This window comes from Erythrolamprus reginae, chromosome 3 (genome assembly GCF_031021105.1).
Source record: "Erythrolamprus reginae isolate rEryReg1 chromosome 3, rEryReg1.hap1, whole genome shotgun sequence".
Classification (NCBI taxonomy): Eukaryota; Metazoa; Chordata; class Lepidosauria; order Squamata; family Dipsadidae; genus Erythrolamprus; species Erythrolamprus reginae.
Genome location: NC_091952.1, coordinates 197,435,189 through 197,579,367, shown reverse-complemented (window position 1 = coordinate 197,579,367; position 144,179 = coordinate 197,435,189). Strand labels below are relative to the sequence as shown.

The following is a 144,179-nucleotide window of genomic DNA, read 5'->3' as shown; positions in this document are numbered from 1 at the left end:
GAAGGAGGAAGAGGTAAAGGAAGCTCATTGATGGAGGAGAGTTTGGCATCAATGGCTTTGGACAACACAGCAAAAATAGATTGGAACTCAGGAGGTAAAGTGGAAATATCAGCAGAAATGGCAGAAGAATTCCTAAAGGCCTGGGAGGATCCTGGCTGGGGGGAATCTTCAATAATATCTGGTTCCTCTGGACCTATGCCCCATAGGTTAGGTTGGGGTCTGTCTAGGTTTGGCTCATCCAGAGATAACACAGGGACCCCAGAAGGAGGCAGACTAGAGGCCTCTGGTGGGTCTTGACTACTGATTACTTGGGCCTGCACTTTCAAACGTTTTGCTGATTTGTCATGAATTTTTTGTAGGGCTAGGTCCCTTCTCTTCTCAGCCCTGGTGACCTTGGTCGAGGGACGGGCCCCTGGAGAAGAGGAGGAAGAGGCCTGGGGGATACTAGTAATCTCATCGCCTGTAGGCCTGGCCTCTCTGGGACCTTTAGTTGTGCCTCTCTTGGGAAAAGTAGCCATAGTCTGACAATTAACAGAAGACAAGGCTGAGCCAATAACTAAATTATAAGGAGAAGATTTCAAGGACTTCCCAAGAGGAATGGATCCTGCTTCGAGGCCTCGAAGCTGCTGAGACGTGAGGACAATCTGGGCAAACCCAGAGTTCGTGCCCCCAAATCCAGCGGGGCCAGCCTCCCTAAACTTTGCAATTAAGTAAAACCAAGGCACTCTGGTTGGAGGCTTAGCCGGTGGAGAATTTAGCCTGGGACCCCCAAGGCCCGCTCCCGGATCCACGCGGTGGACTGAGGCCTACGCGGCTGGCAGAAGGCCAACACGAGAGGCCTAGATATTTTAAAAAAGGGCGCGAAGGCCTTCGCGCCGAAAAAAATCGCTCCGTAGAATTTCTTAAGGGAAAAGCGATCGACTAAGTCCAGGAGACTAGAAGGCGTCTCACTCCGCAGGAGGTATTTTATAAGCCCTTAAATATTTTGATAAATACTTGCACCAGAACCTCCAGGCCAAGGGATTAGAAGAATCCACAAGCGGCCGCAGGAATCGTAACCGGCAAAACCGCCGGGGGAAAACGAAACCGCAACTTCTCCCAAGGAAAAAAGCCGAGCCGCTTTATTTCTTTTTTTCTTTTAAACGGCTGGCGCAATTAGTGCAAGTAATTGAATAAAGACAATAAATCTTACTACTTTTTTGAAGGAAAGGTCGAAGGGAAGGTGTTAGAATGTTGAACGAGCATTCACAATACAACCGCAGGATATGCGAACTGAGCGAATTCTGGAGAAGGGGCGGATCCGGCAAGCTTTTTTAATACTAGGCTCAGTTCCACCGGATTGGACATGAGCAACCCATGTGACTGCTGGACCCGCTCCTTCAGTACGGAGAATATTATTAAGTGTTCCAGTGAACATTGCAACAAGAATAAGATGCACTTGGGATATGTTTTGATGGTACTTTAATTCTCTGATTCATTCCATTTCCTGTCTCCTAATGGTGCCAATAATAATCCAAGACATTGAAGAACACTGAGTTAGCCCTTTAGTCAGACAGTGCTCAGACAGTGGTTATTTAATAGCATAATAGCTATGCCATGTACTTCCCTTGACTCCTGAAAAAAAATGTTCTTAGTAATGCATAAATAGCATGGCTCTAAGGAAGAAGTCTAAAACTAGTCAATAATTTAGGAAGAAAATTGAGATTTATATGTTGGATAAATCTGAAATTCATTCCTCAAATTTGTAGGCAGGTAATTTGCAATAACCTGTCGATTTCTGGCACTCAAGATAGCAATACCCCTCAATAAGCAATATTTTTATGCTAAATGTATGCAAATTGAATTGAAAAGCCAGTCCCATTATTACAAATGTAGAACATCAGTTTCTTTCGGTTGAATTTCACATAATATTAGAAAATCTATGTTCTGTCTGGGTCCCCCCAGACGCCAACACCAACCAAAAAGAGTGTCCAGACACACTGGTAAAAAGCAAAGGCAGTTTATATAATTCAAAGCAAACACAGGTAACAAAAACTGTTCTTACAGACAGGCACACTATGAAGCTTCACAGAGGTTTCACGAAGGCCAGGCAATAAAACAGGATTCTTTCTGGCAAAAACCACGCTGGAGATAATAAAACCCACACCTCCCCCAAGTCTTCCAGACTTCTAGGCCACAAGCCAAGATCAGAGACGCCGAGAATCGAAGCAAGGTCACAGGACTCCCAATTGATAACTCTCCACAAGACTGTAAGGGCGGGCCTGCCTTTTCAACCCTGCTGAGGAGAACCACACCCAAACCCAGCTGTTGCCAATTCAGGGATGGAAATACCTTTCTAATTGGCCCCGTCTTTGAGCTGCTCGTCGCTGCCTCATGTCTATTATAGCCTGTGCGTCTTCATCCAATGACTCCAGGCTACTAGTTGGGGAGAGCCCCCCCCCCGGGGGTCTCAGGCTGCTCTCCCTCCTCCTCTTCCTGATGTTCCTCTCCCCCGTCTGCCTGGTCCTCCCCCTCCTGTTCACTGTCCTCCTCCTCTGGGCATGGATCTGGCAGAGATCCAGCCGGTCCCCGAGGAGCCTCAGGCTGAATCACAACAATCTATATGCACAAAAACACATGCAAAGCAAAAATCAGAATCAACTATAACGCTGTCTACATGGGGCTACCTTTGAAAAGTGTTCGGAAACTTCAGATCGTGTAGAATGCAGCTGCGAGAGCAATCATGGGCTTCCCTAGGTATGCCCATGTTACACCAAAACTCCACAGTCTGCATTGGTTGCCGATCAGTTTCCGGTCACAATTCAAAGTGTTGGTTATGACCTATAAAGTCCTTCATGGCATCGGACCAGAATATCTCTGGGACCGCCTTCTGCCGCACGAATCCCAGCGACCAGTTAGGTCCCACAGAGTTGGCCTTCTCTGGGTCCCGTCGACTGAACAATGTTGTCTCACGGGATCCAGGGGAAGAGCCTTCTCTGTGGCGGCCCCGGCCCTCTGGAATCAGCTCCCCGCAGAGATTAGGATTGCTCCCACCTTTCGCAAACTTCTTAAAACCCACCTCTGCTGTCAGGCATGGGAGAACTGAGACATCTCCCCCCTGGCCTATATAATTTATGCATGGTATGTTTATTTTAAAATAAGGGGTTTTTAGAGATTTTTTAATATTAGATTTGTGATATATTGTTCGTATTATTGTTGTCAGCCGCCCCGAGTCTGCAGAAAGGGGCGGCATACAAATCTAATAAATAATAATAATAATAATGAGGCTGTATTTTAGAGGCAGACAAATTGCTTAAAATCCTATTGTCTGAGCCCTATATGAAGAATAGATAATACATAATTAATATAGCAACCAAAATGTATCTCTCTTTTCCCCCCACTCTGTGTATACCTTAGTCTCCCCGCTTTCTCTTTTCTTTTCTCTCTCTGTCATTTATGTGCTTGATCCTGTACTTCTGAGTTTGTATAAAGTGTTAAGTGTGAGATGAAAGACTGATTTATCTGATCAATCCAAAGGAGCCAAAGAAACATTGTAAGGATGCTACACTAACCTGGAGGAAATCTATTCACTCTAGAGAAGAACTCTATTAACTGACAAGTTCAAATGCATTTTGCCAGCTGGCCAAAGGTTGTTTTTGCAGAAGTCCACTTGAATGAATAAAGCATTTTAATAGCTTCTTCCTTGACTGCAGAAGGTCAACATTTGATCTTTCTCATTATACAAACGTGCTGGTGCAACACTGACTGCCTTGTTTCCACAATAGAAAAATTTGCCTAGAACTCCTTTGTCAATGAACGAGAGATCGCTCTAATCCCCATGCAAAATAATGAATTGTTGAACGGACAAATTTTGTACTATTCTGTAACACAGACTTTAAATTTTCACACTTAAAAAAATGATAATTTTATTTAGTAATTAATGGACACTGCAATATTTAAATATCATATGAAATTACATTCTATCAGTATTTCAAATAGCAGCCATTTTTTATTCTTCTGTGTTTGAATCACTTGACATGCTAGGACTCCTATCAGCTAATGCTCCTTCTTCCTGTCCATTGTTTGGGTCATTTTATGAACATAAAGAAAAACACTCCAGCTTCATTAATAGTTCATTAATAAACATCCTTGTTTATTATTTCTGTACAAAAATATGAATATCTGAAAAAAGAAGTGATTAAATGAGAGCACACTAACAAGACTCCATTCTCCCCTTGCAGAAATTACTAAGCCTATATCTGCGTTAGTTTAATATTTACATCCAGGTAGAAAGTTCTCCTCTCCTCTTCTTTGTTTGTCCGTTATAAAACATAAGCAAAAGACACAGCATAATGATCTCAAAATAACAAGACATCCATCAATTACAAAGGAACAGGGTTACTAAAGAGAAATGTCTAAAAATAATAATCTAAGACATTTTGTTGACATTACTGAGCCTTTATAACTGCCATGATGATCGAATAAACTTTTATTCTATAATGTCAATCTCATTTCTTACCTTAAGTCAGTGTTCCTCAAATAGTGGGGCTGGGGCCCCTGGGGGGGGCATGAAGCGATGCAGGGGGGCACGTGAGCCTGGGGAATGTGCTTTTTCGGCTGCAGGCAGTAGGGTTTTTTTACACCAAACAATAGCATGTGAGTAGGAGATATGAAGTGCATGTAACAAACCTTAAGTGACACCATGGAAATATTTAACAGGGATTAAAAGAAAGGAGGAAAGAGACGGAGATAATGAGACAAACGTAAATCTCCTGAAAGCTAAGATGAAGAAATATGACAAAGCGTTTGTAGTGCTTGACTTCATTGTGACTACATTGGAAGACAAGAAAAGACCAGTATGTTCACTGTGTCTAAAAATGTTGGCAGTGGACAGCATGAAGCCAAATTAATTAAGGCATTGCTTAAACACATTATACCCCAATCATGCTGATAAGTCGCTTGGGTTTTTTGAGCGAAAATGTGCTGAATATTGCAAACAATCATCCCAGCGGAAAGTTGAGGAAGGCGTGAAATGTTTATTTCTTCCTGGGGTGGCGTAAAAGAAAATAATTAAGAAATACTGCCTTAAGTCATGGGTGTCAAACCTGTGGCATCATGTTGCAACATGTTGCAGTTACTTGACGTATCATGATGTTTTTCCCTTATGTGTGATGCACCTGGCGCCTTAAGTAATAAAATATAATTCTTGTTTATAAGGCATATATAGACTTGCTTTGACAATTCCCTTTCCTTCTCCTCTTCCTCCCTAAAGAATAACAGAAAAGATTCCTCTGAAGCCCTATTTCCATTTCAAGTTTTTCTGCAAACATGCCTATCGGAGAAAAATTAACACTCCCTCTGTCCAATCCAGTAAAAAAAAGGGATCAGCATATCTTTGAATAGATCTTTGTATGAAGGTTGCAGAGGTGGGTCCCCTTACCTTTGCCACCGGTTCGTGAACTTTTTCACGAATCAAAAGTTAAACGTCCCCTCATTCAATTTTACTTCCGCGCAGGCTCGGTAGCAGGATTCAGCCCAAAACACAGCTGTGGAGATGATCAGCTGTGCTTAGGTGAAGAAATAAAGGTCAGTATTAACCTGGGAGCAGGCGGGAGGGCCCTTTTTCAAGCAGCAGAAGAGAAGAAGCCACCCAAACAGGGGGGAAATTGCTAAAATTTTCAAAAAAAAGCTGGAGGTGCCCACAGACCAGCATCAACCATGACATCACCAGTGGGTCGCTACCAGTTCGGCCAATCCAGTCTGAACTGGGAGAAATCCACCCCTAGATGGTTGACAATTCAACCAGGCAGAGACAGAATGCTTCCCCAGGCCCAGCTAACAAATCAAAATTGTTGACTTGCACATTTCTTTAAAACTACAGTACTGTACTTTGTTTTTCCACAGACCACAACTTTTGATTCATGAAAAGGAAGTAGAACTTGTCAAAATCTGATTATGTTTTCAGTATGAAAAATGAAAACTATGACCCAGATCTAAGAAGCCATGTAAAACTAGGTCTTATTAACTCCTGAAATATTTATCAGCTGTAACTTGTTTTCTTATTACTGCAAGGCTGTACTTCTTTGTCCTGCTCTACTAAAAGAAAATAGGAAAAATATCTTATTTAGAACATAAGAGAATCTTATATAAAGATGTAACAATCCAATCTTATAATATAGAGATTGACCCTGTTCTGGCCAGCAGAACAGGCTTCAAATAGGGCAGCGATATGGCTAGTAGCAGGTACAATTGCCTTTCTCCATGGGAAAATACCAAGCTTTGATAAAGCAATGATCAAGAGAAGCAAAATTCTCACAATTGTTGCAGGATTGTTTTTCCAAAACAACTTCTCATATACTTTATCCGTTCCTTATTTTATAGTATTTATGACTCATTCAGTCCCAAAGGATTTTGCGACATGTAGCATATCAGCATCTGCCCATACACATACATACATACGGTAATAAATCTCTATGGAATGATATCTCTCCAGAAGTCCATAGTGCTCACTCTGTTGATTTTTCACCAACTGTTGAACATCTGGTTGTTCTCCCAGGTCTTGGAGTAGACTAGTTGGTTGAGCTCCTTTAGGGTTCTGCATAGGTTTGGTTGTTTGGGTTCAGGTATTTTTCAGTTTTCTATGTTATTAGTCAGCCATATCTTTTAATCTTTGGTATGTGGTTCTTCCTAATTTTATTTTATGTACGCTGACAAAATTGCTGTGGAATCCGATGACCTCAAATTTAAAATATTAAAGGAAACCAGAGTTGACTTAGCATGACATTTTAACACCACCTCAAAGATGGATAACATTCACATTTTTATTAGACAATAATAATCATTCTTTACATAAGAGTCTACTACAAGGAATATGGTTGAAAGGAATATGGATGCCATAAATGCAAGGTTAGCTTTTTCAAACTGGAGGGGTTCCTCAGATGGGTTGGTCCTATTATTTCAAGCCTCCCATGGCCATGTAAAGTACAATCTGGAGACTTTGATTGCTGTGCTCTTCAGCAGCTACAGCCATGAAAAAGGGGGTAGGTGTCCTCATTATTCCTGGGCAAAAAAAGTACTTGGTCTTGTCAGTTAGAAAACATGTCTAGGTAAAGTGCTGTTCACTTTTGACCAAGATGTTGATGGAACACATTGACATTGCTGGCCTCGGGGCTGAGCGGGACAATGGAACCAATGTTCAAAATGATTAAAAATGCCATGAAAAGAAACAGGGAAGACTCTGGATAGATCCTTCTAAAGGCTTTTCCATCTTTCTCAGTCATTACGAGAAGTAGAACTTCCTTTCTTTTTCTTGCAAGCAGGCATCATACGGAGTGTTCTGCTGGGCTCTCTGATAGGAGCCTCCCGAAAATTCAAGGGTACAAATTTCAAACACACATACACGTTTGAAAATTCAAAACAATGTTCTTTATCACAAAATTCAAAATAAACAAAGCACTCTTTTTGTATTGCAAAGAGCACTCTTCCCAAAACAACTGGGTAGTCTGTACAATTTCCCTTAAGCAGTCATTAAGTACTTATCCAGCAGCTGTGAAGAAACGTCACACACACACACACACGTTGCTCTGCTTTGGTTTCAAAGGCATGAAAAAGCAACAAAGTCCAGCAACACAAGATTCCTGACGAATTCCGATCAGATATTCTTCCACAATGGCCAAACCCACACACTGCTATTTACAGCAGCAGCCCTAATTACTGGAGCCCCACCCAAACACAGGTGGCCTCCCTTATTTCCTGTAATATGTTCTTACTTGGTCTCTTCTATGCATAATTCTGCGCTTGCGTGGGTCCAAAACGTCATCATCTGAATCAAAGGAAGATAAGGGAGATTGACTGCCTGGGCTGTGTGCCAAGCCCTCCTCTGCCGAGTCACTCCCACCTTCTTCTTCGTCTGAGGAAACTAAACTCTGAACTGATTCTGTCGGCAATAACACAGGCCTGTGACATGGTGAATTTTCCCCTGCATCCACCTCCCCATTCCCTGGGGCAGGAGCTGGGCCAGAGCCAACCACAACACGGAGAAAACATATTGAGCACAAATGGCTGCATTCCAGCTATCCATTCCAGTTATCCTACAAATTCCACAGTCAACTGTAGTATTTCCTTCATAAAAGGAACTTTTAAACCCTCCCCCCCTTTTACTGTCGTCCGAAATATCACAATCCATGACTTGCTTTAAATCCCTACCTCTGTCTCTGCTGTATAGCATTTAGCAATAGCATTTAGACTTATATACCACTTCACAGTGTTTTACAGCCCTCTCTAAGTAGTTTACTGAGTTAATATATTGCCCCCAACAAACTGAGTCCTCATTTTACCCATCTCGGAAGGATGGAAGGCTGAGTCAACCTTGAGGCAGTGGTGAGATTTGAACTGCTGAACTACAGCTAGCAGTTAGCTAAAGTAGCCTGCAGTGCTGCACTCTAACCACTGTGCCACCCCACTCATTGAGCAGGTATCCTCCCATACATAATTTCTGCATACAATACTGGATTGAGATTTAATGTTCTATACCAGGAGTGTCAAATTCGTGTTGTCATAGCGGTGTCATGTGATATGTCAGAACTTTTCCCCCTTTTGCTAAACTCGGTGTGGGCGTGGCTAGCATGTGATACATCCAGCCTATGGGACACGAGTTTGACAGACCTGTTCTATGCCATTTTATTTGGATAGGTTGGACAGTTCCATGCACCAGAATTATATACTGGTTGTCCACCCCCAAATCAGCACTAATGAACATTCAAACCAGCCTGAATGGGCATTAAGAAACATGCTGTCTAATTGCTCAGGGAAAACTATACAAGTGCTGATGGCAGGATTGAAAAGTCACTAATGGCTACAAATGGGATATGAACTCCTGTGCCAACCATTAGACAAGATAACTAGCAAATACTACAGTAACAAATATACAGTTCTGGCATTGTTGAAGGCATTGAGAATCTGATAAGGAAATACAGTATCTCTAAATGATCAGCCAATGGATCATGGGTTATCTATTATCATTATCATTTAAATCCTCTGACTGTCCTGCAATTTGAGTTGGAAATTAATCTTTTCTGTATAAGAAATATTGTTTCACCTAAAAGTGTTCAAAAGTCAATGTTGACGTTTCTAGACTCAAAGTTTTATCACCTAAATCCAATACTTTTTCCATACATAAATGGAAATTCAGAGCAAAAATTATTAGAATATGTCAGAATTTGGCCTTTCATATGCAAATTGTATCTCTGCCTATATATTTGCCTTGAAAGTAGCCCAAATTTGAACAACCTAGATTAATAACAGGGATTGATCAGTGGAAGTGACATTTTGTATTATGTCATTCAATGTTCATCAAATGCTTTATATCATTTTCCAAATTTCAATTTCATGGCAGTCACGGATCCTATATTTTGAACACATTCTATAAGTTATCCCACTTGGTTGAAACAGTTTTGCTCTGAGATTCATTATTTCACCCAGTTAAAAATTACACACACAAGAATTTTAGTGTTATATAGACTAAATAGATATCAAAAAAGCCTTCCTTAATTACAATGGAATTATTTTAAAATCAAGAGCCTTTTGATTTTGTTGTTTCTTCTGAAAAATAAAATTCTTGATGACAGGACTATTTGATAGAGTTTAAAGTGTAAGTTTCTAAAAATTAAATGATAATTGTAGCTGTTTTGGGGGAAATTACTAAAATGTACATATATTTATCTACATGAACGTAGAGGTGAAAGAAAGAATCAAATTAATTAGCTCATTTATTGCTTCTTTTGTATTATGCTTAATTATTGAGCTTTGTTTCCCAAACATCTTGGGTGAGAAGGGCTACTAAAAAGCAATATTGTTAGTTTGAATTTTGAAAATGTGTCTCTGTAATTGGCCATAAGCAACACCGCAATTGCTGTAAATAGGCCAAAGCCCATGAGAGCTCATTTTGTGAAGCACTAATAGCATCCTCTAAAATTCCAAAAATGCTCCCTGACTCAGAAAGATAACTATAAATCTATTACTCTAAAACTTTTGAAGTATGGTTCAAACTTGATTGCAGAAAATATGACTTCAGTAACAGAATTGTCAATGCCTGGAATGCATTGCCTGACTTGGGGTTTTCTTCCCCAAACCCCCAAAACTTTAACCTTAGACTGTCTACTGTTGACTTCACCCCATTCCTAAGAGGTATTTAAGGGGCATGCATAACTGCCTCAAGGTGTCTACCATCCCTTTCCTAATGTGGTTGGCTCTGGCCCAGCTCCTGCCCCAGGGAATGTGGAGGTGGAGGCAGGGGAAACGTCAACATGTCCTAGGCCTGTTTTGTTGCCGGCAGAGTCAGCGAGTGCAGTTTCCTCGGACAAAGAAGGTGGGGATGACTTGGAAGAGGGGGGCTTGGCACACAGCCCAGGAAGCCAATCACCATTATCTTCGGTCAATTCGGATGACGAAGTGTTAGACCCACGCAGGCGCAGACTTATACATCGAAGAGACCAATTGAGGAAATATTACAGGAGATAAGAGAGGCCACCCGTGTTTGGGTGGGGTTCCAGTAATTAAAGCTGCTGCTATAAATAGCAGCGTGCTAGTTTGGCCGTTGTGAAAGATTATCTGATCGCAGTTCTTCAGGATCGTGCCTCGCTGTGTCTGAACTTTGTTTGTGGATTTTTCACGCCTTTGACACCAAAGCAGAATAAAGTGTGCGTGTGTGTTTCACTTCGTGGGAAGAAGGAGGGCTGTGACGTTTCTTCACAGCTACTAGCTAAGTACTTAAGGACTGATTATGGGACTTGTACAGCCGACAAGGTTGTTTTGGGGAAGAGTGCTCTTTGCAATACAAAAAGCGTGCTTTGTTTCTTTTGAATTTTGTGATAAAGGGCATTGTTTTGAATTTTCAAACGTGTGTGTGTCTGAAATTTGTACCCATGAATTTTCAGGAGGCTTCTACCAGAGAGCCCGGCAGAACACCTAATAGCCCTTTATTCGTATCCATTTCATTTATTCATAATCATGTTTATACATATATCTGTTATCTAATACATGCTTGAAGAAACAAACAAACAAACAAACAAACAAATAAAACAAATAAACATCAATTTTTAACTATCTCTGATATCATTTTAACTTTGGAGACGACATTCAGTTCTCTAAAACTCTGAGACTTTCCTCATTCATTTAATAAATGTTTTTCTTAGCAAGAATAATTTTGGTCATAAGTTGAGGACTACCTGTAGTTGTTTTGGAGTTGTCTCAGAATTGTAGAAAGGGATAGTCCTAACAACTTTTGATTCAGCTCTTTAATTCCATGCAGGACATTAGCAGAACTGCTATTTTCTGATATGCTATTAAAATATTTCTAATATTATGCAAAATGGTACAATGAAATGATTAAAGATCTGTACTGCATTATAGACATATTTTTCCAAAGTTCAATAAAATGAAAAGAGGAGAAAAGGGGTGGGAGAAAAAAATAGAATTTGGTTCAACAGCATTGGTTGAGCATTTTCTCAGTTTCCTCATAGTTAAAAAAATAAAAATAGAAACCAAAGAGATCAACGAAATTTGAGACATTAATTCGTCTTCAGGGCAGAAATGATTTATTTGAAGTATAGTGTTCTATAATTAAGAATAGCATAATGGTGCACAAGAGAGCTGTAGACTAGCAGCCAGAATTATTTGATTGGTTATATACCGGGAATCTGGCTACTAATAACTGTTGCATTTTTTCTATTGATCAAATAAAATAAATTAGGGCTAGCTGTTGGGTTTTTTGGTATTTAATTTATTGACAGAAAAACAAAAACCCATTAATCAAAAATTAAAATATATACAGGCTGTCCCAAATAATCAGGGAAAAATACAAAGTCACAGGTACAATTAATCAATAGTTTAATATCAACTATAATCTGGATGACTGAGAATCTCCATGGACATTATTATCAATCATAATCCTCAATAATGGGGTTGGAGGCAATACAAATTAATTGGAACAAAGACCCAGAAGTAAATATTTACCTATATTATTTTTAGGAATGTTTTTCTTTTTCTTCTTTTTAATATTTCTAAAACATAATATAATGAAGATTTGGCACTGTTCAAAATGTATATTTATTTTTATATCGAGAAAACAATTTAATATACGGTATTCCTCTTGATATTTTTACTAATATTTTTTTAGAAAAAGTTTTACTGAATAGATATATACATTAAAAAAGAAAGTACATAATCTTTAACCTCTATTTCATACTTATTTACATTAATCATGTATTGTACAATGTCTTAAATCAGACAAATTACACAATGATAGAAACAGAAACAACAGAAAAGAGTAGAAAAAAAGAAGAGAAACATAGAAACATGTAACAAACACCCCCCCCCCCCTTGCTGTCTTGCTTTCTCTTCTATTATTCTATGGCGTTTGTGACCAACGGTTATCTTTTGGCTTTATGTAGAGCCTTTTTGAATTGTATATGGGTTCTTACATTAAATTTCAGACAAAATATATCTCTAAATCTGAGTGATCGGCTTAAAGTCACGCAGCTGGTTTTCATGTCTAAGCTGGAACTATCGGTAGAACTCATCATCTCCAGGTTTATATTTTGGCACCTTAGCACTTAACCATTATAGTTTTGTTAAATAAAGTTGTAATCAATAATAATCACAGTAACATAAAACATTACACTAGCTAATAAACACTATATTCCCCCCCCCCCTATATTTTAAGAAATTGGCTTAAACATGGTATGAAACTTACTATGGGAAAAGATTTTTTGAGATTTAAAAAAGAGGTGGAGATTTAGTTTAGTCTCTTAAGGAAATGTATGCTGTACAGAGAGTTTTTTAAAAAAAATAATAAAATGAGAATAGAACACAGCTGTGTTAAATGCATTCCATAAGTAAGTGTACAAGTCAACTTACCACTTACATTAAAGATTAATATGTCTCAACTGAGTAGTTTAACTTCCAATCTAATTAATTTGCTAGGGAACTAGGGTTTTTTTTCTCATTTTCTCATTGAAAAGGCATCTGGACTCTCCTTGCACTTCTCAGCCAACACAATTTGGACTTATATCACAAACAGTTTGTTAAAAAATAAAAAGGAAATAAAATGTAAACTTACTACAGGTCACCAAATTGAATGTTATGATAAGGAACCTAGAGGGAATGTTTTCATCAAAGACATAAACCCAGAATATGGATTGTTTCATTTTGGTTTAATGTATGGATGAAGCCAGTCAACTGTTTATTCAATAAATCATAAGTAAGCAGTCAGTCGAAAAGAAATCCACTCTTGCTTGTTATGTTGCATCATGGGAAGGAAGGAAAACCTCTACATAGCATAGCACTCAGTGAGCACAAGGTGTCAATTGCATAGAGTAGACTGTGTCCTCAATAACTCTCTTGCTTGCTTCTATGCACTTAGCAAACAGCAGAGAATGCCTTGTACTGCAAAAGATTTCCATCCAGATGGAGAGATTTCAAAAATATAGTCACACTTACATGAGATGAAACAAAGGTTTCCCTGGTAAGGAAGCCACTCAGGCCAACTTCATCAGAATAGAGCCCTGTGGCTTTACACAGCTTTATTTGTTGCCCGGTTGCATCATTGCCTAGAGTGAGAGGCCCTTCAGATGTTACTCATGTCCTAGGCACTTCATGGCTCAGTTTACTGTAACACACCTATGGGACTTTCTTTGAAAGCCACTTGACTAGTTCAGAATGCAAAGGCATGGACTGTATGCCTTGATATGCCCATGATTGCCAGATGTTTTCCAACCCTGGATTTAATGAAGCACAATGGACCAACACCAGCAGATGACATGGCTTCCCAAATCAACACAGACTGTGGAAACTTTTGCATCTCATTTGGAAATCAAGGACCCAGAGTATGGAGGAAGAGTGGAGAGGCACACACTGCAAGATGCTTGAAGTCCAGTGTGAAGTTTCCACAGTCTGGGTTGATTTGGGGAGCCATGTTCTCTGCTGGTGTTGGTCCACTGCGCTTCATTAAGTCCAAGGTCAATGCAGCCGTCTACCAGGAGGTTTTGGAGTACATCATGCTTCCTTCCACAGATGAGATCTATGGGCACACTGACTTCATTTTTCAGCAGGATTTGGCACCTGCCCACACTGCCAAAAGCACCAAAACCTCGTTCAATGACTGTGGGATTCCTGTGCTTGATTGGCCAATAAACTCACCTGACCTGAACCCCATGGAAAATCTATGGGGTATTACAAAGAGAAAGATGAGAGAGATGAGGCTGAACAATGCAGAAAAGATGAAGGCCGCTATTGAAGCATACTGGTCTTCCATAATACTAATGGAAGCAAAATGATAGCTTCGATGCCATGCCACAGAGGCAGTACGTCGGACATCTTTGTGACATCAAAGCTCCGCCCATGGAATTCCCTATTGGGATTCCCCACCTCCTTTCCAGCCTCCAGATCGGCCGAAAATGCCGCCGCCAATCGCAAAAATGGCGCTCTACTGAGCGCCGCCGCCCGGCTGTAACCTTCTGAAACAGACGGGCGCTTCTCGGCGGCCTCTGGAACCCAAACCCGAAAAGTTCGGGTTCGGGAGAACGCCAAGAAGCCCCCCGGCTGTTTTAAAAGGTGACAGTTGGGCGTCGTCGTCCAGCAGAGCGCCATTTTGCGATTTTTTTTCTTTTTGCACGCATTAATCGCTTTTACATTGTTTCCTATGGGAAACAAAGTTTCATCTTACAAATTTTTCGCCTTACGAACCTACTTCCGGAACCAATTAAGTTCGTAAGACGAGGTATTACTGTATATCTTCTTTTAAATATTAGAGAATAACTATACTGTACTTCCAGAAAGCCACATCAAATTTAAAGATCTGTAAAAGTATCATCTGAAATGTAACAGTGTCCTGTATTACGATAAGGCAGCTGAGTTAAATTCTGAGTTAGTTATGTTTTGAGTAAATCTATTTAAATAATTGGCAGGAGTTAGTGTGACTACGTTTAAGAAAACTTTCTGGAATTAATATATTGCCATAATGTGCATTTCTCCAATTCTTTGCTATTTCTATGGGTCAGACACACATGGGCAGAAATTTATTTATTTATTTCTTCATTCATTCATTTTTTTATGCCGCCCTTCTCCTTAGACTCAGGGCGGCTTACAACATGTTAGCAATAGCACTTTTTAACAGAGCCAGCATATTGCCCCCACAATCCGGGTCCTCATTTTACCCACCTCAGAAGGATGGAAGGCTGAGTCAACCTTGAGCCAGTGATGAGAAATACACAGCAAACAGTGTATCTGTACAGGTATCTGTACTGTTTGCTGTTTGGCAAATTGCTGAGAGGCAGAGGCCCTTCTTCCTTGTTTTCCTACCCCAAAACTAAGGTATGTCTTATACTCCAAAAAATACGGTACATGTGTATATAAATGTATGGTAAATAACTTCAATAGCAATTATACTTCCTCAATAGCAAGTGTATGCATCAGTGAAGCTCATTCCCTGCAAGGGGATGCAACAGTACCATCTACTGGTTTGATAACCAGTCTTACAAAAAATGCTAATATCTATAACATATCCTGAAGTTGAATGGTAGGGAATATTTATAGTGGCTGAATTATAACTCCCAGAAATTCCTGGCTACAGGAGAGCTACAGGGCTACAGCTCTCTCGCAAACATATATTCCATTCCCACCCATTATGGGTATACAGTGATAAGAGATAGAAATGCATTCATCCAGCAGAGCATGTGAAATCATGTTTACATATACAGTCCCCTTTACTTTTTGTTCACAAAATTCACATAAGCTTGTGCTGTGCCATAGGAACGACCTAATGTTGTTACGTTTACATGACTATACCCATATGTTAGACAACCTTTAACTGTTTTGGTATTAGTATGTAATCTTTAAAATGGCAGTTCTGAAGAATGTAAAGTCTGACATACTCTACATTAGAATGTATTAACCCTGTCTTTTGTGGACAGAGAAAGAAACAGTGGTTTATGTTGTGGTTAGCTCTGGCACAGCTCCTGCCCCAAGGAATGTGCAGGTGGATGTGGGGGAAACATCCACATGCCGCAGGCCTATTTTGCTCCCGATGGAATCTGCCGACAAAGACTCCTCTGACCAAGGAAGCATGAGTGACAGGGAAGAGGGGAGTTTGGCAGACAGCCCAGGAGGAGATCAATCATCTGTATCATGCCTGGATTCTGAACAAGAATTAATGACACATCCACGCATGCGTAGAGTGATGCATAGGAAACAACAACTGAAGGATTATTACAAGAGAAAATGAGGCCACCTGTGGTTGGGTGGGGCTGCTGTAATTAGTGCTACAGATAAAAGTGCAGCCTGGTGTTTTAGTCTCATGGCAGTTTATCTGATTCATTGTTTCGTCAAAATCGTGGTCTTTGTGCTGTTCAAGATTGTGTGTGGACTTTCTGGACTTTAGAATTGGACTCAATTTCCCAGTTATTGGATGAGAAATTGGATTGCATTTAACCTGTGCCTTGTGTGTACCAGAAAATCCCTTTGACATTTAAAAAGGGAGCTGTTTCTGTTTTTCTGTTTATAAAACCTTTTGGGTTTTCCTTTTATCGTGTGGTGTGTGTCTTCCTGGACTAATTACCCTGTAATTACGGGCGGTTGAAACATACTGGCAGAACAGTTTACAGATTATTCTGTCGGGAATGCAGCCAGATGGCCAAGTGGGAACAATTCAGAACCTATTGGCCACTTGCGGCTTATGTGGACACACTGCTATTGTTTATGCCCCTGGGTTCTCCCCTCTGCCATCGTTTCCCATCCTCTTGTAATTTGATCGGCTGCCAATTCCTAAATTCAACCCTAATCTCCAGTCTTCCCCATGAGGCCAGAGACATCATCATCATTATTATTATTATTATTATTATTATTATTATTATTATTATTATTATTATTATTTTTGTATGCCGCCCCTCTCCGGAGACTCGTAGCGGCTTTGCTTTGTAGCAAGCAGTTCACTCTTATAAAGAAGCCAGCATTCTTGTGCTTTAGAAGGAGGATGGCAAGAAGGCAGGTGGATTTGCAGAGGTAAAAAAAAGTGAAACTATACCTTCCAAAATCAAAACAGTGGTCACAACTGTGGGATCGAAACCTCACCACTTGGAGCAGGGCTTTGATCCCACAATGATGGCCACCATCTTGACTTATTGACCATCCCATCAGATGCCTTGCATGTATGTCTGGCTGGCTGAGAGAAAATCTAATTTGGGTTGAACTCAGGGGACCTTTATAAAACCCATTTCCTTCTGCAGTAATAAGGAATAAACAAGCAGATTAAAAATGGTCCCACAATGAATCTTTTCAGATAAGCAGATAGGATCTAAGGCATAGGTGTCAAATGGGCGTTTCCATCATGTGATATTTTGCAACGTTTTCCCCATTCGCAGTGCGGGGGTGGGACACCAGTTTGATACCCCCGATTTAAGATTATATATATATATATATATATATATACAGACATACATGTCCTTACACTACTTGTTAGTAAAATAATGACTCTGGCTATCATTTGAAATCCTGTGGGTCTTCGGCGCAATGTTTAATGAATGGGATGTGTGCATGTTAATAGGCTTTTCAGGCTACTTAGTTTAGGCTCTTTAGTTTCTTTTTAAAATGTAACTCTTAATTTTAACTTATTTTTATCTCGATGTATACTGTTTTTTATATGTTGTGAGCCGCATATAAATTTCAATAATAATAATAATAATAATAATAATAATAATAATGATGATGATGATGATAACGCTTTACTGGGATTGGCAAACATAATTCGCCGCTACATCACGCCGTCCTAGGTGCTTGGGAAGTGCCCGACTGGTGATGAAATACGAAATCCAGCATAGTGATCTCGTTTGCTGTGTAGTATTGACATAATAATAATAATAATAATAATAATAATAATAATTATTATTATTATTATTATTATTATTAATGTAATCAAAAGAAATGATGGGAGATTTAGACTGGAAATCTAAATATATATTTATCTATATATAAATGCTTGAAATTCAGAAATATGGTAGATAATCATCTCAATTCTATTCATACACACAAAACTGAGTGCTTCTTGCATTTGTCCAGAAGATGGCAGTCAATAAATGCTATATCAATATTTTAACTAGAACTAGTTGATTCTTCCTTAAACCTTTTAATTAAAGGATAGATCATAATAAAATGTTTTTTTAAATTGTTCCTTCATTTACAAACCAAACTGTTTCTCATCTTACATCAAAGGGTGATATTTACAGTATCACCTCTAGTCACAAGAACTTGGCTTTATAACTGGTTTTAGAACTGGGAGGAAACTCCCTGCCAACACCACCTAAACTTGGCTTCCTCACAAGCCGGGAACCAGCGGAGAGCAGTGGAGGAGCAGAGAAGCTTTGTCTTCTGCTTTATCAATGGCATTTCCACAAACCACCACCCCTCTGTAACTTCGGAGTAGCCCAGGGATAGCTTGGGGATTTTTCTGGATTCCAGGAAAGCCATAAGGAGGCTTGTGGGAAAATTGTCTTTTTCCATGGTCTTAGGCAACCTCTGTGAAACGGTTGCTCAACCCTCAAAGGGATCCCGACCCCCAGGTTGAGAACCACTGCACTACACAAACCCAATTCATGCAACTATTCATTGTTTTAGCCTCCAGCTTCCTAATAATCTTTACTGGTCTTCTCTGCACCTTTCTAGAGCTTCAACATCTTTTTAATAGTATGGTGACCTAAACTAGACACACTATTCCAGGTGAGGTTTTCCAAAGCAGCATAAAGCAGGGTTAATACTTCAGGAAACCTTCATACTATCCCTTTGTTCATGCAGCCTAGAACAGCATTGTAAATTATGCTAAATTTCTTTTCTATTTCTTATGCAAGCAAGTTCTATTAAATTACACAAGATTAGGCTATACTGTAATCATGTATCTCTGCTCTGGTCAGCTTCTAGGGACAACTTTAGATGTCATATTTGGCCGATTTACTTCTTTCTTAGTGTCCTCTTCACCGCCCTTATTACTGACATATAACAGTGTTTCCCAACTTTGGCAACTTGAAGATATCTGGACTTCATCTCCCAGAATTCCCCAGCCAGCATTCTGGGGAATTCTGGGAGTTGAAGTCCAAATATCTTCAAGTTTCCAAGGTTGGGAAATACTGTACTGATATAACGAACTGGGAAAGATGAAATCGGTCCTTTCCTCGACTGCTACAACTTTTAGTAAACATTTCAAGCGCAGACTAGAACCGCACAGGAAGACAGTCCTGGAAGCTTTGTTGAAGTATAGTTTTGCAAGCTGCGACTGCTTTTAAAAAAGGCAGCAAAGTACTCATCATATGCATCAGGACTCCTGCATGCAAAAGGGCCAGCCGGGGTCTGTATCTGATCTTTTCCACGGTCTCCAGCTGCACTTTTGAAAGGAAACATTCGCATTTTTCCTAAAGCGCCACTCTACCCGCGCGCGTCTGTCGTAAGAGGCCTAAAAGAGCGCGCGCGTCGCACTCCCAACAGGCCGGTTGTTTTCACTGCTGCGGTTGCGCATGCGCCGCAGAGAGCGGCCGGGGTAGCGAGTCTCTGTGACTCTTGAGAGCGAGCGAACGAACCGGGTTGAGGTGGCGGTGAGGGCGGCTGCCGCCATGTTGTTCTCTGTTTGTTTTCGGACTGCCTTTCCACGCTTGGTAAGGAGGGGTGTGTGGCGGGAAAGGTTGCAGTCTTTCAAAGGAGCAAGTGGGGCGCCGTCAGAAAGCTCGAGGGAGAATTAGAACTACCAAGGGCATGGTGGCCTTCCTCTCCGGGAAGGGGAGGAGCGTGAGGTTCGGGCTGTGTGTACTTCACTTCCTCAGCAGAGGAGAAACGAAGGGGGGGAGTGCGTCAGAGCAATGTTGTTTTGCTCCAAGCAGCGAGTCTAAGCCGACAAAGCGAGAGTAAGATGGATGCAAAGCGAACTACATGTGCCTTTCTGTTACCTCGAAAATCAGTCCGTCTTAATTCTCAGATTCGTTCCGTTCCTAATTCGTATGTGTCGAACTAGGCGATAGTGACAGGACCGAAATTTGCAATCGTTATCATCCCCTGCACTGTTTTTTCTACCTCTTGGCTTTTCACAAAGGTCCTCTCACGTTAAAATGCACCGTCAGTTGATTAATGGAACTCGGGAGCTGGAGCTGCATGCCAGAGTAACGCAGGCAGCCTTTTCTACATACATTTGAATTTGATAGTTTACACCTATCCGAAACTGCTACGGTCTGTTGTCTTATTGGCAAGTAGCATTGGTGAGGAAGAGATATAAATATTGATTTCTAAAAGAAGCCTGAATCTTCTTAGAATCGTTAGAAATACAAAACTCAAAAAGTTTACTGCATATCTTTTTTTTTAATAATGTCCCAAGATATTAAGCACTTCCTGATTCTATCATAATTTTTTAATAAACAGAAAGAAAAGGGAATAGTATACCAGGCAAAGAAGTGGACAGTATGTTTTTCATTTGCACACCATGCATTAGTTTTGTGGTTGTATGACCTGGTTGTAGATGGACTTTGCTCATTGCAGAAAAATTTTGCTATTCAGGACATTCAAAATTTCAAATTAGTCCATTAAAGTCATATGTTGCAGAATGTTTCCTTGATCAAAATTATATGTCAAGGTCAGCATTATATATGGCTAGCTGCATCAACATTATATTTAAACATTCATATTAATTCCTGTACATTTGCTGCTTGCATGTCTGTTGTATCCATGGCATATTGTTGTCTTGCATGGAAGCATAGATTTCATGGAACTGAAAAGGTTATTTAAGCCAATTAGGCTAAGCCCTTCACTAAGTGCTGAAATAGAAATTAAGATACATCAGATGGTCTGAAGGCATTTATCTAAAAATACCTTCTGCTTTCCTATTAAATATGGTTTTGGTTTTGTAATTTCGATACCCAATTCTTCTGAAACCAACACTGTTCAATTTTTGGCAAGCTGATTGAGATGTTATTTTAATCCTTTCAAAAACCTTATTCATATCCCTCATGCAGGTGCATCATTTTGCAGGTGCATCATGTTTTTGGCTTATGTTCATTTGTGATTCACCAGGATATAAGATGTATTTTGCAGGTATTGCTGACTAGTAATGGTCACCCTGTATTCAATTTTTTAATTTTTAGCTACCCAAACATACAAATTTACAAATGTTCTCCCAATTGCAGCTTTTTGCTCACTGTTCCAATTTGTTAAGACCCTTCTGTCAAGATGAGGAATCAGAGATAAACATTATTACAAGATTGAGTCAGTTGGCTATGTATTCAAATGTCAGAATATCTGGTCCACACTTAACTAACTTAACTTACCATGATGAATACTTTGTTAAATGTTTGCAAAATTAAGGCTGCAATATTATTAGAATCCAAAATTGGTTCTGATTTCTGGGAATTACCACATTATTTTCAGCCTACCATATCATGTTATTATCTGCTTTAGAATCTTTCTAGATATTGAAATTGTACTGACTAGTCTATAGTTTATTGGTCGTTCCTCTCTCTTGACATTTGCCATCATTTATTCAACTATCATTTTATTAGTTGTCCAGAATTCCTCAATACCTATAGCTTCAAGAATACCTATAGCCCAGTACTAGTGATCCTTTTTTCGTTTGCATGCCAAAAGCAGGGGAGAGTGTGGGGGGCTCTTGCGTGAGCCCACACCCATAATTTCATGCATCCCCATCCATGCACATGTGACAGCCCCCCTCCCAGCACACAATGGCATGCCCATTTTTCACTTCCTTCAGGCTTTAGAGCCTTTCTAAGAGCCTGGGGAGGGCGAAAACAGCCTTCCCCTCCAGCCCCAGAGGTCCTCTGGAGGCAGAAAATGGTCTGTTTGCCAACTTCTGGTTGGACCAGAAGGCCTGTTTTTTTGCTCTCCTCAAGCTCCAGAGCCTTCTAGGAGCCTGGGGAGGGCTAAAATGCCCCCACCCCCACCCATGGAAGCCCCTCAGAGGCCAGAAATTGCCTATATACCACCTTCCAGACCTTAGCTCTTGTGCCCACCGATATGGCTCCATCTGCCACTTGTGGCATGAGTGCCATAGGTTCGCCATCACTGCTATAGCCAGTTCATTTGATCTGGAATTTTAAACTCATTCAAAGAAATACTGTATTCCCTCAGCATGTTTCTTCTATCAAATTCCTCCTCACTGTCATTCAGCTTTGTTCAAAAATGAACAACTTCCTTGTTTGCAATAATTTCCCTATCCATTTTATTACGGAACTGTTTTAGACTGTTTTAGAAACATAACATTATTGTGAGGTTTTATTATTTCAGAACTTGCAGGTTTTTTTACCATGCCAGCAAAGATAGTAAATCAAGCTGCTAAATATTTTTATATTAAAGATTTGTAATCTAGTTCTCAAGAGTTTTATTCATGTAGGCAGATGTATAGAGGGGATGATTATGGTTGGTTATTATGTCACAAAAGCACCAAAGATTCTGTTGATAGGATGCCTTTTTTAGTTCCTGTTAAAATGAGCCATAGGGATTTCTAAAGTGAAGGATACAGCAAGATGAAATTCAAGCTATTTATCTTTCCTTTTCCAAACTTTCTGCTGGTAATTTCTTCCTTTGAAGCATGGAGATTTAGATGCAGATAAGAGAACAAATCTGAAATGTTTATACATATTATTACAGATATTATTACTTACTTTTGCGTGTAATACTGTATACTTTTAGTTAATATATAGTATAGGCAGATTATCAGCAGTACAGTAACTTAAAATAGACCCATCTAATTCAGTAAGGATAAACATAATTTAAGATTGGTCTGATTTCTTAATTGCAATTGGAAATACAATTTACTTTATATGAAATATTTGTAGGTGACAAATATTCGCTGCCTTCATACATCAGCAGAATGTAGAAGTAGTGGTGGAACTTTGTTTGTGGTAAGTAGTTTGCATAAATGATTATACAAAATGTTTAGTAAAATGGAAAAAATGTGGCTTTTATTTGTGTGCAATTTGTTAATGGTATTTATAACAACATTACACTTCCTTTCTATTAGTACTAATAAAATTGCTATACATAGTCTATAGGTGATCGTATATATGATTGTTGTACTTGGAAAATATATCAACGTATTGAGTTATCATGTTTACTTAGGGAAAAAAAGCTCATTTTGTTTAGTGGGATATATTTCCAGCAAGCATGTAGAGAATATAACCCTCCAAAGTGTAAAGGCTTATCTGTTATATCTATACATATCATATTAAGTAGTCATGTATAGGCTTTCACATTAGTTTTACATATACAATATGACTAATTTTGTATAAGTCTATCTGAATATATAAGTCTATCTGTCCAGATTTCTGAATTTGTCAATAGTTAAGTAAAGAATCAAAATTGGAAACAAAAACATATTTTATAATTTAAAAAGCATATTTATTGAACAATTAATGTAGTGTGGTTACAGTATGTGCTTAAGATTAGAAGCATGTTTAGTTGTTAAACTTTGTAACATTCAATTTCTAGCAATTGATTTTATATAAACATTGATATTTTGGTTTAGGACAGCTTTGCAGCCTCCTTGCTTGCCAGCAGATCAGGGCCAGCAGACGGGCACAATTCTTGGAAAGCAACTGCCATTTTAGGGATAATGAAAATGGCATTGCTTCTAGGAATCATTAGGAGAAGGTCTAAGTGCTGCAAGGGATGCGGGGGTGTGAGACCTGTCAGAAAAGGATGTAGCAGAATCTCCCTGGTCTGTCGAAGTGGGAATGTTGCATCTGTTGGAACTTGCAACATTGAAGATACAGGTTCATATGTAGTTTTGGGGTGTCGGTTATTTAAACAGTCATCAAATGGCCTGTTGTTTCTTAAGGATTACTTGTACTGTAATATTTGACTAGGTACAATAATTTTTATAGCTTTAAGTGATCAATTAAATGACATTCAACCGTTTAGGTTATCATAAAGTTTTATTTTGCAATTCTGCATGCAATTACTGCAACATTGTTTTCACTTATTGCAATTGGTTTACATAATAAACATGTAAGTTGAAACGATGATCAAAGTATTCACTATTAGTACACTTTTTTCATGTCCCCTGTGATATAATTAAATAGCATGATACAACATTTTATTTATGAAACGACTGGGTAGATGATGCATAGAAAATGGTTCCAGTAAGTCAGCTGCTAGTACAGCTTGTCATATCTTTATAAGACGAATCTCTTCTTATGAAGTATAATTATTATGATACAGAATATAATTTTTCTGTATCTAACAATCTTCATTTATTGTAATTTGTACAGCACAGAGATACTCCTGAAAATAACCCAGATACCCCATTTGATTTCACTCCTGAAAACTATAAGGTATGTTTTCTTTATTTTGTTATTAAATTACTTGGGCTTTTTACGACATTGTAGCCCCTTTTTGATGACCTTTCATGTTTTGATGGGTGAAATGCTGTATTTTTATTTCAATAAAATTGGGTTTTGTAATACTTATTTTCTTTAACAGAGGATAGATGGAATAGTAAATAACTACCCAGAAGGACATAAATCTTCGGCAGTAATCCCAGTCTTGGATTTAGCTCAAAGACAACATGGATGGCTACCTATATCCGCTATGAATAAGGTACTTATTTATATTTTAACATATGTATAACTGAATATTAACACAAAATAATTTTAATATTCGTTAAATACTTCTCTTAAAATAAATAATTTAGAATATTGCCAGATCATTTAAAGAAAGTTTTTCAATTTTAAAAATATTCAGATAATTTGACAGTATTTACTGTCTTCAGATTGCACATTGCGCAAGAATTCCTCAAGTCATAGTTTAAGAAAATTAAGATATTGCAATATTTTTATTGCCTTTGCTAAAAGTACCAATATATGTAAATATATGTAAATTTGAATAATTATTCAAATAAAAAATTATATCCTATTTATAGGTTGCTGAGATTCTACAAATGCCTCCTATGAGAGTTTATGAAGTAGCCACATTTTATACAATGTTTAACCGTAAGCCTGTTGGGAAATATCACATTCAAGTCTGCACTACCACACCTTGCATGCTTCAAGATTCAGATAGTATAGTGGAAGCCATTCAGAAGAAGCTTGGTATGAAATTCTTAATTTTCCTGTATAACGAGCCTGTTTGCGTTGTATTGACTTTTCTTACTTAATCCAATTTGTATTTGTGCTCTGAAAAGCATATTTGCAAAGAAACTTGATCATGAGAAAGTTAATCTTGTATACTGGAGAGCCAGGCAACGGGATTTTTTTAGCTGTTGATGGTGGAGCTGTATAGCCTGAGAGTCTGGTTTATAGCTAAGAAAAGGGAGAAAAGGAAATAAGAGTCTGAGAAAACAGATTGAAGGAAACTAAATAAGGAGAGAAGCAAACTAGAACTAAGGAGAAGAACAATTAATCAGTGGAACAATTTGCCTCCAGAAGTTAGTTGGTTGCTCCAACACTGGAGATTTTAAAATCTCCATATTGGAAAACCATTTGTCTAAAATGGTATAGGGCTATGATGGCAAACCTATAGCATGTGTGCCACAGGTGGCATGCAGAGCCATATCAGAGGGCATGCGAGACTGCCATGTTTCAGCTCCAGCATGCATGTGCATGATGGCCAGCTAATTTTCAGCCTTTCACCCTCTGCACACTTCAGAGAAGCTTCCCTGAAGCACTGGGGGCAAAAATAATTACCCAATTCCAGTGTGCTTTTGTGCTGTTTTTTGCAGTCTGGAGGGTTCAGGAAAGCTTCTTGTAGCCCCAGAGTGCAAAAAAACCAGCACAATGGGCAAAACTGGAAGTGCGTTTTTTGAACTTCCAGTTTATTTATTTTATTTATTAGATTTGTATGCTGCCCCTCTCCGAAGACTCGGAGAGTTTGCCGTTGGGTTATTTTTTTTGCACTCAGATAACTTCCTGAAGCCCCAGAGTGCAAAAAGCAGCACAATGGCCAAACTGGTAGTGCCTTTTCTGAACTTACAGTTTGCACTGGGTTTTTTGCACTTCAGCGCTTCAGGAAGCTTCCCTGAACTCTCTGGAGTGCAAAAAATGGCAAACCGGAAGTGTGTTTTCCTGAATTTCCCGTTTCCCCTTTTGGGAATTTTTTTCACCTACCAGACTTCAGAAAGGCCTCTGTGCATGCATGGAGGGGGGGGGAGGGGGGGGGAAGGAAGAGGTGTGAGTACATAAGCACGCATGCTAGCATACCCACACACCAGTTTTGGCATGGGAACCAAAAGAGGTTCGCCATCATTGGTATAAGGGTTTATTTATTTATTATTTGGATTTGTATGCCGCCCCTCTCCGAAGACTCGGGGCGGCTCACAACAAGTGAAAAGCAATCCAATACATAATCCAATTAATTAAAATATTGAAAAATTTTAAAAATTTAAAAAACCCCATATACTAAAATACTGCCTGAGCAGGGGGTTGGACTAGAAGACCTCCAAGGTGCCTTCCAACTCTATTATTCTAACTTAAACTAACCTTTTGACTTTCGTGGTGTGAGATTCCTTAAGGGGCAAGGGGCATGTTTGAGATTGCTGAAATTTAAGATACTATTTCATTCTTCCCCAGCCCACGAAATAGTTTATTTATTTATTTATTTATTTATTCTATTTTTATGCCGCCCTTCTCCTTAGACTCAGGGCGGCTTACAACATGTTAGCAATAGCACTTTTTTAACAGAGCTAGGCTATTGCCCCCACAATCCGGGTCCTCATTTTACCCACCTTGGAACGATGGAAGGCTGAGTCAACCTTGAGCCGGTGATGAGATCTGAACCGCTGAATCAGATCTACAAGTCAGCTTCAGTGGCCTGAAGTACAGCACTCTACCTGCTGCGCCACCCCGGCTCAATCTTGTGAAGTTATCTTCATTTAAGATAACATTTGGCTCATTATATTATCTAACAGTCAGCTATATACTCATACATTCCTATAAACAGCATTGCAACTCTAGTGGCAAGAACAGATTGGGAAATATGCTAATTTAATACAACCAATACTGAATTATGCAAATGCTATAATCTGTTTTGGAACATTGTATTGGGACAAATAGCCATAATGATTTCATGTTTACAATTTGCTTTATTACAAATCAAACTAATTTGTCTTGTCTCAGGTATAAAAGTTGGAGAAACTACGCCTGATAAACTTTTCACTATAACTGAAGTTGAATGTTTGGGAGCTTGCGTAAATGCACCAATGGTACAAATAAATGACAACTATTATGTAAGTAGAAATAAGCCTTAGATCTTTCAATGTATCCATTTTGTATAAGTTTGTTGCCGGGATAAATTAAATTAGCATAAACAGAAAAAGTTTCTATTGTAGTATGGGTTTTCATATGATATTTTGAACAGATTTACTAAAATTTATTTTATATGAATTAGATAAGTGGTTCTCAATATTTTATTTGTTGTTTCATCATGGTAAAAAGAAAAAAAATCTTTTTTTTTCAAGAAGGAAATTTACAAAGTTTTAGGCAATTGGCTTATTATATTATTTATTGTGCTATGAAATTCTATGCATTCTCCCGCAGCGCACTGAGAATGGGCGTGTCAGGTAAGACCAACTTCTTCTTTCCAACATAACATATAAAAAACAGAATTACAAATACGGTCAGGGATCGACAAACCCAGGCGCCTGGTCGCCAGTGGCGCCTAGAAAATGTTGTCTGGCGCCTAGAAAATGTTGCCTGCTGTACTGTATGTATACAGCAGTGTTTTTCAACCGGTGCCGCGAGGTGGCTCCTGCAAGTGGGAGCTCCAGGGCTGAGGCTTCAGCCCTGGAGCTCCCACTTGCAGAAGCCGCCCCCCGGCTATTGCCCGCCGCCGCCGCCGCTACTCGCGCACCCCCAAAATACCCCCCCTGCGTGCCCTTTTCCATGGGCGCGCAGTCCCCATTCCCCTGCCTGCCTGGGGGGGGGGGCGGGGAGGCGCCGGCAGTAGAAGGCGCTGCCCCCCGCCCGCCCGATCCGCTCCCTCTCCTCCTCTTCCGCTGAAAGAAACGCGCGGAAGCTGCCTGCTTGAGCCTCGCGTTGCTCCACCCAGCTTCGTCCTGCTTGTCATCCTCCGTTGCCAGGAAAGCCGGGTTTGTTTTCCGTGAAAGCAGCGCGCCTTTTAACACGCTGCTTTCCTGCACCAGCGACGTTTGGCTGCCGGGGGGGGGCGGGGAGGAGAAAATCCTCCCCCCCCCCAGGAGCAGCAAAAGCCTAAGCGGCGGGGTGCGCCGTTTGCCTTCCGGCTCAGTCGCAGAGGCTTTTGCTGCTTGTGGAGGGGGGGGGGTTGGCGGTGCCGATGCCAAATGCTTTCCCTCCGCGGTGGGGGGTGCAGGGCAGGCGCAGTCGGCCCCAGGAGACAAAGATGGAATGAGAGAAAGGAAAGAGAGAGAAAGGGAGGGAGAGAAAGAAAAAGTGAGAGATAGAAAGGAGAGAGAGAAAGGGAATGAGAGAAAGGAAAGAGAGAGAAAGAGAGGGGGAGAAGGAAAGAGTGAGAGATAGAAAGGATAGAGAGAAAGAGGGAATGGAAAGAGAGAGAAAGGGAGGGAGAGAAGGAAAGAGTGAGAGATAGAAAGGATAGAGAGAAAGAGGGAATGAGAGAAAGGAAAGAGAGAGAGAGAAAATAAGAGAGAGAGAGCAACAGAGAGAGAAAGAACAAGAGAGAGAAAGCATGAGAGAGAGAAAGAACAAGAGAGAGAGAGAGAAAATAAGAGAACAAGAGAGAGAAAAAGATAGCAAGAGAGAGAGAAAGCAAGACAGATAGGGAGAGGAAAGGAGAGTGAGAGAAATGAGAACAAAAAGGGGAGAAAAAAGGAGAAATGAGAAAATGATTGAGGCAGAGAATGAGAGGAGAGTGAAACAAAAGAGAGAGAGAGGTGATTCTTGAAGCATATGGTAAAAAGCATCCAAATAATAAGAAACCCCCCCCCAGCCCACACCTGTTTTTGAAAAGGATAAAAGAGAAAAAAAACCCAGCCCTCAACTGGTTTTGGAAATGGTTGGAGTGTGTATACATACACACACATAAGGGGGGGAGAGAGACAGGGATGGAAAAAGAGGAGAAGTGAGAGGGAGAAGGAATGAGGGAAAAAGGGAGGAAGAGAGAGAAATGAGAAACATGAGAGAGAAAAGGGGGAAAGACAGGAGAAGTACCCAGAAATGAGACAGTGGTATAAATTTCAGGAGGGATGATTGATGATTGACTGTATTTATAAGGGGATGTTACATGGGATTGTATATATGAGGGGGTTATTTATGTATGTATGTATGTATGTATGTATGTATGTATGTATGTATGTATTTATTATTTATTTATTTATTTATTTATTAGATTTGTGTCATTTTGGTTGGTGGTGTGCCCCAGGATTTTGTAAATGTAAAAAATGTGCCGCGGCTCAAAAAAGGTTGAAAATCACTGGTATACAGTATATTTTTCCCGCCTTGTGTTTACGCCCAGAAATGGTACATCTTGGCTTCCGTAGCTCCGCCCATCAACCTCGGAGCGAGCTGCTTTCCCAGCGTCCCCTGCGCTTGCGTGCGTCTCTCCCTCCCCCCCTTGCCTCCATTCCGCCTCCTACTCGAACCCCTTCACTCCCCCCCACCGCACACAGACGCTCCGATCTTGGCCGCTCACCCGCCTTCGGAGAGAAGCGGAAGCCCCTCCCCTCCCGGCGTGAGGTTTTGTTCATTCCTCCTCCGGCCGCGTGCGCGGTGACTTCCGACCAGTAACCCCTCCTCCCCCCTCCCCCCCTCACCCGCGTCCCCGGCCCGGTCTCCCTTTCCTTCTTCTCTGTTTCGGTTTCTGACTAACGGTCTCCCCTCGGATCCCGACGGGAGTACAGCAGAGCCGGCTCGGCGGAGCCAGGCCTGCGCCGGGGGGGAGGGGGTGAAAGCGATGTCAGGTGGAGACTCGGCAGCTGCCGCGGCCTCCCCTCAGCCGTTGCCCTTCTCGCTGCCCAAGCCTCCCCCCCTGATGCAACTGAACCCCGGCGAAGGCGTGCGTCCTGTGGGACCTCCCGGGCCGGAACAGTCGCCGAAAAGCGCTCGCATGGGTGGCCGGCCGGACTGGCCTGCCGGGAAACCCGTCAGTCTTCTGGCGCCTCTCCTTCCGCCGCGCGGGGAACCCGAACCGCTCCTTCCCTTCGGGCCAGTAATCTCAACCACACCGGACTACGGTGTGGTTGAGATTACTGCATTGGCTCATCATTTTCGTAAACAGCTATCTCCACCTGAAATAGGCGTTGATTGCTTACCTGAACGCCTCTTCTCGTACGGTGAGCGGGTACAGCAGTCACATGGGTTGCTCATGTCCAATCCGGTGGAACTGAGCCTAGTATTAAAAAAGCTTGCCGGATCCGCCCCTTCCCCAGAATTCGCGAATCCATAGACTAGGCTCAGTTGTGAAGCTCTGTAGTGTTCAACTCTCATTGTTAGAGGAAGAAAGATATAGAAAGGTAAAGAAGACACATACAAGGGCGGGAAGTGACTGCTGTACCCGCTCACCGTACGAGAAGAGGCGTTCAGGTAAGCAATCAACGCCTATTCTCCGTACTGAAGGAGCGGGTCCAGCAGTCACATGGGACATACCCAATAGATGGTCCCTAGGGTGGGATTAGATTGCTATCGTGTGAGATAACGGATTGGAGTACCCTTCTGCCGAAGGCAGCGTCCGCTGAAGCGTAAGAATCAATCTTGTAGTGCCTGATGAAGGAATTTGGCGAGGCCCAAGTGGCTGCTTTGCAGACCTCCTCCAACGGGGCTTGAGTCGCCCAAGCGGCCGAGGTGGCTGCGCTCCTGGTGGAATGCGCTGTGATGTTCCTTGGAACTGAGAGGGAGGCCGACTCATAGGCCTTAGATATAGTCCCTCTGATCCAACGGCCTATTACTGTTGAAGACACTTTAGCACCCATGACTCTGGGGTGATAGGCTATAAAAAGTGCTTCTGACCTCCGAAAGGGTCCTGTGCGTTGGATATAGATTCTCAGCGCTCTGATGAGATCCAGGGTGTGCCATCTAATTGCCAAGGGATGGTCTCGTTGGAGGCAGAAGGAAGGTAGGACAATATCCTGAGATCTGTGGAACATGGAACTGACCTTGGGTAAGAAGGTGGGGTCCAGTCGCAAGACTACTTTGTCCTGATGAAATTGACAAAGGTCCTGCCTGATTGAGAGGGCAGCCAGCTCCGAAATGCGTCGGGCAGAGGTAATAGCCACCAGGAATGCTACCTTAAAGGATAGGTACCTGAGGGACGCCGATTTTAGGGGTTCGTATGGTGCCTGCGTGAGGGAATGGAGAACCCGTGGCAAATCCCAGGATGGATACCTGTGGACCTTGGAAGGTCTGAGGTTGGCTATGCCCTTGAGGAATTCCTGAACTTCAGGGAAGGATCGGAGAGGCTGTCTGCGGGGACCCCCTAGGACAGATGAAATGGCTGCCAGATGACGCCGGAGGGTGCTGGTGGAAAGTCCTTTATGGAAGCCTTGCATAAGGAAGGAAATAATTCTGTGTATGGGAATGCACAGAGGGGAGAGACCTTCCTGTAGACACCACTGGTGAAACTTGGACCATGTGTGGTCGTAGATTCGATTGGTCGAACCCCTTCTGGCCTTTAAAATGACCTCCACTGAATCGGGGTCATGACCACGCAGTTCTAAGTCTCTCCTGATAACAGCCAGGCGGTGAGGTGGAACCACTCCGGGTCTGGATGGAAAGAGGCCCCCTGCCGCAGCATATCCCCCGAAACGGGGAGTCGCCAAGGGTCCTGGACGGACAGCTGTTGGAGATCTGCGAACCAGGGCCGGCGGGGCCAATGAGGGGCGATTAAGATTACTCGGGCCCTCTCGGTGAGGACCTTGTGAATCACGTCCGGGAGGATTGGAATTGGAGGAAATGCGTAGAGTAGGCCTGGAGGCCATGGACTCCGGAGGGCATTGATTGCTTCCGCTCCCGGGGATGGAAATCTGGAAAAGAAGCGAGGGAGTTGGGCGTTCGCATTGGTCGCGAAGAGATCCAGGACTGGTAGGCCGAATCTGAGGCTGATTTGATGGAACAGGTCTTGATGGAGGTTCCACTCTCCTGGGTCTATCGTTGCTCGGGATAGCCAATCCGCCTGGACGTTGAGGCTCCCCGAGATGTGATCGGCTAGGAGCGACTGGAGATGTTTCTCCGCCCAAAGGCCTAACTTGAGGGCCTCCCTCATGAGAGCCTTGGATCTCGTGCCCCCCTGTCTGCAGATATGGCTTTTTGTGGCAATGTTGTCGGTGAGAATGAGAACGTGCCGGTTGGGAATGCGAGGAGAGAAATGCTTCAGAGCCAGGGAAACAGCTCTTAACTCTAGCCAATTGATTGGCCTGGAAGCTTCCTCCGGGGACCACGTGCCCTGGGCTATCATCCCCTGGGCGTGGGCGCCCCATCCCGATAGACTGGCATCTGTGGTGATGACAAATTGATCCGGACACCTGAACAGGGATCCTCTGTCCATGGCCGGAGACTTCCACCACTTGAAGGATCTGCGAACACTTAGTGGGATGACAATGCGCCGATTTGAGTTGCTGTGCCCCGATCTCTGAAAGGGTAATAGGAGCCACTGGAGTTCCCTAGCATGAAGGCGAGCCCAGGGAATGATGCCTATGCATGACACCATCTTCCCCAAAAGGGAAGACAGAGATACTATGGATACTGAAGAATTAGATAAAATGTTAGAAATTAACTCCACTATACTGAGTTTTCTCTCGGGAGAGAGAAAAACCTGGGAGGATTCTGAATCAATAATGGATCCCAGGTGTGAGATGGATGTGGAAGGTTGGAGGTGACTTTTATCAAAGTTGATGGAAAAACCATGGTCCTGAAGGACTGACATGGTGACAGAAAGGTCTGTTTTTACTTTCTCTAGGGAGTTCCCATGAATCAAAATATCATCAAGATAACATAAAATGTGGATGGGAGACGCCCGGATATAGGCCGCCAGGGACCCCAAGAGCTTTGTAAAGACCCGAGGGGCCGAGGAAAGGCCAAATGGCATCGCCCTATACTGGAAATGCCTGCCTTGAAAGGAAAAACGTAAAAATTTTCTGTGACATTTGGCTATAGGAATGTGAAGGTAGGCCTCAGTGAGGTCTAAGGAGACCATGAAATCTCCCGTGTGAATGGCGGCCAAAATAGAAGACAAGGAGTGCATTTTAAACTTCCTATATTTGATGAATAGGTTAAGTTTCTTTAAATCCAAAATAGCTCTCCAACCTCCGGAGGACTTTGGAACCATAAATAGGATGGAGTAAAAACCTAGGCCCCTCTGACCGGAAGGGACCGGTTGAATGGCTCTGATGGACAATAGATGAGAAATGGCCTCCTCCATACGGTTACAATCTGAGGAGGACCTGGGAGAAGGGCAGGAAATAAAACGTTTAGGGGGAGGAGAAATAAATTCTAAAAGAAGGCCTGTTTGAACAGTGTCAATGACCCAGGGGTCCTTGGAGGTGAGACGCCAATTAGAGGCGAAATGAGCTAGGCGACCCCCTATGGGAATAGAGGAAAGATTACCATCTAGGTTTTTTTGAAGCCCTGTTAGAGGAAGCTCCCCTTTGGAAGCGAAAACCTCTACCCCTGGAGTTCCTACCTTGGGAACGAAAGCGGGGGGAATACTGACCTGGAGATCTCTGATAGGAAGCCGCTTGATCTTGCTGGCGCCCTGGGCGACGAAAGGACTGCGTTTTGGTAGCCTTTTTTGTGGTTGGGCCCAAAACTTTCTTCTTGTCCGTGGTTTCCGTGAGGAGTGGATCCAGAAGATCACCGAAGAGAAGGTCGCGCTTTAAGGGGCCCTGGGATAACTGCCACTTCTGGCGTACTCCCGCTTGCCAAGGGCGAATCCATAGGAGTCTTCTTGCCGTTGTAGAAGCTGCAATAGACTTAGCAGAAAATCTGGTAGATTGTAAGGTGGCATCAGCCACGTACTGGGCAGCTGCAAAGACCTTGTTGAAGTCTTGTTGACCTCTCAAGTCATCGGGAGGAATATGCTGTTGAAGTTGGCGAAGCCACAGCAGCATGGCTCTGGAGAAAAAGGAAGCCGCTGCCGAACTTTTAATGGACCAGGAATCTGCGGTGAACCCTCTTTTGAGCATTTGTTCAATGCGCTTGTCCTCTGGGCGGAGGACTTCCTCCGCCTCGCCTGGCACAGCCGCTGCCGAGTGAAGAATCTTGACAGGTTCATCCGGTTTGGGAAAGGATAGAAGCTCTTCATAGGAAGAGGAAAGTTTGTACAACTTTCTGTCCTTGGTGGAGGGATTAAGGCCAGAGGCTGGGAAATCCCATTGTTTGAGTAAAGCATCTTTAAACAATTTAGGCATAGGAATTACCTCGTTATCCTCCTGTTCCTCTGTGAAGTAAGGTAAATTCTCCTCCGGGGGATCAGTGGAAGTGGAGGCTTGTTTCTCCTGGGCCGCTAATCCCGTAGAAATTCTAGCTTTGAGGAGGAGAGATTTGAATAATTGAGAAGGAAAAATGGTAATTGGAGAAGGAACCTTTATTTGGGATTCCTCATCATCTGATAGGCCTTGAAAAGGGTCCTCCTCATCCTCCATATCCTCATATTCGTCCTGGGAGGAATCTGAATCATCCTGAATAGGAGCTCTAACCGCTGGGGAAGAACCCAAGGGGCGGGAGGGACGAGAAGGAGGAGGAGGTAAGGGAAGCTCATTGATGGTGGAGAGTTTGGCATCAATGGCCTTGGACAACACAGCAAAAATAGATTGGAACTCAGGAGGTAAACTGGAAATATCAGCAGGGATGGCAGAAGAATCCCTAAAGGCCTGGGATGATCCTGGCTGGGGGGAATCTTCAATAATATCTGGTTCCTCTGGCCCTATGCCCCATAGGTTAGGTTGGGGTCTGTCTAGGTTAGGCTCATCCAGAGATAACACAGGGACCCCAGAAGGAGGTAGACTAGAAGCCTCTGGGGGGTCTTGACTACTGATTACTTGGGCCTGCACTTTCAAACGTTTTGCTGATTTGTCATGGATTCTTTGTAGGGCTAGGTCCCTTCTCTTCTCGGCCCTGGTGACCTTGGTCGAGGGGCGGGCCCCTGGAGAAGAGGAGGAAGAGGCCTGGGGGATACTAGTAATCTCATCGCCTGTAGGCCTGGCCTCTCTGGGACCTTTAGTTGTGCCTCTCTTGGGAAAGGTAGCCATAGTCTGACAATTAACAGAAGACAAGGCTGAGCCAATAACTGAATAAATAAGGAGAAGAATTTCAAGGACTTCCCAAGAGGAATGGATCCTGCTTCGAGGCCTCGAAGCTGCTGAGACTTGAGGACAATCTGGGCAAACCCAGAGTTCGTGTCCCCAAATCCAGCGGGGCCAGCCTCCCTAAACTTTTTAATTAAGTAAACCAAGGCACTCTGGTTGGAGGCTTAGCCGGTGGAGAATTTAGCCTGGGACCCCCAAGGCCCGCTCCGGGATCCACGCGGTGGACTGAGGCCTACGCGGCTGGCAGGAGGCCAACACGAGAGGCCTAAATTTAAAAAGGGCGCGAAGGCCTTCGCGCCGAAAAATCGCTCCGTATATTTCTTAAAGGGGAAGCGATCGACTAAGTCCAGGAGACTAGAAGACGTCTCACTCCGCAGGAGGAATTTCTTAAGCCCTTTAATATTTTATATACAATAAAGAATCAATAAATCAATAGATTAATACTTGCACCAGAACCTCCAGGCCAAAGGATTAAAAGAATCCACAAGCGGCCGCGGGGATCGTACACGGCAAAACCGCCGGGGGAAAACGAAACCGCAACTTCTCCAAAGGAAAAAAGCCGAGCCACAAACGGCTGGCGCTATTAGTGCAAGTAAATAATAATGATAAAACAATTCTTACTACTTTTGAAGAAAAGGATCGAAGGGAAGGTGTTAGAATGTTGAACGAGCTATCACAATACAACCGCAGGATATGCGAACTGAGCGAATTCTGGGGAAGGGGCGGATCCGGCAAGCTTTTTTAATACTAGGCTCAGTTCCACCGGATTGGACATGAGCAACCCATGTGACTGCTGGACCCGCTCCTTCAGTACGGAGAAGTGATGACCAATGCATTCACTCACTCCTCAATGAGTGGTATGAGTTTAAGGTCCTTGGAAAAGGAAAGAAACTGTGTGAGCTTCTGGATTTGGCACTCTCCAACACCGAGAGATTTCCAGTTCTGGGAAACCTGTTGTCGATTGTAGCGGTGCTCCCTGTCTCAACCTCATGTTGTGAAAGAGGATTTAGTTTGATGAACATGGTCAAAAATAAATTCAGATCAAGGATGCAAGAAGAAAGTTTAAGTGACTTGTTTATGATCACCATGAATGGGCCATCTGTGAAGGCGTTTGATCCTGCCAAGGCTGTGGACCACTGGTACTTCAGCTCTAAAATCACAAGGCATGTTCATGGCCACAAAACGCAAAGTGAAAAACACTAGAATGTTGCCTAAAATCTAAAATATCAAAATATAATATTTATTATCTTTAAAAGTAAAATGTTGTTTATAACGTTTGTAATGTTTTTTTTGTTAAATTAAAAACCAAGTTTGCTTAAAAAAAATTCTGGCTCCTAAATTTTTTGGCTGGCTCCTAGATTCTGAACAACTTTGTCGACCCCTGAATACGGTTATGATGTTGCCAAGCATAGAACAATATATTTTCTGCAAGATCCAATCTGGATCAGTCATTGGGACCAGAAATTTAGTCTTCCAAGCTTTGGGTTTTGTGTTGGAGCACATCCTAAGGGAACTTCTCTCTATCAGAACATGTCCTTTGGACACTTCTATGCATTGTATTTATATGGTGCTTTTCTATTGGTTGATTGGTGTATTGATATGCTATGAAGTCCTCCTAAGTGGCTCCTAAGTACCTAATAAGCTAGTGATAAATCAGTACTCCCGTTGACTTAGAAGGGGCTAGTTTCCCAGACTTCAATCATTTCCCTGGTTCTTTCAACCTGCAGTGTCAACAATCTTAGTAACTGCAAAATTGAATATATGGGGCGTTGGTTTTTACCTGATATGCTCTTTTCCCAAGAATTGAAGGAAAAGTCCAGGATGGGTTCTAGGCCAGTGTTTTTCAACCAGGATTCCGCGGAACCCAAGGGCCAGCCAGGGGTTCCGCAACTTAATAACAAGGCAAAGCAGTTCCCCCCTTCAATCCCGCCTGCTTCTGCAGTGGGGCAGCCTCTTCCTCTGTCTCTTTTCCGGCGGATCAATCATGCTCAGCAGCAGCAGCCACCAAGCAGGAGGAGTGGCAGCGACAGCGGCACTGGTGCCAACAGCAGCAGCGCCCCTCTAGCCCCTCGCTGCAGCAGCGGGGCCAAAGAATGGGCTGCAGCAGGAGGAGGAGGATGAAGAGGAGGTGGGAGTGGTTGCTTCTCCAGCCCCTCTGACGTGGAACTTCCCAGTCCAGGGCCGAGGCGCACCAGGCAGCTCAAGATCCTTCACCAGGCAGCTCAAGATCCTTTCCCGCTCCTCCTCATGCCTCCTTCCTGTGTCTGTGTACACCCCGCCGCGCTCAGCCAAGCAGCCAACTCGTTATCACCAACTATGACTAACTTGTTGCTTATGATATATATTGTTTCTTGATTGCTTATTTGACCCCTATGACAATCATTTCTTCAAGAAACAGAACAAGCAAAAACACTTCTGTCTCGTTGTCTATTTATAGTCAGTTCCCTATTCCTTTTTACTGACTGACTAAGTACAGATCTATCTAGAAGAGAGGAAGGTAAGACAAAGTAACACAGCTTGGATTCTTATTAAATAGTCTTCAAGAACATTAATAAACGGGCCACTAGAGGAACCATAGAAGTCTTGACACAACAAAATTCATTATCTAATAATAGCAAGTTTGCCTCCATGAGGAGCAAAGGTCTATTTAAAAGTCTGATTAAGGTATTTTCAAAAATAGGTGCAAGTAGTCCTCAATCTCTGACCACAATTGAGCCCAACATTTCTATTGCTAAACAAGATAAAGTGATTTTGTCCTATTTTCTTGCCACAATGTTAAATGAATAAATGTAGTTTTGAAGTTGGCAGTATAGTGGTACCTCTACTTACGAACGCCTCTACCTACAAACTTTTTGAGATAGAAACTGTGTGTTCATTTTTTTGCCTCTACTCATGAACCATTTTCTACTTACGAACCCTCGCTTCTCTCTCTGCTGCTGCTGCTGCGAGCAGCGGCCAAAACGGTGCGCATCAGAGCTCTCCGCAATCGCCCCATATCCCTGCCACTTTCCTCTCTAGCCCTCCGCTCCCCGCAGCCGTCCCAGTTTGGATTTTCCTAATGGGTTTGCACGCATTACAGTAGTACTTCTAGATACGAGCTGCTCTATATACGAGCATTTCGGGATACAAGCCGAGGCCAAGTCTCGCTCCGGGCTGTGCCCCCTCCGAGCGCTCACCGCCTGTCCCTGTCAGCGGCCCAGCCACCTTCACCCGCCCGGACAACTGCCAGAGGGGTTCCTCCGGAGGGACGCACGGGGAAGGTCTTGAGCCGCCGCCTTCTCCTTTCCCCACGGGAGCGCCGCACCTCTTGTCTGCCCGGCCTGAGAGGCACGAAACTGGTGCTCATGCCAGGCGGCCCACCTGGAATGCCAGCAATGCCGCCGGGCCGATTGCCGAGCGGGGGCAGGGCGCGGAAGGAGGCGGAGGCGGTGGCCGCTCCGTCCGGGATGTGGCTCCTCCGGAGGGATGCACGGGGGCTCCACAGGAGCCCCATCCCGGGCGGAGAGGGGCGGCATACAAATCTAAATAATAAATTAAATAAATAAATAAATATGAGCCAGTTGCCAGGCATCCAAATCCCCACATGCATGGGGATGCTGCAGTGGTTCCAAGTGTGAAAAACAATCCTGTCACTTTTTTGTGTTGTTGTAACTTCGAAGGATCACTAAACTCGAGGACTACCTTTATAACATAAACTATTGGCACTGAGTGCAAATTGGTCGTTGGTGTCATTGGCTTTGTGACTGAGCAGGAATATATAGGTAATGCCTGTACTGATAGAAAACACAATGGGAAAGAAATATGAATATGGCTCCAGCAGGAGAGCATATTCATCTCTGTCAGTGATAACCATAAATTTTTTTTGTCGGGGTTTTGCCCATTATGAAACCATTATCTTTTTAATTGAATTGTTTCTAATTGGCATATGTGTCCTTATGCATATTTATCTGAATAAATTAATCACAAGATGATGCATTATAAAGACTTTTATCCTAGCAACTTGAAATGTGATCCCTTCATACCAGTGTAAAACTCTTCATTCAGTTGGCAAGTTTGTTGGTGTACCAACTTGCTTTTGTGCACTAAATCAGGTTTTTTGAATTGTACCCTTGTTCTCACTAGAGTTTCATCAGAACTTGATATTAATGTATACGCAAAGTAACTCTTGAATACATGGAAACGTTTATGAGAGTAGTTATGAATAGTTATGAGGTGTTGATTTGGGACAGAGTAAGGATGTGGTGAAGGAGATGAGGTGTCTCCCAGGGGCCACTGCCAGCAGGGACAGGAGGCGGATTACAAACATTGTCAAGGCTGTGAGTAAAGGTAATAACGTTGATGTGGTGGTGTATCTTGGCACAAATGATTTGTCCCAGAGAAATGTCAATGTAGTAAAAAGAGATTTTCAATGTCTAAGTGTGGAGCTGGGTAAAATAGCAGATTCAGTGACTTTCTCAGAGGTGTTACCGGTTTGTGGCCAAGAGGATAAAACAACGTGTATCAGTGAGTTTAACGTGTGGTTAAGGCAGTGGTGTAAAGCTGAAGGTTTTGGCTATGTAAGTCATGATGTCAGTAGGTGGTCTAATAGGGAGCTGTTTAAGAGGGATGGTTTGCATCCATCATACAGAGGTACCCAGGTGCTCGGTGAGGAATTCAGAACTTTTTTGGACAGGCATTTAAACTAGGTAAAGGGGACAGAGATTTAACTGATGTGGGTGATTTCTGTCCTCGACCAATGAGGATAAATCAGTTTTTGGAAGCTTATGAAAAGGGAGCTGCAAATAAAATAGATGTAGTTGTGGATGATAAGGGGCAAACTAATAATGAAAATAATGTTGTTCGGGTAATGTGCACGAATGCTCGAAGCTTGAGCAACAAGCTCTGTGAGTTAATGGCCATAATATCTAGAGATAATTTGGATCTGGTTGCCATAACTGAGACATGGTTTAAGGATTCTAATGAATGGGAAATATCCATACCAGGATATACACTGTATAGGAAGGATAGAATAGAGAGAAGGGGAGGTGGAGTAGCCATTTATGTTAAAGAAAGTCTAAAAACAACACTAATTCAAAATACAGTGATCCCCCGGTTATTGCGTCCCCGACCATTGCGAACAGGGTAATTCGCGATTTTTCAACCCGGAAGTCAAAATACCATCTACGCATGCGTGCCCTTTTTTTCTATGGGCACGCATGCGTAGATGGCAACCGGGAGATCAGCTGCTGGGCGGCTTCCCTGGGTCTTCCCCCTCTTGCTGGCATCAGCGAGGAGTTTCCCCACCGCCCACGCAAACTCCTCGCTGCCGCTCGCCCGCCCTTCGCCTGCCCACGCCGTTCGCTCCCCCTCTTGCTGGCGGGAGGGCAAGAAGCCCTCTCCAGCACCCGCTCACCCGCCCTTCGCCCTTCGCCCTGGCCGCTTCTTCCCAGCGGAGAAATTCCAGCCCCCACCTGGTCCCGCCCGATCCTCCTCCCTAAGGCAGCTCGCCCTCCCATGGCCGCTTCCTCCACCCTCCATCGCAAGCCCTCGCCACCGCAGTCAACGCGCGCTGCGATCTTCAAGCCCGGCTCCTTTCGGCCCAGCATCCCGGGCCAAGCGGCTGCCTTCCGTGACTGAGCCTGGCTGGCCCGGAAGATCGTAGCGCGCGTTGGCTGCAGCGGCGAGCGAAGCCAAGCCGGCAGCAATGTCGCCGCCGCTGCAGCCAACGCGCGCTACGATCTTCCGGGCCAGCCAGGCTCAGTGACGGAAGGCAGCCGCTTGGCCCGGGATGCTGGGCCGAGAGGAGCCCGGCTTGATCCGCTGAGCCTGGCTGGCCCGGAAGATCGTAGCGCGCGTTGGCTGCAGTGGCGGCGACATTGCTGCCAGTTTGGCTTCGCTCGCCGCTGCAGCCAACGCGCGCTACGATCTTCCGGGCCAGCCAGGCTCAGCGGATCAAGCCCGGCTCCTCTCGGCCCAGCATCCCGGGCCAAGCGGCTGCCTTCCGTGACTGAGCCTGGCTTGCCCGGAAGATCGTAGCGCGCGTTGGCTGCAGCGGCGGCGACATTGCTGCCGGCTTGGCTTCGCTCGCTCGCCGCTGAGGAGCCGAAGATTGGGGGGCGGCGCGGCTCTTTTAAAACATCGCCGCCGACATGGGGGGCTTGCTAGCACCCCCCCAAACCCGGGTTGGGGGTTCGGGGGGGTGCTAGCGAGCCCCCCATGTCGGCGGCGACGTTTTAAAACAGCCGCGCCGCCCCCCAATCTTCGGCTCCTCGCGCTGCGGAAGTTTAAAACACCATCTGCACATGCGCAGATGGTGTTTTTACTTCCGCAGCGCTACTTCGCGAAAACCCGCTCATTGCGGGGGGTCCTGGAACGGAACCCTCGCAACGAGCGGGGGATCACTGTACATGTCAAGATCTGGAGACTCTCTGGATTTGCATTGGCCTCCAGGGCAATCTGAGGAATATGACAACAAGATGGTGGATGAAATTACCCAAATGGCACTAAAGGGAGATACAGTGGTACCTCAAGATACGAACCCCTCGTCTTACGAACAACTCGTGATACGAACCCGAGGTTCAGAAAAATTTTGCCTCTTCTTACGAACTTTTTTCGAGTTACGAACCGGCGTTCGGAGACTGCTGGGAAGCCGCGCGGCTGTTTTAAAAGGTGACAGCCGGGCGGCGGGGCTTCCCAGAAGCCCCCCGAACGCCAGTTCGTAACTCGAACAAAGTTCGTAAGAAGAGGCAAAATTTTTCTGAACGCCGGGTTCGGTTCGGGAGGTTGCTGGGAAGCTCCCCAGCCCGGCTGTCACCTTTTAAAACAGCCATGCCGCTTCCCAGCTGTCTCCTGAAGCCGAACGCAGAAGTTCGGCTTTGGCGTTCGGCTTCAGGAGACAGCTGGGAAGCGGCGCGGCTGTTTTAAAAGGTCGCAGCCGGCTTGGGGGGCTTCCCAGCACCCCCCCGAACCCGGGTTCAGGGGGGTGCTGGGAACCCCCCCAGGCCGGCTGCAACCTTTTAAAACAGCCGCGCCGCTTCCAAGCTGTCTCCTGAAGCCGAACGCCAAAGCCGAACTTCCGCGTTCGGCTTCGGGAGACAGCTGGGAAGCGGCGTGGCTGTTTTAAAAGGTCGCAGCCGGCCTGGGGGGGTTCCCACCACATTCGGGGGGGTGCTAGGAAGCCCCCCAGGCCGGCTGTCACCTTTTAAAACAGCCGCGCCGCTTCCCAGCAGTCGCCGAAAGCCGTTTTTTTGCGGGGTTTTTTTGGGTTGCACGGATTAATTGACTTTACATTGTTTCCTATGGGAAACAATGTTTCGTCTTACAAACCTTTCGTCATACGAACCTCCTCCTTGCACCAATTAAGTTCGTATCATGAGGTATTACTGTATTGTGGTTATGGGTGATTTCAACATGCCTGATGTTGACTGGAATATCCCCAGTGCCCTTACATGCAAAAGTAAGAGCAGCTCTGGCACAGCTGGTTAAGACACCAACTAGAGGGGAGAATATTCTAGATTTAGTTTTTACAAATGGGAATTGGGTTTCAGAGGTCAAGGTGGGAGAAAATTTAGGTTGCAGTGACCACCTATGTTTGTGGTTTGATGTAAAAACTCATTGTGAGCAATCCTATAATGCAACCAAAGTATTGGATTTCAGAAAAACAAATTTTAATGCAATGGGGGAATATTTAGATAATGAATTAAAGGGGAGGGATAAAATGGCAGGAGCGCGAACCCAGTGGACTGTATTAAAAAAGGCCATCTTAAAAGCCACTGGACTGTATGTAAGACAAATAATTAAAGGTAAAAGGAAGAAGAAACCGCTATGGTTTAGCAATGATGTAAGGGCTATAGTCAATGAAAAAACGGCTGCCTATAGTAGGTATAAAGAGTCTGGAAGTATAGCTGATAGGGAGGTGTATAAAATGAGACAGAAGGAGGCAAAACAGATAATATATGCTGCTAAAGCCTCAAAAGAGGAAGAAATTGCCAAATCTGTAAAGAAGGGGGATAAAACCTTCTTCAGATATATTAGTGATAAGAAGAAGAAAAACTGCGGCATCACAAAGCTTAGTACCGGGAATAATACATGCATTAATGGGAATAAGGAGATCGCTGACCATTTCAATAGCTACTTCTGTTCAGTTTTCTCAAAAGACACCTTACAAAATAATACTATAGAGGAATATAGCATTGCTTCCAGCTGTACGGATTCAGCTCCAGTGATCTTAGAAGCCGATGTCTTAGAAGAACATGAACGATTAAAGATAAATAAGGCAATGGGTCCAGATGGCATCCACCCCAGAGTTCTTAAAGAACTCAGATCTGTCATTGCTATCCCCCTGACTGATTTGTTTAACCAATCCTTGCTAACAGGAGAAGTTCCTGAGGATTGGAGAATGGCCAGTGTTGTGCCTACCCACAAGAAGGGCAGTAGAGAAGAAGCTGGTAACTACAGGCCAGTTAGCTTGACATCAGTGGTAGTTAAAATGATGGAGACTACTCAAAAAGAGGATAAATCAGCACCTAAAAAACAATAACTTATTGGACCCAAATCAGCATGGCTTTTCTGAAGGCAAATCATGTCAGACTAATCTCATTGATCTCTTTGACTATGTCACAAAGGTGTTGGATGAAGGTGGTGCCGTGGATATTGCCTACCTGGACTTCAGCAAAGCCTTTGATACGGTTCCACATAAAGAGCTGATAGACAAATTAGTGAAGATTGGACTTAATCCCTGGAGAGTTCAATGGATTTGCAGCTGGCTGAAGCGTAGACATCAGAGTTATTGTTAACGGCGAGTATTCTGAGCAGTCAGGTTACAAGCGGTGTGCCACAAGGGTCTGTTCTGGGTCCTATTCTTTTTAATATGTTTGTGAGTGACATTAAGGGAAGGTTTGGTAGGGAAGGTTTGCCTATTTGCCGATGACTCTAAAGTGTGCAATAGGGTTGATATTCCTGGAGGCGTCTGTAATATGGTAAATGATTTAGCTTTACTAGATAAATGGTCAAAGCAATGGAAACTGCAGTTTAATGTTTCCAAATGTAAAATAATGCACTTGGGGAAAAGGAATCCTCAATCTGAGTATTGTATTGGCAGTTCTGTGTTAGCAAATACTTCAGAAGAAAAGGATTTAGGGGTAGTGATTTCTGACAGTCTCAAAATGGGTGAACAGTGCAGTCAGGCGGTAGGGAAAGCAAGTAGGATGCTTGGCTGCATAGCTAGAGGTATAACAAGCAGGAAGAGGGAGATTATGATCCCGCTATATAGAATGCTGGTGAGACCACATTTGGAATACTGTGTTCAGTTCTGGAGACCTCACCTACAAAAAGATATTGACAAAATTGAACGGGTCCAAAGACTGGCTACAAGAATGGTGGAAGGTCTTAAGCATAAAACGTATCAAGAAAGACTTAACGAACTCAATCTGTATAGTCTGGAGGACAGAAGGAAAAGGGGGTACATGATCGAAACATTTAAATATATTAAAGGGTTAAATAAGGTCCAGGAGGGAAGTGTTTTTAATAGGAAAGTGAACACAAGAACAAGGGGACACAATCTGAAGTTAGTTGGGGGAAAGATCAAAAGCAACATGAGAAAATATTATTTTACTGAAAGTAGTAGATCCTTGGAACAAACTTCCAGCAGACGTGGTAGATAAATCCACAGTAACTGAATTTAAACATGCCTGGGATAAACACATATCCATCCTAAGATAAAATACAGAAAATAGTATAAGGGCAGACTAGATGGACCAGGAGGTCTTTTTCTGCCGTCAGACTTCTATGTTTCTATGTTTTTAATTATTCAACCACATACAGATACACTAACTTGAGTTAAAGTTTACTTTAATAGTAGAATCCCATAAAGAATTTCCAATAACAATGTCTTCTTACCAGTTGTCTGTCATGTGCATAAATAAAAATGGTATAAACACAGCTTAGATACAATAGAGAACAGAATATCAAAGGAAACATATCAGAGAGAGCTATTATCTCTAGCTCCCTCTTACAGCAATCTGCAACACAATCAACCAATCAGAAAGAGCATACAGTTAAAGCTACATACATTAACACAGTTAAACCTACAGACATACATATTGCTAACCCAACTGATTGGACAGAGTCCTAACAAGTTCCTTGAGAGATTAAGAATGGAGGGGGAGTTGAAACAGTGTTCTCTAGAACATACTAGAGTGTTACCTCTTTTTGGGAGTGGCAGAATTTAAAATATATATATATAAATTGTTTCTATAACTTTAAAAAACTTGAAAATCACTGTGCTAAATCACATGTAGTGTTCAATGAGTATGATGCGTTTTACTATGTGTGGAATTCAACACAATTGACATAAACATACAGATAGATTTTAGTATTTTCCTTTTTTGACATTGTTCTAAAATTATGAAATCTCTTCTCAGGTATCTAATTTTGCCAATATTCTACTGGTAATATAATAGCCCATCATTAACTATGCATTTGATAGACACAGTAAAATACAATATGCATATATCTTTAATCTTAATACATAGTTTTTAGATTATGTTCAGAATATCACAGAAAGTCATAATTGAAAGATTAGGCATCCATATAAATAAATATAAGATAGTCTATTAACTTCTGAAGTACAATTAGTCTTCTTTCAGGAAAAGAAAGGTCTATAACAGTGTTTTTCAACCAGTGTGCCGCGGCACACTAGTGTGCCGCGAGACATGGTCAGGTGTGCCGCGAAGCAAAGCTCAGAGGGGAGAAGGAGGGAGAGAGAAAGACATAGAGGGAGGGAAGGAGGGAGAGAGAAAGAAAGCAAAAAAGAGAGGGAAGAAGGAAGAGAGAAAGAAAGAGGGATGGAGAGAGAAATAGAGCGAAAGGGAGGAAGAGAGAGATTTTTTTGTCCAAACTTTTTTTTTAGCTCCCCCCCCCCCTTAATGTTCCCCAGGTTTTTGTAAATGTGAATAATGTGCCGCGGCTCAAAAAAGGTTGGGAAACACTGGTCTATAACATATTAAATACAATAAACATAGTCATAGATTAAGAAAATGACATGTTTAATTTGTGGAATATTGTTTTCATTTAATTTTACAGGAAGATCTGAAAACAAAGGACATTGAAAACATAATTGATGAACTGAAAGCTGGAAAAGTTCCAAAACCTGGACCAAGGTATATTATTTGCATAATAAAATACCATGAGAAAGGAAGATAAAAACCCTACTAAAACAATCCTGTAGAACAGTGGCCCCCAACCTTTTGGACACTGGGGACTGGTTCCATGGATAGTGTTTTTTCTGCGGACTGGAGGGGCTGTGGTTTTGCATCCTGTGAATGAAGCTTTGCTTATTTGCATGGCCAGTTTGTGCCTGGCCAATGCAACGCCTAGGGGTTGGAGACTCCTACTGTATAAAATTCTTAGGATGTATATTTCAGTATGAGATTAAATATAAAATCTTATTACCAAGACATTTTGCTTTTTATGTTCCATGCTTTGGTGGTCTACACAAAGCTGCTGCTTAATTTTTAAGTAGCAGAAAAGGTGTATGAAGGCATTTTTGAGAAGTAATATCAAGTATTTTCCATATTTTATTGGCGATACAATCTATGAAATATTTTTCTCATGTCTAAATATGGTAGGTAACATTCTGTCGAGTTTAATTTGGTAGCCCTATATCCCCAAATTTATTTCAGATGCTATATGACCTTTTTAGGCAAAGTTTCAGCCAACAATGATCATTGTTCTGATGTTGTATAGCAAGACTGCCGAACTCATGGCCCAGATGTGTCACATGCTAGTCATACCCGTCTTAAAGGGGGGAAGTTCTGATACGTCATGTGACGCTGTGACAAAGCGAGTTTGACACCCCCATTGTATAGGACAAAGTTAATTAAACATGTTTGGTAGATATCATTGATTTGTGATGATCGTTTGGTTAATTTTCATCAAATTCTGCTTTTTGAAATTTCAGAGTTTTCTAGTTATTGAGAAACCATTTTTTTTTGTTACTTGATGTTAATGTTCCTTTTAAGAACAAAGATGCATTTACAGCAGCAGTTCTCAATCTGTGGGCCACAATCTGTTTGGGGGCCGAATGACCTTTTCACAGGGGTCGCCTAAGACCATCAGAAAGCACACATTTCTGATGGTCTTAGGAATTGAGAAACCACTCCTTTATTCGTCTTCAGGCAGGTCCACCCACATGGAAATAACTACCCAAAAAAAAAAAAAAACCATGGGAACTTCTGATCATGCACAAAAGCTGAATTCCATCACTGTGCGTCGCCATCTTGGTTTTGGCTCTCTTTTTTTGGCATTTTTTTTAAAAAAATTCAACGCTGTATGAATGCATGTGCAAAGTACACATGTGCCCATGAGGCACAGCCATGCAGTGCAGGAGGAAGCAGGCAGTGAATTAAGTTAGAACCCATCCCTGAATTTCTATGACTATTTCTATCCACCCCTACCTATTATTACCTAGTCAAATTCTAATCTTGTTCAGTTATTCTTAAGTAATTCTTACTGATTTCAGTGGGATTACACACAAGCAGACATATACCTCAGTGTGCAGACAGTCCTCAATTTATGACAAATTGCTTAGCAAACATTCAAAGTTGTGATGGACCTCGGCAAGGACATTTATGACCCTGTTTTAATGGCCAGCCTCACTTCTCCAGGTTCACGTGGCTACATTTTGGGCAGTCAGCAACTGGCCCACATTTGCAGCTTCTTGCAGTCACATTTGCTGGCATTTATAACTGACATTTATTCCTGATTTTCAGTAAAACTGGCTCATTGTCAACAGTTGGTTTGCAGTTGCTTAACAATTGCTCCAGAAAAGGTGGTAAAATTAGGTTGGTCATGTGGTAACCCACTTTACAACTGTCATGACTTGCAGCCATAATGGGCATGCTTCACTGCAGTCATTAAGTGGATCATTAGCTGTAATCAGAAATAATGTGTACATTTGGCAACTAAAACCCTCCCATTCCTGTATTTCAATTTCTTTTCATCACATTCTATCTTGCATTGACGTAAAAGTTGCTTAAAACAAATCATTGAAAGATGAAACAGATTTTTGTGGATGTTTCAGAATGACTGAAAACATACTGAATAATATATTCAATATAAATTCTAATGTTTAATTTCTTTTCCCCCCCCCAGAAGTGGACGTTTCTCTTGTGAACCATCTGGTGGTCTGACTTCTCTGACACAACCTCCCAAGGGACCTGGTTTTGGAGTTCGGTCAGATCTTTAAAACTATTGTTCTAAGTGTAAAAATCATTCAAAAAATAAATTTTAAAGTATGGACAATGGAAATGCAAGTTTATATTGTTATTTTAAACAGGCTAAACATGTGTATTTTATTTATTTGAAACAAGAAATAGAAGAAATCCAAAAATTCCAGTTAATCAGAAACTGGGTAAATCAACTACATTTATAATTATTAATGAATAATTATATTGACGACCACTTCAGTGGTGCATAAAATAAATATAATGGAAAAGAGAGCATATTGCTTACTAATTACAAGATTTTGCTAACAGAAATTAAGCTCTTTGGCATTCTACAATACAGAGTTAATTGGTACACTGATAAAGTAGCCAGAATGCTATAAAATTCTTCGGAGATAATGGAACAAAGATAACTTTTTAAAAGTGATTCTTACAAAAATACCTGTCTACTGTTAAATGAGAACTTTAAAAAAAGCCTTGCACTTATTTCCTATTACTTCTGAGAGAATTGTCTTTCCACAAACTACAGTGGAACCCCGACATAAGAGCTGCTCTACTTAAGAGCAACTTGAGATAAGAGCTGGGAGGGGAGAGATATTTTTGTTCTACTTACAAGCCCAAATTCGAGATACAAGCGCCAAGGAGCTGTCTCCTGAAGCCAAACGCTAACTTCCGCGTTCGGCTTCAGGAGACAGCTGCGAAGCGGCGCGCGTGTTTTAAAAGGTTGCAGCCGGCCTGGGGGGCTCGGGGGGGTGCTTGCAGCTTTCTTTCTTGCTCTTTTTCTTTCTCTCTTTTACCTTCCCTTCTATTTCTTCTTTTCTTTCTCCTTCCCACCTTCTTCCCTCCCTCCCTCCCTTCACTCATTCCTCTCTTACTCTCCCCTTTCATAAGTTTCCTTGCTTCCTTCCTCTGTTCCTGTCCCTTCCCCCTTTCTTTCTTTCTTTTTTTTCTTTCTTTCTTTCTTGCTCTTTTTCTTTCTCTCTTTTACCTTCCCTTCCTCTATTTCTTCTTTTCTTTCTCCTTCCCACCTTCTTCCCTCCCTCCCTTCACTCATTCCTCTCTTACTCTCCCCTTTCATAAGTTTCCTTGCTTCCTTCCTGTTCCTGTCCCTTCCCCCTTTCTTTCTTTCTTTCTTTCTTGCTCTTTTTCTTTCTCTCTTTTACCTTCCATTCCTCTATTTCTTCTTTTCTTTCTCCTTCCCACCTTCTTCCCTCCCTCCCTCCCTTCACTCATTCCTCTTACTCTCCCCTTTCATAAGTTTCCTTGCTTCCTTCCTCTGTTCCTGTCCCTTCCCTCTTTCCTTCCTTCCTTCCCACCCTCCGTCCATTCATTCACCCATTCCTCTCTTGATCGCTTAAAGCCGGTCCCTGGTGCAAAAAGGGTTGGGGACCTCTGTCCTACAGGATTGGGTGGCAGAGAAGTTGAACATATGTAAATTTAAAAGTTTAAGAAAGTTTACAAGTTAAGTGAAAGAAACTTCATTATTCATTTATATGTACATGTACATTTCTTCATTAAAAACATGTCTTTCTGCATAATTTAGACTAACTTTGTGAGTTTTTTGAGGGCTGGAACCAATTAAAATTATTTACATTAATTCCTATGGGGAAAAGTCGTTCGAGATAAGAGCTGCTCGACTTAAGAGCCCAGGTCCGGAACGAATTAAACTCGTATCTCGAGGTACCACTGTACTAAAAATTAAGTTGGTCTGGAATCTTTTTAAAAGAACTAACATCAGAATGACTTGTTGTCTCACTGTATTCTTTGTTTTTAATTATTTATCATGGGTGTTTTATTTAATTTCTAATTATGTATGTGAAGCATTGTCTTTTTAATTGTGGCAGCATACAAATCAAGTAGGCAAGTAATTATATTAAAATGGCATATATTTTAATGCCAATTATAGCTATAACTATATCCAGCCAAGCTGATTACCAAAAATATAAAAATATAGACAGTCCTGCTTATAATTTGTATATTTTATGTGTATTACAAGTATAAAATTTAAATTGTGTTTACCAGCTAGACACATACGTAAAACGGGTAGCTTATAAATTTAGTAAATAAATGAAAAAATTATAAATTCCTGATTTGACAGGAAAAGGGGTGTTGGGCCTGCCTGATACACCCATTTTCTGTCGGTGCTGAGAGACTCCAGGCATGGCATGGGCATTGGCATCACTTCTGATCTATAGCTCTATAGACTGGGTCTAAATTGAAGACATGCCCTCTGCTGACACTCCCCAGTTTCTATGATGTTACAGCAATATCTCATGACGTAGTAGCTGCAACAACACCCCAAGTATACCCCAGATCAGATCCTACTTAGGGTGGGGCTGGAGTCTCTCAGCACCAACAGAAAATTGCCATATCAGATAGGACAAATGCCCCTTTTCCTGTATGGTGCCTTGAGACTCCAGGCATGGGACATACCAAAGCTGGCTGTCTTCACGGGAGGATACCTGTCTGGTCCTGCTCACGAGTCATTCCTAGTACTCGCTGAAGAACTTTCCTGCCAAAGGCTGCCTCGGCCAAAGTGAACGAATCCAGTCAGTAGTGCTGAATGAAAGGCAACAGTGAAGACCAGGTCGCCGCATGACAGATCTCTTCCTCTGAAGCCTGTGTTAACCAGGCTGCCATCGTGGCAGCACTCCTGGTAGAATGTGCTTTGAGTACTCTGGGACTCAGAAGGGCCTGCAAGTCATATGCCTTGGCAATGGTGACCTGAAGTCACCCGCCTACTGTTAATGCCATAACTTTCTTTCCTATCGTAGCAGGTTAGAATTATAGAAAAAGCACCTCAGATTTCCTGAATGTTTATGTCCACTTTTTTAATGTGTGTATGTGTACACCCACCCACACACGTAAGGCCCTTTATGCATTCACTCCCTTTCTCTGGAGTGAGAGGGATTGGAACAAAAATCCAGCAAAATCAAGTTCTGTGCTCTATGAAATAGTGTTGGTCTTGGGCATAAAAGCCAAGTCCAGTCTCAATATTACTCTATCAGCGTGGGAGGTGCATAAATCCTCCCTTTCGGAAAGAGCAGCCAACTCTGATATTCTCTTGGCCAATGTTATGGCCACTGAAAACACCACCCTGTATGTGAAAAGCTTGAGGTGGGTAGTTCTTTGGGGTTCAAAGGGTCCCTGATGAGGGCCTGCAATACCTTGATGAGATTCCAGATGGGTTATCTGTAAACCACCGGTGGTCTTAAATTGGTCAATCTCTTAAGGAATCTCCTCACCTCTGGGTGGTGCCCTATGGATTCTGGAGTCCCACAAGATAAAATCAATGTTAAGGCTACTATCTGCCTCCGAAGAGTCATCTGAGCTAATCCTTTATACACACTGTCCTGGAGGAAGTCAAGCAATTGAAGAACTGATACTGTAGTGGTCTCCAAATCACGTCTGGTACGCCGTCTACAAAAAAAATCCCCCATGTAGTGTTGTAGATCCGAGTAGTGGATGGTCGTCTGGCAGCCTGGATGGTTGTATGATGCCAGAGAAATTTTGCTCTGTCAAAAGTCTCCATTCAAGCACCTCACAGTCAAGTGGAGCCACTGTGGGTGTTGATGTCATATGGGTGGGCCCCTGGTTGAGGGAGACTGGAGGAATCCTCCACAGCCTGGCAATTGACAGGCTGACCAGATCCATGAACCATGGATATCTGGACCAGTGTGGTTCTATCAGTATCACCTTGGTTCTCTTGGCTAACATCCTCCTGAGCACCTGTGGAATCAAGGCCAGGGTTGGGAAGGCTTAAAGTAGCACTCAAGGCAATGGACAATTAAGGGCATCAATTCCCCCCGCCCTCTGCTCTGGAAACCTCAAGAAACAGCAGGGCAGCCGGCTGTTTGCCAGGGAAGCAAAAGATCTAATATCGGAGGACCAAACTGATATGGAATTTCCAGGAATATGTCTGGGTGCAGACACCATTCCGAACGGTTGATGGTGGCCCTGCTCAGCCACTCTGCCTGCTTATTCTTTTCCCCTGAGATGTACTCAGTCCTGATGCAAAGCACATTATTCTACGCTCTGCCTCCTTTGTGAGTGCCTTGGAGTGCATGCCCCCTTCCCTGTTGATGTGCGCCTTAGCTGTCACGTTGGTGAGGAAGAGGACATGCTGTCCGGAAATCTGCTCCCTGAATTCTCTCAGAGCCAGGTGAGCTGCCTTCAGCTCTAGCCAATTGATCTTTTGGTGTAAGCCCTCTGTGACTATCTCCCTTGAGCCACCAGATTCTGGAAATGGGCTCCCCAGCCCTGTGTCTGGTCCCTGAACACACAACCCTTGTTCATAAGATCTGAAGTCCACCAGAGGAATGATCTCAGGACCACCCTCGGGACCCTAACTGTCACTGGTGATGTGCCCCTGCCTTTTCTCTGGAAAAGGAGCAGGAACCACTGTAATGGCCTTCCATGGAACCTAACCCAAGGAACTATCCCTATACACAATATCACCTTGCTGAGCAGTGTAGAGAGCAAGGCAAGGGGGGCTCTTTTCCAATCTGATCTGCCTTGCTAATGTTCTAATGCTCTCTAGGTAATCTGGTGACAGAAACACGTGACCTGATAAGATATCTATTATCTCTCCTAGGTGTAAAAGGCGAGTCATCGGTTTGAGGTGACTCTTTTGCACATTGATGGAAAAGCCATAGCTCTGCAGGAGCTGAACTATCCTCTGCTAATCTGAGAGATACTGACTGTATTAATATGTCATCAAGATAACATTGTACTCTAACTGGTAGTGTTGTCAGAAAAGCCCCTAGCGCTGTCAATAGTTTGGTGAACACCCTGGTGCTGATGCTAATCCAAACAGTAAGGCCCTGTATTGCAGGTGTCTGTCAGTGTAACAACCTCAGGTACTTTCTGTCTAGAGATGAAATTGGTATGAGAAGATACGCCTCAGTGAGGTTGATGGAGGTCAAGAAATCTCCTTTGACATTCTCCAAAATCAATTGTAGAAAATGCATTTTGAATCTCCTGTACCTTGCGTATTTGTTGAGTTGTTTGAGATTAAAAATTGGTCTCAATCCCTCCTCCTCAGGCTTTCTGAATCACAAACAGCATAGAATAACAACCCTATCCATCCTCTACTGAGACCATTTCTACCACCTGTATATCCCACAATGCTGGATGGCAGCTTCCATGCTCTTTTTAACATTTAATTTAATTAATTTAATTTATTAGATTTGTATGCCGCCCCTCTCCGGAGACTCGGAACTGCTCTGGAGATGGGACAATGGGTTAAAAATTGGGTGGGGGGGTATAGGTAAATTCCAGGGATAGGCCCCATCTTATGGTCTCCCTGACCCAAGTGTCTGTAGTTATTTCTTCCCATTGTTGAGCAGGTTGTCCTAGTTGGCCACCAATGGGAGTGTGGCCAAGGTGTTATCAAGAACAACGAAAAGGGTGGCTGGCCCCTCCTCAAAAGAGTTGCCTGCTCTGGGGCTGCATTTTGGTCTTATCCATAAACCCCTGCCTCAACTAGTTATATTGTCTGGGTGCATAACACCTCTGTTGTTGCTAAAACCCTGATCCTACATATGGCAAAAATAAGGCTTATGGGAGGGAGGGAAGGGTCATAGAAACATAGAAGATTGACAGCAGAAAAAAACCTCATGATCCATCTAGTCTGCCTTTATACTATTTCTTGTATTTTATCTTAGGATGGATATATATTTATCCCAGGCATGTTTAAATTCAGTTATTGTGGATTTACCAACCACGTCTGCTGGAAGTTTGTTCCAAGCATCTACTACTCTTTCAGTAAAATAATATTTTCTCACGTTGCTTCTGATCTTTCCGCCAACTAACCTCAAATTGTGCCCCCTTGTTCTTGTGTTCACTTTCCTATTAAAAGCACTTCCCTCCTGAACCTTATTTAACCCTTTAACTTAACATATTTAAATGTTTCGATCATGTCCCCCCTTTCCCTTCTGTCCTCCAGATTATACAGATTGAGTTCATTAAGTCTTTCCTAATAGGTTTTATGCTTAAGACCTTCCACCATTTTTGTAGCCAATCTTTGGACCCGTTCAATTTTATCAATATCTTTTTCTAGGTGAGGTCTTCAGAACTGAACACAGTATTCCAAATGTGGTCTCACCAGCACTCTATACAGCGGGATCACATTCTCCCCCTTCCTGCTTGTTACACCTCTAGCTATGCAACCAAGCATTCTACTTGCTTTCCCTACCGCCTGAGCGCACTGTTCACCCATTTTGAGACTGTCAGAAATCAGTACCCCTAAATCATTCTCTTCTGAAGTTTTTGCTAACATAGAGCTGCCAATACAATACTCAGATCGAGGATTCCTTTTCCCCAAGTGCATTATTTTACATTTGGAAACATTAAACTGCAGTTTCCATTGCTTTGACCATTTATCTAGTAAAGCTAAATCATTTGCCATATTACAGATACCTCCAGGAATATCAATCCTATTGCACACTTTAGAGTCATCGGCAAATAGGCAAACCTTCCCTACCAAACCTTCTCCTATGTCACTCACAAACATATTGAAAAGAATAGGACCCAGAACAGACCCTTGTGGAACACCGCTTGTAACCAGGCTCTGCTCAGAATATTTGCCATTAACAACAACCCTCTGATATCTACACTTCAGCCAGCTGCAAATTCACTTAACTATCCAGGGATTAAGTCCAATCTTCACTAATTTATCTATCAGCTCTTTATATGGAACAGCATCAAAGGCTTTGCTGAAGTCCAGATAGGCAATATCCACGGCACCACCTTCATCCAACACCTTTGTGACATAGTCAAAGAAATCAATGAGATTAGTCTGACATGATTTGCCCTCAGTAAAGCCATGCTGGTTTGGGTCCAATAAGGTATTGGATTTTAGGCGCTGATTTATCTTCTTTTGAGTAGATTCTCCATCATTTTAACTATAACTGATATCAAGCTAATTGGCCTGTAGTTACCAGCAATATAACATCCTGGAGATCGATGACAACTCTCTCTTTTCTCTTGATTCCACCAAAACTGGATCCAGGGACACACCAAATATATTGTCCTCTTTAAAGTGTGCTGAAGCCAACTTCTACCTCCTCTTATTGTTGCCCTGCCAGTGCTTTAGCCACAGTAGACACCTTGGCATGACAGAAGAAGCCATAGCCCTAGGATTGAATTTCACAGAATATGGCAACTGGTGTGAATTCTGATGCAGCGACAACCTTGTCAAAATCCTGGTGAGTCTGCAGATCATACGACGGGACTCTTTCCTGCATTTGCTTCAACCAAAGCAATGACACTCTGGTGAAAAAAGAAGCTGCTGTGGCAGACTTGACCACCCAGGCACTCGTTTGGTGGGCCTTGTGAAGCATAAGTACCATCTTCTCATCTGGCTTAAGCACATCCTCAGCATCAGAGAGCGCAACTGAGGGACATGCCAACACTGCCACCGGCTCATCAACCTCTTAGCTCAGTGAGATCTGTGATGACATTGTATAATTTTTTGTTAAAGGATGTGGTATCGAGATAAGCCCCAGGAGAAATCCACTGCCTCTGAATTATGACCATAAATATTCTTGATGCTGGAGTGACCTCTGTTTCAGTTATGGGCTCTGAAAACAGGAGATCAGAAGGATCTACAGGGTCCTGAGAAGCTTCAGGCTTTGGCAAGTCTACCCCTGCTCGGTTGAACTCTTAGCCTTAAAAAATGTCTTAAACAAACGAGGCAGGAGCAACCCTTTGAAGGTAGGTTGTTCAAGTGCCATACCTTCATGATCAATCAAGCCTTCTTCCTCTGAAACTGAATCTTCACCCCTCAAGGAAATGTTTGGAGAACAGGAAGCCTGGTAACTCGGCAGTGCCCCTGGATGCTGAGGTCATCTGTTCTGCACCTGCATTTCCAATGCCATAATTGCTGTTTGGAGGAAATGCTGTCTGCCAGCTTCAAAATCTTTATTAACTGTCTCAGAAATCCATTTGTTGGACTAAAGGAGGCATTTCTGTGTCACCTTCCCCAGCGGGCTGAGCCCCACCATCGTGGAAGTGAAGATAGCCTCAGGTGGATGCCTTCTCTGACTCACTACCCCTTCTCTCCTGTGGAGGCCAAATGCCATTTATAGATGGCCCAGGATCTGGGATAGAGACCGAACCTGGCTTCTCCTGCATAACCAAGGCTTCTGTAATGCTGAATTACCAGAATCTGATATGTGACTGAAAGCAGGGCCAGTCCTAACATCCCTTTATACAATGGGGCTTAGGTGCTTTTTTTGGCCTCGGCTTCTCCAAGGCCGTTTGAAGCCTTTCCTCTGACTTCTCCTAGGCCTTAGAAGGCTTTTTGTTGGGGACAGCCTTGAATTTTGTTGTGGCTGCTGCTCCCCTGGCCCACTCTTACATTTAGACAATCCATGCTTCGAGCTGCAACTGATAGCTCTTTCAGCCATCTTTTTGTGTGCATATGAAAAAAACTGCAGATACTATGTAATACCTGATCTACTAGTCAGGTCTCTTTTTCTTTCCTTTGTTTTTTATAGCTTCCTGCCAGGAAAGGCCCCAAAAGAAAAATGGCTCCAATGGCCACAGTTACGGCACCACTCCAGATCACTGACACACTCAGCAAGTTCCAGAGGGCTGCTGAATTTTAGAGGTCCTGATCTACATCCCGAGCAGGCAGCCAAGGAGCCTCAGCAGTTCTGTAAATATTCAATGCTGGAGGTTCCGGTCTACCTCCCAATCGGGCAGGAAGCCTAGAAACCTTCACATGGTTTGGGGTAGGCAGCATCTCCAAACTGCACTCCTTTCCAGGCAGGCAGCTGAGAGATAGTGCTCTTCTGAGTGCTTCCAGCCGATAACACAAAATGTCCTAGATCTTCAAGCAGGCCCTTGAAAAAGGCTGCCTCAGTTAGCAGAGCCTTTTCTGGCTTCCCTTTCCTGCAATACCAAGCCTCACACATATGTCCTAGTCATTCTCGACCCCAGGGGGCAGTGCTTCCATTACAAAACTGAAGAGCCAGCGCTGTCTGAAGAAATCTACATGGTCATGAGGCCAGCATGATTAGACGCCAAAGGCTCACAGAGAACAGTGTTATCTTCCCATCAAAAGTAGTTCCTATTTATTGCATACCATTCCCAATAAGATGTTTTGGAGCTGCTTAACGGTATAGTGTGATCAGAATCTTCATTCTTCATGCTTCTGTTGCTACTTCTGGAGATATCCACAAATTCTTGGAGCTTTCTGTTGTGGTAATGATTGTAATATAATCTAAATTCATTTCCTATTAGAATTTCTTATAAATAGGAAAAAAATCTAAAGTATTTTGACTGCTAATATACCCCTTGTATAGAAATTAAATATAGTCCTTGCATCTTGCTGATCTTTGAACTAGTCATTGTCAAGTGGGGTTTTTTTAGTACCCATATTCTTCTATGTTCAGAAATGTTTTGGAAGATTTCCCTTTTCTATAAACTGTTTCCCTTTTCTATAAACTGTTTCCATTCTCAATATTTTTACAGTTGTCATCATAATTCTGCTTGTCTTTTCTCTGAATTTTTAAAATTAAGTTTCTTTCCATGATCTCAGCTTTTCTTAGTTTTGTCTTCTTTCTTCTTGACAATTTTCCATCATCTGTTCTGACATGCATTATTGTTTCATTTGCTGCTTGAACTTTTACAATCTCTTTTCGTATTGATTCTTAACAATTTATTTGATTTCACTCTACAGTTCCTCTAGTTCCTTATAAATTATGCTTAGGTCTTGAAAGCAATACTTGATGTTATCCTTGAAAATGGTGGTAGGTACATGCTTAGAATCATATTGTAGAAACTCCTTGGCTTTATTTTGTGTTAGTTTGACTTGGAACATGTACACGAGCAATTGATCTGCTTCATAATCAAATCAACCCCGGACACATTTTCCCCCCACTATAACAACTTTTCCAATGATTGCCAGTAATGTAGTATTTAATTTTTGTGTCCATATGTGTAGCTGTTGTTTTAGTTGTTTGAAGAATGAGTTAATAAATTATTGGATTGTCAAAAACTATGTTCCCACTGTAATTCTGTTTTCAGAGTTTCAGATTTTATTTTTCTATATTGCAATATCGCCACTACTAGTTGCCCAGAACATGGCCTCAATTTAGCCACTTCATAAAACCATTAGTAGTACTCAAAAAGCTGAACTGTTCTCAATGTCATATTTGTTGCCATTTAGTTAAGTACTACTTGATCCATGGAGCTCATCATCTGGCATTACATCATCAATTACTTTATTCTGTCTATCCAGGTGGTTTTCATGGTTAAATACAGTAATGACCTACCATTGCTTTTCCCATGCAGTATGAAATGATATATTTGCAGTTGTTGCTAAAGCAATCATCAATTTCCTCTTTTTCCTATGTGATTGCTTCAGTATATAAATCCCTGTTAGCCTTTTAAAGCTAAAATCCCAGTCAGCCTGGAATCTGGATGATGTAATTATATTGTATTGTGGTAAACTCCTGATGTTCATAGCTCATTTTCCCAGGAACAACTACACACCCACCATGATGAGGCAGCATAGCTTGACTTGGAAGACATACACATAAATTATCTTAATACAATTGCTTTGTCTTGCTTCAAATGAACTTTCAATTTTGTCTGAATAGCTACAGATTTTCACATTAAATCCAGTCCATCAATTACCCCAAAATGTTACTGAAAATGTTTTTAAAGTCAACAACTTATGGTATATATGTCTCAATGTTTGTGTAGCATTTTATAATCAAGCTAATTCAATACTGTATTCAAAAATGTATCATTACTTTTCTTTCATGGACAAAAGAGGATTCTCTAGTTTTTATTTTGTTCTCATCTGAGTTCTTTATTTAGCAATTATATTTCAAAACTAGCTTTCTTTTAAGAAAATATAATTAATAAAGTCTTTAGGCCATACCTAAAGTAGATTGAAGTCAGTATCAGTAGAAACTAGCTAGAATTCTAATTAAGCAATCACTGTCCTTCTGAATAATTACTGTCATGCACCCATTAAATAAATTTTGATATATTCTGACGTTATTTCATTGAAAATATATTGAATATATTTTATTTACTGTCTTCCATCTAAAGTCTAAATGCTATAAAACTGAATTGCAAGTTGTGTTCATTGATCAAAGAATATGGTTATATGACCTTTCAATAGATATGCAATTATCATGCAAAGTTTTAAATTTCCATTTGAATATTAATTCAGCATTCTTTATTAAAGATTCCAATGTATGGGTGCTGTTCCTCTGATGAATGACAAAAACAATTTATGATACTGCTTTCAGTTATGCATGGGAACTGAAAGAGAAGAAAGAAATGGGAGAATATAATCTTCAGAAGAGATATTAATACAGTGGTACCTCGAGATACGAGTTTAATTCGTTCCGGACCTGGGCTCTTAAGTCGAGCAGCTCTTATCTCGAACGACTTTTCCCCATAGGAATTAATGTAAATAATTTTAATTGGTTCCAGCCCTCAAAAAACTCACAAAGTTAGTCTAAATTATGCAGAAAGACATGTTTTTAATGAAGAAATGTACATGTACATATAAATGAATAATGAAGTTTCTTTCACTTAACTTGTAAACTTTCTTAAACTTTTAAATTTACATATGTTCAACTTCTCTGCCACCCAATCCTGTAGGACAGAGGTCCCCAACCCTTTTTGCACCAGGGACTGGCTTTAAGCGATCAAGAGAGGAATGGGTGAATGAATGGACGGAGGGTGGGAAGGAAGGAAGGAAAGAGGGAAGGGACAGGAACAGAGGAAGGAAGCAAGGAAACTTATGAAAGGGGAGAGTAAGAGAGGAATGAGTGAAGGGAGGGAGGGAGGGAAGAAGGTGGGAAGGAGAAAGAAAAGAAGAAATAGAGGAAGGGAAGGTAAAAGAGAGAAAGAAAAAGAGCAAGAAAGAAAGAAAGGGGGAAGGGACAGGAACAGAGGAAGGAAGCAAGGAAACTTATGAAAGGGGAGAGTAAGAGAGGAATGAGTGAAGGGAGGGAGGGAGGGAAGAAGGTGGGAAGGAGAAAGAAAAGAAGAAATAGAGGAAGGGAAGGTAAAAGAGAGAAAGAAAAAGAGCAAGAAAGAAAGAAAGAAAGAAAGGGGGAAGGGACAGGAACAGAGGAAGGAAGCAAGGAAACTTATGAAAGGGGAGAGTAAGAGAGGAATGAGTGAAAGGAGGGAGGGAGGGAAGAAGGTGGGAAGGAGAAAGAAAAGAAGAAATAGAGGAAGGGAAGGTAAAAGAGAGAAAGAAAAAGAGCAAGAAAGAAAGCTGCAAGCACCCCCCAGGCCGGCTGCAACCTTTTAAAACACGCGCGCCGCTTCGCAGCTGTCTCCTGAAGCCGAACGCGGAAGTTAGCGTTTGGCTTCAGGAGACAGCTCCTTGGCGCTTGTATCTCGAATTTGGGCTTGTAAGTAGAACAAAAATATCTCTCCCCTCCCAGCTCTTATCTCGAGTTGCTCTTAAGTAGAGCAGCTCTTATGTCGGGGTTCCACTGTATTCTACTTCATTGCACGTGGACATGACAATTCTTTATTGTTATGGTCAAATGTGTATTATGGTGAACTATACTTTTTTATGCATTCTCTACACAACATAATTAGAGAATACTCTGCATGTGGGGTGGATGAGAACCCCTCACACACATATTATGAAGATTTAGAAAAAGGGGATTAACATATGGATATAATAAAATAATTTCACAATTTTTTTAAAAAAATATGTAAACTGATAGATCCAATTATTCAGCATAATATGTATTTCTCATTCTCCAAAATAACATTACTAAATCTGTTAAAGAAAAAAATAATGTCTTGAATAATATTCTGTGGGACATCTCCTTTTCTCATAAAAATCTTTTGGAAAATTGAGGAATCCTCTGGCAGAAAATTAAGAGAATTCATGTACTGAATGTAAGTGAAAGTCCTACTGCAAAAAAATAATAATAAGAATCTTACATAATATTTCTGCCATCAGACTTCTATTGAGTGAATCATGTTGATATTTAGGCTCTTTTTTCATGAAATTATGGCAATGCATTCTTCCCAGTAAGATCCCTTTAGAAAAACTCCATAAAATTTTATATTTAAGAATTATTCAGACCAAGATAATATTTAATTTTTGTTATTGGAGATTTGCTTTTTTTACTGTCATGTGAACAAACATCGTTATTTTTTAAGTATCTAGGGTACATAAGAGAGGCAGTTTTGTATTAAGGCATCAAGCTACAAATTTGGAGAATTCCAATATGGAATTTGGAGAATTCTGCTTTAAACGCAAAGCCAGTTGGGTGATTTTGGGCCAGTTGTGCTCTTATTCCTGGAAAGATGGCAGTGGCAAGCTTAGAAACTACTTGTCCAAGCATCACCAAGAATTAAAGGTTACTTGAAAGCACATATTATTTGCAGGGCCAAAAAACCCTAAACGACCACTAGCTGGCAGCAATACAGTTAATCCCATAAATAATGTCTACTATTGCAATTAAAAATTTGCTAGAAAATTCAAAGAAGCTGAGTTTCCCAAGTATCTACTTGTATTCCTGAATGCTGAAACAGAACAATCTTAATATATATCTATTGCCTATAGATCTATCTGTAAACAAATAATGCTGTATACACCACCTTTTCAGATTCTAAATATAGTACCTATTTAGAATGGTTCAAAAAGTAAAATATTCTTACTATAGATTTATCCTAAATAGGCAAAAGGCTCTTAATTTAATACTAACGGTAATTTCTTAAATCTGCGTTTACAGTTGTAGCCTAGGCCAATCACGGGGTATCCCATCAATCATTTTAAACTTAAGACTAAACTTAATAATATGGTACTTGTTAACTTACCAGCATAACAGTATTTTGATTTACACCTTAATTCTAAAGCCCATTTTTTCTATATTCAAGCAGAGACAGGTAGAGATCACGATTTTTAAACCACGCAGGAATGTTCCATGCAGCCTTTCGGACCTGTAACGTCGGCATCTCACTCAAAAGCTTCCAAGAGAAATCCGGTTGGTTTGGCGACACTTGTTATTCAAGACAATCCAACCGATCCCATGGAGAGTCGGCCTACACTGACATGTCAACAGTGCACTGAGCTCCACTCGTGTATTTCACGCATCCATCCTTGGCCGGGGGGGGGGGGAGTCTGCAACAAGTACAAAGAAAAAAAGAAAACAGACCCCGAATGTGGTTTAACACCTGCTCCCGGATGGCTGTTTTATTAGGATGCAGCAGAGCTCCTCAACCAGCCACGCATGCGTGCTCGGTGTTTATTAAAAATTCACTGCGCCACCGTCCTTCCCGAAGCCCTTCCCTCGGGAAGGGAGTAACCCGAATGACCGACTCCTCAAACGTTCTTCGGTACCTATTCGAGTCACCCGGGCGAGCCAAATCCGTAGAGTCTTCTCTCCCCCTCTACACCTCTTTTTACAGAAGCCCCCTGCCCCCGCCGCCGGTATTTCGAGAAAGTTCTAGTCGCACCACCCAAGAAGAGACGACGACCTCGACGCCTGCGCACTGACACTTTCTCCGCCCTCCGTAATCGTAACCGTGCCCGTTATTCTTTTTTTTTTCTCCTTCTCCTTCTGGTCGGTGGCTATATTAAGAACCGAGTTCAAAGCACCGCCCGCGGAACCCCTAGAAACGCTGAGAACGGACAATTGTGACGTCGGGCCTTTGCTCCGAATGCTCCTCACCTCCCTTCGCCTCGCTAATGCTCACGACCGCACCGCGTGTCTACCCGTTTCTCTCGCCCGACTCCCGTCACGTGAATGGCGTTTCCACCAATCCCGGAGGCGACTCGACAAACCGACATACTGACGGGCTTGAGGGAGGGAGGGAGGGAGGGGGGAAAGAGGCGAGGGAAAGGGGAGCGACTGAACTGAGGGGAAGGGGTGTCGTCCAAACCCGACTGATACCGTAGCTGTTGGAACGGGGTTGGAACTCGGGGCGCCGCTCACTGGCAGCGGGTGGCTGAGCAGCCTGGAAAGGACAGCCCGTCTTGTCAGCAGTCGTCTCTGTCTCTCTTCCGCTGAGGAAAGGTAAAGAGAAGGAAAGAAACTGCCAGTGTCGCTACCGCAGATTCGGGTCCGGGGAGGGGGGAATGAAGGCGGCGGCGGCGGCAATTACGTGATGACACCCTTGGTTAATATCGCGCTGAGGTGAAGGGTAGCGGGGGGAAGAGGTGGCGGGAATAAAAAGAGCCGCGGGTCGTTGCTTTTAACGCTGCTCCGAGATTTTCTCTTTCGCTTCCTTCTGCCATATATAGATATATACGTGTCTGTCAAACGCGCTCCTTGCTGCAAATAGGGCTGTTTTTCTGAGGTAGAGGCGACCGTATATGTCCGCCCCCCTTCAGCCCCAACCCGGTCTATAGATGGTTGCGATGGACGGATGGACGTCGGCGCGTGTTATATTATCTGTGCATTTGTGTGTGTGTGTGTGTGTGTGTGTGTGTGTGTGTGTGTGTGTGTATGCGTGTCCGTGTGTGCGTGCTCACCAGCGCCTATACGTGTGCGGACCTGGGTCAGTGCACAGTCTACTGTGGGGCAACCCGCAATCGACCCTTCTTGGGGGTCCTAATATGCTGAGCGGGGGTCGTTTTGCTCCGCTATGTCCCCCCCCCCCCCGGCGCGTTTGAGAGGGAAGAGAGAACACTCCTCCTGCTTCCCACCCCCCTTTCTTGCATTGCCTTTCCTCGTAATGGAGGTGGCTGCAGCCGGTTCGCTTTCCTAGAACGGGCACGAAGCCGCCTCGGCTCTCGACACGCCTTCTCTCAGCCTCCGCGAAAAAGGGCTTGCGTTCTCTGGAACGGTCGCCTCCGGAGGCAGCGGTCCCCAAAGCTTTCTGACGCTCTCAGCCTGTCACCTTTGGCGCGGCTGCAGCTGGAGCCATGGCTGCCGCTTCTGTCATTACTACTTCTCCGTGCTTGTGGGCTGGTCCCTCATAACGCGTTCCCTCCATCGTATACGGTGCTTAAATGCGTTTGTGGGCCGAAGTAGGGTAATTCATAGCTATCCTAGCGCTAGTAACTCCCCGAATTTTCTGGTCTGCAGCATTGTCAGCCTTTTTTTTTTTAAAGGAAGAGGCGGTGGTTAGCGGGAGCGCGCGCGCGCGCCTCCGCCCGTGAGCGTTTGCGTACATTTCTACAGGCTGCTGAGGGGGTGAAAAAAAAAAGAAAGAAAGAAAGCATAAACGGTGTTTTCTAGAGCTTACGGAAATAGTTATTGCCAGCATCATTCTGATAGACGGTGTTGTGCTAGGAGCAAAAGTGTATTTAAAAACTGCGCCTTAAGTTCAGAGAAGCCGGTTAGCCTAGTTTGGTGCAAAACATGTGTCTTTTGGCTGGCTCTTGAGACGGAATAAAATGTTTATATATACAGTACAGTATATATTTCTGTTGAATATATTAAATAGCTTTCTTTTTCTTGCTTGACTTTGGCCACTGTTAAAATTATTATTTAACTTTTAAAAGTGAAACGACTTGAAAAAAATTTTAAAAGGAAAAGAAGTGCACTCTGGCTAAAAATGGCCAGATTTTTGAGAATGAGAAAAATAACACCAATCGTGGGGTTGGGTGAAGGTTGATAACAGCATTAGATATTTCTAAGTGGTTTAGACAAAACGCTCTCTCAAGTTTGCCACAGTGAATACTTAATGCAATTATATTAAATTATATTGTAATGAATTATGTAATTAATATACCTGGAAGACAGAAGTGTTGTAGAAGAATTTATTAGCGCTCACTTGCTTCTATGCCTCACACAAGCCATTACTTTTGGAACATGCTGACTGAAAATAATTGCAGATGTCACAGATGTATAATGGTAATTGACTGGTGTTTGAGGTGGTCCTTTATCTGGTTCCAGAAATTCCAGATTGAAAGTTGCTGTTTCTTTCTATACTGAGAATAGGGAAAAGTCACTTCCCCTGAAATACATACATATGTATTATTTAGGAATACATATGTCTATATATAAGAACCACTTATTTATCTCTTGTCCCAAATGAAAAGTTTCCGGTCCTGTTGCTGACAAACATTCTGTATTTTTTTGTTTTTCGCTCTTTGCCTTATTATTCATCTTGGCCTGTATATTAGAGTAAATCACACATAGAAATTTGGTTAGCTGTAGAATAGGGTGCAAGGAGATTTTGTTTCTGTTTTTTTTATATGATAGATACTGGTAATTGTGTGCCACATGGCATGATGTAAAAATGTCACGCAATGTTGGCAGTGTTTCATCTGGCAGAAGAAAATGAGGTTATAAATGACATGTTAACTCTGCCAGATTGGACCAGAAAAGATAGTTTAGGGTTGATGACAGGTAGAACTGCACTTAACCTGCTGTTTCCTTAGTTGAGCTCTTTTCAAGATTGTTGTCCAAAGTCCTAATCTAAGTGTGTTGGATTATTGCATTATATTTTCATTTGAAATTGTTATTTAGCCATACATAAATCCATTTTGGGGGGAAGTTTGGTAATTTCAGTTTGAGACTAATATTCATATAGAGATCAGGTATATGAATAGTTCTAAGTAGGCCAAGAAGGTTTTACCATCTGTGTAAATCAACCCACCCACCCTTGAGATGAATGCTCCTTCATTCTGCTGTTCACAATCAGTAACATGGACTACTGCACCACAACATAAATATGTGCTGAAATAATGGGAAAATGATTCAGTATTTCTGATAATCATGCTTGTGGTTAAGAATATTCATTCTTATTTATTCTGAAATACTATTCAGATCCGTTCTAGAAAATATTCTGCATGTACAGGAAAAGTATTTCATTCCACTTAAAAGATTATGTAGATGGTATGGAAGTACTTTTGGATCTATTATTAACATTATAGGCTTAAAGGTCTCAGGGGCTTTTACTGTTGTTTATTGAAATAAAATTAGAACTTGTGACCAGCTTATTTTGTAAAAAATTTTCATGTTCTCATAACATCTTATGGACAATTACAAAGATTTATCTGCAATGGTGTCTTTGGAAACAGTGTAAAAACTAAAGTTCATTCAAATAATCTATGCCAGCTGCGTTGACAGGTGCAAAATATATTATGCTGTTGCTTTGCAGTGTGTCTATAGTCCATTTCCAAACCCAGTTCAAAGTACTAGTGTTCAATTTACTAGCACTAAATGGCTTAGTAACTTAGAAACATCTCTTCCTAATATTTACCTATTGGATTCTAGTGATCTGTGTATAAGGCTTCTCTCAAAGTACCTTTGACAAATTAAGTGAGGCAGATAATCACAAAAAGGGCCTTTTTAGAATAGGTGCTTTATTTATGAAACCTGAAACAAACCTGAAAAACTTTGATACATTATTGTGTATCTTGAGAAATCATTTCATACTGATTTTATTCTCTTTGTTACTATTCTTTGTTTTTCTCTCTATGGGTGATGTAGAAAGATAGCATATAAAATACATCTAATCAAATATTGAGATTTTTGTATTAACCAATTTAAAATTGTTGCCAAAATGAAAGATAATTACCATACTCCATTTATAGGCTACCTATTTGAAATAAGCTTAAGATTTGCTTTCTTCTCCTCCCTTAATTGTATATTTTAATTCTTGGACACAATTTCGGCATGTCTATGAATGATTGTGAAAGCATTATGAGTATTTTGCTTACAAATGCATTTTAATTAGTACTGTTTTTCCTGAAAAATAAGATCGGGCCTTATTTTCTTTTGATCTTCGAAATAAGCGCTTGGTCTTATTTTCAGAGAGGTCTTATTTTTTTCCCCATCTACTGGCATGAGGCGGGGGGAGGGCAAGCGGCCCTTTGTGCCAGCTTCTGGAAGGGCCACAGCAGGCCATCCCACCATCCACGAAACAGCTGATTCACGGGTGCCATTCAGTGTGCCTTTCCTCCACAGCTAGGATGATGTGCAGGAAAATCTCCTCTCCCCCACACCTGCAGATGTTCTTTCAAAGAGGAGCTCTGTACAGACGCACATCCAAAAACACTCCCTCTATGGCTTCGGAGCCTCCAGTCTTGCCTCTAGGAAGCCAGAGGTTTGCTCTGAAGCTGTGGCAAAGTGTTGCACGAGGAGACCTCCACAGCTATGGTAACATTTCTGAAATGTTAACTTTTAACACCATATTGGGCCACATGGGTCAGAATGAAATAATGGTAAAAGAAATGTGGATACTGGTAGTTGCTGCTACAGTACTCTTCAGAAGGCCATCACAAGGCATGAGGCGCATGGGCGTGTCTTGTGCTGAAGAAGTGTCCACACCCGAGAAGCATTTTTGGGAGAGAAGGCAAAGGGGAAACCCCTTGTCCTCAGAACTCCCCTCTTTGGCTCTCCAAGGGTCTCTCCCAGAACCAAACTGTGGCGGAGCTCAACCAGAGAAGTGATCTGCAGGCTTTCAGGAGAAAAGCTGAGGCTGAAAAGAACCAGGGCAGAGAGGAAATCCATTGACGCTCCAGCGCTCTTCTTTCCTCAGAAATGAAGTCTTGGGAGGGGGAAATGGCATCCCCAGGGAGGGTGATTGTTGTGAGCGCTCACTGTCCACCTCTGGTAATGTCAGATTCTGAGGAGGATGAGCCAGGCCCTCTGGATACCCTGGGCCAGTGGGGTTGCCAGCTGATGCTGAGAGTGAGAGTGAGGGAGAAAGTGACCTGAAGGAACCTGAGGAACCACTACAGGGAGCTGATATACCAATGGGGGGTGATCCCAGTAGGAGGATAAAGAAGACATTAGAGGGGATGAACCACTTTTAGATGCGAGATACAGGAGGTTATTGAGATGACAACAGAACTTGTGTGGCAAAAGGAAATAAGCTTGCAGCTTTACCTCTTGGGGATTTGAGGCCACTCCCAGCTAATATAAAAGCAAAGGATTTCAGGGTGGTGTTTCGATATTGCTTCATGGACGCTGTGTTAGAGTTGGGGTGCTCCAAGATGCCCTTCCCGAAACCTGATTTCTGCCTTGTTAAAAACTTTGCCAGACGCTGAATGACTGTTAGAAAATTGGTGAGCTGTTTTTTGTCTCTATGATACATTCTCCTTGTTGTCTCTTGTACTGCCATTAGGCCGAAGTTTGGTGCCTTTCCCGGAACTTAATCTGATAATTTCACAGCAAAGAAAAAATACTCCCTGATCATTTTAACAAATTGCTTTTTGCTAAATGCTGTGTATTTCGATAAATAGTGTGATTTAGAGTTGAAATACTGGGTTTTAGTCAGTGATTTCACTCCGAAACCCTGGGAATAGAACACTGGTTATGGCAGTATGTGTATAAAAAGCACAAAGTGAGGGAGCCTTTAAGGAGCTTTGTGAAACATTATGCCTACACAAAAAGTTTGGGGGGTGGAGAGATTTCCCCCCCTCTCAGCAGGGTTTTTCTTGAAAATACTTGAGAATTCGACAAGAAAGAAGGGGTATGGATTTCCGTGCCTTCCTTTATGGGAGGTCACTTTGCACCTACGACATCAGAAGGAGCCCTGCATGGAGACGATGACAATGTGCAGGAAATTTCCCCCCCCCTTACCTGCAGAGGAGTTTCACCACAACAAAGAGGTGGCTGGAGGTGGCGTTGGCATCAGTTGGGCTTTCTTTGCGAGAGGGACAATCTGTAGAGAGATTTAGGAAGCCTGGGTTGGTACGGGACAGTTTCTCTAGTGAAGCATCTGATTCATCCCCAGGGGTCTTGTGGGCCAGCCAGAGAGGGAGCTTCTGCTTTGCTTTTGCCAGGCCGGCGGGTGCTAGACAGTCATTGTTCCGAAGCCTCCCCACCACTTGGTTGGATGGTGCCCAGCAGGCCCAGGTGTGGTGGGCGGGCCGGGTGGAGAAGCTGCATGGCTCACTTGGGTTATGAACAAACTGGGGATTTGGATGCTATTTATGTGGCTGGGATGTCTGCAGGATCTCTGGCTTCTGAGGCAGATGAGGCCCAGAGAGGAAGCACTGTGAGGGAACCCATTTCTCAAGTTGGACTCGGCTGCAACGTTGCCTGGTGCCTTGGGAAGGGCTGGGGCTAGTAAAAGTGCACTGGGAACATCTCCAGGCACCCGGAGGGACAGAATTCCCAGCTCTCACTGAATCAAGCTGATCTACGAGTTGCAGTTAAGGAGCCAATCAGCCCTGAGATGATGGGGAAGGAAAGAGCTGCCTCCTGGACTGGCCATATCCATCCCATTCACTAGGGCTTATTTTGGGGATACGGCGTATATTTGACCACCTTCCCCAAAATTAGGCTAGGACTTATTTTTGGAGTAGGTTGTGTTTTTGAGGAAACACGGGTAAACAAATCTACAAATACAGAATCCAGAAATAAGGATAATTGGCTATGCAATTCAAATATAGACTATTCCAGATCTCAATAAGTGGATAAAAATGTGAAATGCTGTGTGACAAATAAAATAATAATTGGCATATTGGTTAAAATATACTGGTTTTCAACTAAAAAAGAAAGTTGAAAGCCCAGAAGTGAAAAATTGAATACTAGACAAGATGATTTGTAAACTAAGTAAATATTTTAAATATTTTTACAGTGTTTGTACCACAAACATATTAAATTTATCTGATCTTATTGAAATGAGATCCAAATATCATATTAAACATAGACCTTTCCATATGACTATGATATTGTGGTATTAGAACCTCAATTAGCATACTATCTCCACAGTGAGTATTCAAGAAAAGCATCACCTCTAATTAATCTTTTCTTTTGTATTTTTTCTGTTCCTGTAAAAGTTTTTTTCTTCAATAATGTGGCCCTTCTTCCTCCTTCCTTCAGGGAAAATCACTCTTCTATGAGTTAAAATCCCAGTGAATGAGTTAGTTAGTGTGTGTATGCATGTATATATGCATGCATGCATGTTTCAGAGTGAGGTTGATTTGTATGCCACCCCGAGTCTGCAGAGAGGGGCGGCATACAAATCTAATAAATAAACAAACAAATAAACAAACAAACAAGTAAATAAATGCTTTTCTCTAATCATCTACTTTTTGGCATATTATTTCAAGTCTTCACCATATCATTTCATTCTCCACAGAATTAATTTATTGTTTCATGGATTCGTTACTTCAGCTAACTATTCTAGTGGCACTGTAAATTTTGGGTCCTAATTTAATTTTCCCTTCTTTTCTAATAGCCTCCTTCCAAAGACCAGAGGTAAAATATCTATCTAAGCTCCCTTGGATGTTTTATTGACAAAAAGCAAATTCATCAATTGGCATAGGGGGAGAAAACCCAAACTTTCTTCCCCCTATACATCAATCTACTTAGAAGGGAAGGGGTGTGGTCAGCGCCGCGGCGAGACAGCTTCTCTCGCGCTCCTGTGAGGGGATGCCTAATCCTTACTGTTTCTGATCGTAACGTGAGGACTACCTTTATTGAGTTTGTCTCTTCTCTGTACTTAGCATAGAACTTCAATAACCATTGACTTATCAGAGAATGTAGTTACTAAGCAGAATGAATAAGGATGATTTTAAAATGAATGTCTAATCCTGCTTAAGTCAAGTGTACTGTATAGCTTTGAACAAACTTTACTATTTTCTGAGATCTCAGAAGAAAGAGAGCAGGGTCATGGTTAGGGATAGGGTTGCAAACCGATAGTGAAGGTAAGTCTTCGGAGAGGGGCGGCATACAAATCTAATAAATAATAATAATGAAGTGAATCCCACCTTTGCTAGATGGGGCTGGAGAGATCTTCCTGCAGAAAATGGCCCTCTCAAACTCCATTCTTTCTGGCAAAGGGCTGGAGGAGGCCGTTGCAACTGAAAATTGAGCCCAGGAGTGCCTCATGCATCCCTCATAAATTCTGTTTTTATTGGCAGAAGTACCATGGGCTGATTCTTTGCTGTTTCCAGGGTGGCCCCATGGGCTATATTGAAGCACCCCGTGGGCATAATTTGGTCCATGGGCCTTGAGTTTGACACCCCTGCTCCATTGTACTTGTCTTCACTTTGGACGTGGTGATAGTAATCTGATAACTATAGTTCTGTGTTTATTAAAACAATCAACAAAGGTAATTTTTCTCCAATATGTTTTCTCTTGTTTGATATTCAAAGAAACAACACTTATGTTGCTCTCCATATTTGCTGTGTGAGCAATCTGTTGCAAAATGTTCTGGCATTTTCCAGTGTGATGGTAATTGTGTGAAGCTTCCAAAATAATATTGGCTGAACTATTTTTTTTTTCTATTTACAAACATTGAGTTAAACAATAAAATAAAAATATTTTTGATTTGTATTCTAATTAATTTTAAAACATGTTTTATAATGTAAATATTTCCTGCCATTTTAAATATAATACCATGGCAATATTTTCTTTAAAGAAAGTAACTCCCACTTAGGAAAATGAATACGGCAATAATAGTTGCAAAAATAGTTGTAAAAATATTTAAACAAAAATAGCCTTTTTTTTAAAAAAAAAACCTTTTGTTGCATTAATATATACTGCTTAGATATACAAACTTTGGTATCTCATAAATTTTAAATTTTTAGTATACAGTATATTCTATCTGTATGGTGTTCAATTTAGAGCTGTGTTTTTTAAAACAAGGACACAGATTTTGGTATGATTTATTCCCAAACAATATTATTCGACTTTATGGCCAAACATTCAACATAAGACTGAGTTTAGTATGTTCATTGATTGATTGGTCTTATGACCATATCAATAAAATAAAACAAAGGTAAAATACAAGGTCTATTTACAAGATGAAATAGGTAAAAGAAAATTCCATAATAAAATATATATGTGCTCAATACAAACATCAATGTTCAGATAAATATATTGCCTTTACTCATTACACCAATATATTTAATATACTAATAGACTCTTAGCTAAACCGACTTGTGTATAAACTTAACAGTGCTGATAACAATAGATATGTTAGAGCCCAAGAGGAAATAGGACAATCATCAGTTCAAGTCCCAGAGGACTGTTCTTTCAAGTAGGGATTTTAGATATCTAAAGATAAAAGGGAACTACAGTTGACAAACAAGTATTTTTGATGGGTAAGGTTTTACACCACCATACACTTTTAATTAGGTTTTGAATAGAGGGCCTTAATCAAGAGTATACATCTGGGTTCCATTTTTAATATGGCTAATTTCTTCCAAATAATGTTTATATTATAGAATTAAAAACCACACTTGAGATCTATGAAGGCGGTAAACAGTTTCTTGTTTTTAATTACTCATTTCGTTATGAGAAGGTGTAAAGCAAAACATTTGTCTATTATGGAGCGCTTTGATCTTAATTGCAGTTTGTTCTTCCAGTAAGGAGGTTTCTTTTTTTCCATCATCAAGTCTTCTGTTTTACTCCAAAAATATTTTGCACTTATCTTAGTCATGATTCTAAGAAGACTCTAGGTCTATAATATTTTGGATCACCCTTGCCTCTTTTTTTAATATATGAAGAATCAGGCAGGATGCAACCTGCATTATTTATATGAGAGAGCAGTTCAGTTAACAATGGGGCTCACCAATCAATATATGTCCTAAAAAACTTCAAGAGTAGAAAATCTCTAGGTGCCTTATTCCGTTTCAAAGACTGAATAGTGGAACTTTTGATAGTGGTGACATTGGAGATGGGTAGGAGAGGTTTTCAAATCCTAATGGGTATATTATTTGTTTATGTAGAAGGCTCTGGTTAGAAATAGCAAATTGTGTTAGTTTTTTGATGTGCAAATTCTAGGATAAGATATTTTATACAGTTATCAATCAGTTTGTATGTTATAAAGTGGGGAAAAAAGGTATTTAGTCAGACACCAATTGTGCAAGTTCTCCCACTTAAAAAGATGAGAGAGTCCTGCAATTGACATCATAGGTAGACCTCAACCATGAGAGACGACATGAGAAAACACATCCAGAAAATCACATTGTCTGATTTTTAACAAATTTCTTTGCAAATTATGGTGGAAAATAAGTATTTGGTCACCTACAAACAAGCAAGATTTCTGGCTCTCACAGACCTGTAACTTCTTCTTTAAGAAGTTCCTCTGTCTTCCATTCATTACCTGTAGTAATGGCACCTGTTTGAATTTGTTATATATAAAAGACACCTGTCCAGAACCTCAAACGTCACACTCCAAACTCCACTATGGTGAAGACCAAAGAGCTGTCGAAGGACACCAGAAACAAAATTGTAATTCTTCACCAGGCTGGGAAGACTGAATCTTCAATAGGCAAGCAACTTGCTGTGAAGAAATCAACTCTGGGAGCAATAAGTAGAAAATGGAAGACATACAAGACCACTGATAATCTCCCTTGATTTGAGACTACATGCAAGATCTCATCCCGTGGGGTCAAAATGATCACAAGAACAGTGAGCAAAAATCCCAGACCCACACGGGGGAACCTAGTGAATGACCTGCAGAGAACTGGGACCAACGTAACAAAGGCTACCATCAGCACCACACTACGCTGCCAGGGACTCATGATTCTGCAGTGCCAGACGTGTCCCTCTGCTTAAGCCAGTACATGTCCGTGCCTGTCTGAAGTTTGCTAGAGAGCATTTGGATGATCCAGGAGAGTATTTGGGGAATGTCATACGGTCAGATAAAACCAAATTAGAACTGTTTGATAGAAACACAACTCGTCGTGTTTGGAGGAGAAAGAATGCTAAGTTGCATCCAAAGAACACCATACCTACTGTGAAGCATGAGGATGGCAACATCATGTTTTGGGGCGGTTTCTCTGCAAAGGGACCAGGACGACTGATCCGTGTACATGAAAGAATAAATGGTGTAGATCCGTGTAGATGAAAGAATATTGTGAGATTTTGAGTGCAAACCACCTTCCATCAGCAAGGGCACTGAAGATGAAACGTGGCTGAATCTTTCAGCATGACAATGATCCCAAATACACTGCAAGAGCAATTCCTTCAGTGGCTTCGTAAGAAGCATTTTAAGGTCCTGGAGTGGCCTAGCCAGTCTGCAGATCTCAACATTATAAAAAACTTTTGGAGGGAGTTGAAAGTCTGTTTTGCCCAGCGATAGCTCCAAAACATCACTGCTCTTGAGGAGATCTGCATGGAGGAATGGGCCAACATACCAGCAATAGTGTGCCAACCTTGTGAGGACTTACAGAAAATGTCTGACCTCTGTCATTGCCAACAAAGGATATATAACAAAGTATTGAGATGAACTTTTGTTATTGACCAAATACTTATTTTCCACCATAATTTGGAAATAAATTCGTTAAAAATCAGACAATGTGATTTTCTAGATGTATTTTCTCATGTTGTCTCTCTTGGTTGAGGTCTACCTATGATGTCAATTACAGACCTCTCTCATCTTTTTAAGTGGGAGAACTTGCACAATTGATGTCTGACTAAATACTTTCCCCCCCCCACTGTATGTCATTAAATGTGGAACAGCTCTCTCTAAAGTGGGGAATAATTTGCTCAATCTGTTTAATTCAAAAGTTATAGATTTTTATTTATAATTAATAACACATGTAGGCATGCATATTAGAAAATAAAAGTGTAACTGGATTAATATATCAAAAGCATAGCAGATGAACTTATTTCTAATAGTCAATATCATTTTTCCTTTGTTGAGTGTAGTTCCCATGGTTATGTCATTTATAATGAACCTTTATTGTGGAAAGGCAGGACAGAATTGGTCCTCTGTAAATCAAAACAGAATTTTGATTTACAATTAGATGGATTACAGCCATTTGCTTTATTTTAAGGAAAAGAAAATGAATCTTAAATTACTCTGATTATCCTTGAATTTGCATTTTTCTTAATCAAAAGAACCAATGAACTTGTTGCAAGACAAGGGAATAATAAAAAAGGACCCCATATTGCTTTATTATTGCGCAGGTAATCATGGGATTTTGTCAACTTTTAATAAAGGGGCCAAGTCAAATTATGTTGATTTGAATGAACGGTTATGGCTTAAGTGAACAAAAGTGTAAACTTTGAAGAATAGAATATTAATCTGAATATTACAGCTGACAGAGAAAAATAACTGTTTCATGAAGCTTTGGCTGCTTTGTGGATTAGACCTATAATGATGCCTTTAGGGTGGTGCTCTTCTCTATTTCTTAGCTTAGGGAACCAATGTTGTCTGAAGGTCTTTCTGTGGTCATGTGGCCAGTATAACTATACTCCAAGGTGCAGGGAATGCTGTTACAGTCCCATCAAAGTGGTACCTATTTCTCTACTTGTATTTGCTTTCAAATTGCTAGCTGGGCCAGTGCCTATACCAGTAATGGTGAACCTTTTTTGGCTTGAGTGCCAAAAGTGTGTGACTACACCCATAATGCAATGCCCTCCCCCGCGCATGCACACAATGCCTCTGCTGACCCCTGCACATGATCACCCATGCTGACACCCCTCCCCCATGCATGTGCATAGGCCTCACTGAAGCCTCCGGTCTTTTGATAGGCCCATTGGGCTGTTTTTGGCTCTTCCCAGAGTTCAGGAAAGCCTTCTGAAGCCTGGGGATGGCGAAAAATGGCCCAATAGACCAGCCAAAAGTTCAGAAACTAACTTTCAGTTGGGCCGTTTTTCGTCGTCCCCAGACTTAAGAAGGCTTTCTGAAGCCTGGAGAGAGCAAAAATGGCCCAAAAGAAGGCTGAAAATTAGCGTGCTGGAGCTGACATAGGGCAATTCCTCGTGTGTCCTCTGATATGGCATTGTGTGCTACCTGTGACGCATATGGTATGTTTGCCATCACTGGCCTATACAATGATTGCATTAAAACTGGAAAGGTAAAGGAATAGGGTAAGGAAGGAAAATTTGAGACATACAAAAGTTAAATGGGATTAAAATCTTGTACATTGGTATCTCCACCTAACAACGCCTCTACTTATGAACTTTTCTAGATAAGAACTTGGTGTTCAAGATTTTTTTGCCTCTTCTCAGGAACCATTTTCTACTTACCAACCCGAGCCTCCAAAACTGTAACCGGAAAAGGGAGGGAGAAGCCTCCGTAGGGCCTCCCTAGGAATCTCCAGGGAGGAAACAGGGCTGGAAAAGGGAGGGAGAAGCCTCTGTGGGGCCTCCCTAGGAATCTCCTGGGAGGAACCAGGGCCGGAAAAGGTGGGGAGAAGCCTCTGTGGGGCGTCTCTAGGAATCTCCTGGGAGGAAACAGGGCCTCCACCCTCCCTGTGGTTTCCCCAATCGCACGCTTTATTTGCTTTTACATTGATTCCTATGGGAAAAATTGCTTCTTCTTAGAAACATTTCTACTTAAGAACCTGATCACGGAACGAATTAAGTTCATAAGTAAAGATACCACTGTACTATTGTCACAAACTCCATTCTAGTGATGCTGGATGGAATGCAGAAAGTCCAGATGACTGCTTACTTAATAAGCATTGACTAAGCAAACTATAGTATAGTGTATGAGACTGGATTTTTTTTCCAAGTGAAAGTGTTCCATCTGTAGAATCCTAAATAATTGGATCAATCAAGAAGTTTCCATGGTTTCTGTTACTGTGTTTGTGTTATCCTTGCTACAGCTGTAGAATAAAATACAATAATGAAAGTTTACTGGTTGTATTACTTGATTAAGATATACAGTGATCCCTCGAGTTTCGCGATCTCGATCTTCGCGAAACGCTATATCGTGATTTTTTTTTAAAAAAATTAATTAAAAAAAAACCACTTCCGCGTTTGGCTTCGGGAGTCAGCTGGGAAGCGGCGCGGCTGTTTTAAAAGGTCGCAGCCGGCCTGGGGGGCTTCCCCGCACCCCCCCAAACCCCCAACCCGGGTTCGGGGGGGTGCTGGGAAGCCCCCCAGGCCGGCTGCGACCTTTTAAAACAGCCGCGCCGCTTCCCAGCTGAGTCCTGAAGCCAAACGCCAAAGGCGAACTTCCGCGTTTGGCTTCAGGACTCAGCTGGGAAGTGGCGCGGCTGTTTTAAAAGGTCGCAGCCAGCCTGGGGGGCTTCCCAGCACCCCCCCGAACCCCCAACCTGGGTCTTCCCGGCCGCCCACGCAAAGGGGAAACCCCGGCTCCTCGCTGATGCCCGCCGCTCGCCGGCCCGCCAGCAAGAGGGGGAAGACCCAGGGAAGGTTCCTTCGGCCGCCCAGCAGCTGATCTGCTCGGTAGCGCAGCAGCAGCGAGGAGCCGAATCGGGGTTTCCCCTTTGCGTGGGCGGCGGGGAACGCAAACTCCACCATCTACGCATGCGCGGCCATAGGAAAAAAGGGCGCGCATGCGCAGATGGTGTTTTTACTTCCGCAACCCTACATCGTGAAAAATCGATTATCGCGAGGGGTCTTGAAACGGAACCCTCGCGATAATAGAGGGATCACTGTATTTGGCCCATTGGCAGTCTGACATATTGGTCCTTTTGGGAATGTATTAATAACAAGATGTTAATGTACACAAAATAGAGTTGGTTTTCAATAACAGTCTGTATTGAATATATCATTGTTATGTACTCATTCGGTTTCTAATTTTGAATACCGTAAATTCCATGAATGCATGTTTGCATGTTCCTCTAGATGAGGATATGCTTTAAAATGTGCATCTTTGTTAACTGTGCTAATATTGCAGATTTCCAGAAAGAGAATTATGTTAGCAGATAGTAAATCATGATGTACATAGTAATATCCTAGATGTGTCCTTCAAAGTGATCTTATTTTATTGTAACCAAGAGATAATTTAAATACAGGTACTCCTTGACTTTCAACCACAATTGAGCCCAAAATTTATGTTGCTAAGTGAAAAATTTGTTCAGTTGAGTTTTGCTCATTTTATGACTTTTCTCGCCGTTTCCTGAATAGTTTTTATCCTAGAGCTATACTCGCACTTAACAACAAACTAAAGGGTCACCATCAGTGAACTGTTGGACAATATTACTCGGTTTGTCATGTAAATGGTTGAGTGGTTCAGGGTGGGGAATTTGTAGTGGGTGAGACATTTTATTCTATTTTTTATTCTATTTTTAAATTTTATGTATGGTGGAACTGGTCTCTGGGTGTCACACGACTTTCGTTGCCAATGACAATTCGTTGTTTTGACAATGACAATAAAATTATTATTATTATTATTATTATTATTATCATCATCATCATCATCATCATATCTGTTAAGTGAATCACTGCAGTTCTTACATTAGTAATAAAGTTGTTAAGTGAATCTAGTTTTCCCATTGACTTTGCTTGTCGAAAGATTGCAAAAGAGGATCACATAATTCCAGCATACTGCAACTGTCATAAATGGGAGTCAGTTGCCAAACGTCTTAATTTTGGTCACATGCTCATGGGGATGCTGCAAAATAGTCATAAATTACTTTTTTCAGTACTGTTGCAGGGTGACCAGAAAACCTAGAAAACGGAAATCAGGGAATTATCAGGAAAATTGGTGGTTCGGGAAATATCAGGGAATTATCAGGGAAATCGTGAAAAAAACAGAATAAATCAGGGGGGGAACAAACTGTATTAAAATGTTTAAAAATCAGGGGGAAATCATGAAAAAAAAAATGGGATCGCGCTGCCTGGCAGAGTCAAGCAAAAATGAGGGTAACTGTGGCAACAACTTGCTTCCTCAGCTACCGATATTTCTCTACGGCTTAGCCGTTTGGTATGATGTCATCTATGACCGCGCCTTAACTAGATCGCAAGTTACAGGGAAGTGTCAGGGAAATTCAAAATGATTTCTCCCTGGACACCCTATGTTGTAACTTTGAATGGTCACTAAATGAACTATTGTAAGTCGAGGATTACCTGTACTCACAATTTAACTTCTATAAAAGAATTAATTATTCTTCATGTATATTTAATAAACACCAAACAATGCTGCTGGGGCATATGCATTTTAGAAAAAATTAACTTTAACATGAGAACTTTGTTAGACAATCTATTGCTTAAAACATCTTATATCATCAGGGCGCTTGATCTGTACAAATCCTTGCTGCTACTTTAAGACAAATTTCATAAAAGTCATACACTACCATAATCATAACAATCATTTTAAATAGAAACTCAAAATATTCATGAATTACCCAAAGCAATAAGGAAGGTCCATCAAATAGTATTTATTCTTTAACTTGCATTAGTAGAGCCTCACTTGAGCATTATTTTCAATGTAGCAAAAAAGATTTTATAAGATGCTCAGTATGGGAAAAAAAACCAGTCTTCAATATAAATTTGCATATTGGTTTTTTTCTCTACAATTTGGAGATTAAATTTTAATCCAAAATTAGGTAATAGTTTCCTTTTCTCCTGTAGGTGGCAGTAAGATGTTAGCTTCTTTTGATTTCCAATGTGGAGAACTACTTTATCCTATTGGTTCAATAGTTAAAATTATTATTTTGCTTTTTTCTTCCTTAGTAGCCATAATGTTTATCTAGAAATGTGGAATTACCTCTTATTTTTGAACTGTCATCCAGAAAAGCTAAAATACTGTCAATATATAAATAAAATTTGTAGATTATTTTAAAAGATAAAAGATCAGTCCGCTGTTGAGTAATGGAATAAAAAAGGGCATTTTAAATCTGAAAACATTTTTGTTTGTTTGTTTAATTTATATGCTGCCCAACTCCCTAAGGACACTGGGCAGCTTACAGCAAGGAGAACAACAGCTAAAGAAACAATTTAAAAAGATAATTTAAAACTTATATTCACACCGTGCATATCTCTTGTGGCTGGATTTGATCAATGGCCCAAGCCTGCTGCAAAAGCCAGGTCTGTACAGCTTTCTGGAAGGCCAGTAGAATGGGGGCAGATCTCAGTAGGTAGTTGGCTCCAGAGAGCCAGAGCCACCACAGAGAAGGCCCTTCCCCATGGCTCTGCCAGCCACCATTGTTTAGCTGACAGGATCCAGAGAAGGCCAACTCTCTGGGCCCTTATCGATCACTGGGAGCTGTGTGGTAGAAGGCGGTCCTAAAGATAGTCTGGTCCTAAGCCATGTAGGGCTTTATAAGTGATAACTAACACCTTGAATTGCGTCTGAAGACTGATTGAGAGCCAGTGCAGCTTGCGGAGAGTTGGTGTGATGAGGGTGTACCTAAGTGTACTCACAATAGCTCGCACAGTTGTGTTTTGGACCAGTTGTAGTCTCCGAACGCTTTTCATGGGTAGCCCCATGTAGAACACGTTGCAGTAATCTAACTATGAGGTGATAGGGGCATGAGTAACCTTCAATAGTATTTATTTTTAGAATTATAATGATTGACATAAGTTGTCTTCCATTTTAATTTATAGTTAATTAAGATGCCATAGATCAAGGATCTCCAACCTTGACTTTGCTGGCTGGAAAATTCTGGGAGTTAAAGTCCACAAGTTGCCACTGTTGGAGACCCCTGCTGCAGATCATCCTTGATTCAGTTGGTGAAAAATGAATAAAAATATGAAATTGTGAGCAAAAATGCTTTAGAGAGATTGATGTGCTAAATCAGATTTGATTGACCATCTTGTATGGAGGAAATATATTGTAAAATATGCAAGTAGTCCATGGGTTATATCAATTTATTCAGCAAGTGTTCAAAGTTAGGATAGCACTGGAAAAAAAATAGTTATGATCAGTCTTTGTACATATCTTAACACTTAACACCACACGGCCTGCACTGGCTGCTGATCAGTTTCCTGTCACAATTCAAAGTGTTGGTTATGACCTATAAAGCCCTACATGGCATTGGACCAGAATATCTCCGAGACTGCCTTCTGCCGCATGAATCCCAGCAGCCGATTAGGTCCCACAGAATTGGCCTTCTCCGGGTCCTGTTGACCAAACAATGTCGACTGACGGGACCCAGGGGAAGAGCCTTCTCTGTGATGGTGCCGGCCCTCTGGAATCAACTCCCTCCAGTGATTCGAACAGCCCCCACCCTTCTCGCCTTCCGTAAAATGCTGAAGACCCACTTTTGTCGCCAGGCGTGGGGATAATTACCACCTTCTCCCCCTTTTTTATTATGTTTTTGGCCTTACTGTATAATGGATTAGGTTGAATGTGTATGATTGTATAGTTAGGGATTTTACTATATTATTAATGTTTTTAAAATTGATTTAATTTTCTACTATTGGATTTGTAATGCATTGTATCACTGTTATGTTGTGAGCTGCCCCAAGTCTTCGGAGAGGGGCGGCATACAAATCTAATAAACTATAAACATCCCTGTGGTCAAATGATCAAAATTGAGCATGTGGTGAGCAGCCAGCATTTAAGACTCCTGCCCCATCACCCCAGCTGAGCTTTGTCAACTTTTTTGCCTCCCTCCCTTCACTGGCCTCACTGATGCTGGCTTGCCTCAAGCTCTATGATATAGGGGCTCTGTCAACTATGTATGCAGGGCTGTCTCTCCACCATTCCTCCCTACACTCAATTTGCTACATGGGAATCCCTTGGCTAAGTAATACCTTTGGCAAAGCAGCATTCACCTCCAAGTGCAGATGAACTTCTTTGTTTGGTTCTGGAAGCAGGGACATTGCAGGAAGATTCAGAATTTGGCCATATATGTGCTCCATGTGCCCTTTTCTGCGTTGAAGTATTCTGGAGATTGAGCCACTGAAGAGTCCATTGTTTCAGGTTGTTCTAGTTGCACGCCACTTCTGGACCTTTGTCGCCAGTGTTTGGTTCTGGAAGCAGGGACAAAAACGTTGTAGTCTTTAACTCATTTTATTGGGTTGACTGGAACGGGTCCCAAAGGGTTAACAAGTACAAGCGATCTCAGTGCTTCAGAATGCCCTGCTGCAGCTTGCGGCTTCTTTTAAAAAGTTTTTCTTTTGCAGAGGCGTGGCTTGACAATCGCTCGAATTTCCCCGGCCACGTCTGGACCAATCCGCGGCCGGTATGCAAATAGGGTGTCTATGTACACAACACTCTTCTTACCATTTAGTGAGTGTAGTGGTGAGAGGGAATTTTTAACCATTGAATAGAGAAATGGGGGTACCATTCAATTGCTGCTGTCATTGCTGGTGCAGCCCAAACACCAGCTCGATTGTGGATTTGTGAGACTTGTCTGTTCCTACTTCAAACGCTTAATGTGAAAGTTAGTGGTGCAACTGTCAAGGCTCAGGCCCAGATTCTGAATCTCAGCCTAAAAAAGAATCACAAGCAACACCTGAGCAGCTGGAAGAGGCAGAGGAGGAGGACTAAAAACTTCCCAGCCCAAGCATGCAATGAGTAGAGAAGGAAACAGAGTAGAGAAAGTCTATTAGGCTTCTCTCCCAGCAAAAAAATAAACCTGACTGGTGACAGCTGGTTGCAGCCTATATAAGAATCTGCTCTACTCCTATTCTTTTTGATGGAAACAATGTCTGATATATGGTTTATGGCAGACGTGGGTTTCAGCAGGTTCTGACCAGTTCTGAAGAACCAGTAACAGAAATTTTGAGTAGTCCGGAGAATTGGTAAATACCACCTCTGATTGGTCCCACCCCAATCTATTCTCTGCCTCCTGAGTCCCAGCTGATCGGGAGGAAATGGGAATTATGCAGTCACCTTTCCCTGGAGTGGGGAGGGAATGGATATTTTGCTGAATCTTTTCCTTGTCGCGCCCACCAAGCCACACCTACCGAAGTAGGTAGTAAAAAAAAAAGAAGAGTCTTCCTGGCAAGGCTGAGTTGGGTTGAGACTGGTGAAGTAGACATCCCCACCAGAATGCCCTATTAAAGCAGACAGTGTCCCTGCATTGTAGATTTGAGGCTGGGAAACAAATGGCAAACCCATTAAAGAGTGAAGATGAAGAAGATCTTGAAAGTCAGCTTGGGCAATAGTGGCAGAGGGTATCAGCAGAGAAATGCAGTAGCCTCTTCATTTTGGCCATGCTGTATGGGGCAACCAAAGAACAGATGGGGGGGGGGGGGGATTGGTAAATGGGAGAAGTTAAAGCAAAGGCAATTTGCAAGAAAGATATAGGGTCTATATCTTATTACAGTTTGTGGATTGTAATTTTAGCATTGACAATGCATAATTGATAGATTTGAGTCCTTTCTGCAACCAGGAATGATGGGACAGTGGTTTTTGAGCAGCACATTCATGATACTTCATATAATTAAATATTCACTGAGCAATGTAAATTCTCGTCTCAATTAGGGTTGTAATCTAAGGACTACTATAAAGCAATTTGTAAATTGCTCATGGTCTTGACAATGATACAGTGTTCCCTTGACTTTCACGGGGGATACATTCCAGGACCGCCCGTGAAAGTCAAATTTCTGCGAAGTGGAGATGCTCCCTTCCTTCCGTTCTCCCCCTCCCTCCTCCATTCCTGGTTTTACTTTCCCCCCAGAACCCGTAGGGGCAATGGGACGGCAAGCTGGGGGCTTTGCTGCCCTCACTGCCGGCGTCTCCCATGGCGGCATCCTCAGCTCAGGAATTCTGCAGCTGACAGCCCTCTGCTCGGAGCATTTCACCAACTCCTGCACCCTCCCAAAGGTGCCCCCGAAGGCGGGAAATTAGGGTGGGGGTTGATGGAGCCGAGCCCCGTCCCACCAGATAATCGAAGCTGCCCCACGGGTTCCTCCGCCGGCTGGATGTATTGAGGGGATGCCCGCCTGCTTCTCTGAAGCTGCTGCCGTGTGTCCCACCTCAAGTGCCCGGCGGCGGGCATTCCGGACATCCTCCCAGGATCCCTGCTGGCACTGTTCCAACGGCAGCGGCAGCTGTCCCCAAGGCCGCCCGGCAGTCATCAGCTAGAGGCCAGCGGCTCAGCCCCGAGGATGAGTGGGACGCGTGGCATCCAGCCGTCAGAGGAGCCCATGGGACAGCTTCGATCATCCGGCGGGATGGGGCGCTTTTGAAAATAAAAACATATATTAAATTGCATATCGATTTGATCATTATTTATACAAGAATAAATATTAACATATAATCCAATCTTTAGCCGTACAAAATAGTAATTTTGAAAATTTGAATCAGTCTATGAATACTTTAGCTCAGCTTTTTCTAGATGAACATTGTGTTTCCAAATTTATGTAATATTTTAACTCCCTTTCAATAAAATTTGGTATTTTATTTAATAAAATATGTACTTACGTTTAGGCAAAATTCAAGACAATATTGTTTTAATATATTCCATTAAACATCTACAAAATGTGAACTATAAAAAAGCCAACAAAATTATTTAAAAAGAAAAAGGGTTATCCAGTTTATTTTTGAAAACCTCCAATGATGGAGCACTCACAACTCTAGGAGGCAAGATATCCCATTGATTGTTCTCACTGTCAGAAAATTTCTACTTATTTCTAGGTTAGATCTCTCTCTAACAAACTTCCACCATTATTTCTTGTCCTGCCCTCTTGTGCTTTGGAGAATGTTAATCCCCTCTTCTCTGTGACAGCCCCTCAAGTACTGGAAGAAAGTCATCATGTACCCAGGGTTGGGCAGCTGCGCATGCAGCTTTGCCACCACTGGTGGTACATGCGAGATTCGGCTTCTGCGCATCTGCAGCAGCAGAATTTCACCACCCCACCCAGGAAGGAGAGCAGCTTGTTGGGGAGATGACTTCACTTCCGCTTTGCCCATTTGCCAGATTTTCCCCATGAGCTGCTGTCCTTCCTGGAGGATTTCTTCCTGCTGGTGACTCCCAGGCAGGATTGACCGGGCTGCCTTTGCCGCTGCTGATGCTGCAGCATCAGCAGAGGCACCCGGTCAGTCCCACCCAGGAACCACCAGTGGGAAGAAATCCTCCAGGAAGGAGAGCAGCTCATGGGGGAGAAGACATCATGCTCGCTTGCCAGGAAGGAGAGCAGCTTGTTGAGGAGACAATGTCACTCCCACTTTGCCTACTTGCCAATCACTTCCGCTTCGCTCGCTTGCAGTGACAGAGGCACCCCGATCAATCTTGTCTGGGAGCCACCAGCAGGAAGAAATCCTCCAGGATGGAGAGCAGCTCATCAGGGAGACTCGCAAGCAGGCAAAGCAGGAGCGACGTTGTCTCCCCAACAAGCTGCTCTCCTTCCTGGCAAGCGGGCAAAGCGGGAACAACGTTGTTTCCCTGATGAGCTGCTCTCATTCCTGGAGGATTTCTTCCCGCTGGTGGCTCCCGGGCAGGACTGCTTTGGGCCATGATTCTGCGCATGTGCAGGAAATTGAACAATGGGTGTGCGGGGACGCCTGTGCACTCCTCCCCATCTAAGCATTCCAGGAGGGCCACGAATAGCTGCCCTTTACTGCATGTACCCTTGTAATCATTCTCTTCAATATGCTAGGCAAGTGATAGTGAACCTTTTTTGGTTTGTGTCCAAAAAGGGGAGGTGTCAGGGAGTTACGTGCGTGCGTGCCCATACTCATAACTCCATGCGTACACACACATCCCGTTCCCAGCACGCAATGGCACATCTGTTTTTCACTTTCCCAGGCTTCAGAACTTTTCTAGGAGCCTGGGGAGGGTGAAAACAGCCTTCCCCACCCCTCAGAGACCCTCTGGAGGCCATAAATGGCCCATTTCCAACTTCAAGTTGGGAAACGGGCCATTTCTGGCCCCCGGAGGTGTGGGGTAGGCCATTTTTTCACCCTACCCTGGCTCCTAGAAAGCCTCTGAAGCCTGGGGAACCCAAAAAAAAAGAGGACCTTCCAGTCCAACTGGAACTTTGCAAACAACTTTTCCAGCCTCCGGAAGACTGCGGAGTGGGGTGGGGAAGACCATTTTCATCCTTCCCTTCCTAGAAAAACTCTGGAGTTTGGGGAGGCCAAAAAACGGGCCTTAACCACCCCCTCCGGAGGATGAAAACAGGCTGTTTCCCAACTCCTAGTGCGCTCAGAAATCAACTGGCTGGTATGCGCATGCACACTGGACCTGAGCTTGCGTGCCCATTTATTAAGCAACTGAAAACTATTACGTCGATAGTCTGAATTGCCAGAGAAAATGCCAGCTACCTCATTTCCACTATTTATTTTTCATTTCTTTATGTTTATCAGATGAATAAAGATAACAGAACCATATAGCTAGTATATTTATGTTTCTAAGAGCCTCGATATAATTTATGCTACTACATATAAACTTCTATAAAGATTTCTTATCTGTTCTGTGTAGCTAAATAATTTCATACATACAGGTTGTTATTTCTATTTCTATTTCTTTCTTTTTTTTGCTTGGCAGATACATAATGAGCATATTGGTGCAAGATAAATTTAGTGAACAACTATAAAATGCCCAGGTTTGGGTCAACAAAGACAGTTCAAGTTCAGAATTCTGTCAGCGATAGCACCATGGTGGAGAAACCAACTGGAAGAAAGGTATAAAAAATAATTTAAGATTACATTTTAGCTAATATATGGAAACAGAATCTTTTTGAGTCAAAAACAATTAGTTGAATAATGGATTTTAATGGTACGAAAGGAGTTGCTATATTCACATGCTAAAAAAACCCTACTCCTTTGATATGATACTGTTTGTTGTATTTTTTCTTTTCATTTCAGTGTGTCATAATAACTGGTGAAATTGCTTGAAGGTAACTTGCTGTTTCATTTAACATACTGAATATGATATTTCATAGCATTAATTTTAAGATTTAAAATAGTATATGAGGTGAGATGGGAAATTGTATTATAGAGACTATCCCTTCCTGTTCTATCTCAACAAACATCATGCAGTATGAATTATTAGAGTATACGACACACCCTTTTCCCTTCTAAAAGAGACTAGATGCTAACGATCTTCCCAGCTCTTATCTTGCAGGTTCTTTCATTGTTACTATCTGCAAAGAATGTTTTCCAAGCTCTAAGTCTTTGCAGAGTTTTTTTTTTCATTATTCTAACTTGCTCCAAGTAAGTTTCTTTCCAGTCCTAACTAGGTGCTAACACTCTTCCCAGCTCTTACTGCTTGCAAGCTCTTTCATTGTTATTCTCTGCTAAGAATGTTTTCCAAGCCCTGTCTTTGCAGTTTTTTTCATTGCTCTAACTTTCTCCAAATGTTTCTTTCTAGCCCTAATCAGGTGCTAGTGATGTTCCCAGCTCTTACTCACTTGCAAGCTCTTTCACTGTTACTCTATGTGAATAATGTTTTCCAAACCCTGTCCTTGTAGGTTTTTTTATTGTTCTACTTGCTCCGAATGCTTCTAACCAGGTGCTAACAATGTTCCCACCTCTTACCAGCTTGCAAGGTCTTTCATTTTTATTCTCTGTGAAGAATGTTTTCCAAGCCCTAAGGCTTTGCAGGGTTTTTTTTCATTGCTCTATTTGCTCAGAATTTTTCTTTCCAGCCCTAACCAGGTTCTAACAATGTTCCCAGCTCTTACTGGCTTGCAAGCTCTTTCTCCAATAAGGTTTTTTTTAAGCCCTAACCAGGGAATAAAGTAATGTGCTGAAACTGACCATACTAAGGATGCTAGCCAGATGAATATCTGATAAGCAGATTCATTCCCCCATTTTTCTCCCCAAAAACTAAGGTGAATATTATACTCTGAAAAATACGGTAATTAAACAGTTCAAAGTTTATCTTTCTCAGGAAAGACCACTAGATTTTGTTGAAAAGAGCATTGCTAATTAGTCATTTTCTGTTTATGGAGGAGAGGTCTTCTGTATCTATAATTTCTGGAATATTCAGGAATGTATCAAAAACAATACCATAAAAAACAGATTAGGAATACAGGTTAAAATAAGGAAGAAAATGGTAAGAGAGCACCTGTCTACCCTAGATTACTTTAAATTACCAGGACCAGATGGATTACAACCTAAAATTTCAAAGGAACTGGAAACGTTATCTCAGAACCATTGAACTATATTGTTCCTGGAGCACCAGGGAACTACCAGGAGACTGAAAAATAGTTCTCATTTTAAAAAGGGGGTGGGGTTGAAATAGATTCAGGAAACTACAAAGCTATCAGCCTGATTTCAATACCTGGGTAATTCTGGAAAAGATAATCAAGCAATGAATCAGCAAACACTTGGAGGCAATAAAAGTAATAACCAAAAGTCAACATGGGTTTGTCCAAAACAGATTATGCCAGACAAATCTTATTGCATTCTTTGACAAAGTGATTCTTTGACAAATTAGTGGACCAGAGGAATCCTATGGATCTAATTTACTTGGACTTCAGTAAGGCATTTGATAAAGTAGACCGTAACCTACTAAGATAGGGCCAGCATCTCCATCAGATGGATTTGGCTGACCAACCACAGTCAATGTATATACCTCAATGGAACTGCATCTACATAGAAGGAAGTATGCAGTGAGGTGCTTCAAGGCTCTGTTTTAGGCCCAGTACTCTGACATTGTCATCAATGATTTGGATGAAGGGAACTCATCAAATTTGCAGACAATACCAAGCTGGTAGGAATAGTCAACACTCCAGAAGACAGACTTAAGATACAGAAGGATCTTGACAGACTTGAATATTGGGCACTATGTAACAAAATTAAATTCAATAGTGAAAAAGTAAGGCTCTACATTTAGGCAGTAAAAAACAAATGCACAGCTATAGTATAGATCAGTAATGATGAACATATAGCATGCATGCCACAGGTGCATACAGAGCTATATCTGAGGGCACGCAAGTCTTGCTCTATGTCAACTCCAGCATGCATGCATTGGCCAGCTGATTTTCATCTTTTGGGGCCATTTTCGCTCTCACCAGGCTTCAGGAAAGCCTCCTGAAACTTGGGGACAGCGAAAAATGGCCCATATAGCCAAGTACTAAACTTCTGGTTGGGTCATTTTTTTCTGTGCCCAGACTTCAGGGAAGCCTCCTGAAGCCTGGGGATGGTGGAAAACAGCCCAACGGAAATGAACTTGTGGTTGGCCCATTTGGTCATTTTTTGCCATTCCCAGGCTTCAGGAGTCCACAGGCTTCAATGAGGCCTGTGTGCATGCACAGCTGGGCAGCGTTGGTGAGGGGTGTTGTGTGCATGCCTGTGAGGATGGCATGGTGGTTGTGCGCATGAATGGGGGAGGGCCTGGGATTGGGCTCACGCATACATCCTTTTGGCACCCGAGCCAAAAACGGTTCACCATGACTTGTATAGATGGTACCTGGCTCAATAGTAGTAATTGTGAGAGATATCTTGGAGTCCTATTAACAATCATTTAAATATGAGTCAGAGTATGCTGCAGCTGCTTAAAAAAAAAACCAACGCTATTTTAGACTGCATTAACAAGAATAGAATAAGATCACAGAATGTGTTAGTACCATTTTATAATGTCTAGGTAAGACCTTGGTAAGACTTGCAATACTGCATCCAGTTTTTGTCACCAGGGTTGTAAAAAAGATAGTGAACAGTTGCTGGAATCGGGTATGTCTAGTTTAATGAAAAACTAAAAGACTAAGTATGACTGATGTGGCAACTCCTAGATATCTCAGGGGTTGCCACAAAAAGGAGAGAGTCGAGCTATTCTCCAAAGCACCTGAAGGCAGGACAAGAAACAAGGGATGGAAACTAATCAAGGTGAGAAGCAACCTAGATCTAAAGAGAAATTTCCTAACAGAACAATTAATCAGTGGAACAACTTGTTTCCAGAAGTTGCTTCCAACACTGGAAGTTTTTAAGAAGAGAGTGTACAACCATTTGTCTGAAATGGTATAGGGTTTCCTGCCTGAGCAAGGAGTTGGACTAGAAGACCTCCAAGGTCCCTTCCAACTCTGTTATTCTGTTATTCAGAATCTAAAAATCATGATTAGACATGAGTTAAGAGAAACAGTAACAAACATTAGATGGCTGAGATTTTGTTCAGGCTAAGATATAAGAATACTTTGGTTCTTAATAATGAAAAGGTATGTAGGAAGGTTTTTACTCTGCATTATTATAGGGCTGTTTAATGAAAATTGTATTACAAGAGTGCCTAGTTAAAATATTCACATGATTTAGTGATGGGAATACTTTAGGATTGGGTTATTTGTCTCATCTTGGCTTTTGTTGTCTACTGTACAGATTTTTCTCATTAATTAGATAACTGAACAGTCAGTTCTTCGGTGTGGTGGTGATAGACTTCAGGCATGGGATGATTCTTCTCTTGTAGCTCTTTAGACTAAGTTCCAAACTGAAGACACGCCTCCAGTCAATGGTCCCCAGTTTCAACTCAGTCTAAGGTTTAATTAGGCATATTAGGGAAACTCTTGCAGTTTGTTCAAACTTAGAATACAATTTGTTTATGCCTGGATTCTACGAGGCTCTCAGTATAAGCAGGCAGCCTCGCAATTGCAGTGTGAAGAGCCGTTGGCTCGCTGGCTTTTTGGGCACCAGAAAAAGGCTGTCAGATGTCAAGACAGCCAGTGCCATTTTGAGATGTAGAGTGAAGGGCCATTGGCTCGAGTCCACTACAGCTAAAATCTGGCGAGAGATGTCTGGCGTGAAGAGCTCTTAGCTCGAGCCTACAAACAGCAGAGGAATAGGCATTCGGTGAGTGGCTTGCAACACAGCCTTTTTACAATCACACCACGGTTTGCCTTTTAAAAAAACAGCCAGAGTAATAGAATAGCTTGAGGCTTGGAATGGAGTGGCTCTCTTGGCTGCCTGCTCAAAAGGGAGAGCAGTTCCAGAGCAGCATATTTTGTGTTCAAATCTCACTGCCGATCAGCTGCTGGGAGCAGCCAGCAGAGTAGGTGCTAACTCCAAACCGCTGACCCACGAGGAAGATCAAACGGCAGATGTTCAGGTTTCGGAACGGTGAGATTACATAGGTCTGGCTTTCGCAGCTACAGCCACAGAAGGCCAATAGGTAAAGTTGCTGAGGCCACAAGTTGTTAGGGAGCCCCTGTATGTAGAGCCTCATGCTCCCCACAGAGAACAGAGACTTAACTAAGCCTGCTGAAGAGACAGTCTGGTACACCAGATCCCAAAATGGCATCTCCAGTACCTATTAAAGATCTCATGAAGGTGGTTGAAGACTGTAAGACTGATAAGGCTGAATGTCAGGACTCCAGACATGTCTCTGCAAAGTCTGGAAAGGTGATCAAGGGAACTGCAGCCAAGATTAAGGCTAAGGCTATCTCCACCAAGAGAGCATCTAAGGCCCAGGAAAAGGAGGAAAAAAGGCTTCAGAAACAGGTGGCCAAAGGGACTAGGGAAGCAGAGAGACTAAGATGCCCCAGTCCCCTAGGCCAGTGTTTCCCAACCTTGGCAACTTGGAGATTTCTGGACTTCAGCTCATGGAATTCCCCAGCCAGCATTTGCTGGCTGGGGAATTCTGGGAGTTGAAATCCAAATATCTTAAAGTTGCCAAGGTTGGGAAACACTGCCCTAGGCAGCCATTAGTTTGCTCTGATGTCAGCATGCGATGAGGCAAAGGTTTCCAGGACTGGCCATCAGTGGGGACTGCAGAGCTTGGCAATCAGAATTGTGTTGGATTGGGGTTTTCATAATCTTTCATGTATTACATTTCACTTTTTGAGTTGCATTACTGAAATAAATGAACTTTTGCATGATACTTTAATTTTTTGAGTTTCACCTGTATACACAGAATATGTATGTGTATTATATGTTTTGTATAAAAAGCACCCTTGATTATATGCTTAATCAGTTACTCAGATGCCCTCTGTTGTGTATTATGTGTACTATATTAGAACACAATCAGTGGCCTGAAGCATCTGCTGCACACAGCTTAAAGCTGCTACCAGACTTGTTTGTATATAGGAACCGGAACTGACGATCTTTTATTCCTGCCAAGGGGGTAAAGGGAAGACAAAGAGAAAAGCAAGAATTGCATTTACAACTATGATCTCAATGTAATACTGGTTACTTAAGCCCTGCATGATGTTTGGCATTACCTGCAACAAACAACAGCCACTGAGTATTGTATTTAGGGGTAGTGATTTCTGACAGTCTCAAAATGGATGAATAGTGCAGTCAGGTGGTAGGGAAAGCAAGTAGAATGCCTGGTTGCATAGCTAGAGGTATAACAAGCAGGAAGAGGAAGATTGTGATTCCGCTGTATAGAGCATTTGTAATACTGTGTTCAGTTCTGGAGACCTCATCTACAAAAAGATATTGATAAAATTGAATGGGTCCAAAGATGGGCTACAAAAATGGTGGAAGGTCTTAAGCATAAAACGTATCAGGAAAGACTTAATGAACTCATTCTGTATAGTCTGGAGGACAGACGGGAAAGGGGGGACATGATCGAAACATTTACATATGTTAAAGGGTTAAATAAGGTTCAGGAGGGAAGTGTTTTTAATAGGAAAGTGAACACAAGAACAAGGGGGAACAATCTGAGGTTAGTTGGGGGAAAGATCAGAAGCAACATGAGAAAATATTATTTTACTGAAAGAGTAGGTACTCTACATGCTTGATACAAACTTCCAGCAGAAGTGGTTGCTAAATCCACAGTAACTGAATTTAAACATGCCTGGAATAAATATATATCCATCCTAAGATAAAATATAGGAAATAGTATAAGGGCAGACTAGATGGACCATGAGGTCTTTTACTGCTGTCAATCTTCTATGTGTCTGTGACATACCTGAATGATTCAGTTGTAGTTTTAGGAATCAGTTTACTATATCTTATTGATTTTTTTTCTTTTGACTTCAATAAAATATGTTGATATAAGTTGATCAAACTAATAATTTGTTTTATATTTTTTCTTGAAATAGGGAAATTTGGAATAGCTTTTTAATTGCATAATTCTATTTTTTCTAGCTCAGTTTTGTACAATAACTATTTTATTTTTATCTATAAAAATAGAAGATGTCAGGCTTTTAGCATTTTGTTACAACTATGTTTACAAAAGTTTCACAATAAAGTTTTATAATCTTACTAAAGTGTTGTAAATTAGGAAACAGGGGAAACTATTGTTGGTTAGTCCAGTTGAAGCTTTCAATGAACGTGCTTATTTTGTTTATTGTCAGTCTTATGCAAATGTTGTACTTATAAAAATATATTTTTTGTTTATTAGAGCAAGGACAAGATTGCCTCCTACAACAAAACTGCAAAAGTGGATAGAAGTGATGTGGCGAAGGACATGAAAGAAAAATCTTCCATGAAACGTAAACTTCAGTTTAATGTTAGTCCACCCAGAAATGAAGATCGAAATTCAGATACAGGTAGTGCCCTTTTTGTTTTATTTTCTCTTTTCATCAAGCTTGTGATAATTTTGTTAAATTGGTTTATCACAAAATATGAAAATTAATGGTGAAATATCCCATTTATTAGCTATTACTCCGGCAAAGTGATTTTATTAAATTGTAAGGGAAACTATTAAAATATTTCAATTTGTACAATTCATAGCAACTCTGGCTGCTATACATCTGTTGTACAATCAAATTGATGCTTTACAGCATATAGTATTTTACAGTATTTTGTGTGGGCATCTCTATTATATATTTAAATAAATTGATACCCATAAATACAAGTGATGAACGCAATTGTAAGTAATGTGTTGGCAGAAAAAAAGAATCAAATTAGTAAAGAGCACAATCAGATATTTGTCATAATGTAATGTATTGATATGTAAATATAGAGGACACAAATTATTTACATATAAAGCATCCATAAATCCCACTTATTTAAAATAATATATTTAAATGTATCTTTAAATCTCTCAATTAAAGAGTCTTAAAATGTTCCTTTGGACAGATGATGATGTGGATATGTATTCTGTTGCTTAAATTACTTATTTCATTGTTTTAAAATACCTAATGATCATGGTAGCAATATTTAAGTTTAGAATATATGTATACAAAAGACTTCTAAAGCACATTTGATTTTTTTATTGAATTAATATATAAAATGAGTCAAGCTTGTACATAGGATAAATCATCTGTCCCTAAGCTTTCTGCCTCTGCAGACTAGCAGTGGCCAGGATGAGAGAGATGGTTTTGTGCACGCACCTGCCATTTGCACAAATGGAATTTCACACACTCATGCTCTTGCCTGCCGCTTGCCTGGCCCCATTCCCAAAAGATTACAGGCTGGGTCAAGGCCATGGACTAGGGATTGGGGAACTCTGGTGTAGATCAAAGGAAACACTCCTCTATGAGATTATAACTCATTAGTAAATAATTTGGTCTACATGGAGCTTCATTGAGATAATTTCTTTCATTCTCGATCCATCTCCTATTCTCCCTCCCTGAATATATATTTTTATACTTACATTTGCATTCATGGTGAAAGATTTGTTTGATAATTGTCTGTTGTTTTTTGTATTGTTTTGGGATTAAATTTTGGAAAATTGCTTCTACATTCCCCATGCACAATACAGGGGTTTCACGGTGTTTTCCTATTTCCCATGATAGCATTACATGGACCTAGTAAATATCATGTAAGGATTCATCCTGACTGATAATACGCAGCTTCCATTTCCTAATCCTGAAAGTAAGGACATTGAATTACTAGGAAATAAATTTAGTCCTTTGTGGGTTTGGTTTGTTTGGGCCTTTTTGCACGGAAACAATAAAAGCAAAGATGATTTAGGCAGTTACAAATTGGGTGATTTGATGATCTAGTAATATATTACATGTTATTTAAGGATTTTGTGCAGAGGAATATTCCTAGATTTTTTAAAAAAACTGCTAGCCATAGTGTCCAGGAATCTGTTTACTGGTTGTGTCTTTTCCTGGGGAGAAAAAAAGTCATACTTTTGTGTGCAGGGGTGAGTGTGGGTGTCCTTTTACTTATTTCTTCCTCAACAAACCTGTTTTTAGGGCACTCTATAAATTTCAGTTGGTTCAACAGTTGGCAGCCCTTGCTTAACAATCGTTTGTTCAACAATTTTTCAAAATTAAGATGGTACTGAATGAAAGAACCTATGATATGTGCCCAAAGCTGCTGCACTCCCAAAATGACATGATGAAAATTTGGGAGTTTAGCACTCTACTTGCATTTACAACCAAAAGTGTGCAATTATCTCTACCCAACTGTCTCTTTCCCAATCTCATCCATCACCCAGCCCACCAGCACACATAAAACTCTCTTGAGCCAGAAGGCATCAGTTGCTCTCCTACCTACGAGGAGATTTCAAGCAGTTACAGATCCTCAGCACACACAAAATGTCCCACTTATTTTTGCAGGTTTCTGCAGCTGCTATCAGGTATGCCCAGCCACTGAGGGTCACAGCCTTCCTACTGAATCCACCTCATAACATTTGGCAAATGGGTGCATTCTTCCAGTCTTTCAAAGCTTAATATTTATGGAGATTTTCAGTCATCCATGTCATGGTTGTTTTTTCAATAGGCAACTGGACTTGTTTTTTCTTTGAAGATGTTTTCCTTCTCATCTAAGAAACTCCTTCAAAGAAAAAACAGAAATTCCAGTTGCCTCTTGAAAAGGCACCTTACTTCTACAAATTGCATGATTTGGCAAAAGAGGTTTTCAAAGCAGTGTGAGAGTGGGGTCAAGGTTGTGATGGTGGCGATGGTGATGTGCCATGAACTTCGTGTTGACTATTAACAAGTATGTAGCTAAATTATCTCCACAATGATTTGTCTTCAATCCAGTTCTTTAGATCTTCCAATATTGTACCAATCTGCCACTGTAATTGAGTTTAGGCATATTATTCCTGGTCATCTTCTTTTTTCTTCCACATTGAAGGAAATGCTTAATTGGTCAAGAATGAACATATATTTCCTATAATGCTTCCAAAAATTTAATAATAAGATTAGACAGGTTGGTGTAGTTTCTTGTTAGAGGTTCCTAATTACTATAGTATTCTGAAACATAGGAACCTACCGTATTTCTGCTTTCAGAAAACTCAGAAAATTTTTGAATCACATGATGCCTTTCACATGTATTCTGCCTCATCAGGGGTCCTTCAAAAAACTGGGTGATTCAATCAATTAATAGAGTAAAATTTACAAACTGTTATTTTGTAGATTGCATATGCAATACAGTAGTCCCTCGCTATACTGCGCTTCACCTACTGCGGCTTCACTTCATCGCGGGTTTCTGAGGAAGCCAATCGGCAGATTTAAACAGCCCGCCAAACTCGATCGGCAGGTTTTTAAAAAATATGTATATATCTAAAATTGTAAATACTGTATTTAAATACTGTATCTAAAATAAATACTGTGTGGGAAGGGTTTATAAACACTTAAAACAATGAAAACTTACCAAACAATTACAATTTAAATACTTAAATAAGTACTATCAGTCGATAAATTCCCCATCGCGGATTTCACCTATTGCGGCCAGGTCTGGAACGTAACCAGCGATAGGTGAGGGACTACTGTAGTCAAAACAAACCTCTGTCTGACTAGGTCATAATATAAAAGCTGAAGTTGAAGTTGTCCCTTCAATATATTAACCGCAGCTGAAGTTGTCTGGAACAGAAACTTAAATTTATATTAAACAATACCACAAATCTTCATGAATGCTATAATTTGTGCTATTTGTATAATAATGTCTTTATACAAATTATTATAATCTGATATTTATAACCACCATTTTATATATACTAGTGGAATGTTGCGAACAAAACTAGTACTCCTGCTTCTTATTTTCCCAACAACAACCACTTTGTGACATTGATTCAACTGAAAGAAAGTGACTGAATCATGAGGCCAGTTTTCATGCTTAAGGGAGGCCAAGAGCATACCATTTCTGGTTTCTAGATCAGCACTTTAACCATGACACCAAACTACCGTAGTTATCTAATGATCTACATTGTAACAAATAATGTACTTTTAGATTTAATGGAAATTCAAAAATACACATAGCCATTAACTTATGATCACAATTGAAATCAGAATTTTCATTGTCAAGCAAGATGATTGTTAAATGAGCCATGCCCAATTTTATGATCCTTTTTGCCACGTTTATCAAGCACATTACGACAGGTTAAACGAATCATTCTGCTGTCAAGTGAATTTGACTACTTCTATTGGCTTCATTTGCCAAAAGCTGGCTGGGAAAGTTTCAGACACCAATCACGTGACACTCCCGCCCCCCCCCCGCCCCCCAGGACACTACAAGCATTGTAAATACATGACAGTTGCGAGCATTGAAATTTTGATCACATGATGGTAGGGATGCTGCGACATTTGTAAGTGCAGGGACCTGTTGTGCGTCACTGTTTTTAGTGTGATTGGACTCAAAACAAAAGATTGTAAGTTGAAGATTAAGTTGTAATTTGACTCTCCAGCTTCTTAATAATCTCTTAAGATTTTGAAATGTTTCTTTGTGGGTATCTGTGTGCATGTATCAGTGTATACTTTAATTTGAGGTTTATTTAATAGTAATATGCTTTTATGAGAGAAATAAATTAATATTTAACTAGTAAGAACAAACTATTTAAAACCAAAAATAATTTTGGAAATGTAATTCAGATTCACGTGGTCATGAATAAAGTTTTTAATAAACATGCAATTTAAAAAGCACATATAGGCATGATTTTTTTTCTCTCAGAAATGTATAATTGTTAATGTTTGTTGCTGCTGACAACTTGTAATATATTCTGACTATTTTAAAAACTTCAACTAATTTCCAAGAAAATTAAACAATATTGGTTATAAATTACATTAAGATACGCTTACTGGCCCTTTGTGCAGTTTATTATTTTTATATTTTTTTCTCATTTTAAGATGATTTAAGGCATATTGTAGTGTTCCCATTTAGAAACCAAGGGGACCCAAAACAATATATAAATATATTTAGTTTCATAGCCTCATTTTATATCAAATGTTTCTTATGCAATACTAACATTTACTCATGGGTTTGCAGAACTTTAATGGGTGAATTAATTTAACTCTTCTTTCTTTGAATTTCGATTTAGGTTTAGTTTTAATAAATTATAATATTCATTTTAGATTTAATAAAATGATATTTTATGAAACAAGTTCTAAAGCGTATTTTCAAATATGATTAAGCAGTTATGTTATAGTGGCTGAAGTGTTGGATTAGAGCCATTGAAATCCAGGTGAAAATTAACCTTCAGATGTGAAAATTCCCTAAAACAATTTGGACCAGTCACTATTATTCAGTCTATCTTCCACAGAGATAAAAATGCATGAGAAAATGATACCCTTTTTTTTGCCCTTAGTAAAGTAAAAGGAAAAAAAATCTAAGAAATTGTATTTTGTTTTAGAACTATCTCAGCTCTCTCTAATGATGGGGTAAGGTATCATCAGTATGCTAATGATACCCAGTTGTCCAGTCCACCCCATGTCCAGTCAGCGAAGCAGTGGAAGTGATGTGCCGGTGCCTGGAGGCTGTTGGGGTCTAGAAGGGTGTCAACAGGCTCAAACTCAACCCTGACAAGACAGAGTGGCTGTGGGTCCTGCCTCCCAAGGACAATTCCATCTGTCCGTCCATTACCCTGGGGAGAGTTATTTACCTCCTCGGAAGGTTCCGCAATTTGGGCGTCCTCCTCGATCCACAGCTAACATTAGAGCACCATCTTTCAGCTGTGGCGAAGAGGGCGTTCTCCCAGGTCCACCTGGTGCACCAGTTGCGGCCCTATTTGGACCGGGAGTCACTGCTCACGGTCACTCATGCTCTCATCACCTCGAGGTTTGACTACTGCAACGTTCTCTACATGGGGCTACCTTTGAAAAGTGTTCGGAAACTTCAGATCCTGCAGAATGCAGCCTCGAGAACTATCGTGGGGCTTCCAAGATCTGCCCACGTTTCGCCAACACTCCGCGGCCTGCACTAGTTGCTAATCTATTTCCGGTCACAATTCAAAGTGTTGGTAATAACCTATAAAGCCCTACATGGCATTGGACCAGAATACCTCCGGGACCACCTTCTGCCGCACGAATCCCAGTGGCCAATCAGGTCCACAGAGTTCGCCTTCTCCCGGTCCCATCGATTAAACAATGCCATGTGGCGGGACCCAGGGGAAGAGCCTTCTCTGTGGCGGCCCCGGACCACTGGAACCAACTCCCCCCGGAGATTCAAATTGCCCCTACTCTTCCCGCCTTCTGCAAGATGTTGAAGACCTATCTATGTCGCCAGGCATGGGGGGAATAACTATCTCTTTCCCCCACCACCACTTTTTTTCCTGACTGTAATACATGAGAATGGTGTGATTGTGCAGTAATGATTGCTTTTAATATCTATGGGTTTTAAATTTCGTTTTTAATTTATATTGGATTTGTACTCTATATATTGTATTGTTGTTGTTGTGAGCCACCCCGAGTCTTTGGAGAGGGGCGGCATACACATCTAATAAATAAATAATAATAATAATAATAATAATAATAATAATAATAATAATAATAATAATAATGCTATTTCATATTGGTGGTCCTTTAGTTCTTTTCTCCAGTTCAGCACATTCAAGTTTTTAAAAATGGAAGAAAATATCAGCTATACCTTTGTATATTTAAAACTTTATATGATCTCTTGAAGGAATTTTTTTCATCTGAATATCTTTCTTGAAGTATGATTTATCTAAATCTGTGTAAAAACTTTTCTTTCACTTCATCCACCCTTTCCTTAATTGGCAAAATATAATAAATATGCATAGAATCCATGAAAAGCAGTGAAGTTTTTTGGGATAAAATAGAAGCAGATGAGTCAATCAACACCTGAAAAAGGTGTGTCAATTTATAAATAAGAGAAAGCTGGTACTAGTTAAGATGATAACTTTCATATAAAACAGCACTAAAGTGAAGCATTAAAAGGAAATGACATCATATAACTTTATCTATATTTATTTGATATCAACAGTGTGTTGTAGGAATTATTCTAGAGTTTGTTAGGGATCTTTAAATGACACTGTAATTGGCAGTAGATAGATGCTACGAAAAACCCAAAATATCATGTGAAGTGTATCTATCTTGTATGCCACACTTCCTTCCTCTTGCTCTTCTCCATCCCTTTCTCCCATGTCTTCTTCATTCTATAGATTCAGATCCAGGACATACAAATGAAAACTGGGGGGAGAGATTAATTCCTTCTTACAGGACATATCCAGGTAAATAGATTAATGTCATCACAGGAGTTGTTTATTTTTTGTACTAGTGAACAGCCTGCAAATAACATACCTATTAATATAAATGTAATATTACTTTTTTCATTGGAAAATTAAAAATGCAGCTTAAACTTCTACTATAGTACACTGCTCAAAAAAAAGGGGGGGACACTCAAATAACACATCCTAGATCTGAATGAATGAAATATTCTCATTGAATAATTCGTCCTGTACAAAGTTGAATGTGCACAACAGCATGTGAAATTGATTGTCAATCACTGTTGCTTCCTAAGGGGACAGTTTGATTTCACAGAAGTTTGATTTACTTGGAGATATATTGTGTTTTTTAAGTGTTCCCTTTATTTTTTGAGCAGTATATTTTTCCATTCCTGTGAACCACCTGTGGAGGAATATGGCAGTTACTATGAAGTAACTGCTAATTTATTAGCAAAAGCAGTTTTGATTCTATATACATATGGAATGTGTGTGTGTGTGTGTGTGTGTGTGTGTGTGTGTACGGAGAGGGGCGGCATACAAATCTAATAAATAAATAAATAAAATGTATGTATGTATGTATGTATTTGTGTATTTAATATCTAGAACAATTCACTGATGGGAGTGAAGCAGGAAATCTGTTTTCACATCTAAAACTTTACATGCCAACTAACTCTGCCCACAACCAGGAGTTCAGTCCTTAGAGTCCAAGGTTGACTCAGCTTTCCAACATTCTGAGGTCGATAAAATGAAGACTCAGATTGTTGGGAGCAATATGCTGATATTGTAAACTGCTCAGAGAATGCTATAAAGCAGTATGAAGCAGTACTATTGCTGTATTGACTCAGGCTAAAAAGGATGGGAATGATATCAATTTAGCAAATAATATTTTCTTTAAGATTTTTATCATTATAGGCACTGACTTGGACTAAAGTCACATTAACTCTAGGCTAACATAATTGAGAAGTCCAGTCCTAGCACCTAAGGAATTGGGGAGGGAATGGGGGGATGTAATGGTTTGGGATTAGTTGCCCATATATTATAATATAACCATTTTCTGCAACCAGTAGAGTTTTTGTCAGACAGAAGTGGAGCACTACGGTGGAAAGAGCAATGAAACTCTTCCATTGGCAAAATAAGCTTCTGATAACTAGATCCTCATCTGCGTTTAAGTATTTGCATTGTTCTGTAAAATAATTATAAAAGTGTTCTTAATGCTTCTGTTATTAAATATATTTTCTGAAAATGTAATACAAACAATATATTTATACAAGAGGTATACATTTCTTAGAAAATAATTTACAATGATAAATCATGCCAGACAAGCTTGACCTCCTTGTTTTATTAGATTTACAAAAGCACCATGTGCAAGACATTCAGGCTAATAAACATGGCAGTTCTACTTTTTACTCATAGTTATGCCAAACTAATACATTGACAATATTAAAGATGTAAATTACTTTGGCATCGTTGTTCAATATATAATTTATACAGTACAGAAAAATATACAGTACAGAAAAAATCTTATCCATAGTAAAAACATTTTCCAGATTTCGCATACTTTTGATACAATACAAGTCAATAATTAACAGTAAGTTTTAAAAACTAAAAAAATCTATTTTTATTGAGGAATTACATTTTCCTGTAATAACGAATACGTCACTAAGTTTTTTCCTATTATATTTTGTTGCAAAATTGCACACAAAATATATTTTATTTTTGTGTGTGCTTTTCTGTGGGTCCAGGAAGTGGGGAAGAGATTTCAAGATTTCTTAGACAAAATCATTGAGGTTTGAAGGAAAATATATAGCCCAGTAAAAGAGGAGAAATTAAGTCATTGGTGTACTTGATCTCACAACATGAAAATTATTAGTTTATTATTAAGGAATATCAAGACAATATAGTTATAATTGGCAACTCATCTTACTGTCCTATACATAATGAATAAAATTAGAATAAATCCTGTTGATAAATTTGCAAAGAGTTATACAGTATAGGTAACTGAATACTAATGCTCTTGAATATTCGGTCATATTACTAACAATATATTTTTCTTCATGTTATAATGTTGCTTCTAAGAAAAAATACCATAAATATAGAAATTATCAGTATGTGTACTTATTTATGAAACATGTTACAAATTATAATTATGGCAAAGCTACAGTTAACAAGGACAATGAAATTAAATTATAAAAATAATTATTGTTATTTATGAATTTCCTATGAAAATTACACTTATTTAGGATGAGGATATGGAAATTACTATCTTGCTGTGATTTCTGAAAATATTTGTTTTGTATCACATGATACAAGTCATATGATCAAATGAAATTAATTATTAAATAAACCAATACATTGAGTAAAATATTTATAATATATGGCATTATGTGTAAAATGTTATAGAAGGAAAATGCTGAAGTCTTATTTTTCAGTATTTCATCTCCCCACTTATTTTTCACCGCTGTTTTTGCCGATACAGGGAAATATTATTTTAAGGCATGATGTTTTGTTATGAGTTTTAAAAATATATATTATCTGACTATCATGATGTTGTTTCTTCTTCAATATCCGTTTTCTATCAGGAACCTCAGAGCTTGAGGTCTATGGAGATTCTCAGTCATCCAAGTCCCAGTTGTTCCAAAGGTGCTTTTTCAAGAGAAAGTCCGGTTGCCTCTCGAAAAAGCACCTTTGGGTCAGAATTTGAGGATTCTGCGCAGTATCTTAGCTACTCCCAGTACTGTACTCTTGTGGACAAATTGCTCTCATGTTGTTTATATTTATTTATTTATTTATCTATCTAATTAATTAATTAATTAATTAATTAATTAATTAATAGGATTTATATGCCAAGCTTAGGAGCAAAAGCCTGAATACTCCTACCACCACTATGAGCACTTTTGCCTTTGCTTCTACATCCTCTCTAGTTTCTTCTTCAGGCCTTGGTATTTCTCATATTCCTTTTTCCTGATGTCACTTGGCACAATACTGTATCATCATTGCTTTCTTCTGATCCTTGTCTATTACCACAATGTCTGGTTATTTGGCCAATACCTGTCTGTCCATCAGGATCTGGAAATCCCACGCCCTCTTACCTCTGTTACTCTCCATGACCTATGTAATCTCCCATGGAGACTTAGAAGGGTCTGGCCCCTACACTATGCAGATGTATACAATGCCAAATCATTGGTTTCATCATTCAATGTATGTTGTTCCTGCTTGAATCTTAGCCTGCTGTTATGTGTTAGACTGTCTTTGAGCTTTTCTGCATAGTCTGCATCTTGAGTCTTGTCTAGTGTGGGTTGTCTTGAGTTGACTCCAGTGTAGTTTTCCACAGTCCCATTAGTGTCTTGTTGACTTTTAATATCATAACCAGTCATTCACATATCCATAGGTGTGGCTTTGAATTTCCTGTAGTTAATCCAGGCTGTGTTCAGATTGATCTTTCTAGATCTTAAGTCTTGTATGATTGATCTATGACCATGTGATGTTGGAAGCGTCTGGCAAGGTTCCCAATGCCCTTCTGAACTGTGCTCATGTACTGGCCCATATAGTCCTGTAGCATATGGTTTGATAGGACTTCCTATGTGTGGGAAGGCGGGTTATTGGTTGGTGGTTGGTTAGATTTGTTTTCAGTACTGTCCTTCCTTGTATTAGCCAGCCTGAGTGGGAGCCTGCTATTAGCTGTTGGTTCATCTGTATTGCTAGGTATTCATGCACTGCTGATTTTTTTTAAGCCAATAGGTGTGGTTATTTGCTGGATGTATATTAACATGATGGTGACAGGTAACTGTTCTGGAAAATAAATAAATGTTTGCTCATGGATCCTGCAGTTACTTTGCATTGGTGTTATATGTCTCCTGTTTCTTTATATTTCTTTCAATATTGTTCAGTTCCCGCTGTTGATAGATCTGCTGTTACTGTGTTGTTGCACTGCAGTTTTGAGTACACTTTAGATGGTTCTTTGGAGAACAGGTCATTTATCTTCTTGGTCTCAGCTTTTCTAGCATTATCTCCTCATCTGGCAGCCAGTACCTTTATGTAGTGGCCTCTAAGGCTTCAGGTGGAGTCAGACCCTTGTATTTTTGCAGTAGCCAAATCTTATCTTTAATCTTCATTCCCATCTGTAATTCCACCAGCTGACTACCGGTAATCTCTCTTGCCTTGATCTAAGTTGCCTTGTAGCTTCTATCCTCATTTTCTGGGGTGGGTGGGAGGTATCTACTGTTGTTCTTGTTAGGTAGCCAAGCATCTCCAGCATTACAGAGGTTGTAGCTTACAGTATATAAGTTCATTAGTTTGAGTTACAGTGGTCATATGAATTGTCATGAAGACTCTGTTGGCATCTTTTAGCATACTGTTGGATGATACTTCTCTACTGAGTCTTGGTAACTGGTCTTGAAGGTTGACTTCAGCTACTTTATCCATCATCTTAGGCCTCACATCAGCTGTTCTGCTTTGTAAAGATGAAGGTGACAGTGATGTTCCAGCTTCAGATGTTGACTGCTTATCTAGTAGGTCTTCTTGAGTCTGGTATGTTATGTGAAGTAGGACTTTTTCAAACTCTGTGAGCAGCTTCCCTTTACTATGTTGAAGAATCAGATAATTTAGCTGTTTTTCCATTAGCGTTGATGTAGGTCTTTTGTCCATCCATACCTCCCTCATATGCTTCATATATACCCTCTCATTAAGTTTACTGTTGTAGTAGCATTCATCAGTTCAAGGTTTTCTTACCTAGTCCGTTTATGGTTTGTTCCAGTAGTCCACTTATGTCAGATTGTCCTGGTTCCCCAACCTCTGACTCACTTTTTTTTAAAAAAATAGTTTTTATTAAATATATACATAAAAAGTCAGACGCACAAACATAAAAAAATACAAATATAGTTGTATATATACATATACAGTATATACACATATAGGCATAAATGTTTATATTGAAGACATTCAATGTTAATGTTAACCATTCTGTTGACCCTTATCCTCTACAACTAATCGATAGTATATAATTATTTTATACGTCCTAAGTGTACATAGTATTTTTGTTTAGGTTAATACAATTCATATCTTACTTAATTCTATGCACTAGAGTGCCTTCCGTCCCCTGTCCTATTGCTCTCCTATATCTCCTATACCTTTCTTCTATTCCTATATCTCTTCTTCTATTCTTTCATTGATATGTTCTATTACTTTAATCTTCTTTTCTATTATTTCTTAGATATATTTTACTATGAGTATTTCCTCTATAACCTTCATCGTGTATTTTACTATGTGTATATAGATATATACCCACTAAAAACCTCATTGTGTATTGGACAAAATAAATAAATAAAATAAAATATTTATGTAAATTTCAGATAGCTTTTACTTTCATTCTAACCTTTGTGTCAATTCAACATCAAATAAATTACTTAAAATTATGTACTTGTTAGTTAATTTGTAAAATTACATATTTATGACTACATTGATGTAATTCAAGTGTTGTTTAATTCTATTGAAACATTATTTGTATACATTTCAGACAACTTTTTCTTTCATTCTTTCCTTTGTGCCAGTTCAACAACAGATAGGTTGCTCAAATCTATGTACTTGTTGGTTAATTTCTAAAATTTCCATATTTCCACTCAGTTTCTTCTGGTCCATGTTTGGAGGGGGGGGAGTGTAAGAGGTCAATTCTTCTTTATGTTGTGTTAAATCACATATTATTGTTTTTATAGTTTCAGATGATTATTTTGGTTAAGCCAATTATACCACCTGTCCCAGGTTTTATAGAATTCGGTTTTATCTTTATCTGACTCAGTTCTTATTAACCCAGGTTACATCTGTGCTAGCAATACTTTTCTAGTTTATGTCACTCTCATATTTGAGGCAGGCAGATGAAGAGTTACGGGGTCTTGCTCAAGGACATGTATTGGTATGTTTAGGTACCAGCTGAGATACAAATCCTGGTCCTCCCACATCAAAGGCAATGCTGTAACCGTTACATTATCACTCTGCATATGCACATACGCGCGCACACACACACACTATATAGTATAATATATATGTATATATGTGTGTATGTATAAACCACTTTTCCCGATATACATCCATTTTGAAGGAGTTTATGCTGATAAAATAGGGTTCTTTTACCACCTCCACTGTATAAGCCTTGCATGCATAATTGAGCTTAGATGTATTGATGTATTGATTAAATCAGTGCCCTAGAACAAAAAGTGTTGCGTTTTGAATCTATATTTGAATCTGACTCTCCAAAGTTTATGACCAGTGCTCTGTGTACTCAGTACTCAGGCAGAGGGAATATTTAATATTTTTGGATTTCCATCAACATAAGGAAGTCATTTAATAGCTTTAGGGAATTATTTTCCCAATTTGAAGATATTTTATATAGAATCGGTTATATTATGATGATGATGATGATGATGATGATGATGAATTAGATTTGTATGCTGCCCCTCTCCGAAGACTCGGGGCCGCTATAATTGAGAATATTTTGCTGCTCTGATGAGTTTACTGGTATTTCTAGAGAAAGAAGTCCCAGAAAAGAAGAAAATGAAAAAGGAAGCTGGAAATAAAAAAACAGCACCTGTTAGCATTCTTTTTGGTTACCCATTATCAGAACGTAAACAGATGGCCCTTCTTATGCAGATGACTGCAAGAGACAACAGCCCAGGTAATAGCAGAACTCTTTCCATTTGTATATGACTCTCTAATCAAAGGCATGTAGAGGGTAAGGTAGCATAGCAGGATATTTGGATTTTAATTGAAACTGCACTGCAATTTATTCCTGATTTGGGAAGAGTGGGATAATAGATCAATGTTATTTTAAAAAATGAACTATTTCACTTATATTCTTGACAATTAATGTAACATGATTAATCGTGAGACATCCTTTATGACAACAAACAAGGTTTTGACTTGTGGATTAACTATCTTTAGTAGTTGCAGAGTAAAATAAATCATTTGAGTCATGGCTTGATTTGAGGATTAAATTATTTTTATTTTTGTAATTTGACAATACTATTTTGTAATTTATTTTTCCTCCATGTAAGTCTAGTTTAAATACAGTAAACTTGAAAATGGTGGAGTTTTATTTAAAAGTAACACTAACATTTAATCTATCAAGTATCAACAAAAATGCAATTTATTCTTATTATAAACTGTTTACAAATTTTAGGTTCTATATGGTTCAATAGCAGCTAGTATTAAGCAGTTTAGATTAGGGTGTTTCATATTTAACTAACTGCATTAATGCTGTTTTATTGTATATCAATGACTCACAACATTTGTTTTTAAAGTTGAGAAAATAAAGTAATCTCAGCATTATATCATTTAATAAGATTACCAGTAATTAATAAGAATTGAAGCTATAACTAACAATGTATCTTTGCAAACACTTGACTAGTCTGCCATGGTCTGAATCTGATTTGTATTTTGATGATTTGCATACTAAAATGGGATAGAGAGATACCAAGCATTTTCATCTGCCCCAACCTTTTGGGGGGATGCAGGATCTTTAAGTCTGTCTTGATTCCTGGCAACTGCCTGGACAAGACCCTGAAATTTTCTTGGCAAGATTTTGGAAAATAATTGACCTTGTCTGCTTCCTAAAGTTAAGAGACAATGGCTGGTCTAATGTCAACCAACTAGCTTTATTCTTAAAGTGGGATTAGAATTCACACCCTTATGGTTTCTAGTGTGATGCTTTAATCATCATACTAAAAGAGTGGGGGGAAGGTGAGAGATAATGTGTGTAAAGAAAGAATGAGTAGAATATATGTTTATATTTATATTACATATCTGAATAATGAGTTTGCCAACATTTTTGAATTTTTTTTATTGATTTCATACTTTGAACTTTGTTTTTTAGATCCTAATTTAAATCACCCTTTACAAACAGTGACCACACAAAAGAAAACTCCAAGCTCCTCATCACGCCAAAAAGATAAAGTTAACAAAAGAAATGAACGAGGGGAAACCCCCTTACATACAGCTGCCATTAGAGGTGATGTTAAACAAGTTAAAGAATTAATTAGTCTTGGTGCAAATGTGAATGTGAAAGATTTTGCAGGTAAGTTTGAGTAGTCAGTTTTAAGAGTATTTTACATTAATAAAATGATTGATCCCTTATCATGTGAAACTGAATTCCAGATTTACTATAAGATTCTTTACACGTTTTTTTAAAATAGTGGATTCAGATATTTAGAGTTTCTCAGAAGTAGGAAAATGGGTTATTTATTTATTTACAGTGAACCCTCGATCATCGCGAGGGTTCCGTTCCAGGACCCCACGCGATGATCGATTTTTAGCGAAGTAGCGGTGCGGAAGTAAAAACACCATCTGCGCATGCGCAGATGGTGTTTTTGCTTCCACTGCCGCCCGCCCTTCGCCCGCCCACCCCGTTGCTCGCGCCTGGGGTGCGCGGGCGTTTGGGGACTCCCTAGATCCGCTCCCCAGCTGGGGAGCGGATCTAGGGAGTCCCCAAACGCGCACGCTTTCCCCAGCAACGCGCGCGCTTTCCCCAGCAACGCGCGCGCGGTGGAGACTCCCTAGATCCGCTCCCCAGCTGGGGAGCGGATCTAGGGAGTCCCCACCGCGCGCGCATTGCTGGGGAAAGCGCGCGCGTTTGGGGACTCCCTAGATCCGCTCCCCAGCTGGGGAGCGGATCTAGGGAGTCCCCACCGCGCGCGCGTTGCTGGGGAAAGCGCGCGCGTTTGGGGACTCCCTAGATCCGCTCCCCAGCTGGGGAGCGGATCTAGGGAGTCCCCACCGCGCGCGCGTTGCTGGGGAAAGCGCGCGCGTTTGGGGACTCCCTATATCCGCTCCCCAGCTGGGGAGCGGATCTAGGGAGTCCCCAAACGCGCGCGCTTTCCCCAGCTGGGGAGCGGAGCTGGGATGTCCCCAAGCGCGTGCCGCCCGCCCGCCCACGCCGTTGCTCGCGCCGCCGCTGGGGTCTTACGGGGGCAAGAGGGGGAAGACCCAGGGAAGCCTCTGCCCGGCGGGGAAACTCCACCATCTATGCATGCGTGGAAGGGCACGCATGCGCAGATGGTGGAGTTTACTTCCTGGTTGAAAACTCGCGAAATAGCCCTTTCGCGATACTTGAACACGCGAAACTCGAGGGTTCACTGTATTCGATTTCTCTGCTACCCTTCTCCTGAGACTCAGGGCGCTTACATCTTCCCACCTCTTTCTTGAGATCTAGAGTAGGTATAAATGGAAATAAGAGTTTTACCTGGAAACTGAAACATGTCTTCTTTTCAAATAGAATCTAGATGGGACAGAATTCCTTTTCTGCAGGACTTTTATCCAGATCCACTAGGTATAAGTAGTTTGGGAGTATGTGGCATTAGTACAATCCCAATACGTTACAAAGAATAACGTATTTTGATTTTAATAAATGCAATGAAATAAGTACAGGTTTGGCAAACTCTGTTTATGTGCAATGTATAAAAACAATACTCTGGCTTTAAATCATTTAAAGCTTAATATAAAAATATATTTGCACTATCTGCATTTCAAAAATTTGGAAAGGCGAAACAATAAATCTAAATGTTTTAATGTCTGTCTTTTGTTATAGGTTGGACACCACTCCATGAAGCCTGCAATGCTGGTTATTATGATGTTGCTAAGGTCTTGATAGCAGCAGGGGCAGATGTAAATACTCAAGGCCTAGATGATGATACACCACTCCATGATTCTGCAAGCAGTGGACATAGGAAGGTAGGTATCATTAATGGAAAAATTAAATACATAATATGTGTTTATTTTTAATAATCAAAGCTTATAGAATACATCAAAGGAATCCATTATTATTATTATTATTATTATTATTATTATTATTATTATTATTAATCAGATTTGTATGCCGCCCCTCTCCGGAGACTCGGAGCGACTCACAACATAAAACAGTACAAATCCAATGATTAAAAGAATTTTAAAACCCTTAATATAAAAAGCAATCATACATCTCATATAAACCTTACATAAAACAGAACGGCCCAGGGGAATTAATTTCCCCACGCCTGACGACAGAGGTGTGTTTTAAGGAGTTTGTGAGAGGCAAGGAGAGTGGGGGCAATCCTAATCTTCGGGGGAGTTGGTTCCAGAGGGTCGGGGCCGCCGCAGAGAAGGCTCTTCCGCGGGGTCCCGCCAGACAACATTGTTTCATCGACAGGACCCGGAGAAGGCCACCTCTGTGGGACCTAACCAGTCGCTGGGATTCATGCCCTTGGAGATGAATAATCTTCATAGGTCTTCTCATTTATCCAAGTCATGGGTGTCCCAAATATGTTCTTTTTAAAGGCAATTGGACTTTCTGATTATTTGTCACATTAACTCTAGGCTAACATAATTCAATTCTTTTGGGGTTATCAAGTACATCTTTGACTTTGAGAGCATAGCCTGACATAGTTTGAGCCGGGGGCTATGCTTCCAAAGCCAAAGATATATTCGGTGACCCCAAAAGAATTGAAGTAACTAAGGATGGGAGGACAGCTACCGAAAGCTAACCCTGAGCATCAGGCCTTTACTCCCCTCCCACCCCCCAAATAGAAGCAGGGCAGCCTGAAGGAGCCAAAGACCCTAGGCAGTCCTCAGCTGGCAGCCCCAGCAATCAAAGCCAAACCCTCCAGGCTCCCAGCAGGTGCCAGTAGAATACTGAGACCTGGAAGGGGTGTCAGCGACTAAGACTGCAACTATTCCCCTAATAAATATTCAGTGTTTTTTTAAAGAATTAATCTAATATAACTTCAAAAATGCTTTTAGAGTAATCATAGATAACATGTTCCATATAAGAAGTATGGAGATTTCAATGTTTTTGATCATATCTATCATTCTGTCATTGATAGACTCAGCATAACAAGGGGCATTTTTAAAAGTAAAAAATACAGGTTAGTTTTTCAGTTTGTTTCCTGATGAAACATTTTAAAAATGAGGCATTTAGTTGCAATGAACCTAATATTTCAGATTGTGAAGTTGCTCCTACGACATGGTGGTAATCCATTCCAAGCCAATAAACATGGAGAAAGACCTGTAGATGTAGCAGAAACAGAAGAATTGGAACTATTATTGAAAAGAGAAGTTCCTATTTCTGATGATGAAGATGACTGTTCAGGTTAGAAAGAATGATGTTAAATTAACTATGTTTATATATACTATGTTTAAATTTTGTAATGTTTCAAAATACTAGGACAAACAGAGATTTGTAGATGGGTTCTTTGTTATTAAATGCTGACATCAAAGTACTTGAAAATTTTAATCCAGGGAATTTGATTTATTAAATTGAAAGTGGTATACAGTGATCCCCCTCTCGTTGCGAGGGTTCCGTTCCAGGACCCCCCGCAACGAGCGGGTTTTCGCGAAGTAGCGCTGCGGAAGTAAAAACACCATCTGCGCATGTGCAGATGGTGTTTTTACTCCCACAGCGCTAGCGAGGAGCCGAAGATTGGGGGCGGCGCGGCTGTTTGCCGCCGGCATGGAGGGCTTCCTAGCAGCCCCCCAAACCCGGGTTGGGGGTCCGGGGGGCGCTGGCTCTCGGCGCTTTCGAGCTGAGTCCGGGAGCGAATTCGCTTCCGGACTCAGCTCAAAAGCGCCGATAGCCAGCGCCAAGGAACGGCTTGTCCACGCTGGCTCTCGGCGCTTTCGAGCTGAGTCCGGGAGCGAATTCGCTTCCGGACTCAGCTCAAAAGCGCCGATAGCCAGCGCCAGCGAACGGCTTGTCCACGCTGGCTCTCGGCGCTTTCGAGCTGAGTCCTGGAGCGAATTCGCTTCAGGACTCAGCTTGAAAGCGGCGAGAATGAACGGCGTGGGCGGGCGAAGGGCGGGCGGCAGCGAGGAGTTTGCGTGGGCGGTGGGGAAACTCCTCGCTGACACCAGCAAGAGGGGGAAGACCCAGGGAAGCCGCCCAGCAGCTGATCTCCCGGTTGCCATCTACGCATGCGTGCCCATAGAAAAAACGGGCACGCATGCGTAGATGGTATTTTGACTTCCGGGTTGAAAAATCGCGAAGTACCCTGTTCGCAATGGTTGGGGACGCAATAAACGGGGGATCACTGTACATGTAAAATTTATTAATAAACATTGTAAATATGAACTTGGAAATATTTTGTTAATCCATTAAATTAAAGAAAATGTATGTGTGTTTTTTTCAACTGCTGTGTTTAAAGATAGGAATGGATAAAATAGGTTTGCTTAATTATTTCAAGTATCTTTGAAAAGTAACCTTCTTGACATGGAAGTAATAAGACATATTTTAATTTTGTAAAATATATAATTATTCCAAGGGAGGAGGTTCTTACACCTATAGAATCTAGCTTTTGCCATTGAAGCAGAATTGGAGATATTGTAGTAACAGTATTATAGTGCAATAAAAAAATCTTTTTGGGCCTCTTGTTGTTCCAGTTATTTCAGATTTTTTTTTTATTTTTAGTGTGTATATATAGCATTATCATTGTTATTGTATAACAATATATTGTAATTAAGCTTGTGGCATGAAAAAGCATAAAATAGGACATCTAAGGTAAGGGTGGGGGGAAGAACATAAATATAATAAATAATGCATAGTAAGAAAATAACATAATAATTCATAATAATTAAAATGAATTAAAAATCTTAAATAGCACAATATATATATATATATATATATATATATATATATATATATATATATGTGTGTGTATATATATATATATATATATATATATATTGAATTTGCAGTTTATACTTATCAATAATTTGAGCTAGTAAAAAAACATGACAAATATATAAGATTTATTGCCATTAATAGTAAAGGAATGAACATAGTGACAACCTGTTTTTTTATTCCAGATCTTGATGAAGCACCATCTGTAAATCCTTCCAGCATAGAAGGCAATATGGATTCTGAGACAGAGAAAGAATCTTTCGCTAATGACAACAAACATGTTTCTAATAAAACATCTCTTTCATCAGCTCTTGATGAATATGAATTCAAAGATGATGAAGAAGAAGTTAAGAAAAGTATAGATGATAGACACATTCCACGGAAAGATCTGAGAAAAGAAGATATATCTGAAACAGAACAAAGTAACTTATTTCTTACACAGGAAAAACTATCATTTCCAAAATCATTTAAAAATAAAAAACAGAAACCTTCCAGAGTCCTGTATTCAAGTTCCGAAAGTTCAGATGAAGACATTGTTCAAGACAAAAAAATAATATCTCCTTCATGTACTGTTACAGAAATTTCAATTTCTGATGCAAAGACTAAAAAAGAATATGCTTATAATGAATATAAACAAAAAGGAAAAGTTAAAAGAAAAGTAAAAAATCAAAGCAAAAATAAAGAAAATCAGCAATTAAAACAGGAAAAAGATCATTCCAGATTGACAAACCTAGGTGTTACTCTGTTAGAATCGTTAGACAAAAGCAAAGAAGATGATAATTTCCGAAAAACATTTAGTCCGAAGGAGGATTCTTCTTTGTCCTTACTCCATATTACTCCTAGTAGATCCCCTAAACATCCATGTGGTACTAATGAAAAACAGTCTTCAACACTTAAGCAAGAAAATGTTAAAATTTGTTTATCTCCAGAAGGATCAGAGGTAACTTCACAATCTGAATTAATTCGATATGACCATAATGCAGATACTGATTTTCCTTTAGAAAATTCTAGTAGTAAGTCTTATAAGAACAGAGACAAAAGTAAGCATCAGAAAGAATTTATTTTAGAATTGAGTGAGAAATCCAGTCCTAAACAGTCCAAAGATGAAGATAACAGTCCAGTCTTTGAAAATTCTGACACTATGATGAAAAGGACTGACAAGGAGGGGAAAATGCTTAAAAAGCATAAATTGAAGCATAAAGAAAAGGATAAGGATAAGCATAAAAAGGAACAGGATGGAGAGAAAGAAAGATATAAGCATAAGGAGAATTCCAAAGATGTCCAGAGGAATGTTGAGTTTGATAGAGAATTTTGGAAAGAAAATTTTTTCAAAAGTGATGAGGCAGAAGATGTGTCAGCTGTAGACCATGACCCTCAAATGTCAGAGAAGAAATCTAAATTGGAAAAGATCTTAATTAAAGAAGACAAATATGTGAAAGAGAGAAGCTTTCAAAAAGATAAAAATTTTAGAGAAGAAAAAGAAAGAGAAAAAACTAAAAAAGAAAATGATAAGGAAGAGAAAACAAAAGAACATAACATATTTGTTGATAAAGAAGCAGATTTTTTTGGTGTAGGTGTTAGGGATATGTCAACAAGTATAACTGTAATAGAGAAGGAGGACGTTGATAAACAAGAAAAAAAGGATCATAGAGAAAAACATGAAAAGCGAAACACTTCTATTGAAAAAATAGAAAGAAAAAATACAGAGAAAGAGAAAAAAGTAAAATGTGAACACAAAGCAGAAAAGGATAAATCAGATTCTCTTGAAAATAATGAAAAAATAAAAGAAAAGGAAAAGATGTACATTCAGCAGGTAGAAAAAGCAAACAAAGAACATGATAAGTTAAAAAGCTTCAATACTATTAAAAAGCTTGATGACAAAGAAAAAATCAAGGAAAGATTTGAAAAGAAGCACGATAAAGAAAAAAATGATAGATACTTTTCAGAATCTAAAGAAAAAACCAGCAATGATAAGAAATGCAAGAGTTCTGAAAAGGATAGTGAATATTCTAAAATGGAAAAGAATAGAAACAAAGAAAAAGAAATGGAAAAAAAAGAGAAACTGAAAGAACGTGATAGTTCAGTAATTACAAACATGAAGCAAACCGCAGAAGAGAAAAAATGCAGTAGTGAAAAAACTTTATTCTTAAAAGAAAAGCCAAAGGATGAATTACTGAAAACTCCTGATGGAAGAGAGAAGGATAAAAAAGATAAAGATATTGACAGATACAAAGAGCGTGACAAATATAAAGATAAAATGCAACAAAATAATGTATCTAAATTGAAACCTGAAACTGAAAAGCTTAAATCTAAACCATTACCGGTATCTAAGGATACTCGACCTAAAGAAAAGAGATTATTAAATGATGACTTGATGCAGACAAGCTTTGAAAGAATGCTTAGTCTTAAAGATCTGGAAATTGAACAGTGGCATAGAAAACACAAAGAAAAAATAAAACAGAAGGAAAAAGAAAGATTAAAGAATCGATCCTGTACCGAACTTAATAAAATAAAAGATAAGGATAAAATAAAATATTCGCTTACTGAATCAAAGAACAAAGAACTCATTCGTTCAAAAAGCTCGGAGTTATCAGATGCTTCTGGGAAAGATAAGCAGCTAAAAGATGCTACCAGCAGTAGATCAATGTCAGTTGATATAAAAAATTCTAGTGGAAAACCATCCCTAGCATTGGACAGTAGCTTAAGTAGGTCTCCTAGATCAGAAAGTGAAAAAACTGGACTAACCTCCAGATCAGTATCCATGATTTCAATTGCTAGCTCAGAGGATTCTTGTCATACTACAGTAACTCCTCCAAGACCTGTTGTTGAGTATGATTCAGATTTTATGCTTGAAGGATCTGATTCTCAGATGTCTTTTTCACATTCACCATTTTTGCCTAGTGCCAAATCACCCGCAAACTATGAAAATGATAGTTTGTCAGAGTTGCCAGAGCGCAATAAAGCACCTACTTTAAACAGACTTCCTCCAGCTTATATTAGATCAGCATCAGTCGAAGATGTAAAATTTGTTATAAATGATTGCAGACCAGTTGTGGAAGTGCGGAGATGCAGTATGCCGGCTGTTTATGAAAATACAAAACAGTCCCGTGTACCAGAAGAAAGTAATCACAATACTTTGCTCTCAGTTCAAAGTTATAATTCTTTTTCTAAACATGAATGTTGCAATTTGCTTGAAAAGGATTCCCAGAATGGACTGACCAACTTGTGTTCAAGTTCTGCTTTATCCCCAAGTAGACCTGTTCATAAACCTAATGCATTAGATGCAGTTGGTAAAAACATTGCTCCTTCAAGCCTTTCAGGAGAAAGTCATACATATTTAGAACATAATAATACGACTCCATCAAGTAAAACATGGGATGCAAATAGTGAGTGTTCCTGTTCAAATTATTCAGGCTGCGAGCTTGATGCAACAAATGCCTCAGCCATAACTAATTTTGAAAATAAAACTATGAAAGAGCAGAAAAGTTCTGAATCTTTTTATCATCATGCTGAAAATGTATCAAATCCTACATCCCAGGAAATGCAAGATCTTTTGTCTGTTCAGTCATGTTGCCCTTCTCAGATTCAGCCAAGCACAGATACAATTTATATGTCAAAGCATGTAGCTTTGTCAGATACAAACAGCCAAGAGCTTCTGATTAAGAACCCACAAAGTTCCATTCAACCCAGCAATTCAATATTAGACATAGATGCTGCCAGCAAAAAAAAGATAGAAAAAAGTGTCTTGTCAAACAACAAAAAAACAGATATGCTTATCACAGTTTATCCTGAAAATGTTACTAAAGATATTTCACAAAATTTTGAAAGGGATCTTACTGCAAATAATCCTCGTTTACACTCCAGTGCAAATCCATCTGCAGTTAGTAAACTCATTTATAAAACATCACAAGCTGAAGAACTTGATAATAGCGTAATTGACATTCAGTTCCAAGGTGAAAAAGCCCATTCCATTGACATCTGTTCAGCCCATATGGCTGGTAATAAAAATGACCTAGATCTTCAAGATCTAAATGGTAGAACACTGAAAGGAATTACAAATGAGTACAATAGAAATTTTTTTAATATGGACAGTGCAGAAAACAATTCAATGGAAGAAAGGCAACAGTTCCTACCACCTAATTTGGAAAGCCATGCACAGTTAACTGGACACGAAGTACATAAATTTAATCCAATTATTAAATTAGAATTGGAAGAAGCTGTTGAAGATCCCAAAGCACAACACTATGAAATTCCTCAAAGAATTACGAGGAATAGAGCAAATATCCTTGCTAATCAAAGTAAGCAGAACCTTTCTAGTTGCTCCCAGATCTCAGAAAGAGATTTTGATTCACTGGCCTCTTTGAAAGGACGGATTAGATTAACTGAAGAAGATGATGCTCAGCCACATCATCCACGTAAAAGAAAGCTGTCACGTATTCCCCAGCCTGTTCAAATAAATGCATCTTTAATGCAAGCGAAAGAAAAAACTCATCAGTCTCTAGCAGCTGTTGTAGACTCACTAAAATTAGAAGAGATTCAGCCATACAGTACAGAGAGAGCAAATCCATATTTTGAATATTTGCATATAAGAAAGAAAATAGAAGAGAGACGTAAATTACTATGTAGCGTTATTCCTCAAGCACCCCAGTATTATGATGAATACGTAACCTTCAATGGATCATACCTCCTAGATGGCAATCCCCTGAGCAAGATATGCATTCCAACAGTAAGTAACTAGCAATTTGAGTTACTACAGAATTAATTGTTGGCTCTTAGTGGTTGTTTTCAAAACTCCACTTCATTGTAAGTTAACAATATCAGTGTTTATCTTGCTGATATGCTCAGTCAGAATATGCAGACATAATCATGTTTTACTCATGTATTTGCTCCTACAACAAATGCAAAATGCATATTATGCAAGTAAAGATTTTAACAATTTTTAAGATTTTTAAGATTTTTAAAAAGATATCTTGAGTGCATCATGAAAAACCTACACATGGTACAACCAACTGATTTATATAAGTTAGATATCTTGGCTCCTCATCAGACAGGTGATACAGGAGAAATCATGTATTTGGAGAATTCAGAGTCTGGATGGAGAGGAACAGACTTAGATTGAATCTTTTCGAAACTGGTTGACTTTGGACCTTTGACTAAATTATTCCAAGGTAATATTTAGTTTTGAATACGGTTGCATTCCTCTGCTCAGAGGTGTTCTGCAACTTGGAGATGCTCCTGGGCTGACAATTCCTGCTCAAGTACATTCCTCCATTTTTTAAATTACATAAACTCCTGTGCATAGTGAGAATAGCTCATCAGAAATGGATGCAATTTGGCTTAGTGATCATGTATTAATGTGGTAGTTTGGTGAAAAATCATCTTATTTATCCTATATCAATTCATAGATATACAACTTCCCCCTAAATATCTATGAAGACAGCCTGATAAAAAGAAATAGGAGAAAACAAGAAGCTGGGGAGGCAGATAATAGCAAACTTCACTGTTGAAAACTGCAAATTAAAAATTAGCAATTACTTGAGTGTGTTTAATCAAAGAAATTTTAACTCTTTTTATAATATATGTCTAAATGAGGGTTTGCTTTCTTGTTCAGTTATCTTTTCCCATTCTCTCTGATCTCCAGGTGGTTTTGTTCCTCCCCTTTCTCTTTCTCTTTCTTTTTCTTCTTATTTATTTGTTTTTCTGACTGTCTAATTTATAGGCCGCCCAACTCCTTCCGAATTCTGGGCAGTGTACAACATCTAAAAACAGAATAAAACAGTTAAAAGCCCAGAGGAAAAAAAAGAAAATAGAAGTCATTCATATCTTTTTTTTCCAGATCTAGATGGTACCATATTGCTCAACGGCCCCAGGCCTGCCAACAGAGCAAGGTTTTTGCAGCTTTCGGGAAGGCCAGTAAGTTGAGGGCATTATGGACCTCTGGGAGCAGCTGGTTCCAGAGAACCGGTGCTATCATAGAGAAGGCCCTCCCACACATCCCCGCCAACTGATATTGTCTAGCCGAAGGACCTGGAGATGGCCAACCCTGTGGGCCCTTATCGGTAACTGGGAGCTATGCAGCAAAAAGTGGTCCCGTAAATAGTCTGGTCCTAAGCCATGTAGGGCTTTATACGTGATAACCAATACATTAAATTGCATCCAGAGACTGATTGGGAGCCAGTGCAGCTCACAGAGTGTTGGTGTAATGTGGGTGTACCTGGGTATACCCACAACTGCTTGTGTGGCTGCGTTCTGGACCAGTTGTAGCCTCCAAATGCTTTTCAAGGGGAGCCCCATGTAGAGCAGGTTGCAGTAATCAAGCCATGAGATGATAACGGCATGAGTGACTGTAAGAAGAGACTTCTGATCCAAATAGGGTCGCAATTTGTGCACTAGGCGAATCTGTGCAAATGTCCCCCTAGCTACAACCGAGATATGTCAGCTGCAAATCTTGGAGAACATCTTCTTCCTTGTTCTTTTCAGCCTTTATTTTGTCTTTTAGGTTGCTTCTTACTATTTTTCAGAAAAAAGAATAGGGAGCACATATGAGAACATGTGTGTTTTTCTATGTGACAATGATTTGTGTTAGAAAGAGTGTTTGTGTGTGTATGATGTATATGTATATATACATATCTTCTGGTGTATATTTTTGATGACACTCTTGGGAGCCTAATGGATAGGTGATGCAAGATTGCAGATATTTAGAATAAACCTTGTATGATCAATTTTACTACAACCAAGCCTTACATTAAGCCCAAACATAGGTCCCAGCATTTCATTTTTTTACCTCCCATCAAATTTATGTTTTGCATATTCAGAATATATATATTTTGCAGATTTATATCAAAGTGATATTTCTTTCACAGATCACACCACCACCATCACTGTGTGATCCACTGAAGGAACTCTTTAGACAGCAAGAAGTTGTAAGGATGAAACTTCGTTTACAACACAGTATTGAAAGGGTAAGAATGTAATCAAGTCTACTGACTGATCACCACTTTTAAGAGGTTTTCATTTTTTAAATGAAAATTATATCAGAAATTATATTATTAAGTTAGTTGATTCAGAACTAAATATTTCCATTTTTTCAAGGGAATTTTAAAATATACTGTATTGTATATTTTTAACAGGATTCCTTAATAAGCATAGAGAAAAAATAGTTTTTCAGAGTGCTAAGGTGTATCCTTGAGTTAATAAAATATTATATGATTTAGCTAAATTGTATGTCTTTTAATTTAATTAGGAAAAACTTATTGTTTCCAATGAGCAAGAAGTACTGCGAGTCCACTATCGAGCAGCAAGAACTTTAGCAAATCAGACTTTGCCTTTTAGTGCATGTACAGTACTCCTGGATGCTGAAGTATATAACGTGCCTCTTGATACACAGGTAAAAAAGTTGTTTGAAGAAATATGATAAAAGGAAAATTATTGACTCATTGTGAATATAAGTTTATATCCATGCAGTTAATTGTAAATAAAAGAGAAGTTGTATGCTTTGTGTTCTTTTCTGAGGTTTGTTTGTCTTGAATTATCTGTTGATAACTACTGGTAGTAGTGTTTTTTGATGGATAGGCAGTGCCTATGAAACAAAAGATTTGTGATTTGGGGGGTCCTGCTAGAACGGCAGGTATAGGCTATAGTTAAAAAGGCAGTTTTGCCAGCATAAGCTGGTATGCAAATTGCAATTATACCTTCTCTAGAAGGACACAATTATAGTATGTGTAAATGTATATGTTTGTGTGTTTGTTTATAATATTTTTATAGCTGTTCATCTCGAGCCTACCTATGGGTGGTGCACTTTAAATTGAAACAATATCTATCTACAATAAAATAAATACATTAAAACAAAAATATTAGCATTCATTCTCATTCAGACCACAACAGGTTTATCCCATCAACCTCTCTGTATCCTAGAACTTGGGAAGAAAGCCAGTGTTTTTTGAAAGGTTAAAAGGATGGGGGCTGCTGAACCATGGAGATTGTGTTCCATTGGCATTAAGCTTCCACGGAAAAGGCATATTTCCTAGGTCCAATAAAATGGCAACATTTAAAGGGAAGGAACTAGTAGCCTGCCCAACCGATCTGTTCTGGTAGGACAGTGTTGGCAAACCTTTTTGGCTCAGGTGCCAATAGGGTGCGCGCATGGGCAATAGCGTGCATGTTCCCACATCCATAATGCAATGCCCTCCCTCACACATGTGTACAAGCACCACTCTGTCCCCACACACATGTACATAACTCCCCATGTGCTTCCCCATGCATATGCACAAGCCTCACTGAAGCTTCCGAACTTCTGGTAGGTCCATTTGGTCATTTTTCGCCGTCCCTAGGGTTTAGGAAAACCTCTAAAGCTTGGGGGGTGACAAAAAATGGTCCAATGGGCCAACCGGAAGTTCAGAAATGAGGCTTTCCTGAAGCCTGGGGAAGGTGAAAAACGGCCGTATCCCAGCTTCCTGTTGGGCCATTTTTCACCGCCCCTAGGGTTCAGGAGGATTTCCTGAAGCCTGGGAAAAGCAAAAATGGTCGAAAAGCCCACAAATCAGCTGGCCAATGGGCGCATGCATGCTGGATCTGACATAGGGCAACTCCTTGCATGCCCCCAGATATGGTTCCGCATGCTTCCTGTGGCATGCATATCATAGGTTCACCATTACTGTGGTAGCACAGGCATGTGTTCTTAGCAAGAACAGTCCCACAAATAATTTAACATTGTGCCATTTGGACTTCAAAGGTCATAACCAGCATTTTGAATTGCACCTAGAAGGAAATTGAAAGACAATGTGCACCTCGCACAACAGGGTTGTAATGTGGATGAACCTGGCAGCATACAGTCAACGAAGCAGTGGAAGTGATGTGCCAGTGCCTGGAGGCTGTTAGGGTCTGGATGGGTGTCAACAGACTCAAAATCAACCCTGATAAGATGGAGTGGCTGTGGGTTTTGTCTCTCAGGGACAATTCCATCTGTCCATAACCCTGGGGTGGGGGAATCATTGACCCCCTCAGAGAGGCTCCGCAACTTGTGTGTCCTCCTCGATCCACAGCTCACATTAGAGAACCATCTTTCAGCTGTGGCGAGGGGGGCGTTTGCCCAGGTTCGCCTGGTGCACCAGTTGCGGCCACAATTCTGGTCACAATTCAAAGTGTTGGTTATGACCTATAAAGCCCTTCATGTCATCGGACCAGAATATCTTCAGGACCGCCTTCTGCCGCACGAATCCCAGTGACCAGTTAGGTCCCACAGAGTTGGCCTTCTCCGGGTCCCGTCGACTAAACAATGTCGTTTGGCGGGACCCAGGGGAAGAGCCTTCTCTGTGGCGGCCCTGACCCTCTGGAACCAGCTCCCCCCAGAGATTAGAACTGCCCCCACCCTCCTTGCCTTTTGTAAACTCCTTAAAACCTACCTTTGCCATCAGGCATGGGGGAATTGAGACATCTCCCCTGGGCCTATACAGTTTATGCATGTGTATGTTTGCTTTTAATAAGGGTTTTTTAGTGATTTTTAAATTATTAGATTTGTTGTACATTGTTTCATTGTTGTTGTGAGCCGCCCCGAGTCTGCAGAGAGGGGCGCCATACAAATCTACTAACTAACTAACTAACTAACTAACTAACTAACTAACTAACTAACTAACTAACTGTGTGTTATGGAAGACACCACATTCTGTAGTAGTTGTCATTTCCATAAGTTCTTCAATATATATAAAGCTCATTGCAGTAATTCAAGCAGAAGTGACCAAGACATGAATGACCAAGAGCAAAGCCTCCCAGATGTTGTGGAGATAAAGCAAGTTCTGTGAGTGTAGGACGACCCCCAAATTGCATACCAACTCAGTCCAGGGAAGTGCTTCCCCATCCAGAGTCAAAGGTGATATAACACCTGGAAATCAAAAAGGTAAAGCCACTCTACCTTGCCAGGGTTGGATCAAGGCTAGTTTCTTCCCATCCATAGTTCCAGACCCTTACACCTCCAGGCCCTCAGCCAGTACCATACCAGCATCATTTGCCCTTTGAGGAGTAGAGATGTATAGCTATACTGAGGATAGCCCATGAGAGCAGGTTGTACCCTTTTCTCAGCTTTTTGAAAAACAGTGAAGATCTAATCTTGTTCCACTGAATTTCTGGAGTGCAGCATGCTATTTTAGGGGGCTTCTGTAGTGTTGATCCTCAGTTTTGGGAAGGGACTGCATTCGTTATCGTAATGGACAATGCTTTTATAGTTAATTTTGTCATTCCTTATGTAAAATTATAAAAAAAATACAATGATACCCAATAATATAGTTCTTCAAAATCATATGTACCGTATATTTTATAACACCGTTTATGGTTCTTCAGCTTTATTCAAGAAAGAGGAAAAATGCTTTTAAGGCAGTACATAGTTAAAGAATTTGATAATATGAAATATAATCAGTAATGGCTTCAACACTATAACAAGGGGTCAGTAAAAATTCTTGAAAAATATACATTGTTAGGTTTTTTAAAAAAAAAGGAATATGTGTTTGACTGTGGGGTTTTTTTTAACAAATGAGAAGTGGGAGAACCATTGCTTTTGTGACACCTTAAACTTCATTGAAACATTGTGGGTTGGATAGACCTTTTGTTTGATCAGCCACACCTCTCCTTAAGTTCTTATTTATATGCCCTAAAGATTTTCTCCATTTTATATTTATCTTACAAATGATGGCCACGGATATTTAGAATGATTAAATCTTACCATAATCGCTGTTGATTTTCTAAGCAAATGGTTATAAATATTGCTGTAAAATGGTGAACATTGCAATTATGTTTAAATGCTTCATGTTACTGGTATACATTTTCCAAATTTCCAAAATGCTTTCTATTTATATTTATTCATTTATTCTACTAAGAAGGCATTGTGATACTAATGTAAAATTTCTTTACATTTGCCTATGACTTAAAGCCTAGAGGCTGTAGGCAATAGAAAAAAATTACAGATGTTTTATGAATTGTCAGAAGAGTATCAATAGAGCCTACAATGCAGCTGTATTGCTGAATTAAAACTATATTATTAAAGACATAGCATAGGAAGAAGACACACTGTAGGGGACTATAAAAAGATACAAGTTGATTAACAATTGGGTGCTTCATATCAGGTGCAGATTTACACCATCACAGCATCACTTTTGCAAACATCACATCTGGCTTCCAATAAACAAAGCCAATAGAGAGGCTAGCAGTAAAACTGGCAATTGTAATCACATGATGTCTCACTTCATGTCCATAGGTGATTTGCATAACAAGGGCTGCAGAACTTTTGGCATAAACCCAGTGTATTCAGGTGAAGTTTTGTTTAATGATTGCATCACTTAAGTAAGAGGTGACAATCGCAGTTGTGAGGTTTAAGGGAGGACCACCTATAGTGGAAAAGAGATTGTGCAATAAAGATTTCTCTGGACTGTCTAGCAAATCACATGTTAAAATTTTAATTCTTCCACTAAATTGAAATAACTTTTTCCCTAAGAATAATATTACCTTTACAAACTGTAGTTATCATTAAACATATAGATCTATTAAAGACATTGTATAGCATGGAAATGAGTAGAGATTAGCCTATAATTAACAGGTACTATTTTAATGTTTAATTTACAGACTGATGACAGTAAAGCATCAGTTAGAGACCGATTTAATGCAAGGCAATTTATGTCATGGTTACAGGACGTGGATGACAAATTTGACAAATTAAAGGTAAGTATCTTCATTGAACTTCTCCCAAAATATTTTTCCATTAAAAATGTCTAGTAAGTCATTAGACATGTTGGAGACCCCTGCTTTAGAGTATAGCAGAATTCTAACTCACATATTATTTATACACTTTTCCAAGTACACAGTCAAGACAAATGCAAATACATTCAACCACTTCTGTTTCAGTGGAAGTTAAATTTCCTCCTAATTTAAACAGGACCCTATTTGAATGAAATAATATACTAAAATGTTAGGCTATGTATAAGACAAGCTAGTGTGCCAAAAGCAAAACGGGATGTTAATAGCTATAATAGCTAAAACAAATATCCAAATTAAGCAATTCTTATGAGTGAATCTATACCAATCCTATAATTATGTTTGCAATCTAAAGATGCACAGAACATTTCAGAGACAAAATGTTTTATCTGTGGATTGTCTTGTTTAGACTTTGGAATGCAATTCTGACCCAATGTCCAGAAGCTATCTAGTTTACAATGTCCAATTTTGAGGTGGGAACAGTTAATTCTATGTCAGATCAGGATATTCTATAAAGGAAATGCTTCAGCCATAGATATTTTGCATATTTCCAGTGTAATTCAGTGATGACAAAGCAAAAATGTGGCCGATAGGGCACACTAAAAGACTTCAATTTTTCATTCCTGTTCTTTGGGATCATACACTAGAATCTTAATTACCGTATGTTAGAGAGTAACTTGCATATATAAATGCTATTTGGGGAGGTGGAGGTGGAAAGGGTGCAAAATGTATTTCTGCATTTTTAAAAGGAAATGTTAAGACAAGACTCATTAACTTTATAGAGTAGAAAATATGCAGAATTACATGGTACAAAGTAAAACCCACTGAAATTAATACAAGTAGTCCTCGCTTAGCAATCACTGGCTCAACCAAAGTTACAACTGTGCTGAAATAATAACTTTAGAACTATTTATGACTTTCACAGTATCCTCATTGACATTTGTTGTCATTACAGTCAACTTTTATTCTCCTGTATCTAAAGTCCCCCCCCCCTTTTTTTCCTTCTTTCAGAGCAGAGACATTGGAGAAGAATGGATTAGAACAGAGTAAGCATGCAGACAAAGGGAATACACATCAAAATAATGTACTGGTGCGACAGCCATCTGTGCACTCAGCAACAGCTGATATTTTTCCCATTGTGTGCCTGCTTTTTTAATCCCTTCATCTCCAATTGCTTTGCTCTGCATGGGAGTTAACAGAATTAACTTCTCCATAGCCTCGTTCCCCACCCAAACAGAAAAGATGGCCAACATGACCTAAACTGATTGGCCAATCCCGCTTGTGGGGACCTTCTTTCTGAAGCTGGGTGCAATTCATAATATCAAAGGGGCCATAAAAATGCCCTTTTGGGCCCCTTTAGATCCTGGGCCAGCCAAGAGATATGCAAAAATTAATGGATGTCTTTTTGAGGCAAATGCAAATCTCCCGTGTGGACAAGAAGGAATAAAGGAACTTGTTAGGAGCAGCAGACAAGAGAAGCCGCCTCACTATTCTACTCCACTTGGGAGTTGCTGTGCAACAGAACCTTAAGTGAAGGCCCATTATTAACCACTCACCTTTCCTTGGTTTCCAGTGCCCTATTGAACTAGAGTTAACTCTTTCCATATTCATGAACCAGGTTTGCAAAGTAAGAAAGAGGAAATACCCAGGTATCTCTCTTTCTCCTGCCTTGTCAATATCTAAGTCATTCCTCCACAGGTAATCTCTCTCCTGTGTTTCTCTTCACTGAACAGAAAGACATGAGATTAAGCGGTTAGAAGAGAGTAAGGAGGCACACAGTGGGGAATATATTTAGCCATTTGCCAAGCATACTCACAGCTTTCAGCATTAGTGCATTGCTTATGAAGTCTATTTCTTGTAATATTCCTTATTCTCTTCTAATTCCTTCCTCCCCAGTGATAGGAGCATTTTTAATTACATAAGTGCTGAAGTGAGCATTACAAAGATAATGGTTAGCAGGCAAACCAAAAAGTGTGATATTACCCTTCTCAGTTTCAACCCAGAAACCACAATAGTGGTCATGTGAATCCACTTTATTTAGTAACCAGGTTGTTAGTCCCAATTGTAATTGCTAAACTAGGGCCACCTGTAAGGGCATGTAGAATTGAAGTCTAAGTGCTATTGCTTTAGAGAACACAAGGGACTATTATTAAAAATTAATATACAATACAATACTTGTATCATCAGTATGTTATTGTTGTTGTTGTTAAATTAATTAAATAAAATAAATCTGTAGATAAATCTTGGAATAAATTATGAGAACTGTCCCAAATCATTTCACAATTTTAATCAACTTAATCAGGCATTTCCAAATTAATAGTTCTTGGGTTAATAGAAGTACAGTGTGTTTGTTTATACAGAAGCTTGCTTGAGGTAACTAGATTCGTCTTCTTCCTCTTCCTCCTCTTCTTCTTTTAAAATAGACATGTCTCCTGATGAGGCAGCAACATGAAGCAGCAGCTTTAAATGCTGTTCAGAGACTGGAATGGCAGCTTAAACTACAAGAACTTGATCCTGCAACTTACAAATCAATCAGCATTTATGAAATCCAGGAATTCTATGTTCCTCTTGTGGATGTTAATGATGACTTTGAATTGACACCTATATGACAGCCAGCATTTCTTGCTTTTACAGCTCAAGACTCTGGGATGCTTAAATTACAGCACTAAAACGGAATACAGTACTGCCTTTATCAATATTCCATGTATTCCTTCTGAAATGGCCCCAAATCTCATTCAGTGTTGCACATATAAATACCATTTGTTAATAAATGGTATTATTTTAGCCTCTGGGTTCAAAAAGCATCTCCTCAATAAATCTATCTATGACAGTCTTTTACTCAAGATTTAACAGCGCTGGCAGCTGTACGTCCACCAAAAAGTCTTGCTATTTAAAACTTGTGGTTTTTATTATTAAATATACAAAAACAACAAAAACCTGTGGAAGAACTTTTAAGTTTGTGGGAATGTTCAGAATGAGAGAGTATTCATCTTACATAATTTATAGGTTAACTGTACAGTTTTCTTTTTGAAAAAAATGTTATATTGTTTTCATTTTTTAAAATAACTTATTTTATACATATTGTGCAAATGTAAATATTCTTATATTTAATGTTCAGCCCTGTACAAAAATAGATATTTTAATTGTAAAACTGTTTTGTCTAATGTTTATTGGACCAAAATTGTTGTTGTTTCTTATGTGTAATGTTCAAACAATTTTCTTTTAAAAGCATGGTGTTTGATTTAGCTGCTTGTTCATCTCCATTACTGCTAAGATTTGATACTGAGTGGTATTGCATGCTAGCTCAGTTGAATTTTCCCCCTACTACAGGGTACCTAACTGATTGAATATTTGTTACCAATCCAATATACTGCTTTATACAACATCCGTTCATTCAGAGAAATTTGCATGAATCCCTTTTCATTGTAGTTCGTTGCAGTGCTTATTGGATTATGTCTTAACTCCACAGAGCCATTTGTTGTTTGCTCTGCTGCTACAATGCCATATCTGTGACTTAACTTGAAAAGAGTATTTTGTTTAAAATCTTTACAAGATTAGAAAACCAGCTCTTATATCCTGGTCTCTAAAGGAGTCTTTCAGTGTCCAATTTATTTCCTTTTACATGCCTCTCAATGAGAAATCTTAAATTGTATATTGTCTATTTTAATATTCCCTCATAGAAACATATGTAAATAACTGTAAATACTATGTTTAATAAATTCTATTGGTCATGCTAACAGATGTTTGAATCCTTGTGATTGTGAATTTTTCATTTTTGAAGTTTTATACAATTTGACAAATAAATCCTTGAAAGTTCCATGATAAGATTGTACTTGTATATTCCTATTATTTGTGAACATATAATTAATATTTCTTAATCAGCCTCACTGGAAATGGATTTAAGTTGCTTTTGGCATATTAAGAACCTTTAAAAAGACCAATTTTAGTATACTGGGTTATTTTTCTTTAATTCTTAGTGAAAAGTTTCATCTAACCTTAAGAACGTAATGACTAAAATGCCAAATTGATAGGAAATAACATGGTATATAATATTTATAATAATATTTCCCTAAAATATTATGAAAATATCTGAAGATTTTAAAGACATTTTTGCTCCATAAAATGTGGATTGGCAACAAACAAAATAAGAGGACACTTTGAAAGCTGGTCACTGAAAGCTATTAGAAAGAAGATTATAATGAAAAGAGAACTAATACTGAATGTGGAAAAGCATTTTAACTCTGAAAAAAATTGAAGGATGTTTGCAGAAACTTGCTTACTTTGGAGACCTTCTAGTCCAACCATCTGGAGACCTTATACCATTTTAGACAAATTGCTATCCCTTCTTTAAAACCTCCAGTGTTGGAGAATTCATAACTTATGGAGTCAAGTTGCAGCACTGATTGTTCTGTCTAGAAATTTCTCTCGTTTTAGATTGGATCTTTCTCTAATAAGTTCCCATCCATTATTTTTCACTCATGGCTTCTCCATGTTTGTCATCAGTTATAAAACAATTCATGGTATATGGGATGGTTTTGGAGCAAGTTTCTGCCTCTAGTTACTCTTATCCATCTCACTCTATTTATCTTTCTTGACATAGAAGTCCTTTCCAGAGCAGGCCTGCCATCAGTTCACACCCTGCTGTTGAAAGGCCAGACACACTGGGCAGGCCATGTTGCAAGGATGCCAGACCATCACATCCCTAAACAGCTCCTCCATGGTGAGCTAAAAGCCTCCTTCAAGTCCCTGGATATCGACACAACCTCCTAGGAAATCCTGGCATAAGATTGATCAACATGGCGCATGCTGATCCACCAAGGCTGTCAAACAATTGAGGACAGAAGAACCACCATAGCACAGGAGAAGCGAGCACTCTACAAAGCCAGAGCTACAAATGCTGCAACAATGGTGTCCACACGTCTGCCCAACATGTGGCAGAAAATTTCATGCCCATGGTGTAGGCCTTACCATCCACCTGCACACATATCATGGACAGTCCACAACCTGTTAGATTTCAAGATCCTCTTTGAACATGATGGACAAACATCATACCTCAGTTCCTTAGTGTGGTTCTATCCACAGTAATCAGTGGCCTGAGGCATCTGCTGCACACAGCTTAAAGCTGCTACCAGACTTGTTTGTATATAGGAAGAGGAACTGAAGATCTTTTTTTCCTTCCAAGGGAGTGGGGTGCCTCAGGGGTTGGTCCTCTCCCCCCTGCTGGGCGAGATCATCCAGGGGCATGAGGTGAGGTATCATCAGTATGCTGATGATACCCAGTTGTACATCTCCACCCCATGTCCAGTCAACGAAGCAGTGGAAGTGATGTGCCGGTGCCTGGAGGCTGTTAGGGTCTGGATGGGTGTCAACAGACTCAAACTCAACCCTGACAAGACGGAGTGGCTGTGGGTTTTGCCTCCCAAGGACAATCCTACCTATCTGTCCATTACCATGGGGGGAGGGAACTATTGACCCCCTCAGAGACTGTCCGCAACTTGGGCGTCCTCCTCGATCCACAGCTTACATTAGAGAACCATCTTTCAGCTGTGGCGAGGGGGGCACTTGCCCAGGTTCGGCTGGTGCACCAGTTGTGGCCCTATTTGGACCGGGAGTCACTGCTCACAGTCACTTATGTCCTCATTACCTCGAGGCTCGACTACTGTAATGCTCTCTACATGGGGCTACCTTTGAAAAATGTTCGGAAACTTCAGATTGTGCCGAATGCAGCTGCAAGAGCAATCATGGGCTTCCCTAGGTATGGCCATGTTTCACCAACACTCCGCAGTCTGCATTGGTTGCCGATCAGTTTCCAGTCACAATTCAAAGTGTTGGTTATGACCTATAAAGCCCTTCATGGCATTGGACCAGAATATTTCCGGGACCGCCTTCTGCCGCACGAATCCCAGCGACCGGTTAGGTCCCACAGAGTTGGCCTTCCCCGGGTCCCGTCAACTAAACAATGTCGGCTGGTGGGACCCAGGGGAAGAGCCTTCTCTGTGGCAGCCCCGACCCTCTGGAACCAGCTCCCCCCAGAGATTAGGATTGCTCCCACCCTCCTTGCCTTTCGTAAACTTCTTAAGACCCACCTCTGCCGTCAGGCATGGGGGAATTGAGACATCTTCCCCAGGCCTATATAATTTGTGTATGGTATGTTGTGTGTATGTTTTTTAATTATGGGTTTTTTAGTTTTTAAATATTAGATTTGTATTTTACATTGTGTTTTCTATTGCTGTGAGCCGCCCCGAGTCTACGGATAGGGGCGGCATACAAATTTAATAAACAAACAAACAAACAAACAAACAAACAAATAAATAAATAAATGGGAGAGAAAGAGAAAAGCAAGTATTGCATTTAAAACTATGATCTCAATATAATACTGGTTACTTAAGCCTTGCATGAAGCTTGGCATTAACTGCAGCAAACAACAGCTACTGGTCTATTTTTTCTAGTCAATCAAGTGCTCGGTATGCACATGGTATGGTATGCATAAATGATAAATCACAATTCAAACAAGATTGAGTAAAGGCCAAATTGGCTCCTCTCAAATAATATGCTAAGTCACAAACCATATTTTATACAATTGTTGGGATTCACACAACAGGCAAAACCAAACAAATCAGATTGTGGCTGAAATATGTGCATGTATTAGAATCTCCTAATAGTGGATTTTCTTTTTTTAAAAAAATTGCTCTGTATTAATTTATACAAAAGGCATTTTGAAGGGTCGCAGGGGACACTTTAGAGTAGAATAGAATAGAACTCTCTATTAGCCAAGTGTGATTGGACACACAAGGAATTTGTCTTTGGTGCATATGTTCTCAGTGTACATCAAAGAAAAAGATACATTTGTCAAGAATCATGAAGTAGGATACTTAATAATTGTCACAGGAGTCAAATAAGCAATAAGGAAAAAATATTAATAAAAATCTTAAGGATACAAGCAACAAGTTACAGTCATACAGTCATAAGTGGTAAGAAATGAGTGATGGGAATGATGGGAAAAAACTAGTAGTAATAGTAGTGCAGAATTAGTAAATAGTTTGACAGTGTTGAGGCAATTATTTGTTTAGCAGAGTGATGGCCTTCCAGAAAAAACTGTTCTTGTGCCTAGTTGTCTTGGTCAGTAGTGCTCTATAGCGATGTTTTCTAGCCAATCCACAAAAAATTAGATAATGTGGAGGGCCCAGAGAGGAGACCAGGCTATTGTGTCTACCTTTTAAACTCATGTGCCAGGAATTAAGATAACTTTTATTGTCCTTTTTTTCCCTGGGAAGACGCTGGCACCCATTTAAAAATGCTCGTTTTATGCAGTTGCCCTGGGCATCTGGCAACACGTGTTAAAGAAAAGGAACAAACTTGCTTAATTCCGCATTTTAAAAAAGACTTTTGAAAAACGAATACGTGGACAGCACAATCCAGCAACAAGTCGGGCGGAGGACCCGGAGGTGCAACTCCTTAGGGCCATACAAGTGGAAAAGCCCTTCACATCCACTGGGGAGAAGCGAACTCCTTTTCCCCTCCCGCGGGGTCCATCCTGGATAGAAGTCACCCCGCTGAGGAGAGTTTTCAAAAAACGAATACGTAGACAGTACAATCCAACAGGTCGGGCGAAGGCGCAACTCCTCAGGATCACACAAGTGTGGGAAAGTCCTTCGCGTCCACCGGGAGAGAAGCGAACCTTCCGCGGGAACCATCCTGGGTAGAAGTCACCCCCGCCGAGCCCAAAGGTGAGCTCCGCGGCGTCAAAGAAGGGGCCGGCTTACCAACGAGCCCAGTCTTGGATGGGCAGGTCTCTCCCTCTCTCTCCCCGAGCGGCGCTTTCCCGCCCCAGAGTGCCAAGAGGCCGAATTTCGCGATGCGCTCCGGGACCTTCTGCGAGGAGACGGAGCGTGGGCGAGTCCCTCCGGCGCCGTGAGGTGTCTGCGTGTTTGGCTCTGAATGTTTTAAGGCCGAGGAGGAGGAGGAGGAGACGACTTCACCGAACTCCCCTCCCTTCACTCCGAAAGCAGCCGCCGCGGCCTGTCCCTTTAAAAGGTACTTCGACGCTGCCCGCCGTCGGGCCCTGTGCAAAGGCAGCCAGCCGAAGGAAAAAGGATTCGCCTCTCCTCAAGCTGAAGCCGGGTGGTGGGGCGGGGGGAGCGACGAAGAAAGAGAGGCGGTCGTCGAGGAAGAAGCGGTTAAAGTTCGTTAAGGGGCCTCGGAAGGAGGGGGAACGGGTAGAGCAAGCGAAAGGGTGAGACCGCAGTGAAAACCTGCGGGAGCGAGCGGGGCCGGGAAGGGGGGAAGGTGTCGGAGTTAGTCTCCTCAGAAAGGCAGGAGGTGGGCGCACAGACCGATCTCAGCGGCTTGTTTTGTTAGCAACTGGAACTTAGAGGGATTCTGGGGTCTTACGAAAGCGGCGTCGGTTGCGCCCCCTTGCCCTGAAGCGAACTTTTTTCTTTGAAGCCTGGGTAGCCCAGTACGGCTCCATCTCTCCAGTTGTTCTTTGTATTCCCTCCCGCCGCCGCCTTTTGCTGGTCCATGCTGAGAAACTGGAGTTTACCTCACGAGTCTCGCTCGGTTGCCTTTCCCCATGGCCGTTAAATTTCTCATCCTCCCTCAGGCGCTAGACCCTATTTAGCGAGGTGAAGCAGGCGCGCGGGTGGGGAGGGGAGGGCTGCGGTTTTGGCTCGAGATTGGATCTTGGTTTCTTTAAAAGTCCTTTTAAAAAAATGCCTAGAAGAATTGGGGAGGGCCTTACGTATTTGAGAAAATTTGCCTTTGCCAACCTAGGGGGGGAGGGGGCTTGATTAACGATTTACAGAGTAAGGCAAAAAAGGGGTTAATGCGCCATTCAAGTAGAAAAGAGAATAATAGGCTATGGATGAACAGGTGTGAATAACTTCCCAACTGCTTTGTTTGCTCTAAAAATGTTTCTCTATGTAAGTTTTTGTCCATTGTAAAAACTTTGAAATGTAGAATCAAATCAATGTTCAAACTGTCCTTTTTTGGGGGCAATGGTACCTTTGAATTGTGAAAGATCTCATTTTTTTCAATGGATAGACCAGTTTATCTAAAGGGAAGGCTAAGACTGACCCAATGAAATTGTAAAAACTTGATTCAATCCTACAGGTTTCTGTTGATTAAAATTTTCAAAGGCTTATCCTATGTTTTCAGATTATTTCTCCAAAACAATTTTCCAGGAAGGAATCTAAAATTATTGTTCAGATGATTATCCTTTATTTTGTAACTCTTAAGATGGTGTTTAGTATATAAAGAACATAATAATTAAAAAAAAAAAATCCTAGAGATGTTTGTCATTTCAGTTTTTCTCCAAATTGCTGTGTTAAATTTCAGGTGTATCTACTGAAAAGAGATGTTTTGTCCTTGTTAGACAAAAAGGAGCCTCCTCCCTATCTTTTGTTTGCTTCTTTATGTTTTGATGTTTGTCAGCTGTATTGGAAAAGAGTAGATATGGAAATAGTAGGTAGAAAGATATGATTTGATTATGTAATATTACTGAATTAGAAGCAGAGTGCAGAGATTAAGTCACCTGGTATATCCTTTATCAATATAATGTTCTGCTGATTAATATGTGGCACCCATCCAATTCCTTCTTCAGAAGCCTTGTTTGTAAAATAATACTTCTATATAGCTGGAATTGAAATGAGGTTATGTTAAGACATGTTCTCATTTATTCCTCAGAAAGAATTCTACATTAGTTCTAGTAGGACTCCTTTTCCTGTTCCTTCTCTTACTCCATGAAATAAATGTGTTGCAAATAAATACTTTACCATGATGGGGTTGTAACTTAAATAATTACATTTATTAGCGTTTGAAGTGTCATGCTTTGCATTACTTTGAAGTCAATGGAAAAATAATTGTCTCGACTTATAAATTACATGGGAACCTTTTTTTTTTAACCAAACATGTGGCTGATCTGAGCATAAAAAAACGAATGGGAAACAAAAGAAAAGAAACTGCCTTTGAGAATTATGGAATAAAGATGAAAGAAGCTTAGTCTTTCCCTCAGAAAACGTGGGTTTTTCATACTACTTTTTATCTCAATACAGTTGGAACATTTTTTTTGAAATCTGCCTCCTGAACAAAAGATGAGGTTGTGGTACTTCCCAGGATTCCTCATAATCAGTTTGCTGTACTTCTGGATCCCATCATCCACGTGCTGCAACAAAGCTCTCTGTGCCAGTGACGTCAGCAAATGCCTAATACAGGTATGAGATCATTTACATGTATGCTTGATAAGAATCCAGACATTTTTCTGTAATAATAATTTTGAAAAAAGTGAAATAAAAATTATTTTGAAGAGAATTTTTTTGAAGAATGTGGAAATCTTTATTTTGTATTTTCATTCTTTTAGTGCACGAATAAACAGTAAAACTGATTAATGTGGTGATTTGTTTATGTAATAAAGTTCTACCGAGACATACGTTTTTGGCCAGATTGTAAATAATTGAAACCTAAGTTATATATAATAAGTAAAAAGTGTATTTGCTTTACTTTTACAGTGAATCAATAAAAAGCAAACAATAAATACTGTAAGGAAAGCACAGGGCACAGATAAACAAATGTTATTCCAAAACTGATCATATACCTAAAATAATAGAAATGCCTGGAAGGAGAAGTTTTGTCTTGCACTGAGGAGGTATTTAATTTAATGTAATTTATTTGATTTATATGCCACCCAATCCCATGGGACTCAGGGCGACTTACAACGTATAAAATAATACACAGATACAGTGATAAGTCAAATATAAAACAATACAAATGTTAAAACCCCAATAAAATTAGTCAATAAAAACCCTAAACTACCCTGTACAGGCATACATTCATGCATACCAAACAATCATAGTTTGGCACTGGCTAGATGTTAGCTCTCATGGCCCCCAGACCTGCCGGCAGAGCCAGGTCTTCAAGGCCTTTCAGAAGGCCAGTAGGGTGGGAGTGGTACCGAGGGTAGTTGGTTCGAAAGGGCCAGGGCAGAACAGAGAAGGCCCCCTCCCACGGGCCTGCCAACCTGCACTACTTAGTTGACGGGACTTGGATAAGGCCAACCCCGTGTGATCTGATTGGTCTCTGGGAGGTATGTGGCAGGATATGGTCCCGTAAATAGTCTTATGTGGGTACCATGCATGCTTCTCTCAAACTTGAGTGGGATAGGGAGCACCTGGAAGAAAATAGTTGAAAATGTCTGAAGGTCCCATCCTCCTCCATAATAGAGAAGGTATTCCTTGAAATACCGAATTACCAGCTAAGATATCGTTTTGTTTTATCCATTGTATCTAGTTTCATGCTGAAGGGCTTATCCATGAATTGAAAGTGACTACATAACTTCTCATTTAAACTCGTAATAAAACTGGATCTCTGCTACATAACTTAAAATTGCTGTAGAAAACTCTTATGTTTCAGAGTAGAATCAGGAAAAATATATTGATCAAACAAATATAAAACAATGAGCTTTGATGATTTTTCTTAATTATAGGACTATAAAAGTTTACTATTCCATCAAAATTAAAATTATGTTTGAATGTAATTAAAATTATAGAACATGTTGCTATTGCTGTAATTAACTTGGAATTAATATTTGAAATTTGTTTAATCTACTCATAATTTTTATATTGTTGGAGGCCTATTTATATATATGTGAATGTGTGTGTGTGTGTGTGTGTTTATCATAAGGAAATACTGTATTACATTTTGGCCAGAAATGAATATATTTTATTTATGTAAAATAGGCAAGCAGTACATACTTTCTTTTGCTTTTTAGTTTTTTGAAGAATGTTTAGAACTAAATAACATTAGGAGAAACTGTTGGATAACTCTTCCTCAGTGAATATGGAAAAAGTTACATTCTGTATACTGAAATAAAGTCTCTCTCTATAATATGCTAGTAGGATCCCTGTAGAAAATGTGGTAATATTTGTTGGCAAAGATATGCAAAAACTGTAGAAATCCACAACAGGTCAATTTTTTTTTTTACTGAACTATGTGACACGCTTGGTTTTTTTTGTATTATGTTTGGGAAGTGATTCTAAAGATAGCATTTGTTATTTCATGTTTACTAATGTATTTATACAACCCTTGCTGGTTTAATTCTACCAAATTTATAGACTTTTCCTAGAATCGGAGTAGAGAATTTAAGTGTGCATGCACTGTTGAAACATTGCTCCTTTTTCCATATTTTTCTGTCTGGAATATACTCGTCATCTCTGTAGCCGGATCATCACTTAGAAAAAGAAGTCAAAGCAAAAATACATCTGTAAAGGAAACACTTTGAATGTGATGGCCAGTTTTTCCAGTAACTCATGTCCAGAATTGTAAATTCAAACTGGATTGAAAAGAAATCCAAAAATATATTTTCAAAAGAGATGAATAGTGCAATTAGAACTCACAGCCTCCTGGTTTCTAGCCTGGTAACTTAACCACTAGACCAGGGGTATGTAAGGCTGGCTCTTCTATGGCATGTGGACTTCAACTCCCTGAATTCCTGAGCTAGCATGATTGGCTCAGGAATTCTGGGAGTTGAAGTCCACAAGTCATAGAGGAGCCAACTTTGCCTACCCCTGCACTAGATCAAACTGGTTCTTTATATCTTAGTACAGTATTTGCTTTAAAACTTTTTATTTGCTTTATAAAAATTTCTGGTGCCACATCTTATAAATATAACTGAAGATGACAGTGGACAATTTTATTTTTTTAGGAGCCAGATTTCATTTAACCTAAATAAAGATTAGTCAGTATGGATATTGATACCAGTGGATGCCATAGGACAGTGATGGCAAACTTACGGCACAGGTGCCACAGGTGGAACATAGAGCCATATCGCTGGCGCGCGAGCTGTTGCACTAGCTCAGCTCCAATGTGCATGTGTGTGCCATCCAGATGATTTTTGGCTTGCACAGAGGCTCTGGGAGGGCATTTTTGGATTCCAGAATGCCTCCATGGTGATGGGGGAGGGCATTTTTACCCTTCCCTGGCTTCAGGGAAACCTTTGGAGCTTGGGGAGGGTGAAACACGAGCCTACTGGGCCCACCAGAAGTTGGGAAACAGGCCGTTTCCAGCCTATAGAGGGTCTCCGGGGGGTGGAGAGGTGGGAGAAGCTGTTTTCGCCCTCCCTGAGCATTGAATTATGAACAATAGTGCACAGGCATGCTTTTTCGGCACTCAAGGAAAATAAGGTTCGCCATCACTATCTGCGGAGAGGGGCAGCATACAAATCTAATAAATAATAATAATAATAATAGGAAGTTTCTGCAGGCATTCTGGGACTCAGACCCTTCTCATTACTTACCTTTGAATGATGGAATAATTATCCTGGAATAATAACCCCTGAATTGCAGCAGGTGGGCATCTCTGGGTGAGTTAGAATTAGAAATAACTAATTCATCAACATACATACTCTAATTCTAAAATAATTGAGGCTTATTTCTTGGCTGTTTTGCATACTGGTTTTAAATAAATGTTAAGTAAGTAAACGTTAAACCACAAAGCTTTTGTTACTAAGCTCAAAAGTTTGTATTTCTTTTTTAATATTGAGAAAACAATTCTATGTACTTTGTTTTTTTAACCTTGAGCATCAGTATTATAATTGTAACTATCCAATTATATAAATCAGAGGTCCCCAACCTTTTTTGCACCAGGGACCGGCTTTAAGCTAGACCAGTTTTCCATGGCCCGGTGGGGGGGGGGGGGGGTTGGTCATATGGGGGTGGGGTTATGGAGGGGTGGAGCCAGGGCCGCCATCAGGAATTTTGGGGCCCCATACAGCCTAAGTGTCTGGGGGCCCCCTCCCCGCCATTTTAAAACTACTTTATTTTGCGACATACCAATTATGTATGAAATTTACCTTCTTTGGGGAGGGGTGAAAGGGGAGAGTAAGAGAAGAAGGAGTGAAAGAAGGGAATGAGGGAGGAAAGAAGGGAGGAAGGAAAAGGAAAGCAAGAAATGGAGGGAGGAAAGGAAGGAAAGAAAGAAGGAAAGAAAGAAAGAAAGAAAGAAAGAAAGAAAGAAAGAAAGAAAGAAAGGGGGAAGGGACAGGAACAGAGGAAGGAAGCAAGGAAACTTATGAAAGGGGAGAGTAAGAGAGGAAAGACTGAAGGAAGGGAGGGAGGGAAGAAGGTAGGAAGGAGAAAGAAAAGAAGAAATAGAGGAAGGGAAGGTAAAAGAGAGAAAGAAAAAGAGCAAGAAAGAAAGCAAGAAAGAAAGAAAGAGAATGAAAGAGAAATAAAAATAGAGAGGGGGAATGAAAGAAATGGAAGGACGGAAGGAAGGAGAGAAAGCAAGAGAAAGAAAGAAAGCAAGAGAGAAAAAAGAATGAAAGAGCAAGAGAGCAAGAGAGCAAAAGAAAGAGAGAAAGAAAGAAAGAAAGGCAACTTCAAAGAAAGGCTCACTGAGCATCTCTCACTCTCTTTCTATCCCTCTTTCTTTCTCTCTCTTCCTTTCTATCTCTTCCTTTATCTCCTCTCTCTCTCCCTCTCTCTTTCTCTCCCCCCTCTCTCCCCCCTCTTTCCCTCTCTCCCTCTCTTGCTATCTCTCCCCCTCTCCCTCTCTCTTTCTCTCTCTCCCTCTCTTGCTATCTCTTTCTCTCCCCCCTCTCTCCCTCTCTCTTTCTCTCTCTCCCTCTCTTGCTATCTCTTTCTCTCTCTTTCTCCCCCCTCTCTCCCTCTCTCCTTCTCCCTCTCCCCCCTCTCTCTCTCTCTCCCCCCTCTCTCTTTCTCTCCCTCTCTTGCTATCTCTTTCTCTCTTTCTCCCCCCTCTCTCCCTCTCTCTTTCTCCCTCTCCCTCTCTTTCTCTCTCTCTCCCCCCTCTCTCCCTCTCTCTTTCTCTCTCTCCCTCTCTTGCTATCTCTTTCTCTCTCTTTCTCTCTCTTTCTCCCCCTCTCTCCCTCTCTCTTTCTCCCTCTCCCTCCACTCACCCATCCCGGGGGTCTTTTTCGGACTTGCCAATCCAAGTCACGCAGCCTTGCGGAGCTCCTGGTGGTCTCTCATCCCCGAATCAGCCAGGTAAACACGGCCCCCTCTTCCCTGGCCCGAAACCAGCGAAGGTTGGGGGAATTTCTGCGCAACCCCGGCCACTTTCGGGTTTAAATTCCTCTCCCTGCCCTCTCCGCACCTCCGAAGGGAGCAGGGCAGCGTTGCTGGGCTGGCCAATTCTGGGCAGGGGGCGAATTCCTCCTGGGGGGGTGGAGGTGTGGATGTGTGCGTGCGCCCAGAAGGCGTCCGAACTTTGCCCGGCGGAGCTCTGCAAACACGAGGCAGGGAGGGAGGGAGGCCGTTGCCCGGCCAGCGGGCACCAAACAGGGCAGGGCTCCATGGGAGGGGAGGGGGCGCCCCGCGTGGGACCCCCCCCCCCCCGGCCGGCTCCGTCCGGTCGGGAAAAAGGAGGGCAGGGGTCTCTCGGCTGGGGCGGCGCTGGGGGCGCTCTGCACACGCTCAGGGGGCCCGAAGCTGCGTGTGAAAGGGAAGGGGAGGGGGCACCTCGCGGTGGGGGCTGCCTGGCTTTGTGATTTTGGCTGGGGGGGGGAGTTAGGAAGGTCCTACTTCTCCCCCCCCCAGCCAAAAACTCAAAGCCTATCTGCTGGATACGGGCGATGAGTGGGACAGAGCGGCGCGGAAGCCTCTTGCAGCAGCTGCCACAGCCACCGGCTTCGGCGCCGCTCCTCCCACTCATCGCCCGTATCCAGCAGATAGGCTTTGAGTTTTTGGCTGGGGGGGGAGAAGTAGGACCTTCCTAAGTCCCCCCCCCAGCCAAAAACTCAAAGCCAGGCAGCCCCCAGCCGCCAAAGGAGCCTCCTGATTCTCCCCGCCTTGCCCGACGCCCCACCCTGTCCTGCATAATGTCCTCTGCCGGGAGGGCAGCGGCGCCGCGGACCGGCTGGAAAACCCCAACGGCCCGGTCCCGGTCCGCGGACCGGCGGTTGGGGACCCCTGATATAAATTATCTTTTTGAAACTATATTTTAAGTTAAAAAGGAAAGGAAAAAAGCAACTTCCAGAATGTGAGATTTTACTGAAACTGTATGTTAACATCAATAAGGCTTCATTATAAATATCTTTAGGGTTTTTAGAGTGGGAACTGGTATATAAATTTGAAATCTATGCCTACTTAACATCAACAAATGTGCCTAAACCTTTGCCCCACATGTTAAAGAACTAAAGATGCATATATTTCTGTGTGATTAAGTATACTTATTAATAGTTCTATGAAGAAATTCTTCACTCTTATCATCAAGATAACAAACTGATAATTTATTTTTAAAAACCTTTTAACCTTTTTCTCTACTGAACATTTTTGTAATTTTCATAATTAAATTTAATAATGACCATTTGTTAAAAACAGAACCTTAACAACAAAAAATACAGTTCTGGTGCATTTCATTGACAATTTTTTAAAAAGTGTATTGATGAAACACCTTGATTTAATTTATAAATACCTTATAAGGTATTATCTCTAAATTTTAGATTCTTTATCTGAAAAAATATTGTGTATAAAAGCTCTGTTTAAATATTCAGGTTTTGGTGGATACTGTGTAAGTTACGTTACCCTCACAGATAGAAGTAATTAATTTTTAGAAGACTTGTTTTCTATAATAAGAGGTTGTACTGAGGAGAGGGGAAGAACTGAGGGAGATTAATCTAGTATTAATCAATTTCTTTTCTTCATGTGGATAGAAGAGATTGCATGAACTGTACTCCATTTTATAGAATGCAGGGAATGATCGACATAAATATTTATTTTATCAGCTGTGCAACAGATGTGAATGAAGTCAACAACCTTGTATTGAAACATACTTGATTTATTTTGTCTTGCTGGATAGTTCTCTTTAAACCCTATTTATATAGGATTTCAAGAAAGTCTCATAAACTTTACAGTAAACTCAACTTATTTAACTAATGAAAAAATGAGTTGTGCATAAAAAAATTAAATCTCTAAACTGTAACAATATAAGTAAAAATATTGTTTCTAGCAGATCACATTGAAATTTCCAGCAACAGGATTTTGCCATGATATTATTTGTTTTAGTGAGATATAACACTTATAGTAAGTTTTTCTAATGAATAAATCAATATTTTGGGCTCCTATACCATAAACAAAAAAACAGCATTTTTATCTACTGTGAAGTCAGCTATTCTGACTTGAATCCATAATAAAGTGATAAAAATAATCAGCAGGTTAACCCATTGCATGAACTAATCTATCATACAAGAATTGTGGAAGTAAAGTTTATTCAGCACAATTTATTTCCTGATCAGTATTTAAGATGATAATTTTGAATCAATAGTTTCCAAATAGTGTGTCTGGCTTTTGCTACCTTATGAAACTGTAATCATGTACTGAATGGTAGGTTTGAAAAAATTGTATGTTTAACTTGTAAATATGATTCTATAATATTTATTAAGAATATGTCTCAATTAGATTCATCTTCCTCCTGAGTAAGTGTAACTTAATTAATTATATTCTTATTAACACCAGACAAAATACATAATATAGGCTAGGCAACTTATGACCTTTTAGGTCATCATTTCAGAGATATTTCCATACCAGATTCCTCATTTCCTTCAAAGAAAGTAGAATTCTAATATATTGGAAAAGTTCCTAAAAAATCAGGAGATGTCCAGAGATGTATCTGCCTTGTGTATTTGCATAGTCAATCATCAGGAATTGTCCACAGAAAATGTTTTATGACATTTTGTGTTGTTATAAAATGCTTAATGATGTTTTCTTGTCATAAAATGTTTTATAAAATTTGCCAAATTTCAATTTTACTGGGGTCATTGGTTATGGATTTCAGATGCATTTTGTAAGTTAGTCCTTTGAGAGACCATGGTTAAATAAAAAGCCCTATAATACACCATTTTGCCCAATTAAAAATTACAGATATGAAAATTTTAGTAGTCTATAGATCACTTAACATTATATCCTGGTAGCACAATGATACATAAACATATATCTATTTTTTTGCATCTGCTTTTGTGTTATTCAGAGATTAGAAATAGGGCTGTTAATAATTTCTAAAGATTTTCCAGAAATGGGTGTTTGGGTGTGTGGGGTATATGTATTGTAATGAAATAATTTTTAGCATAGCGTGCTTCTGTATATATTTTGAACATATCTTATCTTAGAATTAAGGATTAGGTTTGGAGGAAAGATTACACTACTATTAAAGCAAGATTCTTTTCATGTATGCGATAGGGTTGCATTTTTTCTTTGACTGCTACTGCTATGAGGAAGGAATTTTATAATTGGCTATTTAGACACAGTAGTTGCATTTGTCGACTAGATGGAATTAATGTTCATTATATTTTTGTCCAGTTTGTTTTCCAAGGCACTAAAATGAAGGTAACTGGGGCTTTGAGATTCTGTCCAAGGGCTGGACTAAATTTATAAAGGATTGTGGAGGAAAGTTTATACATTTAGCCAGGACAGGGGTTTACTTTCTGTACCTTCTGATGGTAGGAAAGCTCCCATGATTTTCTCAGGCAGACGTTGATTATTTAAGATCCATCCATGCAAATCATATTCTTTCTTTGATACTGCATGTACAGAAGGGGATTTGATATATTTTTGTCTGTCTAATCTTTCATCTCTGTATGTGTGTGTGTCTCATTATCTAGGAGCTGTGTCAGTGTCAACCTGGTGAAGGAAACTGTACTTGCTGTAAGGAGTGCATGCTTTGTCTAGGCACACTTTGGGATGAATGCTGTGACTGTGTTGGTAAGTTCATGTTCTTTTCACTATTCAAAAAACAGCTATTTTCAGTAGTAATTTTCAATAATTTAAAAACTTTCAAGTTTATGCCAAAAGTACCAACAGGTAAAAAAACAGGTATTTTATATTTAATTCAATGTATACATGAATTTAAGATTAACTATTAATGGAGGAAGTTATTTATGAAGTAAGTCTTGGTGCTTTAAAGCAAAATTAATGAAATGTGTACCATTTCCTGTATTGGAGGAAGAAACTTTCATTAGGATTGTGAAAAGATCGTGTATGCTGCAATTTTTTCTGAAAAAATACTGTTTTCATTAGTTTTTTTCAAAGTTGAAAACTGTGGTTCAAGACATAATGGATATATGCAACCCACTAAATTAGACTAAAGTGGGCTTAAGTGGTTTGTGAGTCAGCATCAGTAGTGGGTTGCTACCGGTGCAGTAGTAGACTGCCAGACTGCATAATTTGCGCATGACCACTCTGGTGGCAGTCCTATGGATGCTGCCATCTTTTATCTTCATTTTTTTGTACTTTTTGCTTTGTGTACATGCGCAGAAGCAAAATCCCACGAGGGGATATACGCACATGCAAGATTTTGGTGATTTTTTTATTCCCTGCATGCACAGAACCAAAAAATTGCCAAAATCTCATGTGAGCTTGTCCCCTTGCAAGATTTTGGTGCATTTTTGCTTCCTGCGCATGCACAGAAGCCAAAACAAACTGGGGATGCGCATGCAAGACAACTAAAGGTGCAATCAGAAGTGGTTTATTCCCTTTCCAAGCGCCCAGAGAAAGGAAAGCACTCTGTTTGCTCTGGGCGTTCTTTTTCTCTGGGCACTGGCAGAGGTTTATTCCCTCTCCAAGGGCCCAGAGAAAGGAAAATGCTTCATTCGCTTTGGATTGCCAAAGCCTCCTTAAGCACCACCGAAAGGCTCCTCTGGCAGCCTAGAAAAGCCTGAGATGGCTGAGATTAAAGGGGGAATGGCAGGAAACTGGCTGGGCTTTCATGCCACTCTCA

At 40.6% G+C, this 144,179-nt stretch overlaps 3 protein-coding genes across 8 annotated transcripts in view; all 3 read left to right on the top strand.

Moving 5' to 3' along the window:
* Positions 1-19,528: 19,528 nt before the first annotated feature.
* Positions 19,529-48,529, top strand: NDUFV2 (NADH:ubiquinone oxidoreductase core subunit V2). Its single transcript, XM_070747566.1, has 8 exons — positions 19,529-19,670; positions 22,851-22,916; positions 24,285-24,347; positions 24,496-24,612; positions 24,935-25,103; positions 27,126-27,235; positions 46,304-46,380; positions 48,374-48,529. The coding sequence occupies exons 1-8, from the start codon at positions 19,629-19,631 to the stop codon at positions 48,465-48,467; spliced, it is 738 nt and encodes a 245-aa protein (XP_070603667.1). The 5' UTR covers positions 19,529-19,628; the 3' UTR covers positions 48,468-48,529.
* Positions 48,530-62,989: 14,460 nt separating this feature from the next.
* On the top strand, positions 62,990-128,276 carry ANKRD12 (ankyrin repeat domain 12). 4 transcript variants are annotated; one of them, XM_070747541.1, is made up of 13 exons: positions 63,260-63,467; positions 86,399-86,535; positions 93,131-93,278; positions 100,022-100,090; positions 106,602-106,748; positions 107,946-108,146; positions 109,656-109,798; positions 111,044-111,191; positions 112,904-117,444; positions 119,582-119,680; positions 119,962-120,105; positions 124,326-124,421; positions 126,878-128,276. In XM_070747541.1, the coding sequence occupies exons 2-13, from the start codon at positions 86,449-86,451 to the stop codon at positions 127,061-127,063; spliced, it is 6,009 nt and encodes a 2,002-aa protein (XP_070603642.1). In that variant the 5' UTR covers positions 63,260-63,467; positions 86,399-86,448; the 3' UTR covers positions 127,064-128,276. The 4 variants fall into 4 exon arrangements, with proteins under 4 accessions (XP_070603643.1, XP_070603642.1, XP_070603645.1 ...); XM_070747542.1 differs by lacking the exon at positions 100,022-100,090 and having other exon boundaries at positions 62,990-63,467; XM_070747543.1 differs by lacking the exon at positions 86,399-86,535 and having other exon boundaries at positions 63,264-63,467.
* Positions 128,277-131,944: 3,668 nt separating this feature from the next.
* The window catches only part of TWSG1 (twisted gastrulation BMP signaling modulator 1), a 17,500-nt gene continuing 5,265 nt past the window's right edge, over positions 131,945-144,179 (top strand). The window contains exons 1-3 of one of the 3 annotated variants that reach the window (XM_070747535.1): positions 131,945-132,488; positions 134,507-134,665; positions 143,065-143,164. In XM_070747535.1, coding sequence (XP_070603636.1) covers positions 134,546-134,665; positions 143,065-143,164 — 220 coding nt within the window. In that variant the 5' untranslated portion in view covers positions 131,945-132,488; positions 134,507-134,545. Of the gene's footprint in view, positions 132,489-132,511; positions 132,688-132,755; positions 133,376-134,506; positions 134,666-143,064; positions 143,165-144,179 lie in introns of those variants that run through there. The other 2 variants (XM_070747536.1, XM_070747537.1) reach the window with 2 other exon arrangements.

What these genes read in the sequence shown, in the direction of transcription:
- ANKRD12 (XM_070747541.1), top strand. Translation starts at nt 86,449, where the DNA reads ATGCCCAGGTTTGGGTCAACAAAGACAGTTCAAGTTCAGAATTCTGTC. An exon ending in TGATGAAGATGACTGTTCAG is followed by an intron (nt 111,192 to 112,903) that starts GTTAGAAAGAAT and finishes TTTTTATTCCAG; the next exon opens with ATCTTGATGAAGCACCATCT. An exon ending in GCAAGATATGCATTCCAACA is followed by an intron (nt 117,445 to 119,581) that starts GTAAGTAACTAG and finishes TTTCTTTCACAG; the next exon opens with ATCACACCACCACCATCACT.
- NDUFV2 (XM_070747566.1), top strand. Translation starts at nt 19,629, where the DNA reads ATGTTGTTCTCTGTTTGTTTTCGGACTGCCTTTCCACGCTTG. An exon ending in TCACTCCTGAAAACTATAAG is followed by an intron (nt 24,348 to 24,495) that starts GTATGTTTTCTT and finishes TTTCTTTAACAG; the next exon opens with AGGATAGATGGAATAGTAAA. An exon ending in CTATATCCGCTATGAATAAG is followed by an intron (nt 24,613 to 24,934) that starts GTACTTATTTAT and finishes TCCTATTTATAG; the next exon opens with GTTGCTGAGATTCTACAAAT.